Here is a 142,300-nt window from a genome sequence, read left to right as displayed (position 1 = left end):
CTTAACCTGTCCTCTGTGTCCTCATTGCCCAACTCTAAACCCAAGTTGATACATTACTGCCTTGTTTGCAGGATTGCATGAGCAAATTAATCAACCTCTGAGAGGAACTCATATAGTACCGTGACATAAATAGAGCTGCCCAGGAAACTCTTCTCAGAGCCTTCAACATTAGTGCACATCAAGATAAAACAATCTTTCAAAGGTTATTTGGTGGTTTGGTGATTGAATCAAAAACATAATAGAACGGACATAATTTTGGTAGTAAGCATGCTCCTGTGGAATGTGGATTCACATTCAAATTTCCATTATCTCATTTCATAGACAGACTTGAACGTGAGGCTTTCCTCTCCTGGAAAATTGTTCAGAATCAGGGTGTTTGGTTAAAAAAAAAAAGCTGTTTGTGTTTGAAAAAGAAGAATCTGACTGGCTCTGTGCATAGTAAGAGCAGGAGGGATGTAATGCAAAAGTGAAAAATTTAAGTAGGGAGGGGGAGAAGAGAAGCAAAAAGAAAGAGAATATTAAAAGGCTTGCATATCTATCACCAAATGTGCCTTTTCCAAGATGTTGAAAAAAGTGTCACGAAGAGTGCAGCACAACAGGCCAGGTGTAGACTGAATACATAAGCCTGTCCCCAAAGCACTGAATAGTGCAACAATATGGGGTACTGAGGTGTGAAACAGGGCAAATTTAGAGAAAGGAGAGCTACGTCAGCAGCAACATCAAAACCTAGAGACTAACATAGCCTTGTTTAAGAGAAATTAGAGGCTGGGAGAGAGGGGAGGGAGAAAGTGTTGATGCACTATAAGATTATCACACGTTTCTAAAGAGGTCTGAAAAAGCTGACTTCCTGCTGTGGGGTTCCTCTCATATTGGTGTGAACAAGCATTGCACTATCACCTGCAAAGTCTTTAAGTGCAAGTGGTGACACCTCAGTATTCACAGCCTGCCTTAGAAAATCCAAGGGGAGCGAAAGAAAGATGAAAACCATGCAAGTCAAAAGGGTGCTGCTCCCATTGTTCTTCTTGCTGCTTGGTTAACTGGGAATCCCTTTGAGCAACAGCGAGGAGGTCGCATCTCCCCAGATGTGCTCTGCCTGTACCCTAGGGCAGGGCAGCGCTGCCAGTGTCCAAGCAGCTCCCCACTAGCACTTCTCATGGTAACAATACAGTGAAATCACCCCACTAGGCAGGACACAAGCTCTCACCACGAAAGCATGGTTTTAGCAGAATGTATACCTGCGAGCACAAATACCAGTGATTGCCCTGTGACATGGCAGCACAGCCCCTTTTACAGAAGAGGCAGGACTGAAGCCACTTGGGACTGTCTTGAACTGAACTAGGACTTTGTGGGCATTTGAGACTGGGTCTGAGTTACCAGAGACAAGAATGGGTGCATCTAGGCCCTCTCCAGCTAGGACATTGGGGATGACCACTGCAACTCGCCCTGGCCACGAGATCCTGCTGGTCCTGGCCCACTGGCTTGAGGACTGAATGTGCTGTCAAGCACATGAAGACTTGAAGCTGAAGGAAGCCACTGTAGCTGTGACAGAAAGGAACAGAAGCTTCATAGACAAGTAAAATAGCAATGAACAGGTCATGCACCAGAAACTGAGGGGAAAGGAAAATTAGCCTGAGTTTTTGACACCAGGTAAAATAGTTGGTCAACAGGGTCACTGGAGGACCATGCCAAACTCAAGAAAGATGTCCATGTGCTTTGCTGCATGAGTTTCATACCTCTCCTCAGAAGAGGCTTGGGTTTCCAAGGGGCACTCTGCTATCCGAAGCTCAAAGCAATGGATTGCCAGTGCAGGCTTGTTATTGTACTGCGTTACAAAAGTGCAATGAGAACCTCGAAAAAGCAAGGCTAATCAAAGTCCTTTATTTAGATGATAAAATAGGAATAATGAAGCTGGGCTTACTTTGCAGAAAGGGATATGGAGGAGGATTTCTTTTAGGGTAGGGAGACTATGCTCTGAGTATACTTGTCTGGTTTTAATACTTTGTGGTTTGGATAACCTCACTCATCTGGTGTCTAACCCTATAAAAAGGACACAAATAAGGTTGATAACTAACTTTGTGATCTGCAACCCTACAACATCCCACAAAGCAAACTGCAAATGCTTTATTTGTCGCTGTTATTGACCCCTCCCCAGCAAGTCAATCTATTTCTCTCTTGAAACAGTGAGATGGTGTTACTGGCTGACACATACTTTATCTTGCCTTCCTGCATTTCAAGAAAAAGGGTTTTTTCTCCTTTTTAATGAAAATTCACCTTTTTTATTTGTCCTCTTTTTTTTTTTTTTTTTTTTTTTTTTTTTTTTTTGGCCTTCCACCTCTGTTAACTGTGGGAAAAGCCTTCACTTTGCCAGGGTACAGCATGCATTGTAAAAGTAATTCAATTTTACACCATAGCAATGACATGATCAAGGAAACTCCGAGCAGGCTTTGTGACTAAGAGCATTTAACAAGTATGTGAAGAGCTCCCAAAGAGCCTTCATGAAAGAAAGAAAGGTTATAACAATAGGAGAGGTAGTTTGATAGTCGTAAATTAAGAGTCATAGGAGTGACTCTAATCAGATTAGACTTTAAAGAAAGAGAAGCACCTTTACACCTCTCGAGTATAGGCCTGAGTGCATTAAGAACTGTTAGATTTGTGCTGGGAAGTACACAAATAAATCCCTGTGGCACTCAGCACGTGCTCCTCCTTGGGCTGGAGAGTTCAGCCCTGCAAGGACAAAGACTTCCTAGGCAAAATGAGTAAAACTACAGGTTTGGACCAAGTACCTTGGAAAAATATATTGAATCTTTGTTGGTTTTAGTCAATATCTAGACCTCTTTAGGGGCTGTTATCTTCCATTGTGTTCTCTGTGGAAACATCCTGGCAGTTCCTGTGCAAGCATGGAAACAGTCCTGTGTGTAAAAGCAATGATGAACCATTCACACACATTACTAGTTTATAAGATCTGTGCAGCCTGAGCCAGATTCTGTCCTGAGCTATATCCCAGTGAAGTACATCAAGAACCACAAGCTAGATAGGCCATGCAAATGACACAAAATTATATATACATTGTGTATTCATGTGCACATTAGGGAGACTGGTTCTGGGCATATCATTAAAACTTAGGATTGGTTAGGAACACGTACAGAGATGAATGTTTTAAAGCAGAATCCAGCTCTCTAAAGAAATAACACATGTACAAACAGCTTAGCAAGCCATTAGGGCTAGTTTTGTTATTTCTCACATGTGGCTTAATCAACACATTTTATATATGTGTTACTCTGAAAAATGGTCAGAGTTTATTTTGCGGGCTGAACTACGACAACAGGAGAAAGACACTTGTCTTCTTCTCTGTTGGCAAAAAATAACAAACAAAAAAGTTGGGTCTGACTCGTTTTTGCAATCGACAGGGACACCTACAGGAAGACAAAATTAACACATTGGCATATTGGGTGTTTTCTGCTTTATTTGTTCACAGCTTGAGCCTATTACCTAATAGAGACGCAAGAAAATGGCCCATCTGTTTGCAGTGGGCAAATGTGTGAGTACTACTCTCTGGGGCTGCGTGGGAGAAGGGTTGCTTTTCAAGAACATATTTACTTTACTCTCTGTTTTCTCAACGGTGTGTATAACTCAATGCTAAAAGGCTAATTTGTTTAAGAAAACCAAACCTGACTTCTTCAGTTAATTGCTTACAGAAAAGCTGTAGGTATTGCATGGATTCTGTGTGCTTTGCTGAGTGCACTGGAGTGGCCTCCGCTACGCGACCGGCGAAGAAGCAGAAAAGCCAGCTCGATGGCAGCAAACCCCTCATTGTTCCTGGCCTGCTTGCTCTGGCGGGGCTGCAGCTCTTGGAAAAGATCAAGGATGTGTAAGGAGTGGGAGAGAGATGAAAGTCCGTCTATCAAGGAATGGGGATGAGGCAGCTGGGAGGGAAAGGCTGCTCAGGGGCACACGGGATTTGAGATATGATTAATGCTTTGGCAACACGTTAATGAGAAAAGGATCTGGCAACGGAGAGGAAATGCCTATGTGTTCGCTTGCAACCAGCTTCCAGCCGGAATAGGAGCCTATGCTCATATCCAAGTTTTTGCATGTACGTGAATGGAAACAGGCTGTAACTGAACAACGTGGAATTTGGAGACCCACATCCTGCGGGCCCTGTTCCACCAGTGGGAGCTGGGTCTGCTTTGTAGCTCCTTTTACCAGCACACAGACAGGAGTTGTTTTGGTAAACAGCAGCACACTCTCAAAATAACTTCAGTAGTCACTGCATCTTCTCCCCAGCTCTTTTGCCACTCAAGCTTTTAAAACAATTTTTAAAACTCCTAGAATCAAAACCACTGATGACAGAGGTAGCCTTTACTTCTCTGCAGTCTGCAGGGACAGAACTGCTTGAAGGTATTAGCTATGCTAAGCCTCTTAAATAACTATTAAACACATAAAACTCTTAAACGCACGCAAATCCTGTATAACAAATTGGAAACAATAAGGAAAAGCTGATCAACTATTATACAGCAATTTAATCTATGCAATTTGCATAATTTTGTCTAACAGAAGGAGGCTATAGCAGAATTGCTTTCTGAAGAAAGGCAGAGATGCTGTACAAAACAGGTAAACAATTAGGAATGAGGATTTTGCAAGTCCTCTGCAAATTCTTGGCATGTGGACAAAGGGAGTGTGATATAATTGCAAGGGATGTGATGTAGATGGACTGGAAGAGACAAAAGGCAAGTTGGGAGCATGAAAAAAAAGTCAGTTTTACAATCAAATTGGGAAATTGAGAACAAAGGTTGAATATGTACCTTTAACTCTCTCCTTCTGTCTCATTTCAGTAGACTTACATGTTGGCAGCCTGTACCTGAGCTGTAGTACTCATAACTACGACAGGCGAACTGCAGCTACCTGCAACATTTGTGCATGTGTAGCATCTTCACATTTGGAGGAATCGAAGAGTGGTGACTTCTGAGCAGCTCATTTTACAGATGGGCACAAGACAAATGAGTCACTGGTACCAGGGCTTGCGGCCACTCTGCAAAACAGCCTATGCCTCCTCTGTGGCTCACACGGAAACCATTTTTTCTGGTTTATTGTCTGTAAGGTGGGTCGATATTTCTAGAAACATGCCCAGCACACTGTGGACTCTATAATGCTAATCTAAACTCATATACTAAGCAAGCAGATATTCAGGAACAGGAGCTGTACAACTTACTCATAAGTAGATAACTGGGGGCTGCTCGTCACTGCAGAACCACCTGCTTAGGTGCAACCCCTGCACCCTACAAATTTACAGCAAGAGCTCATTAACAACTTAGTGCTGGGCTGCAAAGCACCTTTTTTTTTTTTTTTTTTTTCCCCCAGGAATGTCCTCTATTATGTTCCCAGCAATCTGATGGCCGTCAACACCTTAATGATAAACTGGCAATCTTCACCTTCATCTATCCTCACCTCTCAAACGACCCATGAAAGAGTCTTGGAGATCAAAGAAATCCTCTTCTACTCTTATCCTTCTGACAGAGAGACTGATGGGATTTAGCACCCATGTGGGAATATGAGCATTGGTAACTGGGGAGTGGTAGGGGTGGAATATGATTGGGAGGAGTGGTGGTGGTGGAAGAGCCCAGAAGATGAATTACCTGAGGAGGAGGTGCGTACTGAATGGTGGTCTCCATAGCAAGTGTGCGAAGTCAGAAGAGAAATTACTTCCTCTGCCCCAAATAAAGATCAAGGAGTATTTGCATTCAAAAGGGTTGGGTTTTGCACATATGTCATCTCTTCGGTCACTTTCTTTTAACTGGAAATCTTCACTAATTAATTGTTCTGCAAATTCTGCTCCTGCACATTGTATATCTGAAGGTCTTGCTTGTTTCTCCAGTGCTGACTGTATGTGTTCCTTGCCCTTGCATTTTGCTGTCCAAAGCCAAATAAAAAAGCATAAAGGAGTTAGATGAGAGAACTAGGGAATTCCATGAGATTTTTTGAAGATCCTGCAATGCCAGTACTTTAAGGTATAGGCCTTGGTGGTAGATAACCAAACAAAATGTTCAGTAAGAATTATCCATTATTTATCCTATTTTTTTTTTTCAGCAATTTTAGGCTTTATCTTGAATACATGTTAGCAAACTTGGCAACCTGGGGGCTTTTCACAGCACCTTAGGCAGACTAAAGTGGAGCTGATGAATAATCAGTGATGGAACAGCTGTTATCCAGAGATAACAGAGGACTTCAGGCTGCAGATGTGCATGGGGTCAAGGGAGACAATGTTCTGCATGAAAAAGTCATACAATGGAGTTCTGTGTATTTTCTTCAGATTTGAAGATCAAAGAAGCAACGACCTTTTGTCTGCTGCTGTCATTCCCTGCTTCACCATTAAGGTAGCTTGGTTTTGCTTTTTTTTTTCCCTAATGGGAGGTATTTTGAAATAGACCCCTGTCAATCATGCCCTGAAAAAGATGAACCCATCCATGAGCAGAATCCTTTTTAAAAGTTTAAATATTCTGAATGTCAAAACATGTGGCGGTCAGGGTAACATAGTGCTTTGGATACCTGTGATTTGGATGTATTTGTTTCAAAGGTTAATTTTTAATCACTGAGTATGCCAAATTTCAAAGAATAAATGAAAAAAAAAAATAGAAGAAAACAAGACTATACTCTTGGGTTCAGTAAGGATTTTTGCAGCCTTCAACAGTGGTCAATAGCACTGTGTAAGACTAGGGCTAGCAAAGAGAGACAGTTCTTTTTGTGTATCCTCCTGATATCTGTCAGTCTGTGATTTAAGGACTTTTGAATTGAGGTACCATGTCTTTGTGTTGAATTGCATTTATGGACTATTCTTATCTATTTGTCTTTTTTTTTTTATTGCTGTTAGCCTATCCAAAGTTTCATAACTGAAAATTTATAGGAAGAGGTACTTCCCATGTTTGTTTTGACCTTGCCATCACTTTATTTCAGGTGAAGACTGTTTATATTTGTGTTGTGAGGAATGGTGAATAACTGCTCCCTTGTTGCCTCTCCATATCTGTCATGATGTTACACATCACTGTCGTTCCTCAATTAGAGTCTTTGCTTAATCTCTCCTTCTTCAACATAATCTCCTGCTTTTAAGCATTTTTGCACAGTATTTCACCTGACTTCCACCGTGGCCAGGGGAGCAAGTGTGGAGCAAGCGCTGTGCTACGACGTTGTCCTCCAGCACACAGAATAGAATCATAGAATAGTTTGGGTTGGAAGGGACCTTTACAGGTCATCACACGCTGAGCTCACCTCGGCTGCGAGCAGGTCCCTGGCATCCAGACGGGAGCAGGCAGCTCCTTCCAGCCCCTGCTGCAGAAGTACCCAAACCCCTGTGTCCTGGGTTTGTGTAGCAGGGGGGCTACAGTGGCAGCTTCTGGGAGAAGCTGCTGGAAGTTTCCCCTTTGTCTGGTGGACTCGGCTGAGTCTAGGGCCAACCCACCACTGGCCAGGACCAAGCCAATTGGTGACCGTGATAACGCCTGTGTGATAATGTATTTAAGAAGGGGAAAATAATAATAATTTTTTTAAAGAGTGAAGAAGCAGAAGAGGGGGCAAAGAGGGAGTGCACGAGCCTTGTAGGCCTTGCAGCTCTCACCCTCTGGCCTCCCACCGGGCAGCCATCTGGGCCCGACTCAGCTCAGGCCAGCCGAGAGAAGTGAAGAGAAGAAATGTGAAGAGAACCTGAGAAGCATCTGCCTGCCTGTTGTGAAGAATTTTTCTTGTGAGAGGAACGGCTGCAGATGCCAAGGCCAGTGAAGAAGGAGGGAGGGGAGTAATGCGGCTCCTGGCCAAGATTCCCCTGCAGCCTGTGGTGACGACCATGGTGGAGCAGGTTGTCCCTCTGCAGCCCATGGAGGTCCACGGAGGAGCAGAGATCCACCTGCAGCCCGTGGAGGACCCCATGCTGGAGCAGGTGGAGTCCTGAAGGAGGCTGTGGCCTGTGGAGGGCCCACATTGGGGCAGCTAACGCCTGAGGGACTGCACCTTGTGGAAAAACAACCCATGCCAGAGCAGTTCATGTAGGACTGTAGCCCGTGGGAGGGATCCCACGATGGAGCAGGGGAGGAATGTGAGGAGTTCCTCCCCCGAGGAGGAAGGAGAGCTGGAAAGTGATGTGTGATGAACTGACCACAACCCCCATTCCCTGTTCCTCCTCTGTGCTGCTTGATGAGAGGAAGATAGAGATAGCTTGAAATGAAGTTAAGCTTGGGAAGAGGCAGGGCTAGAGGAAGTTGGTTTTGTTCTCTCTCTCATTATCTTGCTCTGGTTTTATTAATAATACATTTCCCCAAGTTGAGTCTATTTTGCCTGTAATGGCAACTTGAATGATCTCTCCCAGACCTTATCTCAAACCTCGAGCTTTTTGTTATATTATCTCTCCTTCATTCCCTTGGAGGGTGGGGAGAATCACCAGGAGACTGCGTAGCTTGGTCTCGAGTGGGGCTAAACTATGACACTCTGAAATACTGCCGTGCCAGGGGAAGGCAGGCAGGGACAAACTTTGTATAATGGCGTGATATGGGACCAGCTTGCCAGCAAAGTCAGCATGCCTTGCCTGAGGCTGTGCATAAACCTCTCTCTTCCTCCTGGCAGGAGCGCAGCGGTGAGAGGACAGGAGCCCTGCAGCGGAGATCTGTGCCAGCTGTGTGCCTGGCAGCAGGGCATGCTGCTGCCTGCAACCACCCCCAGCCCAAACCTCTCCCTGAGAGCTGGCCACAGCCAGCTGTGTGTTCGGCTGCGGGTCTGTGTCCCACATGTTCACCACCCTGCTATGGTGCCACTATTTATTCCTCACCAGAGAGCCTCAATGAACTGATAATGTTCTAACTGCTGGGGTTTTTTTTAAGGAAGGTGAATGGTCACAGACCATCTCCCCAGTTAGGCAGAGCTGCACTCATCCTCTGCGGAGCATCCTTTGTATTCCAGAGAGAGAGAGAGTTGTGTTGGGTTTAGTTGAGAAATGCAAGTGAGGGCACACAGCAGTTATGTTCCCAGCCCAGCTTGTTATTTTTTTATGGTTCCCACCCCCAACAGAGGACAATAGCTTCTGTTGCTCTTACAGTCCATGGGAAGCTGGTGTTTGACAGTACACTCCCAACACTTTTGTTTTGTTTTTCTGTTTGGGTTTTTATTTTACTGTTGAAGTTAGGATTTTAGCTCTTTGTTGTTGTTGGGAGGTTTTTTTTTAATTGCTTTCTCCCCTCCTCCACACTTCATTCTTTTGGCATAGGGCTGCCACTCACCAGCTGTTCACAATTCCTTCACCCTTTCTGTTTTTCAGTTACCACTCTACCATGACACAGACTCAAAGGACATTTTCTTCCTTGCAGGAGGCTTCCCATGCCCACTGAATACATTTAATAAAAATACTTTTATCTCTCTTTCCACTTTGGAAGAAAGTTATTATATCTGTACTCCTCACATAATCTGATTGGCCAATCTGTCATTCTCAAATTGCCCGAGTTTGATTTCTTGACTGTTTCTAGATCCTAGAATGACTGATCTTCCTCTCTCCTTGATAGAGCAAGCTCATCCACAAAGGGAGTGCTCAATAATAACTTTTCAACAAAAAGTTCACTCATCAACTCCTAAATCTGGTCTCCTCTGCCCTGCCCTTTCCATTTGGTTTTGTGCAATTGGGGTTTTTTTCTGAGGCTGAAACTTGACTAAAAATCAGTAGATTCCCACATATCAGCAAGTTGTACCCAAAAGAGGCAAACTGGAATGACATTGTGAAGCAATCGGTTATAGCAGTTATCTGCTGAAGGGAAGGAGGATAGCTATTGCTCGGCGAGGTGCAGAGCACGGCAACTCCCACTGTTGCTAATGGGAGAAGAGGCTGTTGAGCTCCTCTCAGGAATGTATTGTTTTAATTTCTAATTGAGTTATTTGTTCACTTGTTAAACAACTCATCTCTTAGGGCAGTGACTCTTAAAGACAATAATAGTGGCCGCATGCAGCCACCAGGGAATTCATTGCAGCCACAAGACAAAAACTTGCCAAGACAAAAACTTGACAAGAACTTGTTCAGTTCTGTTTTGACTTAAACTGTCAAAACGGTGGCCACCATTAATTTACTGTGATGGCACGTATCACAGCTGCTTGTCTGAGAGTTGCTGGTTAGTCCTGTCTCTCTTTTAGGCGCTTGGAGCAGGAGTTCCCAAGCTGCAGTCTAATGGACCATGTCAAGTAGTCTGCAAAGCCGGAGTAACATCGCACATTGGCATTGTCTCTCTAATGTTTCAGTTGAGAGCTCTTTGAGAAGGAGTGCGACAGGCAGCAGGAAACACCAGGGTGCTCTGTGGCTCCAGAGGAAACAGGTACCATCAAACTGAGAGGTCAGGTTTGCCCTCAGAGCAGTCTCTGCCAGTCTCGGCTCTCAAGTGACCAGTGCCTTCTGCTGGCCAGATTTCCTGTCCCTGGTTTGCGTCTTCCAGATCCGTCCTTTGCCTGTGGGGCAACCTCACAGGCAGGAAAGCAACACCAAACCATTTATTCTAAGGAACTGGCCATGTCAGACTTTGTGCGCAAAAAAAAGACCCCTTCAAAGACTCCTAATCCAAGAGCCTCTCACAGCCAGATTGACTCAAAACCAGTCCCATCCAAAAAAGATGCTACTGATGAGATGGCTTCTCTTCCGTTGCTGGTAGACAGGGACAAAATTAAACACATCAAACATGTTTTGTTTCCAAAGGCAAAGTTACAAAATGTCACACAAAACATATACATATATCCATTACTTTTACTACTTTTACTACCTTCCTTTCTTGTCTTCTCCTTTGGTCCTTATCCAGCTTCTGGAGGAGCCATTGTGCAGGGAGAATCAAGAGAAGATTTCTGTGGTAGGAAGTAAAGGAAAAAATCGTCCCTGTTTTAGTGCGCAATGTACTATACTGTTCCCTTACCATAAAACTTTTTATGAGGATACTGTTCCTCATGTGAAACAAGTGTTCTCTCCTGTGTTATTTTTTTATTATTAATCAATATAATATCAAACTCCTTGTTTTAACACCCTTCTCCTAAAGCCCAGCTTTATTTTGCTTGTATGGCTTAGGATAGTACTTGCATGTGGTTCTAGGCTTGCAAAAATCACCAAAAAGAGCAAAAGAAACATGAGTACTTTGGCTTTAAGAAAAAGCATTGACTATGTACAAATATTAGTAACATCCTAACCGTGAGATAAGAAGGTATTGATCTGCTGTTGATGGTCTATATGAGAACTGCTTGCAAAAGGTAAATAGAGGACCCCTGAAATTCCTGAGACATGACCAAGCAGTCAATTTGAAATACTTGTTACAAAACACTGCAGCCCAGGCGGAGCGGAGGCACCCAGGAAAGGCTGCAGGTGAGCTGAGTAACTGCTGACCATGTAGGTCAAGAGCAGCAGTTGAAAGCAGACTCTGTTCCTGGGTTTGGGTCTCTTCCCAGGGGGAAGCTGGGCTAGACTCCCTGTACAGGACATGCGAAGGAGGGCTGGATATGCTCTCCAGACCTGTGGTGTAGCATGCAGGCTGTGTCTATTGCTGCTTGATTCTCTGTTTGTCTTCTCCACATTCTCTGGGGAATCTCCACGGGTATGTGTGCTGAAGGTACCTGGGTCTGCAGCATCTGCAGTGGCTGGTGGAGGTTACTGTCCTGCCTGTGAGCTATGAAATGCTTATGGTCCACTTGAGCAAAGCTCCTGGGAAGAGGAGCTGCTGTGTCTGTGGCAGATGCCCTCGTTTGCTGGTGATGGAGGAACGTGCTGCTGACACCAGGCTGCTGTGCCTGTCCTTTGTCTGCTGCCTCTGGTTCCTCTCAGGTGAGTGGTACATGCGAGCGAAATACACAAGTCCCTTGAAGCCTTACTTACCCCTTCCTGACTTGTGGAGGCTGAGTTCAAGAGGCCCAGGAAGCTGCCTGTGGCCAGCTGGGACTGAGAGCCCGGACCCTTCGCAGAGATGGGGAGGGCAGTCCTTTCCTCTCCTTCCCTCTTTCAAGCAAAGCAGAAAACAGGGCTTACTATTTTTAAGGGTCATTCTAGAGCTCTCACTGAGGAGGTAACCCAGTTGTGTCTGGTGCTGTAAATTATGCAAAGGAAATTTAGGAGCTTCTAAGCTAAGGGAGCAGCTAAGTATGGCTTTTGGGGTTTTTCTTCAGTCATTACCTTGGGATTTTTTTTTTAATGCAGCTACCTGTTTTCCCTAAGTCAAAACCTCTTCTAGTTCACATCCCTCCCCCAGCCTAAACACAGTGTAAAAAAATGAAGCTGGCTCAAAATACCTTTGTGATACTCCCTAAAATGCTGTTAAGACCCCATGTCTTCTATGGCAAGTCACTTCTAAGGCTGAGACATGCATCTATTTGTGAGGGATGTTGTGGGTTAGTATTTGACTGGTGGGTGCATCCATGAGCATGGAGCTGCAAGGTCAGAGCGCGAATCTTCAACTAAGCAAGTTCACCTTCATCCAGAATTTTACTTTCAGAAGTGAAGGCGGCTTACATACTGTGAAACTGCTGAAGAAAACCCAAAACTTAGAGGGTTTTTTTCCTTGATGAAACTTAAGTTTGAAAATGCACCAAGCCAACAGTGGCATAAGGGCATAGAGCATCAGCATGTGAATGCAATCCAGGGAGTTCTCAACTGTGAAATGATTCGGAGGACGAAAGTCTTCTCTTTCAGAAAGGATGAAGGTTTCTGACATGTTAAGCCAAAATCTGATCTTACTTAATCTGTTCCATCACAAATTCACTTTTTTGCACTTATTTCTAGCACATATGTGACATGCCAATTAGAAGAGACAGCTGTGCTGGAGAAACCAAGCTGCAAAGTAACCGTGTCCGCTGTCTAACATTGAGCACAAGGGAGAGGCATGGCAGCTTGTTTCTGAGCTTATCCTAAATCCTTTGCTCCCATAGAACTGCAGGGACTTGTAGGCGAAGCTGAGCTCCCTCCGGGTGAGGAGGGTGTCGGGGAGCAGGGCCAGCTCTGCCAACTGCCCGGTGTTTGCCAACACGAGCAGAAGGTCTGCAGTGACTCTGCCCTTCCACGAAAGGGGGAGAGCTGGGAGGCCACAGCCTCAGTGCTTGTGAATCCATAGCCGTGCACCGATGTTTTGTGCTTCTGTCGCACAAATGATGTGATCAGCTTTGTTTTCAAGTACTGCTGTGGAGATTTGTCATCAACTTCTTCGTGGCGTCGTCACGCTGTCCTCCTCCCCTCCCTGCCCTCCAGCCCCTTATGGGTGCCCCCTCCACCTTCCCCCTGCTCAATCGCACTCAACAAGACAGTCTGAATTTGCCATATCTACTTTTTTTTTTTCTTTTCCCCCCTCTTTTGTCTTCTGGTAACAGCGTTTGGCATTTCCCGGACAGCCCGTACTCCATAAGGCCTCAGAGTCTGAATACGAGGGCGGCTTGAACGTTGCCTGCTGAGACTGAAGAAGAACTTGAGTGAAAATAATCCTCTCTTTTGTTCCGCTTGGGTTGCTTTTTGTTTGCCTGACAGATGTTCGGCCCCTGTGCGTGTGCAGGGAGCGGCTCCTCCGCTGGGCCCTCTGATCCGCCAGCTTATTGATTTCTGCCTATCTGTGCGGCTTGTCTCCAGCCCTTACAGATGCGAGGGCTGTGGCCCAGGCCGCAGCCTCTCTCCTTTGCACACAAATAGGGCCATCGTCTATTGTGAGGGGGCCAGCAGAGGAGAGCTGGACTCGCTCCCTCTTGAGCCGTTGTGACAAATTTGGGTGGGTTTCAGGGGGCAGAGGGGAGAAGAGCGTCAAGGCCTGAGCCGCGATGCTGCATTTGGACGTGTCGTGACACACTATCGTGCAGGTGCCCGAGTAAACGGGAAGGAAGAGGCTGTGGGCAGAAAAGCCTGGGAGCCTTGCACTGTGCCTGTGTGTTAGCTCAAGTTCATATTTCAGTCACTTGACTGATGGACATAGGGATCAAAGCTGTCTCCAGGGAAAGCCTTGTAAACCGCAGTACTTGCTGTTGCCCTGCTCCTCCTCCGTGGCATTTCTGCCTGCCGCTCCGAGTTTCACTGGCTAGCCATGCAGTCACTACGCCCGAGACTTTAACCTTGCCGTTAACAGCCTTGTAAGCTACTTCTAATGCCTTTCTTCCATCTTGCTTTTTTTTTCTTTTGGCTTGACTTTTTGCCTCCTCAGTAGCAGCACAAGGACTCTATCAGCAGAAAGGTGTCAGGGTGCTTCGTGAGGGAGGCATACTGCAGACCTGCATCCACGTTTCGGCATACCATTGTAGGCTCGCTTTGTTGTTGACAGCAGTTTGGCTTTTATTTGTCCCCTGGCCTATGTCTGCTGACGTCTGACCCACCGCTGGCTCCAGTGCTCTGGATGGAGTGTGGAAAACAAGGCGGTTGTTTTGCTGCACTCAGCTGTCTCCCCTCCCTCAGCCCGTGCTCCTAGAAAGCCGTCGTTGCATGTGCTGCCCGCAGGTCCCTGTGACAGCAGCTCTTCACCGGTGTCTGCAACGTACATGTGGAGCAGACTCACTCTCCAGGTGCATCCCTTTCTCTGGGGCTGGGATAAGGGCTATAAGGGCAGCTCTGAGGTGTGTATCTCCCACTCTGCCAACCTGTTACATGCCTTATGCCTACAGCACTGTCTGCAGATCAGCTTTTCTGCTCTGTACCACGTTGCCCTGCCTTATCGCCTCTCTCCCTGAAGTGTATCATGTATCGCTGTGTGTCAGAGCCTCCAGAGCTATGACTGCACGGTGGCTAGGAGAGGGACGTCCTTTGATTTCACCGATGCTATTAGGCACGGGGTTGTCATTTAATACTACAGTAGTTGGGCACCAGTTTGTTGAAAACTAGCTAGCTATGTGTTAATGACCTGTTGCTTGACAGGATATTTTACCCCACAGAAACAAATACAGACACATTTGTAGTGCTACAGAGTTCATCTGTTCTCTTGAAGTGTTGCTCTTTGCTTGCAAGGGTTGGGGTAGCTCGGCTTGGACTTGTTAAGGCAAAACTCCCACTGACATGGTGTAGCTGTTGGATCTTCCCAAGAGTTGGCAGCGAAACTTCACATAGTGTCAACTCATTTATACTAACATGAAAAGCAGGCAGGGAGGGAAACTCAGTTTGCAGCCTGTGGTGGCCTGTGTTGCAGCTCCAGCTGCGTTACGGTTACTGGATCTGAGACTGAAACCGTAACACAGTGCCTCCCAGTCCTCAGTGGGTGCTTCCCACCAACAGCTTACTGGGATGGGGCTCGTCAGAACTGATGGCAAAGGAGATGTCTCTGTGTAATACTTCTTTGAATAGCATCTAGCAGTAGACTGGCAGGAGAGTCTTGGACAGCATCTGTAGGGCAGGGTCGATGTTCCATGCAGCTGCTGCCTGCATCGCTCTCAGTGTACTCCCACAGCACCGTAAGGGTCTCTTTCACTCTTGTGGGTAAGACAAACAACTGCTACTCACAGCACCTGCTCAGGTCTTGAGATTTTCTTCTCTGATGCGTGTTACACAGTTCAAGCAGCATGTGTGTCTAGGTCTTTAATTTACAGAAAATAACACTGACAAGCCACAGCGGGATCGGTAGCCAGGAACTTTCATTACCCTCTTTGTTAGTCTTGGATTCTCCTTGACAATATGTAAAAATGAGCAAAAGGGATTCATTTGGAAAAAGGAGAAGAGCTTTGTAAAATGGTCTCCCGTTTGATAGTGGGGCCTTGCTTAGCCTGCTGGACCTCGTACTTGGCCTCTCTTTTGGTCAACAGGAGAGGACTGTAACTGCTGAGAATCGCTCAATGCACACATTGTAAAGGGAATTTTGTCCTGGGAGTGTCACCTAAACGCTCTTAGCTGGCTTGTGGCTCAGTGACATTTAAGATGTCAGGCTCAACCTGCTAAAAACAAGTGGTTTGGAGCTAAACATTCACAGAGCTTGCCTGTGGCAGGTTGTAGGGACAGCCAGCCTTCCACTTCAAGCCAGGAAGGACAGTGGGTGAGGTATGAACAATTCCTGACTCTGGAGCATGAAGGGGAGAGAAAATTCCAAAATCCAGATCTATTGATCCTCTGAAGACATGGGGTGGGGGGTGATAAAACCTTCCTCTGGCTTTTGGGTAGGAAATGCCTTGTGGGTGTGGGTGGATCAGTGAATACAGCCCTGTGCACCAGTTGGTTCCTGTAGGACAACGTAATGCACCACCTGGCTCGAGTGATTTTGTACCATGTATTTTTGCAAAGGCCATATTATAATTCTCTGTAGGCACCGTTAGACCAATACGGTAGGAGTTTTGTAAAGCAGTTATGTTCCATAGATGGTACCTGAAACCCAGGCTGTGCCCATGCTGAGTGTTAGAAAGGCAAAAATCAGTATTTGGATTAATTCCTTTGACTTGTCTTGTTTCTGCCTTTACTCTCACAGCCCTTCCCCTTGTTCCGCACAGCCTGTGGGTGATGTTGTTGTTTGCGGGGCTGTGTGTGAGCTATTCTGTGACTTTTCTTTTAAAGCAGTTCTTTGAAATTCTGCTGCTTCTGTAATGGGGTTTGAGTGCGGTTGCGTCACTGTTGTGATGGTCTGTCAAGCCATCTAATTGGGTTGTCTCATTAAAACTTACAATCAGCGCTTACAAGGCAGCAAGCCTGTAGTCCAACACTAGCTAGAGCCACGCTGGCCGACCAAGCGCCTGCAAGTGGGTTGGGATGTGAATGCAGAGGTCAATGGGAATCTGCGTCTCTGTGAATTCATCTCGCTGCTTCTAAGATGAAGCTTGAATGTATCAGACCACTTCTGACTTTACCTTCTCTGTAATGAGACTAACTGGAGCAATTCAGTTAAAATCAACAAATAGGTGGCTTTTAGTCTCCAGTTCAGAGTCAAGACTACTTCTGGGATCTCAAACTGGACCCTCAAGGAGCATCCACTAGTCTCCATTGGATAGCTTGGCCTTGACGTTCTTTTTGTTAGCAAGAGTGTGAGGAGGAAACTGAATTCTTGGAGTAGCTCCAAAATGAATTTTGTCTTTGAATGGAAACAGTCTATGAAAAAAAAACCCTTTTACTTGTGCAGGTCAAAATATTAGTTAAACCACTGCAAGGCATTCTCTTATGGGAATCTGAGTGAACTAGGCAAAAGGACCTCACTTATTTTGGGAGCCTGCTTCACTGTCCATTTTATTTTAACTGCAATGATGACTTCTTCCAGCACCACAGCTCAATTTAGCTGGGAGCATGAATTGGAACTCAGAGCTCCAGGTCTGGGCACAGAGTGAAAATGAGGGCAGCTTTCCTGCCAACACTGGACTTAAACTAAACATGGGGTTTAAACTGAATGGACAGAGAACACTTGGAAATGTTTGTGCAAGAGTTTTATGAGTTAAATTAGGCATGTGAACACCTCCCTATAGATGCTGCTTTGGCCACTGTTGGTTTAGATGTAATAGCCTGCACTGAATCAAGAGCTGGCCTGTTTGAGGCCCTAAGCTCAACAGCTCTGCTCTGGGGGCCTGGAGAAACGAGGAGGAATCGTGTTTGTGCGGAAATGCTTTTGGCTGTGACCAAGTGCATGCTCTGGCTGAAACAGGGCAGCTGGCCAGGAGACACTGGCTGCCCAGATGATGTCTGAAGAGAGTTAAGGAGTGTTGCTAAACTTTGTTACGCATCAGTCTAACAAATGTGTAGCCCAGGCTGAGCCACGTATCCCACTGGTTTGGACATGAGCTTGTGTGACTGCTGTTCAGCATCACTTAACGTGCAATAGGGTGTGGACAGCAAAGTTTTCCTTCCCCTGCTTTGCACAGTGATGCCCCTGTTGGAGTCATATAAGAAAAATCTAAAAGTGTCACCATTGAAATCTTCTTGTTTGGCTATGTTTTTTAAAGAGCAGTTTAATGTAAAAGCCCCACTAAGTACCAGCTGAAAACACTTTGTATCACCCTTTAAAATGCTTTTACTTCAGATTTTGTGGGTTAGCTCAGGGTGAGCACTTCTCTTGGCTTTTGTGAAAAGCCATAAAACCCCACATTTTGTGGCTTATTTTAAATCAGAGAATCAAAACACACTGCGTGACTCTTCCAAAGACAAATTATCTTTAATTTTTAAAAATCCTATCTAATTGTCATTAATCAAGCCATCCCCTGCGCTAATAAGATGGAGGCGGGGAATGGAATGCCATTCCGGCTCAGGCAGCTGTTGCGCGTGTCAACCAGTTTCAAAACGCTTGGCAAAAGTTGTAAATGCAGTTCTAATGAGATCGACTTGTCTGCAACTAGCAAACAAATACCAGCCGCACCAAAATGTTTGTTTGCCGTGGGATTTAATGGAGATTGTGTTAACCATTCTGCATTCAAGGCTACACGTCAAGAAAAGTTGAGATCAAGCATAAGGCAGTGACACTGGAATGCAGCTTTCTCCTGAACAGTCGCGTACAAAAAAGACTGAGGAAAAGCCTGCCTCTTCTCGGTTTTTTCCTTCCCACCTCCCACCACTCAGGCCTCTTACCTTTCAGCTATCTCAGTGCATGAGGTTCTTTGCAAAGGCTGCATAAGCAAGCTACAAACAGAAATATGTTTTCTACTGGCATGTTTGATGGGTTCCTGGTAGGGGGACAGACTCCTGAGGCACTCAGCAGCCATCTCTCATCTCCCAGGTACCCCTAGCTGAATACGGCTCCATGAGCAGCCCAGGTTGGTTGTGGAGAAGAAAAGAAGAGACACTCAGCCAAGCCACTCAGGGTCTCCAGTACAAGAGCTTAGCATTGAGAGACCAACAAACAGCTTGATCATCCACCAGACCTGACTGCCAAGCTGATTACGGGCTGGTTTTCACAAAGCCAGGTTAAAAAGAGCATTGGTCCAGCGGGGTTGGAATCCTGCTCAGCTAAGCCACTTCAGTGGGCCAGCCACTGCAGATGTCACGTACCGGTATCTGGGTGGGGACCTAGGCAAATCAGCACATCAGTGACTTCTTGTAGAACCACCAAGGGGATCAGCAAACTTGTGTGGCTGGAGAAAGCCAAGCAACAGAAGTATCTACATTTCGAAGAAGTTAGGTCTCGGGTAAGCCAAAAGCACTTTACCCCAACTGTGAAGTATTGATAACACTGTAGTACAACTTGTAATCTTCCACATCTTGTTCTTCCTCAGCAAAAATGCGAATCCTGGGTTTTAACTTTCCTTTTATGGTTCTTTAATCTAAAGTGCAATGGACTGGCTGAATTTTTGGTACCGTGACTACTCTCTTGACAGTACCCCTTTAATGTGTCTTGTGCCAAAGAATATTAATTATTGTAGGCTACAGCGAAGTCCATCCCTACCCCCACTTGAGCCTCTGAAATGAACAGTGAAGTTGAACTTTGCCAGCAACTGTTAGGAAAAGGGCCAAGAACAGCCTAACAGGAAAGATACTGAGAATTTTTTGTTTGTTTTTCTTCTAAACCATGTTTTCGTAATTATGAATACTTTGTTGAAATTGCTTAGAAAAGGAAGTGCACATAAAAGGGTCCATACCATTAAACTAGCTACATATCAGAACTGACAGAACATAAGGCTGGTCTCACTCGGTTGCACTCGCATAGACAAAACCCCTTCTCAAAAGGAATTTGGCTTGAAAAGGCAGATCTGGAGACAAATCTTAGTTAACTTCAGGCCCATGTGCCATATTGTCTGGTTTATGACTGCCCCAAATGGCCTAAAAGCAAAGGACATACATACTAAACAAAAGCAATGGCTGAAAGAAAGAGAAGGAGGAACTGGAAAGCTGTCATTTCCAAATCCCTTCTACTCAAAATTTGGTTCCTGACTCTGGATCAGAAATCCTAAACAAGGCAGCAATTACTTTATGCTCCTAAAACTATCTTCTACTAGACTGAGGAGAAACAGGACTCCTTTATTTCGCTCAGATTCACATTAATCCTGCTTTAATCATTCCCCATTTGCTCCTCCCACTTCTCCCCAAGCTTAGGTTTGTAAAATCCTGAATCGCTAAATTGAGATCACTTACCAAGGCAACTTTCTCTTGCTTTCCAGGATAGATGACTCTAGGGTATCAAAAACACATTTTTCAAGTGTGCGAAATGACAACTTTGTCCTCTAAGTAAATAAGTAATATAAAGGAGTAAGTTACAGTGGTGTACTTCAAATAGTGTTTTATAATTTCCATTTAAATTATTTTCTCTAGGAAATGGCAATAAAACAGAAGCAGCCCGCTCCTGACTCCCATCACACTGACACATATGTAGTGTTACAGGCATAGCTGACTGTAAAACGAAAAATGTCATCCTAGAGTGAGAAAGCTGAGTATTTGGTTTATAAATCAACATTTTATGATTCAGCCTTAAGAAAGTCTTGGTTTTAGTCAAAGGCAAATTAAACTTAGCCTTGAGTGACACAGTGAATGATGCAGCGGACTAAACTTTTAGAAGCATATATACAATATATATATGTCCTGTCAAGCACTTTCACTTTCCATAGTAACAAACCCCCTCCCCGTCCACAAAAGGGATTTGATGCATAAACAATATTGCTGAAAACATGTCAAAAAATAAAGCAAGGTCTACTTTATTACAAGCCTAATTTTTAAGGCCAGGTCTGACCTTGTACAGTCCCTTATATAAGCAACAGTATGCTGCCATTTGGCTGAGATCAAAATAAAGCCTGCCCTCCCCTCAATAAACGGGACGGCAAAGCACGTTACAGTGGGAGACCGGTAAAAGGACGCGTGACTGTTTTTACCCGCACCGCGCGTAGTTGTGCTGGAGCCTGTGACGGCAACTAACTACTGCCATCTTCAGGTGGGCCTTGGTATTGCTGCGGGGGGGGCGAGCTCGCTGCTCCGGTTACACCCTCTGCCCACTCGCAAGTTCTTGAGCGAGGTGGTTAGAAGTGCTGGCTCCAAGATTAGTCAGACCCCGCAGTACGGCGCTCTTTTGAAAGACAAACATGATGTGTTTAATATTAAGAAAAGGCATTGCAAGATAAATATTTTCCCCTCTCCCTCCTTTCTCTTACATAAAATTGTATTAAAGACATCTAATCCCTGGCCAAGTAGGTCTGCCAAACCCAGACCTCTGCTTCTGGCAACCCTAAGTGGTATTGTTGCATGTGTTTTGCCTAGCTATACCTTCTGCCTAGACAGTTCTGAGAATTCAGCTAGTGCTCAAAGTGCTTCATAAACGATCAATTTTACATTGTAGACATGGTGCGAGACGACTACTGTCCTGATTTACACATAGGAAGTACAGGCACAGAACTAAGGAGAGTTGCAGACAGCAATGGTATCCCCACCTTCCAGCCCTAGGTGATGATGCTCTTCACAAACAAAGCTACATAACTTGGTATATTAAAAAAAAAACAACAAACCTTCTTGGTGCCTTTTATCTCTAAGACACATCTGACATCTGTAATTTTTGAATGCATTTTAATACTAATGAGCAAGCAAGTAACTTCTAGCTGAGCAGCCTGTGAACATTTTTCTGCTCGCACATCTTCCGTCATTCCTGCAGCTCCTGACTCTGAGCATGAGCGGTGATGACATCAGGGCAGGGCATAACCAGGAAATTAAAAGCAAATTGGGAAACAAACCTTCCAATGTCACTGGTTCCAAACCCATCCACAGCAGGAGTGAATGCAGTGCTACCTTCTCCTGTAAAATGAATTTGGTATTTTCAGTCCAATAGGCCTGTGAAAAAGCTTCCATCCCCTGCTGGTTCTTCAGCCATATGTACTCTGCAGGGAAATGGAAAACCGAAAAGGATACAAAAGGCCACCTCATTTGCACAAGTGCTCCAACAGAATAGCACTGACGCACAGGGGCAGGAGAACTTGCATCCCTGGTACCTGCTATTGTATCTCTTCTGAGATTGCAAGTGAGATCTGAACACTCTAATCACCTTGTATTTCTCCTGAAAGAACTTACAGAGACAGATCTAGACATCTCAAACTAAACCAAGTAATTCCTAAAATCTGTTGGACATGCATTTAATTTGGATGTAAATTTTACCCTTAAAATATAAACACATCCAAGATTAACATCAGAAAACAATAAAAAAAAATTGAATCAGTCCAACTCTTCTACACATTTGGCATGTTGTAAGAATATTAAATTATTTCAGGTACAAATTAAATAGTTCCCCTTCCCTTTACTGTTTAGATCTTGCATACTGCAAACAGGCCTGTCCCAAAGGCAGGTGTGTGAACTTCTTACCCTCAGCTGCAACTTCAGCAACTTTGCATGAAGCTGTAACAATCTGTGAAACACCTGAGCAATTTAACATAAATCTGATATCAAAGATAGCGAAGCCTAAAGTGCTCTAGTGGAATTTTATAGAAATAACAGAGCATGTATTTAATTTGGTATTGCTAGTTTGTATTTTAAATGCATAAGCTTTCTGTTCTTGGAATTATTGCACCGTATTCAGTTTGCCCAGTACAGAACAGCGTACAGCTACACGTTCATTCATATAACTAACCCTGTCCACTTAAGATGACTTCTGCAAATATTAGTAAACATCCCGTTAAGTTACCTAACGTGCCTCGAAGTTCCGACTTGTGCGATCCCAGTGTTACCCAGACTGGGATGTCGTGCTTCTCCCTTACCGCCTAACTACCCAGGGGTGAGGAGTTCCCTCCTTACACTGCCCGACAGTGGCACCCAGCGGTCAACTGTTCCCATGAACACTTTGCGCAACGGCTGCTGGTCCAGTTCCCACTCACTGGATCCCCTAAGCGCAGCTAGAGTCAGTTTACGTGCACCAGCTGTTTGATTATCGAGATTCAAAAAGATACCCACTATTTAAACTGTCTAGAAAGCCTGCAGTGACCATCACTGGTGAAGACCAGCCAGAGCTAGGAAAAAGGCACGGCACCTGAAATGCTGCACAGAAGGCAGTCACCCCCGTGCAGGAGATGGGGTCACTGTAGGGTCAAACACATCAGCAAAACTGTTCTTACAAAACCCAAGTACAGCACCTGTACTTCACAGCTGGTGAAGGGTCTGGAGCACAAGTCTTACGAGGAGTGGCTGAGGGAACTGGGATTGTTTAGCCAGGAGAAAAGGAGGCTGAGGAGAGACTTTATCACTCTCTACAGCTACCTGACAGGAGGTTGTAGTGAGGCGAGTGTTGGTCTCTTCTCCCAGGTAACAGCTGTAGTCAGGTGGAGGTGCGTCTCTTTTCCTAGGTAACAAGCGATAAGACAAGAGGAAATGGCCTCAAGTTGCGCCAGTGGAAGTTTAGACTGAATATTAGGAAGAATTTCTTCACCAAGAAGGGTTTGTCAGGCATTGGAACAGGCTGCTCAGGGAAGTGGTTGAGTCACCAGCCCTGGAGGTGTTTAAAAGACTTGCAGACATGGTGCTTAGGGACATGGTTTAGTGGTGGACTTGGCCATGTTAGGTTTACAGTTGGACTCAATGATGCTAAAGATCTCTTCCAACCTAAATGATTCTATGTCCTTTTCTAAGTAGCTACAGCCGCTTGCCTTGGCAAGCGATTATTTTGCCCTTGATGATGCAACTCTGCTTTCTGAAGGTCCTACAATTCAAGCCAGTTTCCAGGAGTGCAATACAGCACCTCAGACAAACAGTCTACAGTTCACACAATTTCCCAAGAATCAGAAGCAGGTGTAGGGCTAACAAACCCTCCAGACATTAACAAGCATCCGGGAATCTCCATACTAAGTTATTTTCCATCAGTAGCCAGACAATGATGCTTCAGATTTTGGATGTTAACCAAACAGAAAGATGCAGAGGTGAGCCCAGGACTAAACTCTGGAAGATGCCATTTAACATTCTTCCCTCTTACACAGAGAAATTGGTTTCAGGTGACTCATATTTACACAGCCTCTGCAAATAAGTACAGAGAGGTCAAGTGCCAAGACAGCATGTTGGAAGATAAAGGAGAAGAAAGGAAAAGCAAGCTATGAAGTGCAGAGAAGGCAGCATGAACACAGCAAATGCTTTTCTTACTAAACCAAGGCTGAACTGACAGCATCATCAGAAGAGTCTGTGAATCTAATTTAATAAATTTACACTTCTCCATGTTGCAGCACAACAGATTGCAAGAAGGGGATTAAATTGTCATTGGAATTAGATTGATCAATAGACTAAGATGAGACAAACCAAACTGACTCCTAACACTTAGCTTCACCCTGACCATGAAGTGCTCTGGTAAAGAGTTTTCTAAGAAACACTATCACTTCCAACAAAGAGAGAAAATACTCAGCATTACAACAGTCAAACTTTTTCAAAAAGTTTAATATGACAAATGCCTTCTTAATACAGGTAAATGGTACATCATAGATTACACGTTTGTAAGTGAACTGAATTAGTCTTTTCGTAATTGGACAGTTTCCTCTTTAATTCCATCTTTCGTGACAACGCAAATCTTAAGTGCATCCCCAGTGTACACATCTCTCTCAGCAGCAGAAATAAAGACGTCTTTAACCAGCTGCAAAGCCTTCTCCAGGGTCAGAGGTACATGTTCCACATTTTGCATGTTCTTGAAGCCAATCTAAGGGAAAGATGAAAATATATTTTAAAGTAAGTATGCTCCATGTAGGATGAAAGCTGCTTCAGTCTCTGCACTACAATGAGCAGATTTAGAAAGCTTAAAAAGAAGAAATGGTTGGTCTGGCTTAGAAACCCAAAGCTGGGAAAAGTAATTCTTCCACAAAGTTTACAGCTGCGTGATCAGAACTTTGCCGATGTTGATCCTACTAGAGAAGTAACTAGAAGCAGATCCAGCTCAAGCAAGCACAGCTCCTCCCACCCATTCAGAACACAGACTACAATGAAAATTCAGATCTGAACTGATCTAATTTTTCAGAAACTTCTCACTGGGTCAGCAGTACCAGAACTGCACACAGGCCTTTTCTCTAGTCATTCTGCAGTGAGGAACACTTCTTAAAAGAAAATATTCCCAAAAGTACCTAGAATTCAAAAATAATCTATAACGGAGCACAACTGGTCCTATTAAATAGTGTATTTTACCACATGAAAGTGTCCACTTAAGTATCAGAACTGGAAAAGGCGCGGAAAGAGTGCCTTACTGTGCCTCAAACTCATAAGTGATAAAAATCAACTTATGACAACCTTGTTTCTGTATAAGATGTTTTATTTTCTTTAGTTAAGGAAGTTCAAATCAAAGTTGAAGTTGAGAAACTGGAGAGGTTTTTTTTTTTTTAAAAGAAAAAAAAAAAAAGGAAATAATCTATTCCTTTCTCTGCTGACAAGAACTAAGGATGCTTATTGCTATTTTAAGCACAAAAGTTGTATTGACATCAGACTCAACTAACTAAACAATACCAACAGCAACATCTGAGAATAAAATGAGTAAAACATGCTTTTTTTTTTTGTCATTCAACAATTAACAGCTTCAATTAAATATGAAAATATTTTTCAAGGATTTTTAAACAGATTTAATTGAGTAAATTCCCAGCAGTTTTATGTAAAAACATTCTTAAGAAATGGTGAATGACTTACACAAAACTTAAGAATTTTATACAACTGTATGTTAAATGATAAAATGTATTATATACACCTACTAATTCTAACTTCTTAATTTAGTATTATTTCATGCTAAGTAACAGGCATATTTACATTATTGGCTAGGTGAAAACCAGCCTCTAGGGCAATATAATGTCACAACAGAAACATTTAACTGTATATTAAACAGGTAGTCCACTATTTTTAGCCTATGAAAATCTGAACAAATTCTAAAGCAACACTTATTCATTTCTCCTGAGAAGGTAGAGCCCCACAATTTACAAATTTATGCATCAGCAGTGCTATCTGCAATACACTTATAGTCCCCAAAAGTAAAGCTACATTAATTTGAATGTCACAAATGTTTACTGAGATCATTAAAAAACAAGCAAATAAACACGGAGAAAGAACTATTTTACCTGGTTATCAAGCAAGGGCTGCAGCATGGCACTTGCTGATCCACCTGCTTTGAAAGAATCTCTCTGGTATGAGCCCACTGGATCAAAGCTGTATACTGCTCCCTTCCCTAAAAAAAAGGATTTACATCAGAAATTAGCTCTCTCTATAAGCTCCATAGAGTACTACAAATCCCAACAAATCTTTACCTAATAATGCCACAGAATGTTCAGACAATGCCTGTACAGCAGGCTCACGATGGCTGTGGCCTGGTACTATATGCAAGGTTATCGTCAATATTTAAGCTGTAAGTAAGGTCTAACAGATGTTTTCTACAGTACTTACCCACAGAAAAAGTGCTGATGCAGAATAATCAAAGCAGGAGAATGTGCTAGAGCACAGTGCCGCACAAAGAGCTCTGCTGGTTCTAAAGCCAGCACATAAAGGCACTGTTCTTGAATTAGGTATTTTGACCGATACAATACTTGAACTACCTCCAGAGTGCGCGCTTGGATGCCTCTGCGTTGCCTTCCCAGAACCAAGGATGATGCTCTGGCCTCTTACTCACCTCCCTCTGGAGTGAGGCCAGGTTGTGCAAAGCGTATTAGTACAACATCAGAGATGCAGACACGCTGTAGCTCTGAAGCACCAAGGTTTGATGGAGACATGCTAGTCAAAAAGCAGCACCTGGCCAAGCTCAGCCCCTCCATGCAGACAGGCTGCACCTCAGTTAATAAACCGGCCACAGCACTTGACAGCACAGCACAGGCAGCTGAGCAGCCCTGAGAAAGCTAGCAGAGGTCCAGAAAGTAACACTAAATCAAAGCGAATCAATCTTGATGGATCTAAATGAAGCCCATACATGCAAACCTGCACTCTGATTCTTACCAACTCCTACAGCACCCTCATAATCTGAGATTTACCTTACACAAGGCAAACCAATCCCCTTCCATACTCCACATGTCACAGACACGTCTTAGCAAGACAGGGAAAGCAGTACAATGCTAACGAGAAACTGCAGAGAATGCTTGAAATTATCCAAACAAGTCCACCCCAAGCTCTTGCTCAAAGCCACGGGACACAGTACTTCAGCAACTCAACCAAATCATTGGACAAGAACTCTGTTTAATGTACAGTCCTGGAAGGGCTGTACATTAAATGACAGCTTCCATGTGTAAGTCCTGATTTTCATTAGAGGTTAGTTTGTGGAACTATTTGTAGAAACCTGTCTCTGGAGTCAATCTTCATAGTTAATAACCTCTACCACACTCACAGGCCTGAGTAAAATATATACAATTTTACTATTAACATCTCCTTTAAAGACACAATTAAGAAATCCAGCAAAGCTGTTATAAGGTGTTCCAGTCTAGAATAAAGTATGAGAGATAAGCAATGTTAGCAGATTTCACTCATAATCAAATAATCATAACATAGTTTTTCAACCTTCAGACACGGAAGATCGAGTTAGTAGGAGAAACTAGGAAACAAGTCGAATGCACAATATGCATTCAAGCTGTGTAAGTACAATAATGCCTAAAAGCAGGTGTTAGCAATAGGAACACAAACTTTGTTACTCCATCAGTACAGCTAAGATGTAAAAAGGACAGCTATTCACCCACAGAAATTTAGCCTCTCTTTTTTTTTTTTCTTTTTTTTTTTGTTTAAAGTCTTACCTTCTTCATCAAGTCCACCAATTATGTTGTAAACGTAGTAAGGAAAGAAACGTCGAGAATACAGAATTGTAGACAGCATTGCTGCAATAGCCCCAGTAGTCATGGTCTTGTTATTGGAATGCTTGTACATCTGCAAGTGGTACAACACGTCCAAGCAGAAAGTCAAACACTACATTTCACATTCAATCAGAATTACATTTTCTGTAACCTCACTACAGAAGAATCTGATGCTAACCAGGACGCACCAATTTCCCCTGCCTGATCTTTCACTAGCAATACAGTTATGACACGAACACTTGAAAAAAAATAGCAAAATTTATATTTAAAACATATAATATTATTGGTCTCAAATGTGATACTAAGAATATAAGTTTCTAAATAAAATAAGATAGTTAGCTACCTTTAATCTTGCTTCAATAATTTTAGTAAGGGTGAGGCAGTCACCATGGAAACCACTGCATCCAATGACCGTTTGTTCTGTTCTGTAAAACATAAAATTTTGTTGTGATTTTAGATTTAGTATGAACTATGCCACTTTCTTAGACAGTAGGCTATTACGAAAACGTAATATGTATTTTCACGTAACGTAAATGTATTTTCAGTTTCTCTAGCGCTATCAGAAGCGGTTGTCTAAAATGCAGTAACAGGTATTTAGAGTATAAAAGTAAACTGCAACCTACATCTTGGAGAGGGCTCATTAAGTGCAGGACCAGGCAGATGTCTGTCTTCAATCCACCAACTTCCACAGCAAGACTGACAAAAAGAAATTCTTAATTTCTTCATGCACTCCTAACTCTAGCTATTACCATTCAGCCTTGCTAGAGGATCTGGTTTGAGATGCGGAGCCTGCTACAGCCTATCACTCAGCCCAGTTTTACTCCACCTGGGCAGAGGGCTGCGTTAAGAGCGCACCACGGTTACATTACATTTATGCTGTAGGTGTTTTCTGTGTCAGCACAGTAGAAGTTATCTGGCTGCGGAGGCATTGTAGAAGGTTAGTTCTTGCTTCATGAACACTAACCACAGTAACACACACTTGAAATTGGAATTCTAGAAAATTGGTAAGTCTACAAATATTCACTCGTACTTATAGGCTAACAGAAGCAGTCATTCAGAAAGCAATTCTTCTCTCAGCCTGTCACTAGAATTGCACAGAGCCATCCTGTGCAGTGTGAAGACTGTACCACAGTAACGTCCATCTGGACAGGATCACAGAGTCAAAGATATAGTCAGGAATAACCAGAAGAAACATAAGTTCACATGATCTTGTGTCATCAAATTAAAAAAAAAAAAAATTGTTTATATAGCTGAATGGCAGCCTGCTAGGTAAGCTCCTGCTACAGCAAAAGAACGTAAACAATATCTATTTTTAAACCAAGGGGATGCCATCTAGGTGAGTCAAGATAAGCATACAATGGCATAAGATGTTCAATAATGGAACTACTGACAGGTTTGCCTCTCCCAAAACAAACACCTCTTTCAAGTGCCAGATGGTTGACTAGAGAGACACAGTACGACTGGCAGCAGCGGGCACACTTGCGTACCAACACCAGGTGTCCTCATGAAGCAGAGCGACTTACCACAGGATTAAGTTTTGCTACATTTAAGACAAAAGTAGTTCAGATTATTCAGCCAAAAACCCACCTAGCTTACATTAAGTCTTGTATCATGCTAAAAACATTTTGTTATTAGCTAATTTCAAAAGCATGGAACAAGAAATCTGGCTGTATTTACAACATCACATCACATTTTGCATTACAGCAAGAGTCACCATGACTCCAAAATCAATTTTGTTACCACCCTTTTTTCTGAGAATTCTGCTTAAAGAAAGCGACAGATCATTCCAGGCAGGTGACACGTTCGTCAGGACAAAAGATCTTTCATCTAGAAAAATCTGGACTTACAGTTTGTAGCATTTTGGACTGTCCCGGCAGTGAATTGCATAACCTTCACTCAGTCGTGTGTCAGAGGCAACAATAGAAAAGTCTTCTCCAGCAATCGCCAACACGGTCCTTAAAGAAGAGTATTCACATAATTGTGATTTTTAGTCCAAATATTTTCTTAGGCAACAGATGAACAGACTAGACAGTAGTTCTAAATCCAGAGTCATGTTTTGTCATGCATCTTACATTCCCTGCTATGTTTTGCACTATACACATCTCTACATGTGACTCAAGATTGGAGGAAAAAAAATACACACACTGAAGAGAATATACGTAAGTGATTCTCTGCTTTGACTAAAAACTGTATGGAAACCGGTAAAACGGAGTTTGTATGCAATGCAAGAACCAGGCTCAAAGGACTAGCAATTTTATATGCCCGCTAACGAAAGATTCATCCGTCGAAGACAGTCTGGCTATCCAAGCAAAAACACTTCAGCCAAGTACTAAGCATCAGTATCATTATACTTAAATTATCAGCACTTTTAAAATCTGATGTTATCCTGTGTTAATTACTTCTAAATAACTAGGTTTGTGACTGTCACGTGTGCCTCCATTAAGCTACAGAGAGACATCATTTAAAAAGCAGTTAGGCATTATTAAAAAAAAAAATAAATCCAAATAACACTTTTCTGGCCAGATCCTGTCACCAACTCAGTGCAAGTGTCTGTAAAACATCACCTACCTTTAAGACCTAAGACAAGGTAGCTTTCAACCTAGTTACAGGTTTAAAAGCTGGTAATACGACCATTACCTGGGTTTCCCCCGCCACGAGGAAGAAACAACCCTGCGAGGCACGGACGGTGCTTATTTTGAGGAGTTAAAAGTTCGGGGAGCCCGAGAGTGCCAAAAGCCACACGGACATGCCAGAACACCCCGAACAGCTGCAAGGACCCGCGGGACACTCAGCCCTGGGCAAGTAGCCCACACAAATCCTCACAGAGTGCTGGGGGGGGGGGGGGCAAGAGTAAGACGAGGAAGACCCATCCCTAACGCCACTCTCCCTCAGGGCCCGCTGCCCCGGGGAAGAGGGCGCCTCAGCCCGCCCCACCCCCAGCCTGTGGCTCCTCACCCTCCGTTAAAGGTGTAGGGAGAGAAGCGGTACTGCACGGGCGCGCCGAGCTCGTAGCCCATCTCGGGCCTGACGTCCGCGTAACCAGCAGTGGACAACATCCCGGCAACACAGCGCACTGCTGTCTCACGGCAAAATGGCGGCACCGGAGCCGGAAGCGGCGCTCTACCGCTCTAGGAAGGCGGCGGCCGCCTCCTCTCGCCTGCTCTGGAGGACGCCGAGCCCTGCGCCGGGGTGCAGGTGGCGTGCGGCGGCAGTTGGGAGTGGCCCTGTCCTGTTCGTCCCCGCAAGGCCCTTCCCAGCCTGGGCTTGGCGGCGTCCCCCTCAGTTCTTGACCTGGTCCAAGCGCTGTCTTCTGAGCGCACGGTCAGGAAAGGGAGCGGGTTGATAGCAGCTGTAGCAAGGTGATCAAAGAACCCCTCATGTTTGAGCAGAGAGGGAGCAGGGTGGCTCCTGCTCTGGAAAAGGAGCGGGGAGCACCTTGAGAAACGCTGTGAAGGTTCAGGAAGCACACAAGGTCCCCGAGGTGGGTCCTGGGGTTGCGGCGCCAGGCGCCATGGCACGAGTAGAAACCAGCGGGAAGTGCAGGGGTAGAGGCACGAAGAGGTGCCAAGGATGAAGTTCGGGGGAGGAGGGAGAGGCAGGGGATGCCTGTGATACTCTGGAGGAAAAGCCCGTCCCTCTGCCCGGGAAGAAGAGCTGCTCTTGCTGAGGTCTCCATGGGACCTGAGCACAGGCAGCGCAGCACGCTACCCACCTTCCCCCCGCCCTCACTGAACATGGCGGCGGGGGAGGCGGTGCGGGCGCCGGGCGGAAGTGACGCACTCAAGATGCGCCGGCGGCGCGGGCGCGGGGCGCAGCTCGGCTCGGCTCGGCTCCCGCGGGCGCTGCGCGGTGACGGCGGGGTAGCGCCGGGAGCGGCAGGTACCGGCCGCGCCGCGCTCGCCTCTCCCCCCCATTCCTCCTCCCGGCCGCCGCACGCCCTGCTGCCCGGGGAGGGGAGGGAGAACGACGGGTGCCAGTGGGGCCGCGATGGCGCGGGCCGGGCGGGGGCGGTGCGCGGGGCCGGACTTGCTCCGCGCCTCCCCGCCGCAGAGCTGGGCCCTCCGGGCCGGCCTGAGCCGCGGGGGAAGCGGGGAGGGCTTCCGCGGCGCGTCTGGGAGGCGAGAGGCGGCCGTTGGTGCCGGGGGGCGGGATGGCCGCGGGAGCGGCGTGACTACGGCCGTTACCGCCTTCCCCAGGGGAAGGGGGCCGGACGGCGCGGAGAAGCGGGAGGGGTCGCCTCATGGCGGAACGGGCTCTTTCCGAGCGCTGCTGTGTGTTAGGGGGGAGGTGCTGGAAGGGGGCGCGGGGAGTGGGTGGGGGCCTCCTCCGAGGTGTGTGTGTGGCCCCGGCAGAAACGTGCCCCGATGTCTGTCGTGGGGGTGCGAGCAAGCCGGGGTTACACGGTTCCGAGGTCGGACCCCTGCCTAGGTGGTGTCCTGAACTGCGGGTTCGGGCACGCCTGGTATCTAGACTTCTTGCTGAACAGCTGGGCTGTCGAGGAGTTGACTTTGTTTCTTCGAGGGGGATGTTTAGGCTTCTAATTTAACCCGTCTCCAAGTTGTAAAACCTGGATGGTCTGTTTGGTGCCTCTGGTGAGGGTAAAGGTGGTGATATCTTATGGTCTTGGGGCAAAAAAGCATGCTGTTTCGGCTGCAGTATAAATATTAATGTAATTCTGAGCTCTCAAACTACTAAAAAAAAAAAAAAAGACTGAATAGGCTTTCTTCAAATTTTGAGGTGGCCTACCTCAGGCCTAAAAATGACCTTGAGTATTTCTCGGCAATAGGTATCTAGTTAAGAAAGCTGTAAATTAATGGAAAAAAATTGATATCAAGGTGCAACATTTAAATTCCCCAGTTAGGTTGTTTATTTCCATAACATAGCAACAGAGGTACAGTTAGAAAAAATCATGCGTGCGTTTCACTTGTGTGCCGGAAAGTAGCTTTTACTTTTTTTTTCCCCCCCTCCTAAAATGCATGTCATTGTTGTTTGAAGTGTGTTAGTGCTTTATTTTATGGAAGTGAATGGAAGAGTAGTTCTGATTTCATGAGAAGAAAACATGTTTTTGGAAGCCCAAGCCTTAAAATGGCCAGGAAGAGACTTACAAGCAATGTGTTGGTAAGCTTGTCAGTTAGTAGTCAGTGGAATTCAGTTCTAAAAAAAAAAAAATCAGTGCTTTTTCAGCTAAAGCAAAGCTTGGAGTAGAATGAGCATTAACAGCTTGAGTTGTTTGTGCGGGAGGATTCTGTTAGACACAGGCCTGCTCATGTGAGTCAGGTTAACTGCCAGGGGCTTCAACAGAAGAACGCTGCAAAGGTTCTGTAGAGCGTGCCTGAAAAAGGTTATTTTTGTGGCTTTTGCATGTGTGTGTAAATGTTCCTATATGTGTTAGTATGTGGGCATCTCTTATCTAACTCAGCAGCTGATGGGTTTGCTTTTGGTTTTGTGTTTAGGTATTATTCTCATGATACTACTTTTTCTCTTTTCAGGCTTCGATTAGTATTTTAGACTCATAACACATATTTCTCTGGAGCTGATGTTTTCCTAACACTTTCAGCTTGGCTTAAAAAGCTACTTTGCTGGAATGTTCTAAAGGGTTAAAAACCCTCCAGGATTTGAAGTTGATTTAAATTAACTGAAGGAAATACTTCTGGCCTCACCAAAGAAATCGCTGGAATCATGGATCAGAACAACAGCTTGCCACCCTATGCTCAAGGCTTAGCCTCCCCTCAGGTAAAAACAAATTATTTAACATATAACTGTGATCTGAATTTTTTTGTGAAAGTGTTTTCTGTTTCTTGCACGTAACTTCAGATCTTTTGTTTGCAGATATGAAAAATTATGCTAGGTATAGAATAATACTAGTATAAAGTAGGATTTTAAACCCATCAATCTGTATATCCTGAGATATAAGAAAGATGCTGATATATATATGCTTACTTTAAGTTGAAACATGACTGACCAGCTAGAAATATTAATTTAATTTTGGTGGTTGCCCTTTAGACCAACTTATACATAAGGGACCGTCGCTGTGCTATGAATGCATGTGGTACGACGGGCACAGTCTTTGTTCAAACAATTGCAGGTTAAATTGTGGGTCAAAGTTGAGACATGCTTGCAAGGTAGTACGAGAAGCGTGTCAGCTTCACTGGCTGGAGATGAACAGTGCTAGAACTGACAGATCCCTAGAGGTAATATTTTATTCTGTAGAGCAACTGCATTTCCAAGGGCTTTCTGTTTTTAGCAAGTTACTGCTATATGCCTCAGGTTTTATGTGATTAACTTATGTTGATTTATTTTTAGACTCCTCCTGCAAGCTTTTTCTCTTAAAAAACAAAATGGAGTCAGCAGGATCTGTATTTTCTGTTTTGTGCTTTCTTCTGTAGGGTGCAATGACTCCAGGAATTCCAATTTTTAGCCCGATGATGCCATATGGCACAGGACTGACACCACAGCCTGTCCAGAGCACCAACAGTCTGTCCATCCTAGAGGAGCAGCAGCGACAGCAGCAGCAGCAGCAAGCAGCACAGCAATCTACATCACAGCAGGCAACACAGGGGACATCCGGTCAAACTCCCCAGCTCTTCCACTCACAGACTCTTACCACAGCCCCTTTACCAGGAACCACACCTCTGTACCCCTCTCCAATGACTCCAATGACTCCAATAACTCCTGCGACACCGGCGTCCGAGAGCTCTGGGATAGTGCCGCAGCTACAGTGAGTGTCCCGCGTGTTAGTGCAGTGTGTCCTTTCTCAGGTAGCCCTTTGAAGACTCAGGACCAAAGCCACATCAGGAACTGGGTATTGCATTTCGGTGGGAGGGGAGGCCCTGAGAATTTATGAGTCTTCTCTAGCGATATGAGTAATTTTTGCTTTTATTTTTAGCTCAGCTTTGTTACTAAATCACTTAGCAAAAGAAACAGTTTCTTAGTGATTTGTCAACCACAGATCTTTTAAGCACGCCAGTAGAGGATGTTAGATATGTCTTCATTTAGCGCCATTGTCATTTTAACTCTCCACACTTCAGGAGTTCATCATGCTTTAGGTATGAAGTAGTCTGGGTTGATAATCTGGAATTTCAAAATATGCATACCTGGAAATGTATTCTCATTTCTCATTTACTGGATACTTGTGACCTGTTCGCAGAAAAGCAAATAGCTCCACTTCACTGTGTGTAAAATTTTGTTAGTGAGATATTAAAGCATAATACAGGAACTATCACAACTGAGAGGGAACTAGAAGGGTAGAGGGGAAGGAACTAGTTGCTAGTCTTAAGTGCTAGACCTGAGTTGTACTTAACATTCCATGTTCACTTTTCTAGTTCATAGCTACAGCTGAGTTTGCGGTAAGGGGAAAAAAAGCCCTAGAATTAATTCTAGGTTTAGCTGTGAAAGTGTTTTTACCTAACGTTAGTTCTAAAGAGACTTTTACAGCAATTTATGGAAGGCTCAAAGAGAAATGGTTGCTAACGTGAATTTTGCACTGAAAGAGTAGTTCCTCCTATTTCTGGGTTGTTTTTTTTTTTCCCCCCCATTGAGGACCTTTAGATTTCAGGGTTTTCCCAGAAAACAAGTTTCCAAGGAAATTTTCCATCTAGGAACTTCTCTTAAGCTTTCTACAGACCTGTTTTCCTATTGCCTGGCAACGGGTTTACCTCCTGGGTCATTCCCACTTAGTCCTGCACCTCTTCTTCCAAGGAAAATTTCAGATGGCACTTGCTACCTCATTTTCTTCTGTTTCCAGCAGCTTCCCTGATTGTGGTGGGGGCTCTCAGCATCACGAATTTTTCCTGCTAAACTGAAATAGAGGTTCTTCTCATGAGATAATAGCTGGCAGATAAGGAGGAGTCAGCAATCGTGCCTTAGGAGCTACTGCCCTACAAAAGGAGGTTCCTGAGCCAGAGCAGTGCTCCTGTCAGTAGGAAAGATGTCATTCAAACTCGCTTGGATAAACAAATTTAAAAGAAAAACACAGAAAACAAACAAAATTAATCAAGCATGGTTAAAAAATGAGGAAGACGCATTAATTCTTTATTATCTTTTTAATGTATTTCTCTGAACTGTCTTCAGGAATATTGTGTCCACGGTGAATCTTGGTTGCAAACTTGACCTAAAAACTATTGCGCTTCGTGCCCGAAATGCTGAATATAATCCCAAGGTAAGAGAAACGTGCTAGAGTTCATCCTGTAACAGATGCGTCGAAGGCACAGGTTGCAGGTATAGTTTGCTAAAATAGATTGAAAAAACCTTTCTACTACAGATGCAGTTTTATACTGTAGTTAAAAAAAGAAATCTTTAATAAACTTAGAACATTCTGTCAAACTAGTAAAAAGCATTTTTATACTGATGTAGCTGTGTTTTGCACCAGATTGTAATTTGGTAGATATAGAAAGAACACAGGATGTTTAGGAAGAACCTAATCAACAATGTAATACCCTGGCCAAGTTTGTTGTTGTAGAACTAGCCTCTGCTGCTACTCACGTGGGCATGTTTGTTCATTGTGCTCAGAAAGGTCCTTTTTCATATTACTGTGAAATATGTGATGCTGAAGCCTTGTTCCCTGTCTCCCAAGAAGGAGAAAGGAAGGAAGAATTCAGCTTCTGGGCTCCTGCCAGAGGCACGGTTGTTCTGTATACGCCGTGCCATCCTCCACCTGACTGCTCCCCTGGAATTCTTGTGGTTGCAGTGCAGTCCCTGGGTTTTTACGGTCTTGCTTCCCCTCTGAGCTCCACTCCTGCGTGGTGTCCCCCAGTACTCCCACCATCTCCTTGCTCCCAATGTCTAGGTTTGGTGGAACAGCAAAATGAATTTTTTTTTTTTTCTGTGTTGACTTCCAAGTTGCCTGCTGCTTCTAAATAGCAGTTTGTTAAAATCGGGGGTTTTTTTTAGCTTGGGAAACTTCAAACAACAGCAGAGGACCTGGAGTGTTGAATCAAGAAAATTATGGCACTTCTTTTTTCATTCAGGTGGCTCCTCTTGGAAATGTTATCTTTGCAACCACAGTAGTTGGACACTATTTCTAATGGAAGTTTAGATGTTGCGTAACTGAATTGACTTGCCTTGGCAAGGCTTCAGTTTTCCTGGAGTGTGGGTTTTTTTGTTTTTTTTTTGTTTGTTTGTTTGTTTTTGTTTTAGTATTTGGGATTTTGCTAGTTTACCTGGACTTTGCTCTCTTTATTAAAGCACTCATACTGGCATATGTGATAACTTACTGTAAGTTTCTATCAGTGATGCTGTTACCTAATTGCATGTGAGTAAGACATTAGTGCAGCAAAAATTTGAGCATGCTATGGTGACTCGTAAGGCAGAGGTAGGTGGCTCTGTAAAACTTGAGGCTAGAGTAGTCAATACGAAATGCTGTTTTCCACAGCGGAGGGAAAGAAGGGTTATGTAAGACCCTCCTGACTTTTAGTCAGTACATTCATCTATCGATGAAAGACGTTGCTTGGCTGTATTATTTAAGCCATAGTTTGACAAATGTGCTCTTAGGTAACCCACGCTACCGCCTTGGTTATGTCAGCAGAACAGTTTAAGGGACTGCATGGTGAGCTGGTCCAAGTTAAATATAACAGCAAACAGGGGTTTGTGTGTGTGTGTGTGTGTGCGCGTGCGCCCACCCACGTCAGTTTCTAGTGTCTCTTGCTTCAGAGAGGTTTTGGAAATGCAGGCAGAGATGTTACAGTACTTAGAATGAAAAGCTAGAGCTGACCGGGCTGCTCTGCTCTACTGTGGTCGTTGAGGTGGCTTCTGTTTACACAGAACTTTGATCTCCAGCTGTTCTGTTTGCTGATACTGTAACAGTGTCCAATTTTTTTAAGACACAAAAAAAAAAAAACCAGATCATAGAATATTTGCAGATAGATAGTCTTTCATCCTGCTTATAACAGATCAAATTTTAAGATGTGGAGAAATTTTTTTTATTATTATTTTTAAGGTTGCCTTTATTGCTCTGTTGCAAATGTTAGCATTATTTATGTGTTGCAAATACACGAATGAGAGATGAGCTTCGTAAAATAAGATTGCAATGGTAAATATGCTTCCCGTCTGAGTCTACCTCTCAGTGTGTGTGTTTGAACCTACTTACGGTTTAAGTGTTTCAAGTAAACTTTGCGAGATCCAGAAGTATGTTTGAACTTAGGATTTCTTTGCAACACAGTGTAAATTGCTACTTAGATTATCAAAATTTGGATTTAATGTAATGATTACAGCAATGAATGACTAATAGTCTCAACGCTTACACACATTTTAGCGTTTTGCTGCTGTTATTATGAGAATAAGAGAACCACGTACTACTGCACTTATATTCAGCTCTGGAAAAATGGTGTGCACAGGAGCAAAAAGGTATGTCTAGGCATTACAAGCGAAATAACTGAGGCTGTGTTTTCTCTTGTACCATGATGCTTTAGAAGTACTATTGTTTGTATACAGTATTTGTATATGTAGAACAAAGTTGCACAAGTACAACCAAGCTTGCTTCCCAGTTATTTCAAATAGACTGATGTACGTTTCTTCACAAAATGTCCTTTCATGACTGAAAGGACTTCCCTACGAAAGGGGAAATGGTAGTTCTGTTTCTGAAGCTCTGGTTTGCAGAGGTTACAATATTCCCTTTTTTTGGCTTTGCAGTTATCTATTTTTTTTTTCCTAATAATTTAAAAATTTCAATGACTATGCACTGGAACTGCTTAAACTGTAGGGGCAGTGGCAGAGGAACAGTGATTTTTTTTTTTATTATTATTTTTATTTTTATTTGAATGGTTTCATTCATCACAGGCCAGAAGCTCCAAGTCTCTGGTCCTTGTAGTCTGATCTGTTCTTAACATGATCATTAAAGCATAAGAATTGCAAACTGAACATAGCTCAACTCCAGTGGGCAGGAGAGAATTCAGAAGGAATTAGCTAATGAGCAGAGATGAATGTAGAGGAAACGCTTTCTCTGCCTGGTGGCGCTTAAAGTTCAAGTTGCCTCACTCTACGTTAGGAGCAGTCAGTTTACAAAACTGAAGCAAACGGAGTTCTGCAGCAGTGTGCAAGGCTGTGCAGTTGTGTTAAACCCAAGTTTGAATGCCTGGGTGAGAATGAAGCAGAGGATTTTGGCAGTGTACAGATTTTTATAGAAATAAGCATTTTTCTAGCAGTAGTAGTTCGAAGTTGTTCTACACTGAAAACATAAGAAACATTTTTCATGTCTCATGAGAGGTACTCGGGTAAGTATTTTAAGAGCGTGAAGTATGTGGAGTTATGATTTACTGTTTTCCGCCTCATGAACAGTGAGTACAACATTAATGGTGTTCAGGATCCTAGTACCCAAATAAGCATGAAAACCAGTGCTAGTTGTTAATTTTGGATGTAAAAAATTTTGCATGTGACCTTCCCCTCCCCCTCAACAGACCTTTTTTTTCCCAGTTAAAAATTTGTACTTCAATGCTATTTGCTTCAAGTAATACTTAACTAAGGAAATAATACGGATATCATTTTCTCACTCCAGTGAGGAACAATCCAGACTGGCAGCAAGGAAGTACGCAAGAGTTGTTCAGAAACTGGGTTTTCCTGCAAAATTTTTGGATTTTAAAATTCAGAACATGGTGGGCAGCTGTGATGTGAAATTTCCCATCAGATTAGAAGGATTGGTGCTCACACACCAGCAGTTCAGCAGGTAAAACAAGGCTTGCTTGTGTTTCATTCTTGCTGCGTATTGACTAGCTTAGAGACTTCTGTTCAGGTTATTCCCTTGCACCAGAGGGAAACCTGCTTTGTTCCCATTGCTGCTCTGCCTTGGGTGTAACAACTGATGTTGCCCAATATGAACCATCACAATCATCTTTCCCGCTACTCTCTCCAAATTTCAGTCAAGTCTGCATCTGGTCTGCCCATTGCTGTAGTCCTGCAGATGAAAGACTGGAACATGTGTCTGCAAGCGCATTTAAACACTGTCACTTTCTTCTCTTACAGCTACGAGCCAGAGTTGTTTCCTGGCTTAATCTACAGAATGATCAAGCCAAGAATTGTTCTGCTTATTTTTGTTTCGGGAAAAGTGGTTTTAACTGGTAAGTTAAGACAGTATCCTATTCCAGTAGGTTAGATTTAGATTGTGTCATGGAGAACACACAATGATCCCAGAAGTATGTAAGCTGCTAGGTACTTTCCTTTAGAGAAGACTACTGAGAGCGAGCAGCTAGTACGGTCTTCTGTGAATGAGAACACACAAAGCAAACCACAGGTCTGGTTAAATCCATATAAGCGATGATCATGAATACTAATCCAGCATGCAGGTGCCCAAAAAGCTGTAAGAGCGCAGGTAATGTTTCTGGCAAAATCTGAAAGTCTGTTTCTGTGTGCTGGGGGTCTGTGAGTGAGCCAACTGTTCTTTGACAGCTTGGCTGGAAGCTTCTAACATCCTCCTTTGATACAGCAGCCAAAGAAGGGGAGACAACCAAGATCTAGGACCTCCTCAACCTCAGGCACTCCACCTCTACACCCTTCCTTTTCCCCTTGTGCTGAGTCTATGGACTTGCAGGCAAAAAGAAGGAGCATGTCCCTGCAGTACGGCAAGTGGCAGGCCTCTGCAGGGGTCTCCATCGCCAGGCCTTGCTCCCCAGAGGAGCTCCACTGGTTAGGCCTTTCTGCAGAAACATCCCACAGGGCTGCGCTTTGTAGTTGGGTCTCCTCTAGGTAGTTATGGATATGCATAGGTTTTATATAGTGTCACGTTCAAATATTCTAAAAGTTAAAATTAAGTGTGTGGCAAAAGGTACAAACTAACTTAATTACCTTTCTTTCTAGGTGCTAAAGTACGAGCAGAAATCTATGAAGCATTTGAAAACATCTATCCTATTTTAAAGGGTTTCAGAAAGACAACGTAACGGTTTCTACATCTTTTGGAGAAATTGGGGGTATATTTTAAAAGGTATCACGTATGGCACAGCAGTAACAGGAGATGGACTTCCAGTGAAACTGCAACACCAGGACTTGGACTGTTTCCCAGTTAGTGCCTACTCCCCTGATGCTCGAGGGGAACTGTATTATTGATTATGTCTACTGAGTTACTGTGAGTTGCTTTCCTGGGCTGTTCCTGGAGCAGTCCCTCCAAGTTTTATTTATATTCTAGCTTTTAAATAGTTTTAATGCCAGTTCTATTAATAGAAAATCTGTAATTTGGTTTAAAAGACAGATGCAACCGTGTCACACGAGTGTATAAACCATTTAAGTTGCCATGTATATAAGTTTTAACTTCCTTCCATAAGACCATGGTTTTTATAATTTTCAGAACTTAAGCTTTTAAATTTTTTCAATTTTAAATTTCTTTGGTGCCAGACACATTCCCTTTTTCCAGTGTTAAGCAAGGCAGAATAAATTTATTAATGAAAATGGCTCACTGTACATATATATATAATATATACCTTCCTTCTCTTTCTTCCTTCAGCTCCACATGTACAATAAACCCTGTTTATACAATTACGGGAACTGTCTTAATGAATTTTAAAATTGCCCAGCTGGTAGAGTGAAATACATTGGAAACTTTTTTAAAATTTAATCTGGATTTTTCAATAGCACATGCACTACTGTAAGTCACTTGTGTTTTTGAAAGAATCTTAACAATGCTCTGGCGTGCTTACCGGCAGTCACATCCTCGGCAACATCTAGCTTGACTGTTTCTAGTATGTTAAAGCAAAAGAGGACTGGTTAAAAAAGTTTATGTTAAAGTACGTGTTGCCTCACGTTCAGCAGATGGGGATTTATGCAAGTCTTAAATAGCTACACTTGGCTAAATTGGAACAAAAGATCCCTGCTTAGCTTTTAGAATTCTTTAAATTACTACTTTTGTATTTTACCAACTCTGACAGTCTCACTATATTAGTGTTCCTGTAAAGTGTCAAAGCCCTTCTGCCTAGAGTCAGTATGTACATAATCTTCCCTCTGAACTGTGCTTGAAGCTTAATGGGCTGAGAACTAAAAATAAACTTTTTTTTTTCTCCAGTACATTTCCAGTAATAGTAACCTCTTTTCTGTGACTTGCGCATTCTTTCAAACAGCTTTTATCTAAAACTAACCCAAATGTAACAACCATGGTCTCTTTATTTACTAAGTAAGTTGGTGTTTCATTCAGACAAAATGAAGTTTTGGTTGGCTTTGCTACTGCTCTGTCTGCAAATCCTGAGAGAGCTTAATCTTTAGTCCTCTCTACTGCCCCCCCATAGCAGTGCACACCAGTGGTTTTTTTCAGGTATTTTAATAACTGGTTTCATTGATCTTACCAGAAAGCTGCTGTTTAATACGCTTTGCCAGGGTAAATTCAAGATACCCAAACACTGCATCGCCTTCTGTGCCACACCACTCGCCACTGTGAGCTAGTGAACATTCCTGAGTGCTCTTGAACATAATTTTTGCAGGACCTAGAGCTATTACCAGCTGATCTGCAAAACTCTAAATTCTGCAGGAGAACTTGGAGTTTTCAATAAAATCAGTCAAGCTGTACTATAGTGACTTAAGGTAGTTTGCTGTTCCAGGGCATGGACCAAGGCTTAAAACTACCCTCTTAGAAATTAAGTTCTGTGATGACCAAGCAGCTTATACTTAAAAGCAGTCCCTGCCTGCTCATTTGAGTATTTCCAACATCTAAATTAATACAAAAAAAAAAAACCCCAGAAGTGGGCCTAGGGCTTTCATAATATCACCTTCTGAATCACTGGTAAGCAGACATGAAGCATTTGAGCAGGATAAGGGAACACGTAACTGAAATAAATTCTGTACTGAGACACACACAAAAAAAAAGCCTTATCTTTTCTGCAAATGTAGCTAGAGCCGCAGGAGGAATAAATCAACCACCACAGTAAATTCAGCATTACAGCTTCATTTTTCTCTTGCCTCTGCTGTATGACAGTCAACTATCAGAACAATCTCTACAGAGAGCACTTACGTTTAAACTTCACCAAGGAGGAGAGACTGAAGGTAAAATTCAGCTAGATAATCTGCTGCTACAGGCAGTAAGTAACAAGACAACCCTGTTCTGGTACAGCTGGCTTTCTTTAAACTGCTTCTGCACCAGTCCCATGCAGAAATAGTTTAATTCAGTTAATAATAGTTTTAAGTCAGATAAAACACCTACTTAATTTTTGAGCATTTTATCTTGGATAACCACTCAACTGGAACATGTAACAACTGCCAAGTTAGACTCAGTGTACTTTGTGAGGAAGGGAAGTGCATTTAAGTTCCACAGGGAAAGGCTATGCAGCCTTGTCTTAGCTACGACTTCTGTACACCTCTTGAGCATAAGCACACGAACGATCTTACCGTAGTCTGCTTTTCTCTGTGAATTAATGGTCATTTTAGAGTAGCACAAAGAAAATCCTGTCAGACAACAATCTAAGTTCTGAAAGTTCAGTCGCCAACAAATTATACTTTCACCAATCCAAAAATATTTAATCTTTATTTAAACATTCAGAATTGAGATTTGAAGTGAGTGAAATTCACTGAACAAATGCATCTGGCTTCATTACCAGGCTGAAGTAAAAGCTCCTGCAGAGCACAACAGAGAGGTGGCAAAGGTCTACTTTTAGTAGTTCTACCACTGTGACAAGGTACACAGGTATCAGTGACTTCAGTTCAATCACCTGTTTGCTGAGTGCAGAGATGAAACAAGGCAAGTTTTCTATTTAGATTTGACTTAGTAACTGGATGGAAGTTAAATAGAGCCTGCAGAGAAGTCTTGTTTCCATATGAACTCTTCCAGGTATTCGTTTCCCTCACCGCAGTTGTCAGCACAAGTGTACACTACCAGTGTCCCCCAGTCAATGCTCTCTCCGAGGCTGTCGACCTGAAGGTGGTTCAGCAGCTGTGGCATAATCTTCAAAGGAAAACAAGGGTTTAGAGGCAGGCCACAGCTCTCTACCCTCTCCCTGCATCTCTTCCCCAGGAAGGGTCCTGCCTTCATTTATGCTCTCTTAAAACAAAATCCCAGTGGAAACTACTAAGTAACACAGCAGCTCAAGTAAAGCCCCTTTGGAATTCCCCAAACAGTGCAGCAGATGTACAGGGAATGAAAGGCATGGCCCTGCTTATTTTATCTAAGAAGTTTTATTTGACTAAGCAGCGCCTGATTTGTAAGCCTTCTTCCATTTGAAATTATCTTCGTGGCTATGCTTTGTCTTTGCGTGACAGTAGGTGTATGCACCATACAGATGCTTCTAGCATTCAGAATTCTACAGCTGAATACTTCCAGCCAGACATATTTCCAATTCACATCGTGAAGGCTCTTTTTAAATATACAATACCAGACTCCTATTACTTAAGAGATTATTCCATATTCACAAGTGCACCATTTTATGGATGGTGCAAATAACCACATGGGAACCTACCTTCTACATGTGAAAGTCCTACAGGAAAAAGCAGTTACAATAGTAAGTAAGGGCTCTCCACAATTTAGCATAGTTAGTTTGTAGCAACTTCAACCACCCTGCTCTAATTACAAGCCAACACCTTGTTGGTGCTACAATTAGAACCTGTTAAGTCTGAACTACATCACCTACAGCATCTTTAAATGAATTTACATACCTGGAATTCAAAAGTCCTTCTGGCACCACATAAACAATTTGGGATATCTTTTTCTTCAGGAATATTTTCCCCTGATACCCAGATTGGGCCTCCTCCTCCTCTGCAGTATCTAATAATCTGATATAAAACAGAAGTTTAAGTAAACTCTCAAGAATGTCTGTTCATCTTGGTATAAAATTGGTATTTACTGACATACATGAAACAGTAAGATGGTGCAGAAAAAGGTCAGCTCCTTTACGTAGTACCCAAGGCAAAGTGTATGAGTTGCAAATGCAGTGTTTTAAGTAAGACAGATTTTTTTTAAAATATTTTCTTAACTATTTTGAGTCCTGTGAGTATTCATACAGCATTTTTTCAATGATGCAGGGATAAATTGCAGTGATTTCTATTTCTCTAATTAAAGGACCCAGAAACGCTAGGTCAGGTATTCTGTAGCCCTGAGATGGAGGAAAGCAGACTGACAGATCAACAGAGAGAAGTGCACAGAAAATCAGGAATGCAACCCAGCTCTGTTTGCAGTTCTGCACCTAAGTGCAATCCTAGTCTCCAAGAAGGAGGCATTTTCAAGCATTCATCCCTTTGTTGTTCTGTTACTATCTAAATATTTATATAGCAAATCAGGCGTTATCAACAAAAGGACAGTATGGGGATGGTCAGAGAGGGAGGTGATGCACCTACCCCAAACAGCGGAGGGGAGAGACTCAAAGTCTCCTACTTTCTGGATGTGCACCCTCACCCCTCAGCTACCAAGTAACACACAGATTTTCCTCTTCCTCCACCACATTCATGGATTTCGGCCTGTGTTTCCTTTGAACGGAACCATGAACCTTGTTTCTATTTGACAACGTAGCTTTTTTCAGCCTCCTGTGTTAGCAAGAAATAGTAGGGGGGAAGATTTCTGTTTTAAATAGTAGAAATTTTAAAGTCATCATTGATTTGTTCAATCTTAGAAAAAGCCAAACCAATCCCCCCATGCAGCTGGTGACAGTGACAGAGCTCCTCATTGCAGTTTCAGTTCTGCTGAGGAGGGAAGCCAACATGGCCAAAGGGGAAGAGAACGATGGTTCATCACCTCCTTTGGTGAGAACCACTTCACAGGATGGCAGGTCCTCCTTGGCTTCAGCACCCCTGTGCCTTCTCATCCTGACCCATTTCTGTTTGAGTTAGATAAGCAGGTGCTAAATTCCTACTTCAGCATGAATCAAGTTCTGCACATACGGAAGATTAGGGTACGCTGGTTAAGGTGTGTGGAGGATGAGGAGGCATCCCCATCAGGTATGAAAGGCCGCAATACAGTTTGCAGGTGCAGCAGAATGCTGTGCCAGAACCTGTAAGTTCTAAGGCTGCCCCATCTTCTGACCTGCTCTGGTTCAGCAGCTACTCGCTCTTTAAACATTTGGAAGATCTTGTCTTCTTCTGTCTCGTGTTTTGCCATTGCTTCTAATGTCTCTTCATCTAAGGATTGAAATGCTTCACCTAAGCAAGAAAAAAAGAACAAAACACAAAGGCTACAGGCTAACACAAGACAGACAAAAATTAAAAACAATATTGCATCTGTAAGTGCATTTTGCTCTCAAGAATCATTCCCAGTGTAAATCACTAAGACCTTTTTTTTCTTTTTTTTTTTGTGACATATTAAGATCCAGTCACAAAAAGATCCATTTACTAGCTTTAGTTGCATTTTAAATGTAGATGTCAGTAGCGGAATGCTGGAAAGGGACCGAGTTAATCTCCCAGAGTTTATGGCTCCCAGCAGGGAGTGCTGAGGCTGCTGACATCTGGGACAGGCACCTGTGCCATGCCCGTGCCAGACCTCAGTCCCTAGCACTGAAGAATGTATCTGCTACACTCAGGTTCACAACAATGTGGGGCACCAAGCAGTCTTGACACAGCTTCAGACCACAGTAAAGGTCAGCTGGGAACCCAGCAGCCTTCGCCTGTAACATCGCAAGCTCTCCACCCCGGGCATGTGCAAAGCTGGCGGGGTCAGCTGCAATTATAGCATGAATTTTTTAGGGGGCGGGGAGCAGAGTGCCTGCCCTTGAACTGCTTAATTCAAGGTCAACCGAAATAGCCTCAGAACAGTTTTTTTCTACCACAGACACAGAAGACAATCCTTGTAAATCAAGACAAACTGAAGCAAGTCAAGCCAAGACCATCTAACTCAATCTCCTGATTCCAACAGTGTCCACACCAGCAGATGTTCAGGGCCCTGTTTTTCACACTGAAGTTGTTCCTTACCTGTGGGAAGCACACAGGGACACAGTGTAACTCCCAGCAACCTGCAGCTTCAATGCAGCAACAGCTGCTTCAACAGCTCCTGGGATTGGGGCTTAGCAAGTCTCTCCCCTAAAAGCAACTTGTATTATGGGATGCATTAAAAAAACTTGTATCACAAGTGACACTAGATTTAGCCTTTTGTCACCAGTAGTTAACAATGAACACTTAAAAATCACAGTATTTTGTATTTTAAAGATGTAATACCAGCTTCATTAGGAAGAACTACAGACAGCATCTTGTTTCTTACCTGCACTGCCTGGAGCTCTGAGTTCCTCTTGTTCTTTCAGGTCCTTTGATGTGTCTACAGCTCCTTGTTCATCATTGGGATCTACGCTGCTGTCAGCAGGAAATTCTGGTTCCTCAGGTTCTATCAAAATTTCATATTCTGGAAAAAGGAATTCATTATGCTCTGGAATTCCATCTGCTGAGTCACCTACAAAACAGAAAACAGATACCACTTCACAACATGATCTCATATTACAAGTCCTTCTCCCCAAAAGCTACAGAGCAAACTGCACAGCAAAAGTACTGCACAAGCATTGCATGAGCAAGAGCGATTTACACTGCTAAACTTGATTTAAAGGTAAAAAAGGTTTTATGTTAAGGACAGTAGAAACTACAGCAGGTGACATTGTTTTGAATCTGTAAATCCAAGAGACACAAAATACTAAACAGTGTTAGCAGCTGCATTTTAAAAACCAAACCCTGCAGCTGGACAGCTCTGTGCAGACCTCGTTCTGAGTAGCATATGCACACACGTCAGGTGCCTTGAGGCCATACCATTTTTTCTTATTTTTCCTTTGCGTATTGTGAGTAGGCAAGGTTTCCACAAATACATCAAGTATACCTTCTGTAACAACGGTATCAACTACATGCTACTATGTTGCTGCTGTTTCAGTTAATGTTTCAAATGTCTGACCCATAACTCAATTTGCACACATCAACGTGTTCTGCTTTATTTCCACTTCAAAGTTTTTGGGACTACCATCCCAGGGTGTACAACGGGAGATACATCACATGTAGCAAGTTTAATCACACCTCAGACCTCTGAGGACTAAAAAAATACTTCAAATACTCTATACTTGTCCCATTAACAACCAGCAAACAAACGAGGTATCAATGAGATGACAGCAGGAGAGGGGATGGCTTAAGAAAAGGCTCTCTAAAATAGCCCACTCGTGGGAAGTACTCTTTCCATCTACTGACCATCACAGCATCCTGTGAAGGCACCACCTTTGTATGCTCCTTCACCATTTATGACTAAGCTATTTTAAAAGTAGCCTGCAAAAGGAAAAAAAAAATCGGTCTACATCCTTTCAACTTTTTATGACATAAGGCAGACAGAAAGAAGTCTTTGAAAGAGACCAAAGGTACGCCTTCCATTTCTTAGCCTTCCAGAAAAAAACAAAGATTCTACATTTTTATGTCACGGAAGTAAACATCTAACGTGGCGGGGGGGGGGGGGGGGGGGGGGCGGGAAAGCACCTGAAAGAATTACCAGTGGTTTCCTTACAAATCCCAGAACGATGCAAAAGACACAAGCTGCTTTTTCCTCCCCTCTGCAGGCCCGTACCCCACTAAGAAGCAAGCTCGGCACGCCGGAAGGCCTGCCGGCTTTCCAACACGGCCACGCCTCTGGGCGAACACCGAGCGATCGGAGCGGGTACACCGCAGCTCGGAAGCCACGGAGCCAACGAGAAGCGCGCCCGCCGCCCCCGGCCCAGACCCACCTCCGGCAGCGTGCTGCCCGCAGGACCGCCGGTGCCCCCGCCGCCAGTCCAGCGCCTGGTGCTCGGGGCCGCAGTAGGCAGCGGAGCGGCAGCGCCCGCAGACGCGGGGCCCCAGGCAGCCGCAGACGCGGCAGAGCGCGGCGCCGTTGCGCAGCCGGCGGGGAGGCGCGGCAGCGGCGGCGGCAGGGCCCGGCGGCAGCTCCTCGGGGGGCGGCTCCTCGGGGTAGGTGTCGTTCCGCCGCGGCAGCTGATTCCGGAACACTGCGGGCGAGAGGCGGCGGTCAGCGCGGCGGCGGCCCTCGCCCCTCCCTCCCCTCGCTCACCGTCCCCCCCACCTCACCGCAGAGGGGCCCCCGCGGGCCCGGCAGGCGGTAGCAGGCGGCGCCGCGGCAGGCGAAGACGAAGAGGGTGCGGTGGAAGGCGCCGGGGCGGTCGGGCAGCGGCGCGTACAGCTGGAGCAGGAGGGCGCAGGGCTGCTGGCAGCGGCCGCAGCGCAAGGCGGCGGGGCCCGGCAGCCCGGCCTCGCCCAACCACGCCGGTCGCCCCCCAACCTTGCTGGGGAAGTAGGCGCTGCGCAGCCGCCAGCCGCCGTCCGGCCCCACCGCCTCCGCGAAGCCCAGCTCCACGCCGGTCGCCATGCTGCCGCCGGACGGGGAGTGCCTCCCGCCGGATGCGCCCGCCCCCGAGGGCCGCGCCGCGTGCCCGTCTCCGTGCGTTGGCTTTCGAGGGGCGCAGGGGCGGGGAAGGCGGGAAGGGCGCAGGGGCGGGAAAGGCGGGAAGGGAGCAGGGGCGGGGAAGGGCGGGAAGCCCCCCCCCCTCAGGAGGGCAGGGCCGAGCTCTGCAGCCTGAAGGGACAGGGCCGTCACCGCTGGTTGGGGGGAGAGATAACAGACACGTTAACGACGCTGCTTTAATTCAGTTTTTAAATATAACATTCATTAAGTCATTGAAATAATGCCAAGTTGCCTAAAAATAACAACAACAACAAAAAAAAGAACAAGCCCCAACACAATTAGCATTTCTGGTTATTGCCCAAGATTTGATTTGTGCTCTTTGTTCACAGAGGCCTTATCTTAATTTAGCCAGCCAGCAACGTATTTTTCTAAATATTAATTTTAATAGCAAGTCTTTTAAGTCCCTGTTACATTTTCACATCCATGAAATATTTGAAACCGATCACATTCCTCATTACAAGTCTAGAAAAATGTATTTAGGTAGCCATTACTGTGCACATCTCCTTAAATATTTATTAAAAAAAAAAGTTTAATCTGTTTTAAAAAACAAAACACAGTGAGGATACAAATAGAACTCTAACCCTTGGCAGCAACAGTTTTTAAGTGGTCACAGAGAGCTGCCCCGCTGAAGAACAGCTCTCCCACTCCCAGGCTGGCCGGGCAAGGGGGGGAACCTCGCCTGCTCCATCCCTGCTCGGGCTGGGTGGCAGTCGGTGCTCTCAGCGGGCGCTTGCATCCACCCACAGCATCAGGAACCACCTAGAGTCGCGCAGTCACAGGTTTCTGTACAGGTATCCTGGCATCTAATGAAAAAAAAAAAAAAAAAGTAAACACTTATCATCAAAATGCTGTAAATATCACTCCCTTAAACTACTTTTTCCTTTATTTTCCTCAGTCACTGGGTTGCACAGTGTCTTAAATAAAGAAGGGAGATTCAAAGCTGCAGTCAACGACACTAGAAAAAATATTGCAAAAAAAAAATATCATTAGGATTTTTATACAGCTAAATATAAGGAACTACTAGGGAAAAAAACCACTATATCTAACATATGTGCATTGTCCAAAGGAATTTATAACTTGAGAAACTTTCTTCAAATTAATTTGAGAACACTTACCAAACATGTCCAAGATTTTATTAACAGCATCTTGATTTACAGTGTAAGTGAATCCATTGGACCTACAGTTAAAAGAAAAAAAAAAAAACCCACTGTTTCTTCAATGAATATTTCTTATTCCAGTCATTTCTATACAAATAATCTGAAATAAACATTTTCATAATTACATTGTATTTTTCATCCTACCAGCAGACATATTAATTTTAAGGACATGGCAAACTTCCAAGCAGATTGTACTCAAGGACAGTTACAGTTTTTCATCCTTCCTCTTGTTCATCAGCTTCCAACTATGTTCTGTGAAACACTCAAGACAACCCGGGGACTTCTCATATCAGGGACTTCCACAGTTATACTTTTAAATACAGTAAGAAATACTACAACAGAAATTAATTTGGTAACAGGAAATCCATGTCACTGTATTTTTGTATAACAATAGCTGGGTTTTAATCTTAGGCCTATAAACTATGAACGGTCTTAAAAGACTTTAACGACTGAGCTTTCAGTTAAATTGCTTTGAGATGCCAGTGCTGAAACCCCCCAAATATTAGTAATATTCCTGAGTATTGCTTACATTGCCTGATAAGGCTTATTGTAACACACAGAGTAACTCTTCTATTAAAAATAAGCAGGACTGTTCTCTTTGCTTATCAAAGCCTTGGGAGAAACTTCGAAAACCAAAAAGGTAACAGGAGCCAGAAGAACCCTACTAGTCAGTTAACGAATTTTGTTGCTGGGCCTCACAGGAGTGTTTTCACAATGAGAGGGTGACATTCTGCTTCTGCACGTGTACAGAAAGGAACCACCTGGGTCTTCACCACGACTCCGGTAATCCATTCAACCTTCAGCTGACTGGCGCTTAGGCAGTCGAGGTTCTGCAGTTCTGCTTCACACTAATAGCTCAGTCATTAAGAATCACCAGTAAGACCACACACTGATTTCTGTACACCAAAAAGCCAACATTACTTACATTTTCTTCTTTTTCACTGCCCCTAGTTGCACAAGAGCTGCTAAGGCATTTTTCTGCATGTCAGAAGACAGTGCTTCATAACACTGTGTATTCCCTACAGAGAAAGAAGCAGAACAATTAAAAGTTTTATCACTGTCCATTAACAGGCTACACTTGTAAAACCATTGTCCCATAATGGCAGTACACACCCTTCTCAAGAAGTTGAAAAACAAAGTTGCGGACTGCAGGCACAAACTGCTTCTCAGTAAAGGCTTCTTTTGTTTCCTTTGAGAGGTATCTGAAAATTAACTAACATGAGAAAAATAAATTAGCTTTTCTTTCCTTTTGATTGTCAGCTTGTAATGAATTACAGACAGATATGTCCTCGTAAGTAAATAATACTGTTACACTTCAAAAAGTGTAGAGGAACTCAAAAGGTGTCATTACATATGGCATCTGAAATTTTTATTACTGTTTAACAGGCATGAGAGTCCCAATAGTAAAATAAAATTCAGTACTACTATAATAGTTACCTTCGACATTAACTTAACATTCCTGTTCTCACAATCAAAACCAGTATAATTTTTTTAAAACAGTATCTGTTTTACAGATGGGAAAAACTGGGCAAATCAGTACAGCTCAGCCCAAGTCACATACCAGATCATTACCAGATTCCACGAGGTTCAAACCTCTACACTGTCTTATGCTGATGTACCTGAGATTTTAGCCTCCTGTTTTTGTATACATTGCTTATTACCGGAATGTAAGTGTTTAGTCTTATTAAAACCTTAGAAAACCAGAAGAATGTAAAAAGATATGGATGCAATTAATTAAGCTCCCAAAAAAGCTATCAGATATGAGACGCAAACTCATTTCTGCACCTGGCAGGACAGCCCACATAAAATCAGTAAGCAAGAGCTCCTCGTAAGAAAGGGCAACGAACCTGGTAGCAGCACACTCCCTGTGAAGCTTATAAACTCACAATGAGCCATCACATTACAAAGCAGTTACTGCTTTAGTCAATTGGAAAAGTCTGAGCCAAAAGCTAAATTCAGGACCCTCAGGAGAGGGTGGTGTGTAAGATATCTACTACTGCTATTTCTCAACTCTTGCACTCCCCAGCCATGAAAACAGTCACTATTTATACTGCAGCTGTATCGCAGCTCTCCTAGTTGCCCTACAAAGCACAGGAGAAAAAAAAGGTAATTTTTTGAAGAACAACATACCTGATAACCTTCCACAAAAGGCCTGAACATAGCTGATAAGAAAGATACTATAACACTTCCTTTGTCGGTAGGGTAGATTTCCTGTTGACTTGTTTGAATGGCGTCACATTTTGTAAGGAGAAAACATCCTTCCTCAAAATCCTGGGAGAGAGTAGCATAACTGAATTTTAACATCTACAGTAAGTGTAGCTACCTTTCCCAACAAAATCAACAACAAAAACCAGACAACAGGACACCACTTCCATTTTGAACTCAGTTCTCAAGAGTCTCAAACCAAAATTTTCCTATATTCCAGAAATACCCTTATAAAACAGCAGTGGGAACATGTTCTGAAACACAGCAGTATCTTGATGCACAACTGGCCTAGGAGCAATGAAAGCAGCTGTGGCTGCTATTCTAACAGTCAGCCTGAGCTCCCTCTCAGGATTTTGTCAGAATGGGGTCAGGTTGTCCGGTTTAGGGTTTTTTCTGTGGGTGTTATTTATCTATTTTACTTTTAAAGTCAGGGTTTGCCTTTATCTCATGTCCACTGTTTGCGATAAATGACAAGATAGTTCACTGACCTGCCCTCTACAAAAGAGGCCACACAATGGCCAGAAGTTACAAATTATGGAAATGTCAATGACAAAACCATTTTACTGCCAATATTGGCGTAAGGGTGAGCGGACAGAGGACACACACAGAGAGAACACAAGTGGATAGGACACAGACATGACAGACACATGGATGACTAGAGGGGTGGGTTGCTAAGAGATCCCTTAATATTATAGCAACTTTTTCCTTTGACTCCAGTAACGTCAGTTATAGCCACTCACCTTCCTGTTGCCTGCTTGGTTTTGGTACTTAAAAAAAAAAAAAAAAAAAAAAGCCAAGAGGCAACACTTCCTAACAACTAGAACTAAATATAATGGTGCCAATCAGCCTTTAAAAAAAGTTCAATCCTCTTCTGTATAAAAACCTATGAATTTTTAACATAGCTGCAAATCTTTAATATTCTTATGCTTTTATATACTTACCTGATCACAAATATCATCATCAGATATTTGGCCTTAGAATTAATAAAAATCACATTTAATCAGTTTTAAATCCAAATAAAAACTACACATGGATTTACCAGCATACGTTGGGTATAATGCTGAACCAGATTTTTTTACTAATAAACTTGTGCTCACCTGCACTTCAAGCTGGCTGGACTAGAGCCAGCAGGATGTGTGCAAACTGACACAGCAAGTCCCACAGAAAGCAAAGTGCCGCCTGCAGCTTTCACAGCCTGCCTGTGTCCAGCTGTGTTAGGAGAGCAGCAGACACACACTGAGCCCTGTAATAAGGCAGTATGCAGGAACAATACTGGCTTTGTCTGACTGATGGTTATATGGGGCGGGGGGGTGAAAGGAGAGGAAACTCTTTTCAAGCAAATAGGATGCAACTAAAGCTTCCACAAAACTCTACAGAGGGACACTGTAGCGCCATTACTGTAGGAAAGTTCTCACTTCAAAAACCTTCACAGGCTGCATCGCCTCAACTCTGTAGAAGATTCTGGCTGCAGAAGTTTAAATTAGGCTTTACTATAAGCATTTCCCTCATAGTGCTCACCATGCACTATCTGAATCTACACGAGATAAATGCCAGTAATAAAACCAAAAGGGCTCAACCATGAACCATCAAAATATTTTTTAAAAGTTTAGTTATGCACAGGAACATTGAAACTTCAGAGTTCAAGGTATAAAAGGAACTGTTGCCATTGTATAATCACTGCAGAGTAGATGCCGCCACGCTGTGCAGTCAAGGAGAGGCGGGTCAGGGGCGTACTCTGATGAGTACAGATGAGGCACTGGGTGTTGGCACAGTCCTCTGGCAGCCCTGCCATCACAGACCACACACATGGAGGCTACACAAAACAACTGATCACAGCTGCACTAGGAGTATAATCAACCAGAGGACAATAGGTACTTAAATTTAGAATTGCATACTCTGTTTGTCAAAGATAACAAGGGCATACAATGGTTGATCATTAATTGGTATAATACCTATAGTTTAACTTTCTGACAGAGTAGAAGTGCTCCTCTGCCACACAGTCTGCAAGAGCTTTTAGGAAAAATTATCCTGGTGTACCCTCAGTGAGAATTCCTGTTTTGTTTCTGTGCTGACAGAACATACCCACTCTGTGATATAATTCAATTAAATCTACATTAACACTTTTTTTCTTCACATTCTAAGGTCTCTTTCATAACTGCAGAGCAAGAGGACAGTATTTACACTTTATTTAAGAGACTGCTTTACATGTATTTTTATATCCATACTAGAAGACTGGTAGCTTTATGCAAAAAAACCAAACGTCTACTACTGTTCATTTTAGTAGTTCAGAATTGGGCTATTTCAGGATTTTTAGTTTTTTACTGGAAGTGGGGGCGGGTGGGAGGGGAAAATTGCATATGCAACTTCGTGGATTCAGACAATGTTTTGCAACTAACCAAATGACCCCCTTTTAAGTTCTCCCTCCCACTTACAGATCGAGCTGATATCACTGTAGGTGTTTATCACAAAGCATCTGTTTAGCAGAGCCCTGAAATCAGATGCTATTTTACTTGGCTGCGTTACTATCAGTATTTTTGTATAAAGGATGTTTTTACCTTCAGTGAAATGCCAGGAAAGAAGATAAACTCATCAGAAAAAACATCTCTCAAGAAGCTGAAGCAGCTATAGACTTCCTCTGAAAAAAATATTGTAAAGTACTGTTGTTTAAAAATTGTTAAAAACACACAAGTTAAAAGCTAGTTACTCCTTATTTTACAGACAGTACCTACTTCAAATAAAATTTGGACTTAACATTAAAAGCATACATAGACATACAGCAGGAACTACCACAACAGAACAGCAAGTATTCAAAGAATTTGATTAACTGATACCAAAAGGAAAGAGCAACAGGTTGTAGCTTCTCAGAACGTGCATTAAATATCACATAATCAGATGCTGCACCAAACTAAGGTATGTATTCTGAAAAGTTTAAGAGCAAAGTATTGGAAAACACTGAAATACCTCAGAAACAGCAGTGGGAAGAGAAGACTGAAAACTGGCTGTACTGTGTGCAATTTGTAACCTAAAAAGATGGTCTGCTAAACACCAACAAAATAAGACACTTAGGAACTGGGATTAGCTCAACGTAACCCTGCCCTGTCAGCAGAATATACCTACATTCAAAAGTATCAAAGGGTAAACAAACAAAAAAGGCAAGCAAAATACCCCCATCCCCTCCCAATGCATCCACCTTATGCCATGGGACCTTATCCAGAGTGTAACGGTCTCAGATAGCTCCCACTAGCAGTCACAGCAGCCTCCTGTGCCTCTCACAGCTGACAGCGCAAGGAGCAAAGCCAGCGGAGTCTCAGAGCTACACAAACGTACCTTTTCTGAAGCTGCGTGTCATCTGCAAGGCAACTGCCACCAGAGATGGACGCACAAACACGTTCAGCAGCTGGTTTCTGTAGGTGGCACACATGAGGATGGCCAGAGCGTGCTTAAAGACTATTTCCCCTACGGCTCCATCTTCCACTCCTTTGTCATTTAGGACCACATGGCCATTGACAAGGCGAGCAATGTTGGAATGCAGGGTGAGGCCAGACATGACTGCTTTTTTGGCACACAAGTTATCTAGCAGGAAAACACAACACTCAGGAAGATGCAAAAGGGAACATAACTCTATTGAAACTGCCTAAAATGCAACAGGATTTCATTAAGTTTTATCACTGAAGACCAATTATTACAACAAAAATTCAGTCAGAGAGATATTCTAAAATAATCCAAACCAAGAACTGGCAGCCTAGGCATAGCATGATATGGAGAGAACAAATTTCAAACATTTTTGTAATTAAAGCACTTTAAATTCTTCCACTTGCTAACAATGACAAATACTTCCTTTGTCTCTGGAACAAATATTCTGAGCCTCCAAATAAAAGAGGATAGATTTGTTTAATGGATAGATTCATCAGGAAGAAAATGGAGATCACACTTTTGCCTAGACATTTCTGACACTACAAATTTTGAATCAGATCCACAAGTCTATGTTTTTCCTCAACTCTCATAGACATGGAAGGCCTCGTCCCAGATTAAGTTTAAAGAAATCCTAACATAAATATTGTTACATAATATACCTCCTCAAAGAGAAACCAGACTTTACTTAAACCCACATCTCTTCTTGTTTCATAAGACAATCCCTTTAAAAGGCCTAAAGCAAGGAAATGTGTGGGTTTTTTTTTTTTAACAACAAAGTTCTTCGAGGGTAGGCATGAGGTTCATAAACCTGTGGGCTTTGGTCAAGCTTTTTTGTCAATGTGAAACAATGCAAACTTTATTCAGATAAAGAGCAGCATCTCAAGTCTTGGAAATACACTCACCTTTTTACGGTACCTTACACTTTAAACACTACCAAAACATTCCCTGCATCAAATGTGAATTCTTTGGCAAGTGAGGAAAGAAGCAACAAAAACTTCTTATTGAACACTAAAATACACTTTACATGTTCAGAGCACCACAAGCATACCAAATCAATATAGCCTCTGACAAGGAGAAAAAAAAAAAAAAAAACCAAAAAACAAACCACACCAACAATCCAACGTATTATTTCCCCTTAACATAGATTTCACGTATAATCTCCTTGCATCTCATTTGCTCCTTCAGCTTACTTTGTTCAGTTTTGCTAAAGCTCCCAAGTTTCTCAACACAACAAGAAGCAGAAAACTAAGCAAGTTATTTTGCAGTTTCTGTTCTTAATATAAAATTTCCAACAGCCAAGCAAATGTTCTGCCTGTAACAACCAACCAGCATGACAAAGGCAGAAACAACTGTTTGGAGACTTAAGAATGGACAGGATACATGCAGCTGCTGACCTGCTGATGTGGCCAAATTAGCCTTTAAAATGCATTTATTCTTTCAAATTATTGACAATCCAAAACAAAACACAAACCCTGTTTCTATGCAACTGATACCTAGAGCAGGGCCAGCACACTGCAACAAAATCCCCTCAGTTGTTGTCATTTCACTACCATGCCTATTTGCTATTCCTGGATTACAGCACAACTCTACTAAAGCAAAAGCTTATTTATAGTTGGGAAAAAATAAAACAAATAAGCAAACCGAATGTGGTATGGCTTTCAGTTTACTGTGCTGTAAGATTCTAGATGATGTTTAAATATTGCTATTAAATTCTTCCTTTTACCAGTCTGGCAGGAGCAGACCTCGTCTGCGTTCACTGCAGTGCAGATCCCTGAAAGGAGAAGTGGTTTTCTTCCAGAAATGAGTTGAGTTCTGTTATAACTGTAGCCTGCTCCTATTTCTTTATTGCAGTACTGAGAGGGATCCTTGATTATACACATGACTATAAAAGCAAAAATCCATGGTTTAAGTCTACCTACAGTGAACAGGTAAATGTACTTGCATTACACATAGTTTTTCTTTGCTAGCTTTAACACTTAGATCCTGAGAGCCTAAAATTAATTACCTGTGTCAGTCACCTTGGCTCACAGAGAGAAGTTCAAAACAATTTTTCAGAATGTTTGGAAGGAGAATCAACCTTTCAGCAGCCAATATATACATATATGTACAAAAAAGACTGTGTGTGTGTATAAATACATAAATAAAGCCACCAAAGAAGCCTTCTCCCCAAAAGTCATCATTGTTTCTGAGGATAAAGTGAAATTTAAAAGTAAGTAGACAACTTACAGTTCTGATTTTCTCTCACTCCTTTGTTTCTGCTAGTTCTTTGCCATAGTAACAACTTACACTATAGCCAGTACCAAGCAATAAACACAGCATTACACCAAGCTACCTGCTGCAGATCAGGTAACTGCTCGAGACCTGCATAACATTCAGAAAGATAGACACCAGGCAAATCTCAGTACTCTAACACAAGTACCTTACAATTTCCCCCTCATTCCACACTTCAGGATATAACAGTAAAACACCTGTTCTGCTTCCGCTTAATTGTTTTTCAAAGTATTATCTTCCGCAGGCTAAGTCAAAACCTGTCAGGTTTTAGCATCGTTTTTAACACATCCTAAAATCCATCTAAAACTCTGCGGAAAACATTCTCTAAAGTTGTCATCATACACTGCTTCCACAATACAATTTGTCCTTCATAAGCAACAAAAGGTACAGAAATAATACTTTCTCTGCATACCAGGCCATTCAATGAATCCTCCAAAAGTCTGTGTTAAGCCTTTAAGCCACAGGGTCTTTTCTATTAGAAGTTCAAAATCCATGGCTGGCAAATTCTGGAGCAGGACAGCAGCAACTAGCACCCACGGGCTCAAAACCGTGTTTTCTATTTGCAGGAGCTCCATTTTATAAGCTACGTCACTGACAAATTCTTGGATATCCTCAGATGGCTTTTGGGGAAGATGCCTGAGAAGAACAATGCAGTTCAAGGTTACAAGCTCCAAAAACTGGAAGACAAATCACACCTTTCCTTATTTCTTCTGTATTGCTCACAGATCCATAACGACTTTACAGCACCTAACATCTGGAGGGCGATTCATCTATATGCTACGTAGAACAGAAGTACAGAGCAAAACATTAGTATCTTCATGACAGTATTTGAAACACAGATCTCTATATTGATGCTGTACACTTGCTATCTTCAAAAACAAAACAAAACGAAAAAAAGCATTATGTTTTATATAAAAAATTGCAAAAGTCACCCAATCCAGCCATAGCTACAGCTCCCTGGCACATGATCACACAACCGTTTGCAGTAATAAAGCAAGAACGGGGAGAGAGGTGGAATTTTTAAGTGGCAAAACCACTGAATTGTCAAAAAATTGACATGAGCTTTGCCTGGCTCATGCATCATCACTAAATTTTAAAAAGGGCATCTTCATGACACAGTAGAAAGCTACATAAGTAACAGCCTGTTTCAGAAACACCCAGTCGCAAGCATGATAAGCCTCTGCTCAGACAAAACAGGTTCGCAATCTAAATAGTCGGATGGAGAGGAGGCGAGAGAAGCTGAAAACCAAGTGCAAGAACATCTTAATTATTTTACATAGGTGATGACTAAACAAGTGCTTTTCCTGTGCATACACCATGCAAAGACGTGGTACCTGGGAACCAAATTGTACGGGCACCGATTGATTCTCCCAGATGCCAAAGTTCTAAGTGATACCGGCTGGCCAACGTAGATATGTATGGTACCAAAATTGTCACTGAGGATTCTTCTGGCTTTTAACAACCCCTACGAAAACGGGAAGACCAAAACTGAAATCTTGGTGCTACAAAGTGTGTATACATCCACCTACGTTCTGCTCTTAAGGAATTTACATACAGATGTAGATTCTTTGGGCTTTGGGACTCCAAGGAGTTCATATGCATACAGAGATTCCTCTAATATCCTCTCATAGCTGATGCTGATGGGAACAAGGTACGTGTCAAAGACCTCACGTTTAAAAAATGGTTCCATCACAATGCTGAGAAGACCTGCACATTGAAAAAAAAAAAAAAAAAAGTTGTTAATCACTTGTCTTTTTTGAGGAGAGAAAAGCAACTGCAATTTAACTTTGAAAAAGATCTCTTCAAATTTTAGAAACTGCTAATAGATGTGGACTGTGCCTGTTCTCTCTTCAAGCAAGCAGAAGCACAAGACATTGCCCAAGCTTTACAACAGAAGGTAAATGTAAGCAATGCATTTGGACAGCTACTTCTGCTCTTTTCAGCAGCACTGCTCTGCAGCCGCACAGCATCTTCCTTCTAAAGATTCCCCATTACTTTTACAGTTAGCTTACAATATTTCTCTGCTGGTAAGGGTAAAGAGCCATGCAATTAAGTACACCATGGGGCAAAGTGAGAGAAAGCAGTAGTGTGCAAGAGATGTGTATTGCTGTTCTTTGAATGGCTTTGGAAATCCAACCACAGTGTTTTTCACTACTGTGATAGACCTCAACAATTTCCCACCACTTTAACACCCCTTCCTGTCTGAAGAACTTACGAAACACATAGCCACTAATGAAAATACTAATAATCATTAAGTTCCAAGTTTTCAACAAACCTACCAAACTTTGGAGTCAGAGTCTTGGCGGTGCGGCTTCTAGTCCCTTCAAGAAAAAATTCAATTGGGGCATAGCCACTCTTCAAAAGTAAAATAAAAAAAAAAAAGCTGGTCAGAAAAAGAAAAACATTTCTTCCCCACTGCCTGCAAATAGTTTTACGTACTTAAAGTGTAAGTTTTTTTCAATGGAAGTCATCCATGTCTAACTTCAATCATCTCTAAGCCTATATTCCTCCATTGTGTTTGCCACACCACATAGTTAAATTAATGAAAATATTGTGTCTGTCATGAGATACGGGCACATGATCCAAAGCAACTGAGGAGAGCAATTTGTTTACCACCTACTGCTGAACAACAGAGTGCATGCATGCTTTTCACCTACAGCAAATCTAAGGTAAAACACATTTAATCAGATCACAGTGAGGACTTTCAATCACATAGCTATAACATCATGCATATTGCACATGAATCGTTCCAAGAGAGTATTTCTTAAGCATACATTTTGAGAGTTCAGTAATTTACTTACCCTTAACATCGTTTTTACATATTCAGCAAACACTGCCCAGTACAGTCTGTTCCCACCAAAGGAACGTCGCATAAAAAAGGCACCTGCCCTTCGTAGTAGCTCACCAACTATTTTCATTCCTAGGAAATCTGAAAAACAATCAAATAAAAACCAAAACCACACACACAAAACTTACAGATTAATATCAGCCAGCAGGATCAAACACTTTCTATAATACACTGATTCAATTACCAGAATAAGGATGATCTCCTTCAAGGATTCTATTGTTGCAAATACCTTTATTTGCTTTCAGATTGTCTGGCAGGACTTATGTAAATATGAATGACATATTATAATATGCTTTCAATTTTTTTTAAAGCAGCATTCACCTAGAGCAATTTATTTTCAGAATTTAGATGGCCAGATTTCAACCATAATAAAGACTAAGTTTTTGAGGTACATTGTCTCACTCATCTTCAGAAAGATCAGTTACCACTGAATGTATCCTAGAAGATACAGAAATTAACTGACCAATTACACTACACTATATCATTTATGGTCCTGATTCATCCCTTTGGGAGGTGTACACCAAATGAGCTAAAGTTTTTTATCATTTTAAGCAATGATGGTCAACACTTAACTTGTCAAAACCAGGAAACACTTCATGTTAACAAATTTCTTAGGGAAGAATTTAAAACAAGTCTACACAGCAGCTGGCCACATGCTGCTTCAACCTCCTTGCCACCTCAATCCATGAAACACTTGAGAACAGATATTCACTCTGTAAAATAAATTCACATTTCCAGCTGGAATGCTGACAATGACTGCCTTGAGGATGTCACATGATATGTCACACACACACACACATATATGAGAGATAGATACAGACAGAGAGAGAGAAAGAGATAAGAAAAAATAGATAAAAATAAATTGGCTACAGGACCCTGGGCAGCAACAGCAGCTGTCAGAGCTTCCCATGTGCAGAGGTCCATCTTTTCCCCTTACTATCCTACCACCCTCCCTCTCTCACCAGAACACAGACTCTATCCCCTCCCCTACTTTCACCTTCCTGCCACGGAGTCAACCTCCTAACAGGGACGCTGGCTGCATGCCCAATGCCTCTCCCCACCACACACCACTACCACACAAACTAGGACTGAAACGCATCCTTTCATGTACCTCAAGCCCACATCACCTCACCAGCACTGTGACTCTAATCTGACTTGTTCCCAAGACCTGAGACAGAAACATGACCCCAGCACCAGCTAGATTCCTGCTAAAGTACTGCATGTACTCTGGTGTTACTGGCAACTCTTACCTTCCCTTAGCTAATCCCCACAGATCTATCCGTATGCTACTTGAAGCCAAGTGATAACTAACAAAGCAGAGGCACTTACCACTTGTATCAGGAAAGCATCTCTCTACTCAGCACAAGAACCACTGTGAGAGTGAATTTGTAAACCACATCTTGTGAACCTCTAATACAATATGCACTAAATACAACTACAACCATAGAGAACTGTGTTTCCTCCAGAGGAACCTAAAATAATACACATGTGCAGCTGTATAATCAAGCTGCAAGCCCCTAATTCTGAAGAACTTTGACCCCAAAACACTTAAAAAATGGTAATCACTAAAAAAATCCCTCTGAGCTAAACTAATAGTATCTTAAGATACTTTTTTGAGGCCCAAAACTCAGAGAGGCCCTAATCCAATACTCAGCAAAGGACCACACTGATACCTATGACAGCATGTGAGCAGATTCTTAAGAATACGCAACAGGTAAGCAGCTGCCTTGACCAAGGCAGCTACGAGACATCAACTTCTGAATTTACCTGCATCACTCAGAGACAAGATACCACTAACTCAAAGACCAGCAGAACCTCGTCTTCCCTAGCCAGCACACTCTCCCAGCTTCTGCTGGTTTTCCCACCAGTCTTCCTAACCTCTTGACTGGAAAAGTAGACTACAACAGAGTAGGAGGTTCCCAGATCTTTGCTAGCTTGCCTGTGCACATTACAGTGCTGCACCAGACCTGAGGGTGTTGTCTGTCTGCTTAGAAGATCTGGTTGATACTCAAGATTTCCAAGATCAGGTTTCTCAGTTAAGTGCTGCCAGAGTTCAGATTTTCAAAAAGCACATTAACTCAGAAGATATTTACTGTTAAAGCCTTCAAGAACGGTTTCCTGCAAATATACTGGCTTCATCTGCTTTAGAATTAAGTATGTCCAAAATTGTGAGCTCTGATGTGAAATTTCATTTCCCAGCCAGGTCTGCTCTCAGCACTTCACATAACAGAGTTCTGCCAATGCTTCAAGGGAATCAGTCGCATCAGCAACAAGCACAAGGTGGCTGGCACTTCATATCTGGCTGTTATGACTGCACTTAAAACTGCATGAAGCATCACAAAGGGTTCTGCATACACAGTATCTCGTGGGCAAGTTTTTGCCTGTTCCCAGGACAAAAAGGTAATACAGAAGTCTTTTTCACAACACCTATCTTTGCCCCAGCCTTGGGTCCACAGGCGGAGTACTTCTGGGCAAACTTGCCATCAAAAATTTACTGTTGATTGGACTCAGCATCAATTAGAAGCTTTCAGACATTATAAACATCTCACTCAAGTAAGTTTTAACATTACATATTTGGAACGGAGGTTAAATATAACTATTTACAGTAGCAGCTAGCAGACCCCTTGCTACTGATTCTCTGAATCCTGAGGACATTGTTAAAAGAACATACTTGCCTATTCCTGCAGCAATGACAGGCAAAGCCAAGTCATACGTATATAGCAAATAAGACAGCATCAAAAAGTCTACGTAGCTTCGGTGACTGGGCAGCAGTACAACTGGATGCTCCTGAATGGCATGTTGCAACTAAAAAAAAAACCACAGCACAAACAATATTGTTCCAATATTTACAGACCGACTGTCGAAATTTGCAAATACAGACCTTCACAGGACTTAAAGCAAACAGAAGCTGATTTGTTTGAGGGTGGTTTCTCTGTCCACATACTCTATTTTCTTCAGCATGGAACCATAGGAAATTTGGAGCAGTATTTTCCAGACTAGCAATGTATGGTTCACAAGCATCACAGGACTCAAAAGCCAGGGTCACCTCATTACTCGATAGCCTAATTCAAATCCCTTTTTGATGAGAAACCCAACAGGGGCTGGAAGGGCTGACATTGCTGTCTTCCAGAGAATGCACTGCATCCTCCAGAACAGCAGCATCCTGCAATGAAACAGGGGGACAACAGCTCCCCAGGGAACAGGGGCAAACTTAAAGCACCTCCGGCCTCAGAGCTGCACAAAGTTTCACCACTCTTAGCTATAGGAAGGTTTTGCAGAACAGCCAACCCACTGAACCACATAACATTAGGTTTTCACCCCCAATTCAGCTATATGCATTATTAAATTTATAATATCAGATAGAAAAACTCAGTGGCTGATCTAGCAGAATCACCGACACACGACTGCAAGTATTCCTTACCATAGGAAGCATTTGGAAAATACACAAAAAGCCCTGTGTCATCTGTCTTTTCTCCCCCTTATTGAGAAATGCAGTAATAAACACAAGTGCAGTCTGTCTTCTCAAAGGGTATTTTTTGTATTTGTTACTTGGAGCAAAGACCAGTCCTTGTCCAAGTGACTGGTACGAAAATATTATACCTTTTTTCTTTTTCCCCCTCCACCATTACTCACTCTCTGCATTCCTTCTTCATTCACACAAACTCTCTGGAAAAGCCGTTTAAATATTTTGCTCAGAGTAAAGGCAAAAAATCTGACAGTTCCTAACTGCATACTGTGGCCCATCTCATCCAGGATTTCCGTGGCTTCTTCTTGGATAATATCAGGTGACTCTCCCATCTCTTTTGCCAACTAAAGAGAAAACAAACAAACAAAATAGCAGTCAGAAGTTGTTCCCCTCTCCTTACCCATTCTATGTGCCACAACAATTACGGCAGGATTGCAACAGTCAGCAAGATTTTATTTTTTGTGATAGACATGCATCTAATCACACAGAATCTGTTCAGTGTCAGTCAACAAGAGAGAGCCAAGTTAAAGCTGTTCACAATTAAGAACGAGTTTAGATGTCAAGTGCGGTGCAGAGGGGAGGGTGTGCAACAATCTTCCCCCTCCAGCTACACCATCTGAATGTTTTAACCTGGAGCATCTTCAGCAATTTAAGTTCAAAGAACATTTCCCATATTATTGGCCTGAAGAAGGCAATTTTCTTTGACTAGTAAAATGAAATCTATGTTTAGAGATATTCACAATGTAAATTTTTGAAGTGTATTTGGGTTAGATTTTAAGACTTGGCTGAAGAACCTCAACCCTATCACACTTGAATTTCTTTCTAATGCATTACTTTGGCAATGGCTAGCTGAAATGCATACAAAGCACTCTCTCTACAAACTTTGCATATCAATGATCTTTTTTCTGTTGCTATGCACATTCCCTTCTGAAGTTTCTTAAAACAGACTTAAATAATGGTCATCCCTCCTATTTGAATCTAGAAATATTTAATTGAAAAGTTAGCCTTTTACTGTTGTGGAGTGAGGAACATGCTTTTACTGAACACAGAGGGGGAACGAGGAGGAATGGCACAAGAAAAAGCAATGTTTAGAGGCCAGCACTGCTTAGCTATTATTTATATTTTGCAACATATGAGAAAATCCATCTCTTCCAATCTACCTCCATATACTACCTTACTATCATATCTACTGGTTTAACTGTGTTTTAATAAATGCATTATCCTTCATCCTGCATATTCCACATGTAGCAATAACCAATAAAAGACTTAGCACACAGCTGATCCTCTGTGAATTAAGTACACATTCACTACAGAGCTAAACACTTAATTCCCCAAAATAACGAGTCAAAAAACTAGACCTGTCACACATAGCAAGCTAAAACAAGCAAATACACTTCATTTCACATACTGAACATTGGCAACCTCAGCAATTTAGCACAAGAACAAATTCCAGTATGCCTGTATAAAGTCGAGTAAACTCTGCCCAGAGAGGAGGCACGCTAATCGTAGGCGGTTAGGCATATTGCCCAAGGTAGTCTCAGTTAGATACTTTCAGTAATCTCCAGTTCAAAGCTGAGAACTAGGTTGCAATGGCAGGTCTGCTAACCTCCTTCAACCACTTGATGCTAGCCGGGAAAATATCCATCAAAATAATTTTCCATCCAAAAAGCAGCACTTCAGAAGAAAACATCACATGGATGTCTTTCTGTCAAATCCTCTGTAAAATAATTTATTTCAGTAAACGTTTCAGCATTTCTAAAGTTGAAGCATTCATTTTTTTTTTATTTCATACTACTTAGCAATTAATGATAGCAATGTTATCATAGGTAACATTGGCCATAAAAAGAGGAAAAAAAAAAAAGAAGAAGAAAAATTTTATGGCAGCCACTCACTCATGACTAAGCAAAACATCTTATATACTTATACTGGCCTTATTGGCCTGCAATTACTTTCCATGAATAATGAAAATAGTTACTCTGCTAGCTAATACACACTCTTATTTCAGCCATTTCAACACAATGTAAAATATGAGCCCATTGGACTATAAAATATTTTATTCATTACAAAGTAGTAGCTGCCCTTCATCTTAAAACACAAATATGGCTACATGTTTCTAATTCAAAGAACCCTCTGTCAAATTGAACTCTCATTTTAGGGACAGCAGGATTTATGACTGATTCATAAATATACCACTAGCCTAATAAAATTCCTACAAAACATCCTCAACATACAAAAACGTCTACTAAGAAGGAGAGTGCTTACGACTTTCACAATGCTGCTCTGTGGCAAGGACAGTGGAGGAGGCAAAAAAAAAAACAAACGTCAAGCACATTGGATAAATTGCGATGGTGAATTGTCGCACATACAAAATCGAAACACTATTTCATGAACAAGCTACCTAACAGCTTTAGTGGCAACTCACTGGTAAATCAGTATTTGTTTTTCCTGATAAAAGAATATGGCTCTCAAGTTACTGATTTATTGGGCCATCTTTCAAACGACAGCTATCATGTTTGACAAGGTCAGAAATAATAATCTTTTCCCTGCTGCTACACAAAGTTTGGCTGTGTTCAATCCACCTTGTCTTACACGTCAGTGGCCAGCCTCACCTGCTTGATAACATATTGAACTTGCTCTGACTGGAGAACAGTACTTTTAATAGCATTTGGCTTGCAAGGTGAAAGTCCCTTGTAGATCACAGGAGTATAACATTTCATCGCATATCTCAAGTCGCTGGACAATCGTCTTTCCTCCAAGATATCTTCAAACTCATCTCTTTTCTTTGACGTGAGCTCTTTCTGCTGGGAACATACAAATAAAGAATGAGACACTGTCTCAAGCCACTCAGTGGTCAGCTTGGCTACAGTATCAAAGTAACGGTGTGCAAAACTTTTGGAATGTTTGGAGGTTTTTTTTAAGCATTCTGTAACATCTGCATCCCACACTCCAGGTGCATGAACAAATGCTACCTGGTTGAAACAATGCCGCAAATAGAAAGACACTAAAAAGAGGGAAAAAAAAAAAAAAAACAAACCACAAAAACCAAACCTGAACAAAAAACCTCAACCCTTTCCAACTGCAAAGACCCCTAAATCACCCTATGCCACATTACTTAACTCTGCCCAATAGGAAGAAGCTGAGAGAACAGCTGGGCTTTGAAAGCTAAAGTGCCTTGCCTCCAGCCTTTCCATGATTAATAGGTATTAACTAAAACACCTTTGATTCCAACTCTCGCAGCTACATGAAGACAACACCGCGAATGACACTATAAACACACAATCATCAGCACAAAAAAAAAAAAAAAATCCCTGCTAATTTAAGCTGCATCTGGGACCTTGGTGATTTGTGATAGCTTTCACCAAGCTTGGATACAAGGTACATAAAACACAGCCAGGCAGGACCAAACCAAAAAAAACCCCATAACCAGCCATGTGAAGACCAAAATGCAATATGGCATACACGTCGGTAAAAAAAGAGTAACCTCTGAGTAACCAACACCGCTACGCAGGAAAACAAACAGTACATCAAGAACTAATTGTGGATCCATCCACGCTGCAGAAATCTCAGTGACAAAACGCTTCCCCTTAAATCAGCAGGCGTCCCCTGTGCTGGAGAGAGATGTCTCCTACTATGTCCTGTAACATCACAGTTTGTATGAATGACCCCTTAGTCTTTTCAAAACTGAAACTCTAAACTTCAAACCAGCAAAAAACCACCAGACAAGCAAGGCAACCGGAGCAAGCCTCTGTGAAACACAAATATAAAAGCACTGGTTATGATCAAGCATATTTATTAGAAGATGCTAAAAACAAAAATGCTTAAGTCTTCCTCTCCAGCACCACTTGAAGGGTAGCACAGGCATCCCTTTCATTCATTCTGCCTCCTCTCCCTGTACAAAACCCGTGCAGAACCAGTCTGACAAGGAAGGCTAAAACATTTTGTTTCATGGGCTCTTACAGTGACCTTTTCTGGTGTTGAGAGGAAAGCCTGGCCAGCAAACACACAGGAGAACACCAGGAACAGATAAGCAAAATGCCCAGCAGTGGCAGCTAGGTTTTCAATCTTGGGAGTCAGGTTTCACAGCCAGCTGACCACAGCCACAGCAGCAACACTATCAAAGCAGCTGACCTTTAAAGTAAGTCGAGAGCAAACATTTAGTTCCTGCCCATTCATCAACACAAGATAATTTGGCAAAACAAAACAAAAAACCCCAAATCAGGAATATCTCCACTTAAGAACCACAAAAAAAAATCCTTCAAAGCCTCAACTGTATTAAAAGCCAATTTCATTTTATCAGAGAACATAAATCCTTCTAAAATGTTTGACCTTCTCATTCTTTTCCCCACACGGTACAGTCAAATTTGGACACCATCCTTCTACTAGAGTAGCATTTGGTAGATCATCTAACTTTTCTCTCCACTACTGTAGTTTAAAGAATTGTCCCACAGTAATGGCAGAACCAGCTTTCCAGGGACTTTTAAAATAATACTATACAAGGTATTAAACCCAGGTCCATATTAATTTAAATTTTTTTTTTTTTTTTACTGTATGGTACATCATTACAGTTTTCAATCTTTCTTCTTCCTCAGCTTTCAACTAGTTGGTGTTTTGCAAGAGCCAAGTAAGCTAAGAACTCTTAAGACAACTGGAAATAGTTTGTATTAGCCAACTGTCGCCATAGACACCTTGTATCAGCCCCCTTGATTAAAAATAAAACAGAAAAAAAAATCCCTGGTGCTCTGTAATAACAAAAAAAAGATAGCTCAGAATAGCATCAGAAAATATTAGTCGGCTCTAAGTATACACCTACTTAGATCAGGATGTGACAAGTCATTGCAACATTTCTGTCAATTACCAAAGTTTAAACCCTGCAATGTGCAACCCCACGAAACCCAGACAAAGAAACCCAGCACTCAGCTCGGGTACCATCAGCCACATCAGCAGTCACTGCGCTGCTTCAGCCATTCCCCAACGCCGCTCTAGCGAGCGCAGTTTTGCAAAGGCCACGGCCATTTGAAAAGTCACCTCTCTGCCACTGCTCCTCATCTGACGTTGCCGGGTTTGATGTGCAATGGATTTCTCTCCATGGCAATAAGCGTTTTCACGCCCTGTCCTGAAGTAGTGCTTGAGTGAGCCAAAACACACACTTTACCAACCAGTAAAGAAGAATAATGCTGTTTTTACACGTTACAGCCAAGCTGGCGTTCCAGCTTCAATTGCCAACTGATAGAGAGCAGATTTAGAAAATATGTTATTGGAAATCTTGACTTCAGAAAATTCTGTTATGTGCACTGTTGCTGGGACACTGGTGAATTACAAAACCAAACAAGCAGGAGCCTGGAACTCCTCTGCTTCCATATAACCGCTGAAAGCAATGAAACCGGAGCACTCATGATGTGCTTAGGATACCAGCACACAGCCAAGGAGACACAGAAGTTTGGGAATCCCTGCCAAAACAAGACACTGCTTCCCTCTCTCCCCAGCCCTCTCCTCTAAATCCAAGTGGAGAGGGGGATTTAGCACCCTATACCCAAATCTCCGTGTCTGAGGCTGGCATAGGAGCTGCAGGGAAAAAAAAAAAACAAAACAAGGTCAATGAAGTAATTTCCACCACGTAGCACGGGAAAGCCCGCTGCAGCCACTCCATCCCTGTGACAATTTTGTAAGGCTGAACGTGTTGTCGCTGGCGGGGCGTGCCCTGTGAAGCACCCCGTGCTCGGACACCTGCCGCCTCAGCCAGCCCCTCTGCCAGGCCTGGCTGCGGAGCCCTTGGACAAAATCTCTCTAAAGAGGAGCCCGAGCCCCTTCCGACCTTTAACCCGGCTGGCGTTTCGCAGCACATCTGAGGGGGAAAGCGACGCTGGGGACCGGGAGCTTTGACTGTCGCGACTGACACGACAGGAACTGGAGAAGCAGGCGGGGAGGAGAAGCGGATTTGGGCCCGCGGCGGCTGGGGAAGGCGAGTTTGTGAGGGGAAACGCCCGGCTCCCGCTCAGCCCCGAGCCGGGAGGGGAGGAGGCCTCTGCCGGGTCCCGCACAGCACAGCCCCCGCGCCAGGCCCCGCTTCCCCCGGCCCCTACACCGGGGGAGAAAGGGGAGGGGGGCTGCTGCACCAACCGCCGTCACTCCGCTTCAGAGTGAACGCCACCGACGCGGGGCCGAGGCGGGCAGCCCCCTTCCCCCGCGCCACCGCTCCCCGCCCGCCGCCGCTGCCTACCGAGTACATGGGCGCCCCTCGCCGCGCCCGCCCGGGCGTCGCCGCTGCCGCCGCCCCCGCCGCTGCCGCCATGCTCCTGCGAGCGCCGCCGCGCCGCCCCGCGCCCCGCTCGCCCGCCCTACCCCGCCGCGGTGCCCTCCCGCCCGCCGCCGCCTCCCGCGGCGCCCATGGCCCCACGCCGCCCCGGCTCGGCTGCCCGGCGCGCTGCGGCGGGAGCGGGGGAGGGCGGGGGGACAGCGCGATGGGCGGCGCCATCTTGGGGGCGACGGGAGCCGCTGGGGATCAAACGTCCTTCCGCCCGCCGGGCCGCGGCAGCCATGGGGTCGCGGGAGCCGTGCCGCCGGCTGGAGGCGGTGCTGGGCGCACTCTACGATCTGGGTGGGTGCGTGGGGCTGTGCTGCGGGCTGCCGGCGGCGGGGAGTGCGGCTGGCGGCACCACAGCCTTCCCGAGGTGGGGGGGCGGCTGGGGAAGGAAGAAGGGAGGGAGGGAGGGAGGGAGGGGGCCGGGTGTTCACTCTGAAGCGGAACGACGGCGCGCAGCCGACCCAGGGCGTGTGTTCCGTCGCGCAGGTGAGGAGCCCGGCGTGCGCGGCGCCGCGGAGGACAGCCAGCCGAGTGCAGGGGCGGCGGCGGAGACCCGCGATCTGCAGCCGGCGGCGGGGGGGCGACGCGGACCCCGCGATTTCTTCGGAGAGCTGCGGGCCGAGCTGGGCGACGCCGCCGCCGCCATCATCCCGCCGCCCCCCGCCGCGCCGCCGGCCGTGGAGGTCGTGGTGTTCCGCGGGAGGAAGAGGAAGGGGCGGCCCAGCCCCTCGGCAGCGCCCGCCGGCGGTGCCCTGGTAGGGCCGGGGGGGGGGGGGGGGCGGGGTATGTGCGCTGGTGCTGGTCCGTGCCGTTGTGAGCTAAGCTGTCGGTACAGGCACTGTTACCGCTGTGCTCTCTGTCGCAAGCACAGTGACTTAAAATTCACGTCCTATGAGCCGCATTAGCAGTTTGGTACTGATTTGGAAATGGAAATATACATGATACGTAGCTCACTTATGGCATTTTTTTCTCTTATAAAATGTAACCTATACTTGAAGGTATAAAAATTAGTTGCAGATATTAATATCTCTCTAAATTATGAAACTTTTTGTAAGATGTAGCAGATGATCCAGTCAAGAAACTGCTGGGCAGAGCTATATGCTCTGTGCTGTAATGGTACCCTATAAATTGTGCAAGGTTGTTCCAGTAAGGCCCTATAATATCTACATATTAAAAATGCTATCGAGACCACCTCTTTTCATGAATCCAGGTAATAAAGCTAGGAAAAGATACTACTGGAAAGCTGTATATTCCTCCCTACCACCCATTTTACATTTTGTTGCTTTCAAAAAAAAACCATCACAATCAGCATTTAAACTGGTGTTACTTGTTATATTAATTCAAAAAGTTTTATTTTGTTTATAGACCAAAATAGCGGACGAAGAGAAAAAAGCAAACGAACAAGAGTTTAACTTTGAAAAAGTAAGTCAGCAGGGCCTATCAAATCTCAGTATTTTGGTGTGCAGGTGTGTGTGTATTTACATACTTGAGAAGGCTGGAGTGGGAGTGATGAGAAACACTTCTAGAAAAGGATCTCTCTTGTAGGTGAGGATTTCCTGATAGGTAAACCTGCGGCCTTTCCTTCTGATCTTTCAATGAGAATTTGAGGAGGATCGCTGTGTGTTAGCTGTGTCAAGCTATGTGAATACCTGTAATGTACAGCATAGCTCTTTCAGGCCCATGGTGTTAATCTTTCTGATCTCATGTGGGAGGGGAAAAAAAGCATGTTGGAATCTGTTTTTGAAACAGCAGATGACTTTTTTTTCCGTTTGTCTTTTTGTTGTCATCTGTTCTTATATGAACGCAACTGGCGTTGGCCACCTTAGGTACTGATTGATTTACAGATCTGTGCAAGCTGTTTTATATGCCTGACCTCTGCTCAAGACATGCTGTGATCCAGTGAAATCTCTCACTGGAGATGCTGCGTGGAGCTTTGTACTGCTGAGAACAGTGAGGATTTAACCACTGCCTTTAAAAAAACGATAAATCCACCACTAGTTTTGCCACTTTGGTATAGTGTCAACTCTATGTATGTAGGTAGTCAAACCACTTCACCATCTGCCCATCTGTGTTTCTCACTTACCTGCTTTGCAGCCAAGGAGTGAGGATGCTTTGTAAATGTTGAGCGCTGTGGGTAGCGTATTTTGTTGTTCTTCTTTATGCAGGATGACATGATTCATTTTGATATAGAGGAGATCCATTCCATGTGTTGTTTTATATGAAATTAGAAGAATCAAAAATTGTCCCCATGACAGTCCTCACCATCCAGAGATTAGATGGACAGTAGTTAACTGTTCTGCGGTACAGCTCCAAATTCAGTTAATTTTATTTTATAGCACGCTGATTTCGGGTATTAGCCTGGATTTCTTTGGGACTATGACTTTGTTGCAGTCTGTCAAGTGTTATTTTACAACAGGTTGGACAAATTATGAAATGCTTACAGTTTTATGTAATGTTTTAGGCTCGTTTGGAAGTACACAAGTTTGGAATCACTGGCTACAAGAAGCAGGAGCAACGCATATGGGAACAGGAGCGTGCTATCATGCTGGGCGCCAAGGTAATTGTCACTTGGTTTGTCCTGGACACTCACCCAGCTGTTACAGTGCAGGAAAGCAGTGAAAAACACTGAGGGGAGGTTGGTACTACTTCTTTAAAACACAAGATCTCCCACCTCAATCCTTCTCCTGCTTCATCCTTACTTTTACATTTTCTGTTCTGTCTTGTATGTTTTCTGTAGACATTTGGAAAATTAGTATGGTTGTGTTACCAAAGATGTTCTTTAGATGAAATGCGACTGATTGGGTCAGAAAACAACATTTACTATTTTTTTAATCATGCCATTCAAACTAAATTGTTGGAGTGAGGGGCTTGTTTTTTAAAGCTTCACTCTCCCAGTGAGTTAAAGATGGAGAAAACTTTTCAGTTTTATTTATCATCAGTAGTGTAAAAGAAAAAAAAAATTCTAGGTCTCTTTTGGGGGGTCAGGAGGGATATGAGTTTTCTTTCTAGCTCAGCATGTATGTGGAAACCTTGTAGGACTGATTCAGAGCATGAACATCCCCTGTACTGTCTCCACCAAGAAAGATATGGTTTCTGTCTACCTTGATAGAAACATGTGTTTCTATTTGTCTTACATCCCTTAAGTTCCTTCCTCTCACCAAAAAGGAAATAAATAATTTCTAATATTTCCCTACCACCACCTTAAAACTATTTTCCATGCAAGTGTGTGAATATTTTTTTAACCTGTTTGAAAATTTCATCGGTGGTATCCCTCCCAATCTTTATTGCAGCCCCCCAAGAAGGAACACATGAACTACAAGACTTACCAAGAGAAAATGAAAGAGAAAAAAGCAGCAAAGGATGATGATAAGGGAAAGGTTTGTGTGAAGTTTTCTCTATAAAAAGGCAGTGTGTGAGAGCTAGCCCAAGAGCCTGACAGATAATGCCTCAGGCACAGGAGAGGTGCCCGAGCTTGACACTCGCTGCTCCCCATGGAGTGGGTTCCTGGCTCCAGCAGAACTAATCTCATCAGTAAAAGCCAGTTGTGTGTGGTATGAAGGGCACAGAGTTAGGCTGGTGTTTTGGTGGGTTTCGCTGCCTCATCATTTGAGGCTGATAGACTGATGACACAAAATCAGCAGGTTTTGGGGGTTTTTCTTCCTTACTTCTTAAGGGGAAAAAATGGCCTTCAATGAAAGTTTGTTGCATGTTGTCTCACCACAGAGAGCCAGATCTTCAGCTGGTTTTATATCAGCACAGTTCCATCTAGGATCTCGCTCATCCTTTAAAGCAAGGGTGAGGTTTCTGTTGCATCCATCCACTAGCCCATCTGGCTCTGAGCCTGTTCCCTGCCTCCCTGCAGAATCTTCTTATGTAGGTGGGAGCAGGCTGCGGGGCAGGTAGTTGCTCTGTCAGCCTGTTTCCTGCCACCCTGTTTCCCAGGGGACATACCTCTCTGTCACGTGGCTAGGAATGCATCCAGTGCATGACCAGACACGATTGAACCCTGTCATTTGACAGGTACACTCAGTCAAGTGACTAGGCACACCTGCCTGGTAGCAAGTCCATCTTTTGACCCAAGGATCTGTCACGTGCCCAAGAGGCAAGCCTCTCCTTGTGCACCTGGATTTGTGCCACCTTACGTATCGGGACGGCGTGTTGGTCGTGAGAGGGCTGTATGTTCCATAAGGTGACAGGAAGGGCTCTGGGCGCTCCTGGCAGTGCCTCCATAACGCGTGGCATCGCTTGGGCTGTCGGAAGGTCTCCCACTCTGCTTAAAGTGCCTGCTGCTCTGTGAAGCAAAGGCTACCATATGTTTTGTGTGCAGGTGGTTGTTTAGCCAAGATACTCTGTTTCTTTTCCATTAAAATATGTATCTGTAAAAACAGGAGCATAAAGGTGATTCTCTTAAGAAGAAGAAGAAAGAACAGAAGGAGAGGTGAGCCATTTTTAACATGGTTAAAATTAACCTCCCCACTGTATACACCCCTATGTAAATTTGCACAGTCTTATACCAGAAGTCATGCAGATCACAGCAGAAGGAATTTCTTCAGCTGCAGAAGAACTATTAGTTACAAAAAGATTACCTTGTTCTGTATCTAGCAATTTCAGAGGCCTTAGTTACACAGCTTAACTGAAAATGTGTCTCTTCTGCCTGGACACGTCCAAGACTGCAGCTGGAGGTGAGATGGATGGAAATCCCTGTGTGCCGACCCAGGGTGTGCCGCTTACGCAGAGCCCTGATAAATGACTTTTGCAAAACACGAGCTATGTTATCCAGAGGCTTGAAAGATGAAGTGGCAATCTTAATTATAGTGTAGCAGGTTCACTGAAATGTACTCTTTATCTTCTTTCTCTGAAAGTCTTTGTTTTTAAACTTATTTTAAAAGGTAATTCATTCTGTAATGTGCTGCAAATTTTGAATGGCTATGCAGGCAATAAATGTTCTGGAGTCGTTACATGCTATGATTTGATATTGCAGAATACCAAACACTGATTGCATAAGTAGGTGACATTTTTCACCATATTGAGCATTTTCATGAGTTTCTGGTGTTTTTCTTAATTCATTTTCTCCCTCTTCCTATTTCAGGAAGGCCAAAAGGAAGAAATCAGTGCCTAGCATTTGGCACGCAGGACAAGTTGGAAAATTCAGAGATGGGACCTTGATTCTGCAAAGCAGTGACATAAAGAAAATTAAATCATCCAAAGTTATCAAATGAACTTATGATACAGAGTGAAAAGGACAATATGCCTAAGATATAATTCACGTTGCCAACAACATGGACTTACAGAGCCTCTCGCCATCCCACCATGTCCTAATTTTTACCTTATTTTTCTTGCAAGATTTCCTATCTTCTGTTCTGCCTTGGGGAGAATATGAGAATTTACCATTTTATGAATAAAAATAAGACTTTTTATTAAGAAGGTTACACAGGCTGTATTTATTGGTCAATACATGCTAAAGAAATAATTTCACTTTCTAGTATTAACTTATTGGCTATAAGGAAAATACTAATGTAATCTATTGATGGATTAAAATATATAGCTCTTTGCTTTCATCTGGAAGGAACAGGGGAAAAAACAATACTTTACTTGCTCTGAACCTGAAGTAGGTATTCTGAAACACTTACCATCTGTTTCTGTATCTGTATGAATTGTTAGTGGATAGTGGAACTGCACAACAGTTTTCCTGTCCAGCAAAACCTCTTAGGGTTTAAAAATTACCTGCTTTGGAATGAAAATGGGATTTTCTGAAATTTTGTCCCAGGTAAGAGTTATAAACTGAATTTGTATATCTCTGCAGAGATGCCCAAATAAGCACTGTTTCAGATGGTGGTTTGGTGACTTGGTTGGTTGGTTTTCAAAACCAAAAACATGTAAGACTGAACCAGATGAGGCATGGACACTCAATAGTTACTGGTTGTTCATGGTTAACCCATGTTTGTTTTGATTAATGTTCCCATGCATCATAAGGCTTTTCTATGAAATCTTTGTCAAAACTTCAGCTTCAGTGCTATTTGAATTTCAGCAGTTTGGTGTTTCTGTAAGAACAGTTTTGCCCTCTGTAGCTAAATATTTTTTTTTTTAAGCTTGTGTTTCCCTGGGAAATGGCAATGGTTAGTAACCTTCCAAAATGTCCTCTCCCTTCTGGCTCAAGCTAAAGAAATGTGAATATTTTCAGGGGAGCCAAAAATAAGGTTGACTGTTAAACAACAGAGGAAAAAGTTAATACTGTGTAGTTTGTATGTAGGGTTATCTGGAGTTTGTTTGAACAGCTCTGGCAGCGAAGCAGGCATATACGAGAAGGAAAACAGCCCTTACTGGGCAAACTTCTAGGTGTATTGGTGAAATTCAGTGTAGCCCTGTGGGTAGCACGCTTCCTGTCTGCCACCTGGGAGCCTGAACAAGGTGATCTCTAACCCTGAGCAGTCAGGTCCGAGTCAGCCGGCAGCTACCGTAAAAACAGCAGCATAGTCCTCTCCCTCAAGGCTGCCCACTCAGTATTCTGAGGCAGGGAGAGCCACATCATAGAAAGAGATGATTTCTGGAACGCTGCTTCTCCCATACCTTCCACCTTACTTTCAGGTGCTGGAGAAGTGCTGTGCCAGCTCAGAGAGGCCTAAGAGGAGGGAGAGAGCCCAGGAGGGGAACAAGAGCTGGGTAAGAAGCAGAAGGGAGTGTTTCTGGAGCCATGTGGGAAGGGGAGGGGTGCGTGCAGAGTTGGGTTGCTAAACACTCTTATCACATTTCATAATTGTGTAATGTGATTTCTTCTTATTCAGTATTGGTTGCAGATTCAAACCAGAATTAACAATCCTATCCGGTTTCTGAATATGTAGGCTTAGAGAAATATCAAATCGTGATTGCGTGTGAAAGTGTAATCACTAAGCAGGATTAAGTACAGAGCATCAGCTTGTTGAGGCAACAGATGGGCTGTGGATGTTGTAGGTTAACCTGGGTTTTTAAATTTCTGGTTAATCCTAGAGCTTGATTTTTCAGTGCTCACTTCCAGATAAAGCTTTGTTCGTCTGGCTTTCTGTATAACACGTTGTGGGAATTGGTCCTGAATCAGCTTAGGTAATTTAAAGGGTTCACTTTCCACTTCCATAGCTCCCAAAAGCTGTTTAGGAGTGAAAGTTGGTCAGAATGGAGCGTTTAATTTTTGCAGTCCTGATCTCAAGCTTTGTTAAAGAAAAGCTGAAAGAAATTCAGTTCTTAAAATAAAAAAAAAATTGAAAATTGAAATGCCAAGCTGACAGTGGAATATGAAAGCTTGGGGGAGGGGTGCGGGGAAGTGAAAGTTTATTCGGAATTTTGCATTTTCTCACATGTTTAACATTGGTGTGTAAACATTGCATTTCTGTTGCATGGTGATAGGTTGCCTTTTAACATCAGATCCCCAAGGTGATTTAAGTTGGCCATACTACATGCTTGTAGGATGCTGTTCTCAGTTAAACATGGTACCTTTAGTCCAATTTTCTTACTAGATGCTTTAACAAAAAATGATAACAACTGACATTTGGCAAATAGCTGTTGAGAACCTTTTCAACACCTGCTGTTTTTCTGCACTGGAATGCGTTAAGAGAGCATGTAAGTCTATGTTCAGGCAGCAAGCTGTGTTGCTTTTGGAGTGTGTACTGATACATGAAAGCCAGTGTTGACTGAATAACTGATTGATTATGGGCCACCATAATCAGGGAGACCAAGGATTTCTCCTTATCTGCTTTCTTTCTGATGCCTTTTGCCGTAACAGTAAGCTTTATTCCTCTCGCCCCATATGCTAACTCCATTGCGATTATCCTTCCTCTCAGTCAAACCCTTTGCCATGAAGGAGCTGATGCCAAGTTGTTGTCTCTTCCAGGGGAAAAAAAAAAAAAGCCATGATGGATGGTGTCTTTACACTCTTGTTTGTACTTACTCCTGGTTGTTTCTTTTGGCTGAGTTTCTGTTGCTTACCCTGGCACTGCTGTTAGTGTGTCACCATGCTTTGTTCTTTATCACCAGGCATTTATGAAGGTTACTTAGCTTTGATGGGTGAGCTCCTTTTTGCAAGAGCTGAGTGTGCTACCTCTGTAGCACTGCTTGGTCCCTTTCAAGGCATCTGCTTGAGAGAGGTGGGCATCTCCAAGACTCTATGTCATTTTAAACCATCTCGCTAAGTTTTTCCTGCCCAGACAAGCTTTCTACCCAGTCAGACTTTCACACTTAAACCCAAAGGCCTTTCCAATTGGATCCTCCTGGTGCCACAGTTATTTCCAGGTTCTGCTTACTCCACTGTCTGGAGACTGGGAAATCACCCAAATTGTCTAAGATGGGATCCCCAGGTACTCTATAACTGACGTGAGCCAGAGCTAATGGAGCAGTACTGGGAAAGAGAGGTGTTTCATGCCACTGAATCCGGAGTATGTCTGAAGTTGAGGTATGGACGGTTGCTCTGAGGGAGGACTCTTGGCTTTCTCCAGAGAACTGGATTATTCTTGACTGTGGTAACAAAGCAGGTATCAACAGTTGGAGCTGGGCGTGCATCCTGTGTGACTGCCTCCTCTACATTATGACTATTTTTATATAATAATTTGTAATAATAAATAGGATACTGATGCTGAATTTGTTGGCAATGTTTTAAGAATTTATTTAGAAACTGTAAAACAGCATAAACTCATATGTCAGGTTTTCCAAAAGGGTAGTAATAATAATAATAATAATACACAAAGTTTTAGTCGGACCAAAAGACAAAAAGCAGTTTGTTCCCAATTCAAAAAATACAAACATTTGCTACAAGTACAAAATTATAAAAAGTTTGTATTTTCCTCTTGATCTGGTGACAGACACATAAAGCAGAGATGTATATTTCACCAGCTCCAAATTCATATATGCTATGGGAAATGCCAATAAAGAAAAAAAATATCATGGTTAAAAAGAAAACATAGAAACAACTTCTCGTCTTTCATTTAACCAGAAATGAATGCAGTTATCTTATTCCTTTGCACTTTTTTGGTTGCCAACATTTAAATTAGTGTTATTCATGCTTCATATAACAATCAGAAATAACAGCAGGTTTACCTCATGCATTTATTTTTAATATTCATCACATATTCTTCTCACCATGCTACCTAGAAAGGTTAGCGTTTTTACTGACAACATTTAAGGGAGGTGAAGGATGAAGGAATGCAATCGAGATCCAGGAAAACTTCCATCTACTGCTTCACAAGAAAATGTTAGAAATCCTCCAATTAGCATGAAGAATAATTTAGTAATTAATTCTGCTTGGATCTGTTTGCAATAACAAATGTAACAAAAAGGTCATTTAACAGAAGGGGAAAATGCTGCTGAGTGCCTCTGTCGGTGAAACGCACATCTATCTCCTGTATTGTGCAAAGATGCAGGAGCCCTGCGCACAGAGACTCTGTAGCTTGCATATGGGCTTCTGCACTCAAGAAGACCAAGTGCGTCTTGTTTATGATGGATTTGTGCTTCAGGCTGCCGCTCCAGCTGGTTGTGTGTCTGCAGCGTTCAGTAGTGCTGGGCAGAGGAATCACCAGAAATGTTGTCAGTAAAAACTAGAAGCAGCTCACTTTTTAAAAAATAAAAAAATGAAATTAAAAAAAGACTCTCCATCTTTGTTTGGTAATTTTCACTGACAAGTTCCCTTTACATTTGCCATGTGGTTGATTTGTTGCTATAACCTGTTGAAGGACTTGAAACTGTAATCTCCCTTCCAAAGCTGATCTAGCCAAGGTGCTTGGGATTTTCATATCACCTTGCCTGGTTCAAAGCTCAATTCTTGACTTTGCTATTTAAGCAGAATGCTGCAAAGCTGATAAGGCCTGAGATTCGGTCTAACAACTCTTTCTTCATCTTTCTGTTTGTGAGCAAAGGATGTACTAGATGGCACCAGAAAGCTGCTGTTACCAGGTTGTTGGTACCTTGCATCCCTTCTCACAGGAATGAGTAATCTGAATTGTGGTCCAAAAATGCACCACCTCTTGTTGGCAGCCGCAAACACGGTGTTTTTCATACGGTAGTAGTGGCAGCTTAGCCTTGATCTCATCTCTCTCTTACCTTGTTTAAGAAATACTATTATGTAAGAAAGAACGTAAAAAAAGCTGCATCTCACATGTCATCTTGCTTTAGAACAACTTGGAAACCAGGGTATTGGGTGCTCTCTGCCACCTTTACTAACTACACTTTGGAAAAAAATAAAGCAAAATAAAAACAAAAGCTTACACAGCTCTACGACAGAACTCTATCACCAGCCAAGAACGATCTACAGCAATACACTATCATGGCGTTATTTACAACATGATGGAACATTATGCGTATAATAGATTACATATAATACTTTTCCTCTTAAACTCTGATATACTTAAGCTCATGCTTTTAAAATTTTATTTATTTTGTTCAGTCCAATATATTTTCCTCTATATATCTTAACTGAATAGGCAAGTATAGGAGATGACAATGCTGTTTGCCTAACTTTTCTACATTTTTAGAAGCCAAATTGCTTTCCAAATTCATGATACAGCACAGTATGCTACTGTCCTCACTGACATTTATTTTATAGTGCATACTTTTCCACAGCAGAAGTAGTAAGGGATTGTCAACTAGGTCTGTGCTCATACTGACAGTAAGTCTTAGTAAGAGATCTTCTTGTGAGCTCTGTTGGAGTTGATGAGGGAAAAGAAGGGAGTGGAAATTGCATAGCATTGCATGCCTTGGGATGTCTGACAGTGCTCCTGATGGCACACTTCTGTTTGTTCCCACTAAACTTAACAGGGAGATTTGCAGAGGAAAGAGCCAGGAAGAAGGCTGGGGTTCACAGGGGTACGTGAAAACTAAGAGTCCCTGGTTGCTCTGCAGGACAGAAAGTTTCCCTGCTGTATTTGTTTAGCAGATGTGCAGAAGTTCCAAACTGGTGTATGCAGAAATCAAGCTTTTTTATGTTTATTTCAGGAGGGCTTGTTGGTTTTGGGGTTTTTTTTTTGTTTGTTTGGTTGGTTGTTTTTTTTTTTAACATTAAGTCAATTTACACTACCTTGTGCGGCTTCTGTACCATAGTGGATGGGATTCATCCCAGTGAAAAGAGGTTGCTCTCCTGCTTATAAGGAGCTTTCCGGCCTCTAGGAGCAGAAGAGCCCCAGGAAAGGCAGATCTGTGCAGTCCAGGTACTGGAGGAGCTTGGAGTTCCAGAGAGCTGCACAAATACCCCAAAGAATCAAAAGGAAGCAAGAGAATCCAAAGGGGTCCCCTTGGGTATCTACGCTACTCTTCAGCCCCCTGGGTTCTCCCTGGACAGTCAGCAATACAGTTTTTGCAAGAACCATAGTACTAAAGGCTGACTCCCTGCTAAAGAAGGGATTTGGAGGAAACAAAAACTGGCATAAGAGATGCTGTAGATGAAGAACGTGCAAACTGCTGGGTTTATAACAAGACGGACCTCAGGGGAGTTACCTGCAGAGAAGCAAACAACCTCCAGCCTGAGCAAAGAGGTGGAAGCGCCCCACTTCTCCCGACCTGATGCTGTTCTGCAAGGAGAAAATTCTGCTCTGCTTATGTTCAGATGGCCACTGCCATCTGGATGCTCTGCATAAATATTTATGTGCAGAGTAGTTAGTTTCCTAGTGTAATTCTAACTACTTAAGCATTGTTTCTATTAATCAAACTACCAAAATGTATCCAGATGAAATCATGAGACTACACTGCATTGGGGCAATTGGTTTATTGCTATGGCCCATGCCAAACCCAAGTCCGTGAATGTTTACGCAATGGACCATTGAACCTAAACTTTGTTTAGTTTTCAACCTAGGCTAAATTAGTTTAACTAATGCAGGTTACCTACTTCTAAGTGTATTCCTTTTATTTTATTTGCACTTCTGCTAGGTTAAAAGGAGAACGTAATGGTAGCTAGTCTGTTCCCTACTTTTATGAATGTTAGAACGCGTAGAGGATAACAAATGAGCTTCTCTACAGCTCTGAAGCATGTCCCCACCTACTGTCCGTATTTCCATTAGAAACTAGTAACCTGTATCACTCACTGTGTTCTCTCCAAGGTATAACACACCAGGAAGCAATACCAAAGCAACTATGAAAACCAAAACCGAGTACTGCAAACACTTCTGAAACCCATTCAGAATTAACTTTAAACGTCTGGCAATGGCTGAAGATTGGAAAGATATAAATTCATTTGAATTTCCTTCACAGAAGTTGGGAGTAAAGACAAAGGTTCAGTACCAAAACAAACAACGCCGTTTTGTTTTTAAAGCAACAAGTGAAAGTGGAGTGCCTTCTTTATTAAAATTATCACAGGATGTTTCCCAATATAAAAAACTATGTGCAACTTATGTACAGTATTCCCATACGCTGCTCTGACTGGCAGTACTCAAAGCCAAGGCTATGACGACCACTGTTCGGTTCGTTGAAGAGCACACTCAAGAGGAAATCCGGGGTCCAGTAGCATTCTAGCTGAGGTAGGTTAAAACAGACCCGCTAATTAGAAAATTCTGCACAAGTTCATATGGTAGGAAATGAAACCGAAAATTGTAACAATGTTGGTCTCTGCTATTCGTTAAGAAACCAAAATGAGTGTAGCACAGTTATTCCAATGTCTACAAGTTTACCAATACAATCCATTCCAGACTTTGAATAAAGTACTGTTGTTTTCCCACTTAAAAGCTTCTGTTATGTTTTCCTGTCATTGGTTTTATTTCCCATTTCAGTCTTGACATCACTGAAGGTGCACTGCTGTTCTGCAGGAGAGGTGGGCTACAGGCAGCTTGGCTCATTACAGGCAGCATGATGGCAAACTGCTTTTTGTCTGTGCAATAGCCCAGGACTGTTTCGTTCTGGGCTGCCTCCCCCTCCCCACAACGGCTGTGAGGTGGGACGACCCCAGGGAGGATCCCGGCCACTCTGCCGCAGGGAAGCCTTGCCATCACTCAGCACTACCCGACAGATGCACTCCGGCCAGAGACCAGGAGCGGACCTGTGGCAGGGTGCTTGGGGGCTGGCAGGCTGCTCGAAGGCAGGCCTGGGCTGTTTGTCCTGTGGCTGTGGTTTAATGCAAGGCAGTAAGCTGGATTTTGGTTAGAATATTTGTTTTCAGGTTTAATAATTACATGTCTGCTAACAATATGCGTGTGCGTATATGTATGCTTGGGGAAGAAAATTTGTGTAAGCAGCAGGATTTTAAAAAGGAAATAGTACATCGATGGGATTGAAAGGTTTGTGCTCTTCCTGTTTGATAGCAGCACACTGACGTAAGGATTAGAGTGACAGAGTCTGAGATGTCATGGCTTCACAGAGTCTGCTGCATCTTGTCCTTAATCATGGCTGCTGTACACAAGCACGCCTGCCTATGTTACCTGGGTTCAGAAGAAACAGAGCACACACACAAATCAATGTGTTTTCTGACAACAGCAAACAGGTGACAGTGCCACGGCTGTGGGAAAAGTTCCCTGTGGGTCAGACTCCAATTGTTGTGGGCAGCACCCAAAACAGCTGCTTGTTTTCATGGGAGATGCCAGACACAGGTAAGTCTTGCAAAAGATTTCCGTCCCAATCCAGAAAAATTCTTAGGGATGGATTTCACATTAATGCTATGAATCTCTCTCGCTCAAGTGCTTCATTAGGATCAAAACATTAATTAGCTCACACTAATCTAATAGAAAATTAAGGCTTTTGATCTCAAAGTTACATTGGAACTACAGCTGCCCGGGGCTTACCAGGGTCAAGGCTGGAGAGCAGCATTTCTCTACAGGGGATATTTTGCAGGTGCTGTATTTAAATAAATCTCTTAACAATTCAATTCAAAGGGATCTCCCCTGCACTGTTTTTCAAGAGTTGTGCTGACAACCACAATCAGGTCTTCTGTATCTGATAGTCTCCACGATCCCACCTAAATAACAATCACTAAAATGTATCCAGGATATTTTTCTCTCTACTTTTTGTATCTGAATTCTGCATGTATCATGGTCTTAGCTAAAATGAGCGCAATTATTACATGGCAGTGCTTGGAAAACAATTTTACTCTCATTGAAGATAATGAAGTAAGCTCTGCCACTGAATTCTAGGGGAATGTTATCCCATAGCTTACTGCACTCTAGAGCCAGAAGGAATAATTAATGGTCATTTGAGCCCCTAAATGCAATGGACAACCAGAAATTCTCGAGCACACAGCCTCCACTTCACCTGTCAAAACATAGGCTTTCTTGATTTAAGGACTTCAGGTGGCAAGGGAATCCAGTTCACCTACTGGTAAATTGCTCCAACAGCCATTATCCCTCAGTGTTAGTCTTACCCATTTTTTTCCAGCATCCCTATCTTTTAAGCACAAATCCAGCCATCAGAGAGAAAATACGCTGATTTAACCTTTTGCTTTACAAATGTACATGTGTGTGTGTGTGTGCATGTGTGTACGTGTGTACACAATGCAGTGCAGACAATGCTCAGGTACCCATCTGCAACCGAGTGCCAGTCCAGTGGGTACACCTGCTATGGCTGTTCCATTAAACATGGAGTGGGCTAGCTGTAACCAGCGGATTATTCGGTGAGCAACACGCTGTACAATGTTTTAAGTCAGGGAAGAGAATACTTTCTTTACTGACTTACTGCAGTGCCAAATCACACTGAGAAAGCTTACAGAATCCAGCACAGGGTCGGGCAGCAAGTTCCTTAGTTGTTGGGCAACTTGGGCTGTTTTACACATTGTGGCACCTCCAGTCCCGTATGCAGGGTCACCTGCAGAAAGAAGAAATAACATGTAGATTCAAAACCGGCACATCCTCAGCAGAAAACATTCCTGAAGGCCAAGAGCAGGTAAACGACAGGTGAAGGGCTGTGGGACTTCAGGTCCAGGTTTAAGTCATCAAGAATATTAATGGAGATGATATTGAGCCCCTGAAATAAACAAGTCTCCTTCCCCTTTCCCTCCTGAACACCTTGGGGACTAGAAGGCAGGTGTTCATATCTCTTCCCAAATCCACCTGTTGTAGGTCTCCAGCAGTGCTACTTGCTGACACAAGGTGGATGGCATCTTTGCGCAAGGGACCCCAGGTACTTCAGGATAGGATCACACAGTGGAGCCCATGGATTAAATACAAGAAAATCCTTTTATCTTTGCTGCCCTGGCAGGACAGAGCACAGGCAATTGTTAGTGCTCCTTCTATAACCTGACCTCTCTAAAGGGTCCCACACAGATGTACCAGAGCACCATCCAACAGCAAACACAGGCTTAGTCTCAGAGCTTCCCCCTGCACCCTTGTTGGCCACAACTCAGTTGTGGTAAGAAATGTAAGCCGGGTACTTAAAGATGTAGGTAGGTAAAACTGAAGGTAGGTCATGAGTTAAAAATCTGTGTTGAGTATAGCAGTGAGGTGCTCAGAGAAGGGCCTGTGTCTTCCAAGCTGGTGCATAAAATACAATAAAGCTATGAAACCTTCTTGAAAGATCTGGATGCCACCACTAATGAATGCTAAATGTTCATATACTAATAAGGCCATGTGAGGTTTCTGGTTTCAGTTTGAGTGTTTTAAATGCTGAGTGTTCCGCCCTGGCTGCACTGGTCCTGCCTGACTTAAGCTGAGCTCCTTCAGTCCTCAGGTTCCTGGGTGCTTCCAGAGGTTCTCCCTTACACTACGTCCTGTTTCTAGCCGTATGCAGTGGTCTTGAAGTAAAAATGCGTTATAGTTAAAGAAGGTTCCTCCAAGAGGAGATCCCCTTGAGAACAGAGAGCAATCCCCAAAATTCAGAAAGAGCATAAATGATGTGCTGAGTGCATCTTCTCTGTTGCACTAACTCTCTGAACTATGTTGTCTTTGCTCTCCTTACCACGGTGCTCCCTCTTGCCAATGTTAATAATCTCCAAACATGAGATTTACAAGGATTTAGGACACTCATGTTTTTTAGCCAAACTGGTGGAGGAAGCCGTAGCACTGCTGCTTTCCATGTGGAGTGTTGCAGCAAAGTAAGTGCAGGAATTAGCATGTGCAGGTACTTTTACTTGTTTTTACAGAATTGCTCCTCACGTCTGTGAGGTAAGGCAGAAGATCAAATGCAGTTTTCCAAAAAGTGTGAGTAGCTTAGGTGTCAGTTGGAGAAAGAAAGAGCCCCTATCCACACTGACTACCTACAGGTGACGTTATCAGCCCCAGCAGCAATGGCCAGTTCCATACATTCTCCTTCAGATGAGAAGGATAAGTGGGACTGAACTGCAGAAGACTTACCTGGACATTTCGATTGAGGCTCAACGCAGGCATGAAGACACCCTCGACATTTTCAAATGCTGGTGGCCCTTGCTGCTGCCCGTTTATGTAAAAGGTCAGATTGTGCTTGTTCAGATCCAGGAGAACACCAACGGTGGCACCTTTAGAAACTCCTCCTTCGGTCCTAAGGTACAAAGGGACCACACTGTTGGTGAAGGGTCAGTGGTAGACCTCCGCTGCTCTCTCTAGGACAAGTCAGTCTTATTAAGCAAAGGAAGAGTGGAGCAGCATGGTGAAATTATTATCCCCACAGCACCTGGCCATGACTGATCCACACCTCTACCTGAAGCGTACATACCACACTTGTGGGAGCTTAATGGGGGGATCCTAAAGAGAAATTAGGTCCATTTCTCCTCCAGCTGCAATCTAACAAATGAAAACGGAGTCCAGAGCTAACAGATGCCCTCGGATGATGGGAGACAGGGAGGTGAGCAGGTCAGGTCAGTACTGAGCATGCTGGACAGGAGTCCTGGAGACATGGCTCCTCAGAGCACCCCTGCTATAGTGAAGCGATGCACAGCAGGGAATGAAAAAGCAGAAAGCTGGTTTTCTAGATGTTAATTTCTAATCGTTATCCTCGCTAACAGCTCAAGATTTAGATTTCCAGTTCGAGTACTCACCTTGGCATCCCCTGAGGAGACCCAGCTTTCCAGAGACCTGGGAGCCCGCACAGGTACAACAGATAGTGGTTTTGGGCAGGAAGGGAAGGTGGGGCTGGGCAGGGATAAGCGTAGCTCCCTGACTGACAAGGTGCTCACCTATAGGGCTGGGAGATGTTTCAAGAGTGCAGGCAGGGTTATTGATACCAGTGATAATTGGTTGTGTCAGGAGCAGCTGCTGAGAGCTACCCTGGTATCAGAGCCTGCCAGGACAGACCCAGCCAGCCATTACACGCTTGAGCGATTTGACATTAATGCACTTTGATTTGGGGGTTAGTCAAACCCAGTATTACCTTAAAGAGCACTGAGCAAAAAAATCTACTAGCTAAGTAGATTGGCCACAGGCACTGCGACTCTGCTAATATCACGGGGACTCTGCGATGGATTCACAGCCTGACACAATGTGTTCAGAGTAAATCAGATTTCAAGTAATTTGCAGTAGGAAAGGAAGCAGCTGTCTTTTGTCCCACGCACTCCCCTCAGGCACACAACAGTCACAAGATTAATGCAATTTTAACATAAATTTTATCACCATAGGTAGGCAAAACATCCAAAAAAAAAAAAAAAGGAGGGGGAGGAGGGATCAAAATATGATTAGGAAGAACATAGTACAGGATAAGAAATTTTCATCTTGTCCACCAGGTGTCATAAACTGGTTTCCTTTAGACCAAATGTGGCACAAGGCATTTCCTCTGAAGGTAAAGGGAGTTTTATCTGTGGTATAATAGTATAGAACACTATGCCCACTTCTCCATTTAAAGCTCTTCAAACAGTAATAGTACAGCTGAGAATCACAAATTCGCTCTGAGATGTGTTAGATTTCGAACTTTACTGTTCTCGGGTTCCTTTTATTTGCTCTGTCATCCTATAAGCATTACTAGGTTTCTTTTTGAACTCTTCTCCAAAACCATAAAGTAAATTATTTTCCAACAAAAGTTAAGATGCTTACCTATCCTCCATACCTAGACTGTTTTTATTAAAAGTACTCAATCATAAAACTCATGATGAGATAGTGGGAAGCAACAGAACTGTGATCTAGAGCTATTTACAAATAGATTACATTATTTTTTTCTCTGTTTAGGAACACCTTTGATTGTAGGGCACCACGTTTTATATCCTGCAGTGTTTTAAAATAGATTTTATGACATCCTTTTAAATGACATTGATTCTCTTAGGGAAACAGAAACAGCAACTTTGCCTTTTTGAGTTTATTATGCTCCTTCCTATATGATAAGCTAATTTGCTTCTTGCGGGCTAATTAGCTGTGTGCTGCACAGTGACATTCAGTGACTCCTCTGCAGCCCCTGGGGACAGTGCCACTGAAGAGGAGATAGATGCTGCCTGCAGAGCCCAGCCAAGGCGAGTGCAGGGCCCGGCTGAGGCCCCTCCAGGAGCCGAGCGGAGGGATGGGGACCCTCTCCCTTCCTTGCTGCCCCAAGTTTTGCAGGACTCGAGCAGGTAGATTGCCCCATTCCTCAGCTGCCGCCTCCCCACAGTGAGCAACCAGCTCTGGCAGGATGAAGACAGCGCAACGGCAAGCAGAGGCACTTTGCCGTGCTGCTACCAGGGAGGCTGGACTTCTTCTAAACAGCTGCTCTTTCCAGGCATCCCATGGTTTCCTTGGTAACAGTACTTTGAGGACTCCAGTGCTTTCTGAACTACTGTCATGGTCACTTCCTTTAGGAGGAGAGGTGGGTGAGTCAAAGTTTCACGAGCAAACTTACGTGAGGCATTTCCTCACTCTTCTGTACATCATTTAGACAGTATTACAGGACAATTTTTCTAATAAATGCCTCAGTTGCAATAAAAGAAGCCAGCTAGCTCAAGAGATTCAAACTGATGTTGCTTTCCCCGGGTACGTTTCTGTGGCAGCATGTAAAAAAGCTGCTGCTTTACTGTAATGCGTTTTTTAAGCTACTTAATGACAGTTATACCATAGGCCCTAGTAATCTGCAGGCCATAAAAGGAAAATACAACTCCTCAATAAATAATTAGCATTCATTAAATGATAATCCAGTTTTGAATATATGCACTACTCTCATTATTTCAAGTAAATCCCACTTCTCACATGCCTTTTCTCACAGTCCTGCACATTTTTATTTATGTGTGCAACAGTAAGTCCTGAGTGTGAAAGTGCTGTGCCGAAGCCTGGAAGGTTGGAGTACAGATAGCAGAATTTGGCTACCATGAAAAATGCCATTGCCTGTGGCAGTGGAGGCTGTTATTCTAAGATGCTTTCAGCAGCAGCTTGGACAATGTGCAGAACAGGACTGCACAGATTAGCTTGCAGAATTAAGAATAGCATTAAGTTTCACTATTGTAAAAAAAATAAACCCTAACAATTTATGATCACTTTAATAAACTGAAGAATTAGTTTAACTCTGTGTTTACACTATTTTAATCATGAGCTTTACAGTAACTTAACAACTTTACCATGTCTGTTGTCAAGGACACTATTTTTCAGTCGATTATAACACTCCTCTGTGGTGAAAACCTGGTGTTGAGATCTCTGAAGTCAGTGAAGAGACTCTCCTGATTGCAGGGGGCTTTAAGACTACATTCCAAATTCTCTAGATGTTGACTTCCCACTGTCTTTCAGTATAAAATATTTCAGTGCGACTTCCAGCTCTTTCATTACATAACCATGCAGTGGCCAGAGTATCGCCTATAGCACCAGGTGCTCCTGCTCTGGGGAACTTTGCCAAGGAAAGGATCTATTGCAATGAATGCCAGTGCCTCTTAGCAATGGGCATACAACATCTCTGGTGTGAACGGATTATTTCCAGGAACAACGAGGCTGAAAGGTACCTCACAAAGCTTTATCCTTGCCCTGAAGTGTTTCCTTAACTGGTTTGCTCAATCCATTCTCAAAGGTTCCCTGTGGTTTTGATAGCATTAGTCTTCTGTTCATGCCTCTTCTTCTAGCACTACAGAAGTCAGGTAATTTTTTAAGGATGTAGATATGTCCAGTTTTGCACACTGTGAGTTAAAGGAACAGGAAATTACTCTAAACGTGACAGGTCCCATGAAGAGGTCTTTAAAGCTCCACCTCAGCTTATCCTTGAAGCTAGTCATTTATTTATTGCCCTAATTTATTCTCATGAAGATTAGGAAGCATGAAATGTTACTAAGATGTAACCTCCATCACAATAATATGTGAAGGGCTAAAAGATGACAATAAATTTCCTTTGGACTGTGATACTGTGCTGTCGTGCACTTGCCTCCAGTGGGGAAAAACAACTGGGCAGCAATAACTGTTTCCACAAGCCTATTACAGCTAATGAGTTAAAAAACTGACCTACTTGACTGTCATAGTTAAAAATATAATGCCTAGACCTAATTTCATTGAAGCGTGCGTGATTTCATAAGACTACATGCTCTTTACGTAAGATTGTACTTCACTTCAGCAGATATTCCATGGGTCTATCCACGCCTTCGATGTGCCTGCAAAGCCTTTGCGTTTCATCTAGTAAAAACTGGGAAACTATCATCAACAACAAGCACTTTGCTCTCCTGTTTAAGCAGGATGATTGGAAATCCAAAGTGTTTCCACTGTTTGTGCTTTCCAGAAAAAAAGCTTTTGCTTAGCTTGTGTGTTGCTTGCCAGGAGGAGCATGCCGAGGACCAAATCCATAAAATAGGTTTCTGGGACAGTACTACACAGAATGGTTGCCAGCTTTCTTTCCAGAAAACATAAGCTGTTCCACAGAGCATTAAAATTAATACAGCTTAACATTACTTCCGCCCTAAATTGAATCAAGATGTTAAAGGGACAGAGAACCTTTCGATACATTTATTCTACTGATGTTATTTTACTCTGTATTTTCTTAGGACAGGATCTAACATCTTCGGAGCCATGGATAGCTTTTGATCCAGCTACAAGGTTCTTCCACCTGTCTGTAATGAACTGCAAAATCAAACTATGCTTCAAACAAAAAATTCCCAGCAACTGCAGTACACTTAACTTAAAATACAAGTATGCTTTAGAGGATAAATGACTATTCAGCAGGAGATATTACAAACAGCTTTACAGAGCATGTTGGCATGAACTTATCTCTTTAAGGAGATAATACCTGCACTTAAGCATTTTAAAAATCACTGCAAGCCTTTCTTTTAATCATTTGGTATAACAGAAACAACAGCAAAGTGTGGAAGACTTGCTGGGACAGTCAGTAGAAAAACAAATTGAAATTGATTCCTTCTTTGCCACAGACCTGCTACGTATCCTTGGTCAGTCACTTCATTCATACATCAATCTCCCATCATGACAAAGTAGGTACACAAATACACCACTTTCCAAAATAAGCAAGAGACTTAGGATCCTGACTCATACTCTTCAGTGGAGATCTTCTCAAGGGTCTCAGTTTCTGTAGTAGCCAGCTGACCTTCAGCCAGTGCTGACCCTCTCATGGGACATGGAGAGAGAGCAGTGCAGTTCTGCTCTGGTGATACACTAGGGAGCTTCAAGCAAAGGTGACCACGTCCCCCCTGTGCAGTCTGGCATCACATCAAGGAAACATAGCCAGCACCAGGCAGAGGTAACTACCATGAGTGCTGAGAGCCATGCAACCATGTCAGCACAACCCTGGATCTATGCTGATAGACATTGTCTCTGCGTGATCCATACCTGGAGGTAGCTTCAGTTAGAACGTTTCCCCACCACTCTGTTGCACAGAGCACACAGAGCCTCTGAGTGGTGGCAGAAAGTGGTGGCTTAGAAAGAGCCACAGCTCGGGGGCATTCTGAAATCCTCCTTTGTGTAGTAAGTTGGTTGTACTCATTGAGACACTTCTCAAAGCTCTTCAGTACAATGGCTAAGTTGGATGGAAGGGGTCACTTAGCCCTCACTGCCAAATAGTCCCTTGTGTCCAGATCACCCTCGCTGTGACCTACAGCATTACATTTAATCAGCTTTCAGGACTGGCAATAAGCACCTCCATTTTGGACAGGCTTTGCCTAATTATTGTGCACCCTGCAGCCAAGATTCCTCCTAAGGAAGAGAATCAACCACCTTTCTCCCAGCGCTCCTCCAGCAATGAGAGAGAAATCCTGCATCCCAGTGCACTGCGCTCCTGTCTGCTGACACCACGGGTGGGATGTGCAGTAATGGGCTTAAATCACAGCAGGGGAGGATTTAGGCTAGATCTCAGGAAAAAAACGCTAACAGTGAGGATAACAAACACTAACACAGATTGCAAAGGTGCAATCACTGTCACTAGAGCTTTTAAGAAGGAATAAAATAACTACAGTTAGCAGGGAGATGGACTAGATTGCTTGCTGAGACTCCTTCCTCTGATGCAAAGCAGAAAAATAATCAGTAATGAGAAAAGCACTCAAATGGCGCTTACCGATTGGTATGAGAATTGCAATGCATGAACCAGCTGCGGTTGTTGTCAACATACATGGCCCATGCCTTGTCGTCCTTGCCCAGCATCATGTCCTTGACAACATTAATCCTGGCAATACCAAAGGCCGGATCTGGATGGTTGTCGTACCGGTCCACATGCAGCTCCCAGTAATGCACGCCCTTGGAGAAGGCTGCTGTGCCAAGAACAACCCGGTCATCGTAGCTGTTGCAGGTGGCAGTCTGGTTGTCATTCGACAGCACTATGTCTCTGTGAGCCGAGGAGGGGTCAAAGGTGAACCATGCCACTGTGGAAGGGGAAAAGTAAAGGCAGGATTACGGCAGAACAGGCTGCATTCAAGCGTCGTCTGCTTTACTTCAATTAGGAGAATGAGATTCTGCCTTCCTGAAGACCCCACTGCACTTTCAGGTAATAAAGACAATCTTTCCTCGTTACTGTAGGCAGCTGCACAAGATTGCTTTGAGCCAGGATCCTGCTGTTTTTCAGCTCAGAAGTCCCTTATACTATCTGCGCTTGTTCCTCTGAACGTAAGCTGCTAAGGACAGTGACTTTCTGTTCTCACACAGTAACAAGAAAGTCCTTGAGGAGACAAAAGCTTCTTCATTATATGGAAACTGCTCAGATAGGTGAACTGGTTCAGGATCATCTTTAATGCAAATGGAGTTCCACCGTGTCCATGCTGGTTAGAACTGACTTCACTAGTTTATCAAAGGGAAAAAAAAAAAGGAAAAAACCACAGAAAAAAGCTCTTAAAGTATAAATATTTTATACTGGCCTATTTTGGCAGCACAGCATAAAAATGGAAGTGATAATAGCATGCACTTCTCGATTCATTACAATATCATTAATGAAGATGAACTTCTTGTAATGCCCATATGGACGTCAAGTATAATTACAGAGGAACAAGCATGAATTCCCATCTCCGTAGTATCAAACCTTGCTGTGAAATTGAAGCAGTAGTGAAGAAAAAGGCAAATTCCAAAGATATATGGAGAAGTGGAGACAGAGTGGCACAAAAATATCCCATGCATTGTGTAACTACTTCTGTATCCTAAAGCATATAAAAATCTTAGACCCAGTCTTCTACAGCCAAATAAAATTGCATCATTTGAAATCCCAAGTGTTAGTGCTAAAGGAAAATCCCCAAAAGTGCTAAGAGGAGAGCTCAGTCCCTGTGCGTACTCAGTTCCTGGCCTCTCCACTCAGATTATCCAAAATCTCCAAGCTAGTAAGTGCCAAAGATATTAGGGGGTACAAAGACACGCACGTGTCCCGTCACTGAGACTGGCAGCTTTTCACTCCGAAAGTGGCAAAAGCCCAACTCACCATCTGACGTCTGTAAAATAACTGTCTTGCTGTAAGGACCAACTCCTGATGAGTTGAAAGCTTTGACTCTTGCATTATAGGTACTGTTGAAATGCAGGCCATCAATGGTGCAGAGAGTCTCCTTGCCAACATACACTTCCTAAACATTCCAAATAAAACGGGGAGAGAGAAGGAGGGACATAGTTTAACTGTTTCCCCATGCCTTGTCATCACATGTTAAGACTTCTAAATATAAGCCACAGTGAACAGCTTCTCATTGCTTCCCAGAAGGTAGAAGTTAGGCTGTTGTATTAAAGACAACCACAGCAGTGGAGATAACAAGGATGGTGAATGGTGGAGACACTAAGGTGAAGGTGAAGCTCGAAGAGTACAGCAATAAAGGGCAACACAGAAAGTTCTTAATTTTTATCCTCTTTTCTGAAACACCTACTCCAAAACACTATTTTGGATAGTAGTCCCAGTGTCTGACCATGGCCCGCCATGTATTTATGCAGGACCAAAAAACAGGGGCATGGAAGAATAAGAAAACTCAAGTAATCACAGTTTTATTCTGTTGGAAAGGTTGTCTCATGCTTGTGTTAAAATATAATTCTGAAGCCAGCAAACACAGAGCCAGAAGAAACTGATCTCCTAGATTAGCATCACATGCATCACATGATGGAACAGCAACTAGACAACAGAGACATCACAAATGTCTGCAAAGATTTTTTAAACAGCAAGGACTTGTGTAATGTGGAATATTTCAAGGGGAGGAACATCTAGGCAGACTAATGAAGAGGATCAGTCAGATTACATAGTCTATTTTGAACTAAAAGAAGCCTAGAAATCTCATGTTTGTTGGAAAACTGAACAGAAAATAACAGAAAAGGAAAAAAAATGCTGTCTTGGCAGCTAGTTGAAAGCCACAATTCCCTTCCACCTCAGATTTCTCCAATTCTGTGAAATCCATGGGTTTATGGTAGCAAAGTCCCTAAAGAGCTTAAGGCTACGCCTAAGCAGACCCCTCAGGCCCTACTTCAGTTAAGACACTTAAGTGTATGCCTAAGAGTAGTCCTGTTGACTAAGGGTCTTTGGTATGAACCTAAAGTGAATTAAACATCTGATGAATAAGAAAGAGATTACTTAAGGTTACAGTGGGCCACATGTTTGTCCACTTTGACACAACAGCGACTGCTACAAAAACCAAAATCTCTTGGATCCTGAATTAGCTGATGATCTTACATGGAGAGAAAGAGGAGTTTTAATAGAATACCTTAATTTATCTCCATATTACAACACATGCTGTCTGTGCAAAAACTTGTACTTCTAGGACAACTCTCACATTTTCTAATCCACTTCATATTTTTACCACTGTTCACTGCTTCTGTTTATTCAGATTGATGCTCTCTGCTACGATGGGAGATAAAAAACGTTCTTTAAATCCACCCACTGAATACTGATAAAGTGCAGTCAGTGTCATTGCTTTCAGATGTATAATCCTTCATAAAAAGGGTCAGCAAACTCTTATCGAAATGGCGTTGCTGAGAAGCCTGCAGTTTATCTTTCAATGGGTAAAACTGACGGTGTCTCTACCACAGCAAGCAAAGCATTCCCTTGAGAAGTTGTCACCCTACATTTTTCAGGATTGAGATGGTTTTGTATCTTCTTCAGTCCAAAATCTTGACAAGGTAATGTTGGCAGTCCTAAAACTTTTGCAAGTTACATCTCCCCCCACAAATGGGCTTGGTTATGCATCAGCCTGAAATCTTGTTTATTCACAAATATTTACTTAGACATGAATAGCGCCGGTAAAGTTTTGTCTGAGACACTAGAATTCCTAACACCTTGTTCCTAACTCTTCGTTCATCACGCACTGATAACACTCTTGCCTACGAATACTGACCATATCGGCAGTTCCCAGCACCCGTTTGCAAAGGTACCTTTCCACACTTTCAGTAGTGGAGATCAGCCTCTTCAAACCCGTGTGAAGTTATACTTGGACCGAGGAACTGAGGAAACCTTCCAGAAACACAGTGCCCTCTTCAAAATGCCCTGCCAATACTGCTGTCTCTTCTGAGGGGCATCCAAATCAGGTGCCTTTGCTGGCTATGGGTGTAGCGGTTTGGCATAGGGAGGCAGTTCCTTAGGTGGACCCATGCCAGGTCATTTTCAGCTTGAGAAACCTTTCAGTTTCCTATTTGTAGCTTCCAAAGAAATGCCATCACATGGGGGTTTTTTTCAAAATTTCCCATTTGTGAAGAGAACAGCTGTGCTCCACAATGATCTCCAGATGCTTTCAAGGCACTAGCCCCTAGGGAATGCGCTGGGCCAGCCTGGTCCTGAAGCATCAGGAGCATGAAACCTGCATGAAGGGCCACAGCTTCCAGCAGGACATGCCTGGCAGAAAGCTGATCAAATTATTTCTGTAGTTTGTTTATCAGGATGTGGTGAGAAGGAACAGGAACTTATAAGTACCCTGCACCTGCAGCCAGGAGCAAGCAGTTGTGGCATCACCCTGAGGGTCTGGAAGGACAGCACTCGGATGCCTTCCCATACTTACCAACCCAGAAAAGCAGAAAGCTTCTACCAGCTTGATCTCATCCACTTCCAGAGAAAAGACTTAGAAATCCTGTATTTTTATGCAGGATCCCATTTTTACTCAGAAAATCAGGAAAAAATGAGTTGCATTTCTGGACTATGAATCTCAGCTGTTGAAACAGGGTGCTATGGAGACACGAGAGTAGGGGCTTCAAAGAAGTCTCTGTTTCATGGAATGACCACTTCCAGCTTCTATAGGCTAGTATGAAATTTTCTGCTCTGGTACGCTTCAGGGGGACCTCAAGGCCCTCCTCTGTCAGAGCCCTGAGAATAACCTCAACCAAACTTCCTACCCAAGATGGGGTTATTAAAAAACAAGCAGCATCTGCACTGCTTTCTACACCCACACAACAGAAGTACAGATGTTTTGTCAATCCGTCCCTTCCCTACCCCCTCTCCCCACCCTCGGACAGACACAAATCCGTATCCTGAGGAAACTCACATACAAAGAAACACAAATAAATGCTGAATGAAATTCTCACTCGGAATTGGCCACCATCTCCATCATCAAGTTCCAAGATATAGCCCTCCACCGGGTTGTGGCTTAAAGGTGGCATCCTCCAGGCCAATGTCACACTGTTGTTTCTGGTGCAACACTTTTCCAGCTGCAGTAATGGGACTGGTGGCACTGTAACAGGAACTGGGTACAGATTAGTGTAACTCTTCCCTACCCTGTTAGTCCGTGCTGCAGGCAGCGTGACAACCGTCCACCTCCCTCCCCTCGCAGGGGAGTCAATATTCATTAGGAAGAGGGTCCATTCCCTTCCTTGAAACAAAAAGCAGTAAAAATGATATAACAAAATGTCGTTGCTTGGTTAGACAAATCATTTGGCTGAAATAGGTACACAGAAACATATCTGGACATGATTCTGGGGCCTCATAACAACTACAGTCTGAGGACCTCACATCTGGTTTCCTTCCCAGGGGTCACTGGCTAGAAGAGTTTTTTCTCACACTAAAGCACTTTGCCCCCACCTTGCTGTCCCCAAAAACAGAGAGGGAGCAGCGGTGGCAGGACGTGTCTTAGACCACGGGGCGGCATGGAAGATGCAGTGCTGCCAGGAAGCCCAGCTCACTAATGAAGAATTCGGTTATTAACCAGCAGAGCAGCCATTCCTCCCAGCAAGATAGAGCCTGAACCCCACCAACAGCAGGAAAACAATTCTTCACAATAGTTGTTTTTTTTTTTTTTTTTAATTTAATCTAACACCCTTCTTCCCCCTGCAAAACCACCTTGGATATGTTATCTTTGTGGTGGCCGTACTTAAAAGAAACTGCTCCATTTGCAAGTTTTATCTAAATCCCTTGGTTCAGGTAGAAAAAGGAACTTCTGCACCACAGAACACTCCTTGCGGCTCTCTCCTCTCAGAAATCACAGAGGAAAAGTTTTCTACCAACACGCCTTTTTAATGACTTGCTCAGGAGAAAGATCAAGAGACTATTGACCAGACCAGCATCTTAAAAATAAAAATAAACAGAGTAAAACATTCAGACATGCCTCTGTGGGAAAGAGGCCTCCACCACACCTTCTTTGCTAAACACAACTAAACTCTCACCTTTCACTCTTTGCTAGAAATTATAAAGTGAAAATTCAGTCTTCTGGAGAGATCTGGCCTGCATCTTAGGCACTGTTGAAACAGCACAGTTTAAGTGGGATTTAAGTGATGCACAGACCCTGCCTGGTCTTCTGCCCAAGGCTGAATTTCACCACTCAGGATCATTTCTGCAGAGCTCGACTGTGTCTTACAAGGAGCTGAGTGCTCTGAGCATTCATTGCCTTAGCTCTTAACAATGTCAGTTTGCTCTTCTTTTATCTGCTCTACTTCGAGCCTCTAGTTTATTTTCCTCCTTATGTCTGCACGAGAGCTAAGCCCTTGAGCTGTTCCTTTGTCCTATTTTACCTCTCTGGATAAAAGAGGACTGTTCGCGTTTTGTGTACCAAGCAGTCTGTGGGAAAGGGACACAGGGCTAAGGCTTCAGCCCTACTTTGGAAGTGACATGAAAGCTAACATCACACTTGTGACAAACAGCGCAGAAGCTACCATGGCTTTCTGCTGGCATTATCCATCACTGCAGTGAACACGGATGGTTGGTAGCCCAGAAGAATGACTGTGGTCTGAAACAAAAGAGCTTTATAAATTAGATCTTGAAAGTTTTTCTGTAAAAAAAAGAAAAAAAAAGCCTTGTTCTGATTCCTTGATATTTAAGGATGATTCAGAGGATGTCATAAATAAAAATCTGCCTGGTTTTTCAGATGAGAAGTTCAGACTTTACTCTAGGAGACACTACGTTTGGAGAAGTAACAGAAATGTGACATTACAGGAGTCAAAAACCCAAAACCAAGGAATTCAGAGGTAATGGAATTTTTTAAGTGAACCATTTTAAGTTTGGGGGTTTGTCTGTGTTTGTTAGCCTGTGTATTTCCAGTGATTGATGGGCCTGGGAGAAGACAGGGCTGTGTCAGCCACCCACACTCCTGCCACTTCAGCTAACGGGTTAACCCTCTCAGGAGGCATTCGCTGGGTCCTCCCCACTTCTGAGACTCCCTCTGGCAAAACTAGATGAAAACCTAATTCCTGAAGTTTATAAAGAGCAAAACAGACAACACCCCCTCACCTCTGAATAAACCACTAACCTCTCCAACCCCCTGCAAAAATCTCCTAGAAACACTGATGGGAGGATTTCAGGGACTGTTCACGTAATGAACCATGCTGAAAAAAAAGAGCAGAATTTTGAGGGGAGGGTAAATGTTTTATGAGTCCCTTTTAATTATGGAAACAGGAATGCCATCTAGGATTAGAATATGCTTTCATGCAGTAAAGTGCTGTTGTTCCCACTTTCCAGGGGCAGTGTGAATTTCGGCCCTACGTGTAAGAGTCACACATACTATGGGGCCTGGGCTTCTTTACTGTGTCACTGGACATTTAAGTTTTTGTGAGGAACCCTTGTCAGCCTTTTACTCCTTTTGGGCCAGCCTGTGGCCTGCACTGCACAGCCTACAGTAGCTGAAGGAGGGGTAAGACATTCCCACCAAGCAGTTGGGCAGCTTTACGGGATGACGCTCGCTGCGCCTGCCCTCCTGCCTCCTCCCCTGGACGTGAATGGGCAGAGATTTACCTTGATCTCAGATTCTCTCTGAGGGGAGAAAAGGTGAACACTTGTAAAAGTCACAGGACAGTGGGAAGCGAGTTGAATAATCAGGACACTGGGATACACTTCAGAGTGAAGAGCAACGGGACAGGACTAAGAAAAGAAAAATACAGGCTAACTGTCAGAAGAAAAGAAGACTCAGATGTTAAATTACAGTGCTGTCCCAATTCTTGTTCAACTTAAAGCCCTCTAGAGAGTTTTTGAAGGAAAAGATTGAAAATATAAAGGCAGAAATGATACTGCATTGGCACAGCAAGACCTATTAATGAGTCTGAATGATGTCCTGCTATTTTAGAAGTGCTTCATGTGGGTCACATTCAGCTAAAAAATGTGATACTGATGTCTCATGTCAACTCAGCAGTTTCAAAACCACATTGCTCAATGCATCTCACAGCTGATCTCCTCTCAGGGTAGAGCAGGGCTGCTCTGAGATGTTGTCTGTTATTTGTCCTCTTGACAAGCAAGTTGTGCAATGATGCCCTCCACCTTCCCAGATTAATTTTCAAACTACTAAACGCAGTGAAAGTTTCAGAAACATGAAATGTTTGACCTCCTCCAAAACTGCAGTATGGCCCTGTAATAGCCTGAGTCACTGCTGTAGCAAGTGCCCTACAGTGTTATCGAGAGAGAGGGAAAGACCACAGCCAAAAACCTGGGTCCGTGATGTGGCGCAGACAGTACCAGGGATAAAGCCTACGATGAAACAGTTACTCTTTCTTTATCAGGGCTGTGCAGCTCACGGCTGGAGAAGCAGAGAAGATTTGCAGTAAGAGATGTGTCTGGGAAATCTTCATGGACTGCTTTGCAGAAGATGGAAGGAGCCACTCCTGACAGCATAGAAGTGAGTATTCAGAGATGATACAGAAAAGTAGAGAGCAGCTCTTTTTTTCCCCTATTTTGTATCTAGTCTCTGTTTTACAACAAACCAAGATTGCCTGACAGTTCCAGCTGTTTGAAAAAACAAACCTGGAACACATATTTGCCTGTGCCCATAGCCTGAACTGAGGAAATGCGATGTACACATTGAGCTAGTCATCAAAGAGGACAGGAATCTTGTGTTGAGGCAGTCAGAAAAAGCAATAGAGAGAATAAAACACGGACAGAGGAAAGGGATCTGGGAAAGCTCAAAATGCCAGGCATTACTAGAGCTGTGTGTGTCTCAGCAGGTCAGCTAGCCTGGGGAGGGTGGGACTCTTGCCAAAGTGCTATCAGTGAGACCCTGTGGTCAATACGACTGCTTCAGCATTACTTCTGCATCTATCACATTTCCGCACATTTAATTTGCTACCAAATTGCTTTGTCTTTCTGTAAAAAGAAAAAACACTCCCTGATCTTTATTTATTGAGATTAGCTTTAGATACGGGCTTATACAGAGTCCACCAGTAAGGTACATGAACAAGTCATCAAAGCAAATGTAATGTGATTTGTTCTCATTTTCATTTTCCTTTGTCCAACACAGTGAATCAATGTTTACTTACAAGCATGCTTTCACTCTAAATGACCCTTGCAAGCTCACTGAGGTTGAATGAGGCCAGAGTTTGAAAAAAAAGATAGAAATTCAGTCATGCAGTAAGCATCGATAACAATAGAACAGACCTTACATTGCAAAGCTTTTGGGACAAAACAACTTGCAGTTGGAAAAGCGATGCTGACCCTATTCTCCTAGGCTTCCCCTAAAATCCCTTTACAGATCATCTCTGATGTCTTTAATGCATTTACTCTTGTCAGATCAACCAGTATAGTGACTTAATAACACTCCCCTCAGCACTAACATTTGGCAAAGACTTGCTGGTGTGCTGCGGTAGGTAAGATTGGAGAAAGAGGAGCAAATGTGAAGAGACACACAGATTTTTCTCTGTGAAATTGGAGGCTCAGAAATACACAAGTCCTGACGGTGATAAACAGCAAAACATTGCCCTGCAACACCAGCTTCTCCTCACAGTCAGCAAGGGGATGTTCCCAGTGAGTCTGGGTGCTCACTGCTGAAATGCTGAGTTGCTTACTCTGTGGTGCCTCTGTTTCCAGATGCAAGACCACTGTGTGCGAGAAGATAACGCAGAGCTGGTTGAGGTCATGAAGGTAAATTAAAAAAAAAAACAACAAAAAAAAACAAAGTGTCATACTGAGCAGTTCAAATGCAAATAGATTTGCAATCATAAACTGAAAACTATAAACACACCTCTTTATACTAAACAATCCTCAACATCTACAAATGTTAGCTTGGGACCAGTCAGTGGCTTGTACTGCTTGGGCACCCAAGTGTGAGGAGGAATAATGCAGTGCCTTATGAAGGAATGGTGGCCAGGATAAACAGCATCTCCACCATTGTTTACTTGGCATGTACACGGTCACACCAGTTGTGCTGACCAACCTGATGAGACGTGCAGCTGGTCAAGGCCAGGACAGCTCAAGGAAGAGCCCTTCCTGAGGTTTAACTGTTAAGATGCACCTGGGGAGCAAAGCTCAAAGGTGTTCGTAAGCTCTGCGCAGGTCTGGGCAGAAGCAGCCCCATCCTCTTTGCTCCTCAGACTGTGTTTAGCTCAGTACCAGAGCTTCACTGCGATCGTATGATATCATACGATATCATCAGCAGACAGCACTGCCTTTCATAAAGCTCCAGTGAACCTGGCTCAATTAAAGTCTCTTAAGTCTTCAAGCTTAAAGCCAGACAAATGTCCAAAAGCCAAATAACTAAGCTGCTCTCAACTCAAGTGACCTGTGGTTAATTAGGAATCTAAGTGGATAGTTCAACTAAATTACTTATATGTTTGGGAAGGAGAGAGGCAGAAGATTAGTATTAAATATATTTGACAGTAAGTATGGCCAGCATTAAGATAAACTGAGTGCAGAAAATATTCAGAGACGTTTTATCAGTGATACACTTTCTATGTCTCTTGACTTCGCTTTCCTGGCTGTTAACATGTCAAAGGAGCAGTTCATTGGTGTTTTCTGAGTAACTTTAATGCAGCCTGTTTATGCCAAGATGCAAACCATTCTTGCGGAGCGGACTTCGGCCTTTAACTGTTTATCCTTGTTTCTCCACACATTTATCTGCCAAATTATCCACCCTAATTACTTCATCTTGTGTCTCTTAGGTTCAGAATTAGAGCCAGAGAGGACAGATAAATTGAAGAGAAATCTTTATGCTTGCTTGGAGTAAAAAAAAAAAACAAAACACATCCGGCATCATGACACAATTATCCTTAACTCATTCGCTGACTTCTGGCAGCCTCTACCCTGTCACCCACATGTATAATTAAGGCTTGAATCACCACTGAGGGAAGCTAATGGCATCATTCCCAGGGACCACAATGGCCTTCAAATCTAGCCGGTCTATGGATCTACCTAATTCTGATGCAGTTCTCATTCTGCTCCATATAAACCAAGCTCATTACAAGCGCATGATGTTAATATTGTTTTTGCCAATGGCATCCACCGTTCATCAGCTTCTACTTTTAAACCCTTTTTTTAATCTACTTCCTTTTCCTTTAGTGTGTCCCTTGGGATCATTCAGATACCTAGAATCAAGGAAGGGTGTAACAATGGAGCTACTTTCCCCTTGTGAATCTCTGCTTCATGATTTTTTTTTAAGCTGGGTGCTGTTTGCAGCACAGTCCAGATATAAATCAAAGGTTTGTTCTTTTTTTTTTCCCCTATTCAAGCATATGTGTGTGTGTGTGAATATTCATTTACTGCTTCTACTACTACTGCCCTGAAAAGATGGGGATAATTGGTATTTTGAATAAACCATGTTAAATCCAGGAATGCTGTAAAATGGCATAAAGTTTCATGCAGCTAATGTCTTTTTAATCTTCAAGGCTGACAGATAGCCCTACTTTGAACAATTTGTCTTCTCAAATCTTTAACTGCACCTGGTACCTCTGCCTGAGCTTGTTCAGGCCACTGCATGCGAGGTGAGGGGACTTTTCTAGGAAACACCCAGTAATCTGAATTTGCTTGAAAACCTTTTAAAACTATGGAGCAATTTCAAGTCATTCCTCTTTCCTCCCTCCATGTCCCGCTTCTTCCCAGCACTGTTTCAACACATGCATGAAAAACAGAAAAAAGAAAATCATAAAAGCTCACCCCTACATTTCATCTGAATAAAATCCAGCTGATGTATCGACTGCAGTAAAGGTTCGCTATCCAAAGTCAAGTCAAACTCAGCAGACACTTTTGGCTCCAAGGCTCCTTTAACCCACTGTTCCTGAGATACCTGAACACGTTTGATCAAAGCATCCGAAATCTGAAAGAGAGCATCAGGCTTATAATGAAACGGCAGATGCACACATTAGAAGTGACAGAATGCCTGTGAGATAGACATAGCACAACGAAACTAGGAATATGACAGCACGACAGCTGAGACGGAATCTCGTCATTTTGGGGTGAGTTCCACTTATGTTGCATCCTTTTGTCTCATTTTCTCAAAACAAATCTCATCTTAGGGTAGGAAAATAAAAATCACATTTATAAAGCCTGTTAAGATTATGTTACATATCATGCCTCTGATTGCCATATATACTTCTGCACTCTGTTGTCTGATATGCAGTCTAGTTCTGCTCTCCTGTTTAAAAATCAGTTGCCCAAAGACAGGCTTAAATGTTAGAGGGTCTCTCCATTCAGCAGAGATGATTCAGTGAATGAAAGCTGAAAGGAACAAAAAAATCAAATGAGAAGGAAGGAGTACATTTCCCACAGTGAGGGCGGTAAGCTGCCAGATAGATTTCTGAAGAATATGATGGATTTTCTATCATTACATCAAAACTGAATTTCATTTGTAAGGCTTTGCTCTAGCTCAGCCACAGACAATTAGACCAAAAGGCAGACTTAAGACTGCAACAGACTCATCTGGAAGTGAAATCCTGGCTCTGTGGAAATCAATGAACTCAACTGTCCTTGAGTTCAGTGAAGCTGCCGTTTGGGTATCTGGAGTCCTCCCAGTGAGCTTTCTGTAACTCACAGGGAGCAGAATTTTCTTCCGGATAGGTCAGAGAGAGTTTTTCTTTTTGCAGGAGTTCAGACATCTTTCCTCATTACTGTTACTGGAAGACATTCCTGACTGAGGCCCTGCATCAACAGCTCCTAATCAGCCTGTGCAGTAAATGGAGAAGCATCTCATAGCCTTCCTACGACCTTGGAGTCACTTACTGGGATGCTGGATCCCTTGGCTGTGTTTCAATGTCCTAGCAGCAGAAGTAGTTGCTCTAAGTAATGCAGTATCTCAGTGTTTGCTGGTTGCCTTGAAAGCATCATTAGATAAAACAGGAAAAGGTAAAAACAATAGTATTTTTTAACAAAAGATGACTGCAAAGGATGAAGCCACAAAGGTTACAGGAAAGGTAAGCTGAAATGAAGCATGTATCTAGCTAGCACATAGAAAAGACCTAAAAGTTTCATTTGTCCTGCAGTATCCAGCCAGCAGCCTGCTGCAATCTGTCTAGTCTGTAATATATACCACACATTCCCCACTCTTGCTTGACGCCAGACATGACAGTAACGATCAATCCGGAGTGCTAATGGGTTTAAGTTGGCTAATTCTCATCCTGTTTTTTAGGGATGCTGCGACAGCCCTCCGACACTCAGGCATTCATGTGTGCAGCGTGCCCTGTTCAGCTGACAGCCATGTGCAGATCATTTTGTTTGATGTGCCTTTCTCCTTACGCAATTAATAAGACAACAAAACTACTAGGGCAAAATAAAATAATTAATAAAAATAACAAAAATAATTAGGCAAAATAATTAATTTGATAATAAAGCAGTTATGTTTTATCTCATCAAAAGACAGTTCTCCTGCTTGCACCTAAGAAACAACATCCTGCAAACTAAGACAATCATTGGCTCAGCAGTATTTAGCAAAGAGGGGGTACCTGGATTCTCCAGCGACAAGCCAGGTCTTGTGAGGTGCAACAACCCCAGTGAGGCAAAGCTACACGCAAGCCCTTAAGGCTGGATTTTCTCACAGGGGAGATGTTGAAAGGAATCTTTCACATGGGAAAGGCTAATGCAAAGTGGAGAAGCAAAAAGGGGAGAAGTACTACTCCATTGAGTCACAGGCCTTTCCAAATTATCTGAGCACTCTGTGAGGCCCTGTGTTGGGTTTCTCAGATGAGAATAAAACAATATTCTGCAGAAAGTTATCATTAACTGCATAGTATCACTCTTTCAGCCTAGAACGAAGGGCTGGCAAGAGGAAAGACATCAGCAGTCAGGGAAGTGTGACACTAACTCCACACCTGGCCATTCAAAGCCAGCCCTTCACTGGGACATTCATGCCATCACCAGGCTACCTGAGTTTTTAGGCAGTGCTAACAGGAGTTAAGGTGAACCTTCAGAGGCAGAAGAGGCTAATTAGCAAAGCCATTCATTTTTAGATGCAGCTTCAACGTCTTTTCTTTTATTTTCCCCCAGAACATCAGAAATAAAAATACCTGTAAAAACCCAGAGGGATCATTTTCTTTGATAACTTCTAGGCAATACTCCATAAGCCCTGTTGACTGGCGCAGCTTCAATGTACAGTGATTTATCTGGTCCCAAACAACCTGGAAAACAAGCATCAGTACAGTTCTGATGACTGCCTCGGCTTACAGTGAATTGTGTCAGATTATTTCAGAAGAGACAACGAATGGAAGAGTGTGTTAAAGCTATGCTTAATTTAGCTGCCATATGGCCACCACCGTATCTCCATCAGCCACACTCACTTTTTCTGTATTGTAAATACCGTTAATTAGCTTGGCAAAATGTTGTGCACAGGGAATCTCAATTTTCAGAGCAGATTAATTGCTCAAAGATTCAGGCTTGCTCGGGGCAGAAAGAGCACTGAACACGTTTCTGCATTTGCAGTATTCACATTTACAATCACACTTTCACTAAAATTCTGAGCTTTTAAAAATCCTTCACTTAAAAGGCAAATATTACAGAGGCTAACTGCAGGAGTGGTTTCTTGCAGATTATACCCTACCCATTCTCTTCAGAATTCACCATCAATCCTGCTCTGCTTAAGAAAGCATTGCTGGGATTAAGAAATAAAAACACTGTGTCTCATTTTTCCAGATTTTGGACTTCATTCTGCTGCCACGTGGCTGTAGAGTAGGCCTAACAGCACTGTGTTCGACAGCACAACTCCCGAGGTACAACAGCCTAACAGGAATAAACTGGAGAATTGGCTGTGCTGTTAGCAGCATGTCCTAAGTGTTGGTTCTTGTTAAGCATGGTTTTTTTTTTTTTAAATGCTGATCTCAAGTAGATTTTATTAATTGTTGGTCATGTTAGTTTTTTCACTACAATTTTTCCTTCTGTCTTAGATACTATGAATGTTACTGGCACTATGATACCTCAATATCACATATGCAGTTCGACGTATCAAGAAATCCGACTAAACATTTCTTGACTGCCACTTTGTTCAACCATTTATAGCTTTCTTCTCCCATTCTCTTTACTGCATTTCTTCAATATCTTTTGAGTAAGCACATGGATTTCTCAGGGTGGCTTGCCTGAATTTCACAAGTTTGAAGAGACACCGAAATCCCAACATTTCACTTGGGCAGAAGGGCTTTCTTGCATTTGGAAGGTCTCAGAATCCAAACCACACAGGTTTCACTGACAAGCACCTCTCAAAAAATACAGCCCAAAACCATCAGATAAATGAAGACTGATGGCCTGATTCAATAAACTGCTGAAGTATATGCCTCATTTTAAGTGTATAAGCACAGTTCCACCAAACTGCTGAATGGGAACCTGCTGAAGGACTTTAAGATTTGGTCGTTAGGAATTTTCATGGTCTAAAGGGCTGGGGACTTAAAATGCACAGTAACACCAGATATCAACAGCTGTGCTCAGTTGATAAGAGCTGTGCTCACCTTCAACTTGTGCTCACGTTCTTTGGTCACCTTTGTGAGCAGTTTTGCCTTTTGTCGTGTTAACGCATCAACCAAGGCATCACATTGAGCGACAAGACAGGCTTCATAATCCAATCCGTTCTCCTAGAAGAAGGCAAGAGTCATACTCATCAAAGAAAGCTTATTTTACACCTTAAGTAATTGTTCATTCTTACCTGGTTTTCCATTCAGAAAAGATTTCCTCTCAAGACTGTGGCATTTCTGTTGCCTTTCTGATGCCATTACAGCTGTACCAGTAATAGATGCATGCTATAAAATGAAACTGTAAGATGCTATGCTGCAAAATGGGCTTATTTAAAACCCTGGTTTACTGGCACTTTCCGGACAACAACTGTAGTACATTGTAATGTAAAATCTAAACCTTATGTACACAGTGCATATATATATGTAAGAGGGTTCTGTCCCATTCTCTTTTAATTATCCCACTGGCTCTACACTGTGGCAATTAGAAGAGAATTACGGACCAGAATCTGGTCTACAGGCTTATCACAAGGAAATCAATCAGGTACAAATCCCTGAGATTTTGTGCATCACGTAGCCTTACATAAACCCCTCTCCTATCAGTGGGGAACAAACCCTGCTACCACAGCATCCCACTGCAGCTGTAGAAATTTCAGCAGATGGTACCACAAGGTCCTGAGCTTCCCCTTCTTGGGGGAATGGCTTTCTCTGGCTGTGGAACTGATGCTGTAGCACCCATTCACAAGGAGGCTCTCCCTCCCTTCTCCTGCTCATCAGACTAGAAGATGGAGAAAGCTTTCAAGCTCCTTTTTCCAGGAGATGTTCAGTTGTCCTATCAGCTTTCCTCCTAGTCTCCCAAGTTACAAAAAAAAAAAAAAAAGCAGCATATGAGAAGATTTTAAACATGTGCTGAAGGATCTCCACAGAAAGTGATCGCACAGCCCTACTTCATTACTATCTCTTAGCTCTTTTGTTTATGCTTTTCTCTTCTGTTCATTGCTTTGTCTTCACTCTTTTGAGAGCAAAATTATCAGCACTGTATTCCCTCCCCTCACTGCGATCCATGCATTCTGTTCTGCAGCTGAGGGATGCAGGATCACTCTTCCCTGAAAGGCGCCCGCCACAATCCCAGACCTGCCAGCACGATGGGTGGGGGGAGAGACACTAGATGGCTCAGTTAGTGTTCACAGGTTTGTCTCAGACTCTTCCTGTTTGCATCTCTCCCTCCTCGGCTTATATCACACCCGACTCCCTCTTCAGCCTGCTTCCACCCAGCTATTCTTGAAGTGCTGCATCAGTGGATGGCTGTGGTGCATCATCTCTCTCCTCATTTTCTCTTCATCAGACATCAGACAGGGTGTTTGGCGCTATGCCTCTTTCAAGTGAGAAAGGATGAAATTGTTACAGCAGATAGGAAAACGTGAAAATCAGATAATGACAGTAACAAGGAGGAGCAAGGAAGCAACAGAGGCAATAAGGAAGAGGCAGTTTCTGAAAAGAAGAGACCAAGAGATTTAAAAGTGACCTCAGAAAGGAGAAAGGAAGGAAAAAAGAGGGGGAAACGAGATCTGCAAAGCAGGGGAAAGAAAAGTAGATTTTGAATTTGCAAACTGCCCCAGGCAAGATAAAAGCACAGCTCCCGGTAGCTCTGGCAAACTCAGAGAGCAGATAAAGGGTGCAGATAGCTGGCTGGTCTGCTGTGCATGGAGACAAGATAATAAAATGTACATATTGCTCACTCCTTTGTGTAAACATACATTTTAAAGACATTTTTGCTGAGGGGTAAATGTCTGTATATATGTGCGGCAACTATCTTAAGACTTCTATTAGAAATAACCTGCTCTGAGGTACATGGTGTTGGGTAGAAGTCTACACAGAGAGGCTGCATCTATTCCCCCAAATAATAGTCCAAGAACTGGGGTTTTTTGGTCCAGATCAGCTCATGACACATTTAAATCCCTTCCCCTAAAACAGTACGGCTGTAACAAACCTGCCGACCAGGAGTATTCCCTGCTGTGTGCTATCATTACTGGCTGCTCAGGCATCACCTGGGAAGAGCACAATTTGTCACGGAACAAAACCATGCCAGGGAGCTCATTAGGGGTTAAACTCTGTGGGTGATCATCCTTCAGCACTCAGAGTTATGCCCTAGCCTTGTTTTACTTATGAATACAAATGCTGATTAGTCCTGCCGTTTTGGTTTGATGAAATTTGATGTCCCCACTCAGGCTCACCCTGGAGACTGGCTCAACACATGAGGTTCAGCTCCAGCTTTGTGCCCAGACATGCCTAAATGTTGGAGGGAGACTGCTGGATACAATTTCCTCTTCTGACTTCTCCTCTAGCATTTTAAGCAATGCACAGCATCAAAGAAATGGCTTGGTTTCTTGATCTAATTGTAGCAGCTCCCTTATGCAGAGCAATTTGGCAGTGATTTTATTGAACACATTAAAGGATTTTACAGCATAGTCATAAATAGTCATAATAGGCCACCTTTAAGTTTCAGGAGGGAAAAATGCATTTTTAATGGAGCTAGGTGACTCAGGAAAAGATTGTTGATAGACTACTGTTTTGGATGAGTTATCACATCCTAAAATAGGATGTGATATTCATACCTATAGGAAGAACTGCTCTCTAGAGGTGCTTGTCCTTCTCCTTGGACAATGAAAGAAGCCCTAATGACTAGGTTAGATGAGCTACTTAACTTTTAGATAGGTAAAGTCAGCTGAGAGAAATCTCACACTGTGACCAAAACATGGCATGTGACAGGTGCCAGGTGGTGGCTTCGCACTGGTTTATTTCAGTTAGATATCTCTTTTTTTACCAGTTTCCCAGTTTTGGTTTCTTCCCTTCCACACATGGCCACAGAAGACCGTGAACGTGGATAGCTACACTGCTCTGTGGCAACCTGAGAGCTTGGGTAGCATTTGTGGTACGAATTCATCATCTGGAGTGTTAAGTCGAATATTTTAATGATTAAATTCTAAACTAAATACAGACTGTCGAACTCCTGCTTTGGCTTTCTGTTCATAACAGCCACAGGACTTGTTGGCTGACGAAAGACGAGCAAGCAGCAGAGCGAGCATATCGCAGAGCAGATGATGCATATCCCACATAAAACCCACGGCCACAGAGCACTGCTGCTGCAGATAGCAAGTGTCCCCTCCTGGGCTCAAACTACGGCAGCACACTTCCAGCCACACTCCGCAGGGTGAGAAGGACCTTGAGGATCATCTGACCTTCAGCACTGATGAGCCTAAATTTGGTTGAAAATGGGACTTGTTTCGTTTGGGGTCTGTGCCCTCAATTACTGCTCTCACCACGAGCCCTCTTCTGATTATTAAAGCTGGGCAATTATAGGCATGAAAATATCTTCTGCTTCAACAAATGACCACATTGATTTAGCAGTACTTATTTCTTCTTCTTTTTTTTACTTCCTACAAATACTCTAATAAACAGTTTGACTGGATTTTATCCAGAAACTAGTACAAATTTAGAAGATGAAGATGAAAAACAAGTAGTAAAATTTGAATGTGTTAAAATGAGAACTTATCCTAAATGCCCAACTGAAGCGATTGCTGTCAGGAAGGAGCCCAGAAGCATGACCAATGGATTCAATCAAATACTAATCAACACAGCTCAGATATCCAGTACTGAGTATCAGCTTCTTGCAACAAACAGAAAACAATCTAGAAGCTGAGTCGGGCATTATTTGATTGCAGGCATTATTTGGTGAATAATTTTGCCTAGCAAGCCCTTTCAAGAAAGGTTAGACGATTCCAGGAAAGATGAGAACAGCACAGAAGACAAAGTCATCAAATAAATTATTTACTCAGTTCTATTGATTACTGTATTATCAAAACAGCTAATATTCTACAGTTACCTGGATTTGCTGCAATAAATTTTTCAGCTGAACCAGAAATTCTTTAGCTTCCTTCGCTTTATCTGAAACACCATTTAAAGCCTGAGATAGCTGTGCCTGCAAGAAAAAAAAAGGGGGGAAAAAGGGAAAATTAGAGATAAAATGCAAATGCATTTCTTACTAATCCTTGGTTTGGATGATTAATAATGTGCTAAAAGGCTTACTCGCTGTCACATGTATTCTTACATGCACAGAGTGTTTGTGCTAGAAAAGAAGAGTTAAGATTTTAATTGTAACAAGATTTAATAAAGGTGAAATATGCATGTGGGGGCAGTCAAGTATTGTGTCTGCAGATTCCACTTTATTGCAGTGACTCGGTAAGTCAAAATACCTTCTAATAAGACAGCTACCCACATATATAAGGAAATAATAGTCTTACACTTAAACAGTAGCATCTGCTGTGCTGAAAAATCCTCAAGCGCTTTCCAAAATGATACTTTTTTTTTCATCAAAGCCTGAATCTTTTAGAAACGTGATTGATTCTACCAAACCTGAGATACACTAGGACTTCAAAGACAAATCTGCATTTTCAGACTTCATAGTAATGTCCTTTTGGGGCTCCAGTTTCCCATGCTCCAACCCAACAAAAGGGTGACTGTTTCTGGAAAAGCTGGGGAAAAAAAACCCCTTCCTGTAACTTTTGACTGGTGACAAGTAAGGACTATATCTATTTTAAGTCCACACTGAAGACTGTGATGGTTTAGCCCGAATCACCACACAGTTTCTCGCTCACCCTCCCCCTCCCCAGGGGGATGGGGGAGAGAATTGGGAAGGAAGGAGAACTCGTGGGTTGAGATGAAGACAATTTACTAAAATAAAAGGGAAAACTACAATAATAACAGAATATAAGGATATTAAAAATATACAAAGTGAACAATATGTGTTTTCTCACCACCCGATGTCCCAATGACCAATACAGCCCGTCCCGAGCAGCAATCACGGAAACAAAACCGAGCAGCAAGCAAAGGAGCAAAAGGGAGCCAGCAAGGTAGGGGGAATGATGCCAGCAAAAACAAGCAGGAAGGATGGATGCCAGGAAGGCAGATACCCACCCTCGCCTGCCCCCACTTATATACTGAGCATGACGTTTATGGCATGGAATACTCTCTTTGGCCAGTTTGGATCAATTATGCTGTCTGTCTTTCTCCCAGCTTCCTGCATCTGCAAATTAGCGAGACTTGGAAAGCTGGACTGTGTCCTTGGTCTCATTCACAACAACTGGTATCATCAGGGTGTTTATCAACATTCTTCACACACGAAATCCAAAACATACCAGCTACTGAGAGGAAAAATTAACTCCACCCCTGCCAAAACCAGGACAAAGACTCAACATCCTCTTTGCTCAGCTGGTACCTGAGGTCTCTATAATGAGGAGGCAGCTTCTTGATGGACTTCCAAGATGGGAAGGAAACAGCGGTTCTGTCCCTAGGCAGACCCAAAATCGCCATGGTCTGAGCAGAGCAGCCCCAGCACAGCTTCCCTGAAAACCCAGCTGGGATGACAGAAACCATATTGCTCTGCCTGTCAGCCCGCGGCAAGCCCGGATCCAGCATTACTTCTCCATGCGCACATAACGCAGAGCGACTGGACAGGTCCTGCTGTGAGTCTCCTGCAGGTTTGACACTCTTTCTGGGTCTACCTCTCATGTGGACCTGGCAACCACCAGATTGCTAACGCCCAGTTAATTATCCTCGCCAAACGGATACAACAACTGACATCAGGGAACGGAAAATGAAGTATCTCTGCTAATGTCAGGCTTCCAGAAAGTTAATTCCTCTTCTTGATTTCTTAGGACTAGAGTGTGCCTTCTAGGCACAAAGGTGATGAGCCTCTGAGAGCTAATTGAAATTCAGTAAGTCATCACTCATTCTCTGCTTCCCTCTTGCTCCTGGAGGGAAGAAAATTATTCCATCCCCGAAAATGGCACAGCTCACTTCTTCAGGCTGCCAAAGCTTTGAGCTTACCTCCTGCCTGAATGTCTCCTACTCCCCTTCCCCTTGTGCTCGCTCGTTGGCACAGGACAGCAAAGAGCAGACCCTGGCAGCTCCTTCTGGGCACTTCACAGCCCAGGTCCGAGGCAGGCAGCCTTACGCAGGCAGAGGCACCTGCCTAACTCCACACAGCTCTGTGGGAAGCAGGCACAAACCCTGACTGGGACCTGGGACTGAATTAGAGAGAAAGAAGCCATCCTAGGTTTTTTTCCTTGTATTCACACAAGCTTTTTCCTTTTAGCCGAATTTTAAGTATTATATTAGTGCTAAATTTGAAAATAAAACAGGCTTTACCACAACTCATTTGTAGCAAATGCAATGGGAAGACACATTACTGTGTATATTTCTCAATATTTGAATATTTAATATTCTCCTGTCACCCCACAAAAATTTTAAGCGATGATGTTTGATATGAGTGGTACTTATGGTCACAGAACCAAACTCTAAGTCCTTGAAAGGGTCCCTATTTTCTGCGTGATCAGTCAATCAGGACTTCAGAGCAGCTTTCTGTGGGCTGACCATGGTTGTCGAGAGTTTAAAGCCCACCCTTTTTGGCTGCACTTTCCGCTCCATCCACACGGCACGTTTGAGCCTTTGGTTTGTCAAACTGATGTGGGACAAGGTGGAAGTGGTATATGTCCAAGCAGCTGGGGAGGAAGCGAGAAAGAAATAGGTGGCAAAAGCATGGCATGCTCTGCTATTGACTGGTCCAACCAAATTGTCCCAGGGAGGCAAGGGCTCCTTTCTGTCAAATCAAAAGCAATAGGATGAGGGGTAATGGTTTTAAAATAGAGGGAGGTAGATTTAGATTAGATATCAGGAAAAAGATTTTTACACTAAGGGTGGTAGAACACTGGAACAGGTCGCCCAGAGAGGTGGTAGATACCCCATCCCTGGAAACATTCAAGGCGAGGTTGGACGGGGCTTTGAGCAACTTGATCTGGTTGGAGATGTCCCTGCTCCTTGCAGGGGGGTTGGACCAGATGACCTTTAAAGGTCCCTTCCACCCCAAACTATTCTATGATTCTATGACAAAACCAATGGTTGGTTTCGATAAAGCCAAAACTTTCACTTTTCCAACATCTGCCCGAGCTCTCAAATCATCTCAAAGTGCATTTCACCAGATAAAAGCCAAAAGCTGTATGTGGGCATCACAGCAGCCATAGAAAAGTGAATCACTGCAGAGGAACAGTAACCAGCATGTGTACGATGGCAACGAGCACAGTCACTCCTGGCTCCCCGCACGCTCCCATTGCAAAGAGCTGCAATAGAAAGTCAATAACGTCATTGCTCAAAGGGCTCGTAAGCAAACTGCCGTGTTCATTCAAACCTGTGGTTGCATTAACGCAACTGCAGCGTGAAACCAAGGAGAAGACCAGATCTCCATTTCTGAAATGCACTTAGAGATAATAGCCTTGTTTTTCCAAGCATTTGTAAAAGATACCTTACAAAGAGTGGAATGTAGTCATGCGCTCCCCATTAAAATCAAATGGAGCTACACGACTAAGCCCTCGGTAAGCCAACCAAGCCGTAAATAAATGCCCTGTATGCTCAGAGCCATCTTGCGTGCTGCAGAAATATTTTCTGGAAGCCAAACTGCAATGCCACAAGCGCTGTTGACTGCAACGATTAATAACCCCTGACAAAGGGTATTCCACCTGGCGTTACCTTTGCTTGAATAACTGCTCTTGCAACCAAAAATGCGGATGCTGGAGATGGATACCAAGTTCCTACTTCTATCAAACACAGGAACAGGGAGATAATGAGGGTGAGTAATTAAACCCAGATGGGCATGGAAGAGCAATGCTTCCTCTGATTTTAGAAAATGAATGAGATAATGCAGATGTCCTTTTTCAACCGAACAGTTCATGCTCATTTAACTTGTTTTCCCCCTTTCTCTCTTTAGCAGCAGATTAACTATCGATTAGATAAGCTTACCCTGGCACTGAATTCTGAAACAGCCCACACATTTTTGTGAACTTAACTCTTTAGACCAGCAAATAAAAGCCACCATTTGGACTCCAACACTTGCCTTCAACCACCTGCCTGCCCTTCATAGACGAATCCAGTTGTGGCTTTTTTCGGCGTTTTGGTATAGGTGTGTAACCATTCAGAATGGCCAGAGCTGAAAAGTGCCCACCCTCGTTCCTTGTGTTGGTAGGTTAAAAGGCCTGCCAACTTAAATCTGACAACAGTGTCACTGCTTTTGCCATGAAGACCTAAAAGGACTTAACTTTGGCAGTAGACTTAACACAGTTTTACTTAATAGCCTTAAACTGCTGGTCCAGATGCAGAGTTCACGCCAGCGAATATTGCAAAGCTCAGCTAAGTCAGTAGATTGACACTGATTTACGCGACTGGGGCCCTGTTGTTATATTACACCATTTTTAACTCCTCTGTAGGAGAAGTTAAGTTAGATACAGCAGTTACTGCTGGAAAAGCAGTTTCTACGGTCAGGAGAAGAAACGTTTGAAGTTCACTGATATGGGATGAAAATGTGTCCTGAGAGGTGGGGAAATGGCTCTGGCAGCCCTTCTTTGGTGAAGAATATGAGCCCCTTGCCTTAGGAGGAGAGAAGCAGGTGCCTATCAGCTGATGGGGAACAACTGTCAGGCTGTTAAATTTCCTGGGCTGAGAACGCTTATGGACAAGCCCTTCCAGCTGCCTCTACCAGCTATGCCTGGAGAGAACACATAAACTCAAATTACGTTCGGCATACCACTCAATGTAAGTAATTTCTGTTTTGGCCGAAGTAACTACAGGTAATAAACTTGTAGAACTTGCTAGACCTGAGAACTATTTCTAAGCAGAAGTATCTAATTCCAAAACAATTTATCTGAATGATTATGAGATGATGATTTAGGCTGCCTGGCTATATGGTTTCATTATATTTATTTCCTACCAAGTGCACTGTTCTGGGAAAAATAATATTCACAAGAGCACAGTTTTACAGTCCCCAAATTAGTTAATTTGGAGTATTTTTTTCTTTCACTAGAATTTTTGCACTGATTAGATCTGTAAATCAAGAGAAAAATCACATTCTGTGATACCTTACTCCCAGAAAAAAAATGCAGTAAGAATACAAACCCTCAGGGTATTGTTCTTTCTTTTGACAATGTTTGACATGTAGGAAAGAAAGAAAATGATTGACTGCGCACTTTGATTACACCAGAGTTTATCACATCGTTCAAAAAGGCATCAAACAGTTCTAACTCAAGGTGGACCGTAATACAGCACAAGCCGGTCTCTCACACTCCAGACCATCAGCCACACGTGCACAGTCAACTCAGTCCCTGCTCACTAAAATAATTCTGCTCGGAAGTGGATTCTGCCATTGGCACAAGCAGCAATAGCTGTGAATTTGTCGTCTGCTCCTTCCGGGCCAAGATAACTTCTCCTCTGCAGAAAGACTTGTCACATTAGGGGGGAAATGGCTGAGCCTTTGGTGGAGAACATCCAAACTGAGGGAATTTCTCTTTCTCAGATGGACAAACTACGCAGATCACCCCAAGAGGCATCTTTTTTTGATCTTAAAATGAAAAAGTGGGGGTTTTGCCTTGCCAAACGTCTTAGCCTAGCTTGTGCTCAACCACCCCATCGATGAAGAGACCAGTCTTGAATTTGTCCTCTCCTGCAGCGTCTGAAGGGATCTCTCTGTGCTTCCTGTACTGCTAACTGCAGCAGAGCGAGAAGAAGGGGATCCTCCACCCAGCAGCGTGGGCCAAGCGCTCTTTGGACAGCTGTGGGGGAAGTCCATTCCCCTCGGTACAGCGGGAAGCTCTGAAGGACTGCTCTCAACACTCAGGTATTAAAAGTCCCCTCTGTATATTCATATGTTTTAATTATTTTTTTTTCCAGGGTTCACCATTCTTATGAGCTAACTTCACACACTTTTTCAACTTCTAAGGTCATGTCTTGCTCTTTAGTCAGATGTCTTATTTTTAACAAGGCAAGCATGGCCAAGTGACGCAGCAGCTCTACTAGAACCCAGCAAACCACGTGCACTGTAAAGAGACTGGCTTGGAAATCTCCCCACAGGGGCTCCAGGGAGGGCTAAGGAGCATCGCTAGCTGGGAAGCATGATTCAGACCGCGGCATCATGTGAATCAGAAAAAGCTTTACTTTTCCCCAGACCCCATCCATCCTACGATTCCTCACTCATCTTTGTGTTATGAAGGTCCCTCCAGCCATTCCTCCTGGCCTCTCTGGGAACTGAGTGGGAGGGCGGGAGACCTCTTTGAGGCCTGGGAGACAACACGATGTCCTGTGAGCCTCCTGATCTCACTTTCCTGTTTAAAACATTTCACTTTCCTGTCTAAAATATTCGGGTGGCTTTGGGCCACTCTCCATCATTGACACGTGGTGGGAAATGGTTGTGATTGAGTCCCGTGTGAAATGGTTGTGGTGGATGGAAGGAATGACCAGGCTGCTGCCACCTGTGATAGGACAGGGTGGCCAAGGACCCTGTGGAAGGCAAGCAAGTTAGTGAGAGGGGCTCGCTAAGCCCTGGTGTCTGCCTGAGGCCTGGCTGAGCCTGAGATTTGCTGGCTAGGATAAGGCGAGGACAACGTGGGTCTGTGGGTTTTCCAACCCCAAGCTAAGGCTGCGGCGTCGCTGGGCCGTCAGGAAGGACCAGAGACCTAAGAGCGCCGTGCCAAGGGGAAAAAGTCCGGGAGGCTGATGGATGCAAAGCAGCCTCGCATCCCACAAACTCCAACCCCAGTGAGGGCACCGGGACGAAGGCATCCCAGCGCCGAGCATCGCCCCGGCTCCTTCCTCCCGGCCGTGGGGACTCACCTTGTGCTGCTTCCACATGGCGCCCAGGGCCTTCACGTCGTGCTTGCCGTGCTTGCCCTCCTCCAGGCACTGGTAGCAGACGGGGCTGCGGCAGCTCACGCAGTACATGCTGTAGTTCTCCAGGTCGTGCTCGGCGCAGGTCGGCACCTTGCGCCCGCCGCCCGCCCCCTTCCCGCCACCGCCGCCACCGCCGCCTCCGCCCCCGCCGTCGCCGCCGCCGGGGGCGCCCGGGTGTCCGGGCGGCGGGGCCAGGCGGTGCTTGGCGAAGGGCCCGCGGGCCGGGTGGCAGCGGAGCTGGCAGGCGGCGCAGTACAGCACCTGGCACTGCTCGCACAGCACCGCCGCCGGTTCGGGAGGGTTGCGATCGCAGAGCTGGCACTTGGCGGCGGCAGCGGCGGCGGCGCGGCCCTGTTGGTAGCGCTGGACGATGGCTTCCAGCAGCCGGTTGCGCTGGAAGCCGCGGAGGCCGCGCTGGTCCAGGGAGGCGCTCCGGTGGCACTGCGGGCAGGTGAGGGAGGAGCTGGCCGGGCCGGCTCCCCGCGGAGCCGCCGCCGCCGTTCCCGGGGGCGCCGGCACCAGCGGCAGCACCCGCACGCCGTTGGGGGACTTCAGGCTGGGGGTGTAGGAGCCGTATCCGCTGTCGGTCTCGCTGTGCAGGCTCAGCTTGTCCGCGTGGTCCCCGCCGCCGCCGCCCGCCGCGCTCTCAGAGTCCAGGCAGGCGGCGGAGCCCGCGGTCGCTCCCGGTCCCGGCGCGGCGGCGGCGGGCGGCGCGGAGCCCCGCGGGTGGAGCAAGGGCGGCAGGTGCTGCTCGCTCTCCGGGGTCTGCACGGCGATGGTGCGGGCGCAGGGCAGGCAGACATTGTGCGAGCAGGGCAGGATGATGGGCTCCCGGAAGAGCGAGCCGCACACCGGGCACTTCAGCTCCTCTTCCATGGCCGCGGACGCGGCTTTGTGTGCGGGGCGCCGGCGGGCTCAGGCGGGCGGCACGGGGTCGCCTCTGCCCCCCCCCATCCCCCGCGCCGCCCGCCGCCGCTGCCTCCTTCGGCTGCGGGGACCGGTTCAGCACCCGCCGGGGGTAGACAGCTCCGTGCGGCGGGGCCGGGGCGGGGGCCGGGGCCGGGGCTGGGGCCGGAGCCGGGGGAGCCGCCCGGCGGCTGGAGGCTGCGTGGGGCGAGGGCACGGCTCCTCCGCGGCCGCGGCTCGGGCAGCGAGCGCGGCGGGGCTGTTGTCACGGTGGTGGCCTAGAGTAAATGCTATATGGGGAAGGGAGGCGGGGGGAAGAGGGAGGGCACGGGGAGGGAGGGGCGGGAGGAGCCCTTGGCAGCAAATAAGTGGTCGCTCTCTCTACGGCTGCGAACGGCGAAAACATTCTTTTAAAGGACCTCTGTCTTCAGATGTTTAAATAAAGCCATTGTTTGGGGAGCGGATCGAACGCAGGTTGGGTCCTCTTTCCGCTGGTAGCCCTTTCCTGCCCCTCCCCAAGGGAAGGACGGAGGACGCTTTCCGACAAACCAAGAGCGCGCTTCTCCTTCAGGCAGCTTTGAACCGTGCTGGAGCGTGAGCGAGGTGCGCAAAATGTCAGGCGCTGTGAGAGGGGAGAATGAGGAAGGGGGTTGGCAGAGAAGGGCAAACCTCGGTTAGAAGCGCTGCGGCTGGAAGAGCTGTAGGGAGACGGGCCCCATCGCCCCAACGCCGGGCCGAGCAACCCTGACAGAAATCTGCCGCGCTGATAAGTCAGGGATGACAGCTGAGAGTTTATGAACTGAAAATAACCAGCCTTAGAAGAAAGAAACCAGCCCTGGGAAATCCCCCGTCTGTTTTGTTTACTCCACATATGCTTAGCGTGGATGTAGTGGTGGTTTATTTTCATAGTGAAGAGATTATACATAACAGTGATTTCACTGCTTTTTAAAATTTATTGTTATTCATCTATCTTGTTTAAAAACCACTTATGTGTTAACTTTGGTTCCATGAGCAGATCTTTTTTTTTTTTTGGTTTGTTCTAAAATGCGAGCTGCTTGTTTCAGAGCAGCTGTTTTAAAAATGCAGAACTATGTGGTGTCAGATTAAAAAAAAAAAGACATATTAAATGCATCTCCTCTCATCATAGTGTTTCTTAGGACATGAGGAGCATTTTGTAATATTGGGTAGGGAAAGATTTCCTAGTTTCAGGTTTTGATTTTGCCAGCTTATTGAAACTGTTGATGGATAGGAAAGGAGGAATGAGGACAGAGAGCAGGTTCCAGTTTTTTCAGTCGTTTCTCTGCTTCTTTCTTGTAATGTCTTGCCTAGCTGTTCTCTTGTCAACGTGAGGGGGGGGAAAAAGTCCCGAGGGGTTTAAAGCTTTGGAGTTCCCCAGCTCAAGGTGGAAAGGGGCAGGTTTGTTCTCTGGCACATAAAAGAAACAACCCTGACCCACATAAACCTGCCTATCTTCTGGCTAGGTATCTTTTTCTTTCATCTGACCTCTGCGCTGAGATTGAGAGTTTCCAGATTGTGTGTTTGGGCTGCCGCCAGCCAGAAACTTCAGCAGGGCAAGGAAAGCTCTGAAACGCCATGGATTTCACAGCTACCTTATGCCACTATATGGCAAGAAAAAAAAGCTGTGGGTGAGACGCTGTTACCTTCATAGTCTCTGTTCTCTGCTCTACCATCTGTCAGCAGCAGGAGTGGATGTGTGCTAAAGATTTCTCGCAGATCTGTAGGTGAATCCCAGACACAAATTTCCAGTCGATGTTGGAAGCCACAATCCTAAAGGTGATTAGGAAGGCACAGTAGCTTTCTTCCTGGACTTCTTCTTGCTTTCTTTACTCGTGTTGTGTGTGGGGAGACAGCGACCACAATGTGTAGTACTGGGTCTGAGACATCCAAACAAAACTGGACATATCAGACAAGAAGTGGTGGAAATGGAAAGGTTTGAACACCAAACCAGACCAGTTCCCCTTTATGGCTGCTGTTTAGCTGGAGCTTACAACTTCCACAGTTCTAATACAGTGAATTTCACATTTCCTTTTTGACCATTACTCTAATGTAAAATCCTAGGATTTTTTTTGCGCTTCACTACCGAGGGAAATGGCAAGAAAGAAACCGTCTCTGAAGTGCAACCACACTCTTTCAAACCGAACTTTATTTCTCCTCTCCACAAACCTGATCTGTCCTCAGAGCATATTTCCATAACAGATGACATTTGAAATGGAGATGCAAAAGTGATCTGGAATTCTCTGGACTGCAGTGTGACTTGTACTTCATTCAACAGCTTTTTCCATCTACTTTAAAATTTGTCTGAAGCGTTTATGCCCAGGAGAGCTATGGCTTTGAGAGAAGGGAGGGCTGCATGGCCCGGTGCAAGTCTTTATCTATCCTGCTGATCCCAGAACAGCTCTTGTTTCCAAGGAATTGTAGAGTTCGGATGCAGAAACCATCATCCCCATGGCACCAGAGACTGGTAGTGGAACTCGCACCTACTAGTACAATACTCTGATGGGTTTAGGTTGCAGAGCACAGATTTTCAACCTTGTGACAAATATTTATCTATATAGGTGTGTGTTACTGATGATGGAGGTGAAGAGTCAAAAGGCCACTGCTCCAGAGGTCAGAACAGAAACTGATCTAAGCATTGAGAAATGCCACTGAGCTTGAGCAGAGTGACCTCGGACACCCTTACTCTTGCTGAGCAACAGATCGCGCTGAGCCAATCCCACTAATTTTAACGGAGCTATTCATAAAGCACTGTTCGGGGCTGAGCCAGATAGAATCGGGCCTTTACTATGTTTTGTAATCAAGCCATCGTTGTAATGGAGATGATCCCTATAATTTTTCCTCTTTTTATGTTCAAATGAGTCTCTAATCTGTTAGAGCTGTAACGGTATATGGATAACCTAGAAACCCTATTCTGGCAGTCACGGCTTTGATCTTTATTTTAATATTTCAGTATCACTAGTATCATCCCCTTAAACTATTTACCCTCTGTAAGAACTTATTAGCATGTTTTATATCCCCCGACAGGAAAAAAGCTAATGAAGTTCATTTATAAATTCACATAATAAAAGATAAGGCAGGTTGTGGTACAACCCCTCAGTAAAGAGAGAGATTTGATTCATCTTTTTGCCTCTCTTGTTTTATTTTTATGCCTTCTCCTTCTGTTTGCTGTTCCTTTTTTTAATTGTTTTCCAATTTCTTTTCTTATACTTTTTATATTTTATATTGCCCTCACAAATTAACCCCTTTCCAATTAGTCTTCCCTCTTTTTTTTTTTTTTGTAATTTTTTTTTTCCTTCAATAGCTGTCCATCAAGGTCACTTCACTTTCTTCAGCTTTCTTCTTTTACCACTGCTGTTTCCCTACGGGGAACTTTTTGATTCCAGTATTCCAGCATTACTCCTGCTAAGGGGCATCTCTCCAAGCACACGTTCTGTGGTTTGAAGTGTAACACAGAAAAAAAAAAAAAAGGATCTTATCTCCACAAATTATTCCATTACAAAAAGAAAGACAGAGAGAGAGTTCACAGGAGCAGAGAGGACAAAATGCACCTGGGCTAATGCCAGCAGCTCCTGTGGCAGTGTATGGTGAAGGGTCTCACTGCCTCAGGAGAAGTCCGTGGTGCTCAGTTATCAGCGGCAGATGCTCTCAGCAGCCACTGTAGACCACGCAGCTGCAGCGGCTGGTCATCTCTGACTTTTAGGCTGTAGTACTAACCAGCGGCTGTGTGTTTTGATACACACACATCCCACCTGGGCATTGCTCTTACGCCTAAGAAACAAGACGTCGCACTGTAATCTCCCCTCTCTGCTTGTTCCTCATCACGTTCTTTACCCAGACTCCTCTTCCGAGCGTTACTAGCTGCAGGTGATGCTGGCGTTGCACGTTCTGTTTGAGGAGGGATGTGGCAAAGAGGCATGGGTGGGTAGGCTTCCACTGTGGCTTACAGAAAAAGCTGATGTATACGGTCTGTGGGGCAGCACAGCTTTGGAAATGGTAGCTGTATGCTACTCCTTTCCCTTCTTTCCTTGGTTTGGTAGATTTGCATTAAGTACATTATGTAGGTGTAACAATTTTGAAATCCGTTTGGTTCTGGGGTTTTATTTTGAGCTTGCATTCAGGTAGCTATTATGTTATTTAGGGTTTTCAAATGTTTGCACGTTGATCTGTTCATGAGAGGAAGTAAGGCAGAGCTTGGCAGGAACCCAGAAGAGTGCCACAGAAGCCTGGCTGCTGATAAAAAGCTTATCTGTTGGCTAGCAGAAGACTGTATCTGTAACAGAAATGCAGCTACATATTTAATTTTCTCTGTCAGAGAAGTAAATCTGCCATAAAAAAATACAATTCACAACAGAGGACAATTTTATACAAAGGAATTTTATTCAGACTGTCTGCTGAGTATATGCTTGCTATGATGGCTAAATGGCAAAAAATGATGCTTGATCCTAAACACTGCTTGACAAATACTCACACTTCTAAATCTATTTCAGAAATCTATGAATGAAATGGAATACAGAGGAAAATACTGCTTTAAACACATACACCAACAAAAAAAGTGGTAGGTTGGCACTACAAATTTCAGTAAGAGGTCGTTTTCAACACCTCTTAACAAATTTGTTTTGAAAAGAAAGCACAAAAGGCGCTAACCTATAATCAACACTCTTGAAAATAAGATCTCATGGTTCTGTGATGTTGTAAAAATACCTCAGCCTGCAAGCCTCTGGAATTACTCCAGGGACATCTTGGCTTTCCTGCCGTGCGAGGAGCCCTCTCTTTGTTGCTGTTCCTGCGGTGGAGTGAGATCCTTTCCTTCTCTGCTACAGTTCAACCTGCAGGCAGCACCCGCAGAAGGGTGCTCGGTCTTCTGAGAGGTGAGAGGATGAGAGTGCTGGACCCTGAGCAGCTGCATCCAAAGGAGAGCAGGGAATTGTGCCCTGCTTTGGACCTGTTTCAGAACACCATTGACGCTGGGATCATGATCAGCATCTTCACGGTACAGTTACTATAGAGAGCTTCTTGTCGCGTTTGCTGCCCTTTTTGTTAAAGTAAGTGTATAAACTTCTTGCACAGCTGATTTGGTTTCAGTGGTATTAACAGCAAAGATTAGGTTATGGATCCTCATTTTGTTCCCCATGCCCACCTGAGGAGAGGGTCGTAGGAAGCTGTCCTGAGCTTGGCCATGCAGTCTGTCCCAACCCTCTGGTCCTGTCCTGCCGTGGTTCCCAGCTCTCCCCAGCTGTCCCCATGGTCATCCCATTCATGCCCGTAAGGAAAAGAAGTTTATCTGGCTTTTTAAGAAAGTGGCAAAGGATTACATAAAATCCAAACCTGTCCCAATATTCTCTTCTGGTAGGAAGACTGGAAGAAGGTAGGAAAAAGTAATGGCATGCTAAGCATTGTGGGGGTGGGAGGGAAGGGAGAAGAGGGGCGAACACCCCCAACAAAACCAAAGGAAGAGCAAGTAATCCTAACATGGAAGTGCCAGCGTTTCCTAAGAGCACAGGATGGGCTGGAAGAAAACCGACGTTTGGAAAAGAAGATAGACATAAAGTGGAGGTAAATTGCCACCATGTGGCAATCTCTCCACATGTAAAGAAAATCATTACATAAAGGGCATACTGAATTTTTGTCCTTGAAAGGGCAGGCAGTATTCTGTGAACAGAGCCAGGGAGCTGATCCGTTTGTGACTCACTGGGAAAGATCTTTTATCAGGAAGGGAGGCCCAAGGAGCTTCCCTACAGCTTTACTATACATAAGAAATGATAAAAAGTACTATTGTTGTTTAGCAAAAGACAACTAGTGAGGAAATTTCCCTGAGCCATGAAGGATGTAGAAATTCCCTAAGAGATGAACTTTGCTTTTCTATTTTGCTAGTAGCTCGAGATCAGAACCTCTCACAAGGTCTCCAGAAACATGTATTTGAAAGACAAGATCTCGTGTTTCTGTGATGGTCTGTGAAACCTGCCTTGGCTGTAGCTACTGGGACAAAATTTCCATGGACTTCTAGTAGGTTTGACCAAAGCCTCCTCTGTTTATTGCAGTGTCGCCCAGGAGCATTGAAAATCAAGAGACTTGGGGTCTGCACGGAGAAACAAGGGGTAGGAGCCAAGAAAACAGCATCACCAAGGGAAATGGAGGAGATGGTAGTTGTGAGTGAGGCCAGACTGACAGGTAGAGAAACGAGGACTGCCTTGGGCTTCTCTTTCTCTTCTTAGCTTGGTTTCTGTTAAGCAGACAAGAACTCCTTCATTGTTACGCACCAGAGAATCAAGACAGGAGATGCCTCTTCTGAGCATTAGGATTCATGTCCTGCCGGTTGGCGATGAAATGAGTGCAGCAATCCGGCATAAATCTGTGTCACCGCTGTAAAGGCAGGTCCTTTCTGCCACCACCCCTCACTGCCCATTCTCATTGCCTCTCCTGCACCCACAGTAGCTTTCATACAGCCCAATAATGAATCCAGGCTCAGAGAGTTAGTTTTCAGCATCAGCATCTTGATTCAGAGGTGCACATGCCTACACAAGGACAGGAGTGGAGAGGAGCGGCCCCTTGCAGCCCCACGGAGAATTTGTACCTGATCCAAAGAGCAATGTCCTTGGCCTGAGACATCAGCATCAATCAGGTGCGGAGGCAAGCCCACAAGATGCCAGGCTTTATATACCTTTTTGCAGCAACGCAACACCTCACCTACCTGAGATTTATGCGCCCCTCTCCTCAGCAGCTCGTTGAGCTGCCCAGTAGGAGAGAGAAAATAGACGTCAGCCAAATCAATCGCCCTCGCACCAGCGATGTAGTTTATTGCGTCATTTAGCATTACGTTTTCTGATTTGAAAAACAACTTATTTCTGCCTTTGTCCTCCCTTTCCCTTTGGTACGTTTTCCTTTAATCTATGATAGTATCTTTTAATATTCTTAAATAAGTGCAGAGATTCTGCTTCCCTCTTCCTCATGTTGCTTTCCCTTGCTACTCTTCACTTTCTCCTTATTGCAGATAAATTCCCTTGCTCCTTCACCCTTCCCTCCTGACACCCATCACAGCCTTTCTGCCCTTCTCCCACCGCTCATCTCACCGACAGACACCTCCTCCTTCCAGTACTTCATTTATTTTTGCCTACCTGTCCCTCAGGCACTGAAGGATTAACCTTCTCTGCCTTCACTGCTGGGGAAGGAGCAGCCAGCAATGGGGTACAATGCTGACCATGAGGTTTTCTTTTTTTGCATCGCTGTGATACAAAATTATCCCTGGGGAGAACCCCCCACGTAAGAGATCTCTGTCAGTGCGCATCGCCTAATGCCAGCCCCCGAGCAGAAGCACAGAGGAGAGGTTTGCACGAAGAAAGCAGCATCACCAGGCTCCTCTGCACCTCTGCAATCTGGGTGATCGAGGGACGTGGGAAGCTGCCACCATTTAGCCTACTGGGAAGTACTATCCTAGAAGAAATGCCAGGCCCTCTCTGGTCCAGAGTCAGAAGGTACACAGGCAACTGTGAATCCTGCAGACACACCCGACAGCCTGGTCCATCAGATTCCAGTTCTCATTTACATCTCTTTTGCACCATTGTAACCACTGATTTCAATAGCATGAGCTGCTTTTTCAATATAGTGTGCACATAACACAAAGTGTGCATGGAAACCAAGTATATACGCTGGCTAGTTTCTCTTTATGCTCCTACTATCATCCTGTAGGCATGGCTAATCCACTTTCAGGCCTTCTGCTCATTCCTCGAGCTTCATCATTTCCCAGAACACACCACACGGGAAACCACAATTCCATACATCCCACTTCTCAAAAAAAAAAAACCCAACCATTACCAGTCTGATTGCAGTTTTCTTTTTATATTTGCTTTGATACCCACAAAGATAAATGAAATAGCAATATTTGTGAAATACCCAATCTACTGCACACGTATTTAAAACCAAATCTGTCAGCACGTTCCCCCAGCTGCAGAGAGATTAGTCAGAATCTCCCCCCTCAACTTTTTCCTCCTGAGTCTCTTGCTGGGCTCTTGCCTCTGAGTTGATTCCACTTTTAATTTTATGTTTCCGTCAATAGTAGAGAAGTAAAACAGCTGAAGGGAACAGATAAGGGACTTAGCCCACGACAACCACCATCCAACTCCAAATTGGATTGACTGGCTGAGTGCCCCCAAATCCTCCACGGATATGCAATTTAATAGAAAGAAAAAACTCCACACACAAAGAAAAATATGCAGAAAATAATAGGGCCACTTTATGAGACATAACAGTCTCAGCAATGTGTATATGATTATAGGCTTAATTAAAACCAAATGTAACATACGTGCTCTTATGTTACCCGTGGAAAAAAGAACCCCAGCTGATTATTTAATTTGTCCTTTTAAGAAATGATTTAATTTTTAGCAAGCTATTACCCAAGGAAGAACATAAAAAAGGCCATACCACATCAGCCTAACAATGAACCTGGTCCACCTTGTCTCTAACAGCAGCCAGTAATGGATAGTGAGGAAAGACTACAAAATAGGAGTGCAACAAATCAGAGGGGAAAAAAAAATGCTAAGGAGAATTTGAGGAAAAATAGGTTAAGGCAGGTGGAGGAACAAAAACAATTCCCACAGTTTTGCAGACAGCTGTACATGCACCATAGAGGTGCACGCGAGGCTTCACTCCCACGGATGAGCGCACATGGATTTCGAGAGAGGCAGCTCCAAGCAGGAGCGGGGCTCGCAGGGAGCAGCCCTCTTGGCTGTGCATGAGGCTGTACCCGACAGCCGCGATGGAGATCAGCTCTCCTGCCCGCAGAGGCAGAGTAGGAGGGATTTGGCCAACCATGCATTTTAATTTTTTTTTCTTTTACCTTGAAATATTTCCCCTGAGATCCAACCAGTTTTAACTGCAAGCAGAAATCACCTGTCTTCAAAGTATATGTTGGCATCACCTATAATTGTTCAGCTAACAGGAAAATTAGGATCCTAACAGTCCTATCAAACTCCTTTGTCCCAAAGCAGGCAGATCTCTGCCTTAGTCGTACTCTGTGCTGTCCTCATCTCTTCCTCTCACTAGACTTCTTCTACATTATTCCACTTGGCCTCAAAACTTGCCTTCCCTTGGTCTCCTAAGAGGACGGTGACCCCCTGGTCCCTTTCCAGAAGCTCTGCCTGCAACCTGACCTTTTCAGACTGCCAAACTTCCATTTGCTCCTCACTTCCCTCCCGCTGTGCCACCAGTGTCATCAGTCCCTTTCTACATCTCGAGCTTTCCATTTTCTTTCACTATTTTGTTTTTGCTAGGAAAACGCAGTTTACCCTATTTGCTGCCGAACCACCATGGCAGTTAGTGAGTAACAAAAGATCAGTGGAGCGTTACAACATTTGCAGCGGCTCATTTAGCAGCACTGCAAATGTTTTGCACGAGGAGAGCACGGTGATTTCTATTTGCTCCTAATAATTGGAATGTCTCCAATTTGAATGCTGCTGGATTGTGGGTTTTTTTGTTTTTTTTTTTTTCCTTCTGATTTGGCAAAACTGAGTCTTCGTTCGTGATCTGTGCACAGTGTAGGTCCACAAGCAGGAGGTGGAGGGTGGGATTCATTTCTCCTGAGAGCGCGGCTCATCCCACCGCAGGACAGGCGTCTCTGGCTGCAGGGACTGGCCGCCCTGCACCCCGTCCACGGTGCTCCAGGCAGCTGGGGAGGTTAGACCTGACACCCACCCTTCAGGTGGGTCCAGCTGAAGGAAGGAAATGCTGCCTCCGGGGATTTTGCCTGCTCAAGTGACAGCGGCACCCCTGGCTAGGGGCTGGAGAGGTGCTGCAGACAGGAACACCGGAGGAGATGGGGGAATCATTCTTTTGGCCAAATACCAGTTTGTACAACAGATCCCCGCTCTGCTCACTGTCCTGCCTTCTTCTGGGTGTCAGGTTATTTGTGGCCGTCCTGACAGCTGTTTCTGTTCATATGATGACTGTGGGTTGCGATGCTAGCTCTGACATTCAGATTTGATTGACCCTCATCCCTCAAGGACACGGAGCGAAACAAAGAAAGGCTATGCTATAAATACACTGAAATAGGCCATGCGTCCTTGTCTGGAGAGCCCTTCATCTCTCCTGTCATCATCTTGCCCGGGGGTTCAATGAGACAGTAGGTTCTCCATAGTGCCTTTCCCAGGCACGTGGCCAGGAGCAGCCACGTGGCTGTGCAGCTGTCTTCTCTCCCACAGAGATGGTCCAGCCCCGGCCCCTCTATATTTTGTCTTGCGTGCTGAAGGACATTCCCCTGGTCTTCCTTGTCTTCTCAGAAATTGTTACTAATCCCAGATGACTCACTTTCTGGCTCATTGGTTAGGCCAATGTGTTCAACCATTTCTTCAGCAGAAGCCCTAATTATCAATATTTCAATCTAAAGTGCAACTGCCACCGACAAACATCCTCCACTCAGGCAAAAGACAGGACATTCTAAGCTAAAACTTGTGGGATACAATAAGTATCCCTGTGTTATTATCTGCATGTAGTGACATCATCACTGAAGCCATTATTTGAGACAACAGAGGTCTCAAAATAGTAGTACATTTTTTTTCATGCATGTAAACCTGTTCTATCTGAGTATATATACATAAGACATACCTGTTGATCAGCTCTGAGTAATTTCATTTAAAAAAAAAATTTAAAAAATTTCATTTTTTACAAAATTCAGCTTTTCTGTAGCTCCATCACAACCCCGAGAAGGTGGATGGGAATCAGGGATGAATGAGGTCTGCAGGAATTCTGGAAGAGGCTGCTGAGGTGACCCCAGTGAGAGCAGAAAGGCACTCGCCTTCTACTTGCTTCTTCCTCTTTAATATATAAGATTTCAAATATTTACTGAGCCATTTGTCAGCCCACTACTAATAATTACAACAATAATCACAAGATCACTGTAAGTATTAAAGTGTGGGTTTGGGATGTTTTAAGATGTTCTCTTGAATGGTATTACACAACAAGAAATTAAAACTATTTTTCCTGTGCATTATTTTTTTTCATTTTACATCTCTATTTAAAATGTAAGGATAGTATGCCTTGAATCTGTAATATAAAAAAGCAGCTGCCTTCACATTCCAGCAATACAAATACAGCATGACAAACTATCTACATACATATATACACACACACACGCACAGAGCCCCCTCAGCCTGCACAGCTGCTAATAAATATGTATTTTACATTTAGCCAGTAACTGCTGTTCAAGGTTTCTTTCCAGGTGCTCAGGGACGAGTTAAACATCACTTTGATTACAGAGTGAGGCATTCCCCATATCAAAAGCCAGCAAAAGAAGCCCCTTTGATAGCAAAAGAGACAGCCAGTGGTGATTAAACCACGTGAATGTCCTGGGGAAGTGTTTGAAGCAAAGTGCAGACTGTGATCAAAGCACAGGTAATGTAAGCAACACAAGGCCAATAGCAAAAAAATCCTGTCTTTTAGTAGAGCAGCACATGCTATTCGAGAAAATGGGCAACTTTTGATACAAAGGCCTTTCTTCAGGTCTGTCATTTGGTCTAATAAAAAATGTTGTGTCTCCTTACCTATGTTGCTTCTCTTTTCACTGCTGCTCTTTTTATTCCTGCTGCTACAGCCGAGGTAAGTCTTGCTGACAGACACGGTTGATGCCACGCTGTCTGACCGTTTGGGGGAATAATCTCAGGTCTTAATTATTCCAGTAGAGAAATGCAGCTCCCAAGGAGAATTTGTTTGAATTGTTGAAAGAGAGCTCTGTCAGACGAAGAAACAAGCAGTTGAAAGATGTGTTTGTCAAAGCCTGACACTTCTGTTACAACAATGGCAAAAAACTATTTTGAAGCATGGTGAAGGTTACTGCAGAGTGAAGCTGTCTGAAGTCCCTGCCTCTCACAATCCCTTTCTGGCTTTGTGCAACTTTATTCCAGTGACTTCAGATATTTATTTGTTTCTCAATGTGTAGCTATGCACGCCTCTGTCCTACCTGACTGGTTGCCTGCCAAATTGAGACAAAAGAAGGCTTTCTGCCACTTTCTCCCAGAAGCTGCAAGACTGGCATGAAGCACATGTGAGAGCAAGCAGAGGGCTGAGGAGAGCCCTCTCCAGCTCACATTTGCAAAGGGGCCACTGCTTCTCTGCTCTTCCTCATCTCAGCAGCAGCTTCCTCCACCCTGAGGACTTGTGGCCTCCTCAGCCCAGAGGAGGCTGAGCTGACGATAAAAGCCGCGTGTGGTACGGCACAGAGAAAATGGTGGGACAGGCCGGGAGAAGGGAAAGGTGATTAACTGGGGTGAGAATTTCTGCAAAGGCAGCACTTGACATAGAGATGGGCCACAACTTGGAGAAGAAAGAGCCTCAAGTTCATGTTTGGGCTATATAAGGACATAAAACAGATTTTGGGATTGGAATTGATTAATCCTGAACATCGGTTGGGTGCCTTGGAGAACCGTGAGATGGGACTGAACTGGGGGGAGGCAGGTACAAGTCCTGGTAGGGGAGTGTGGCTCTTTTGTGAGAAGCTTGTTTGAAACTGCTTCCCCTTCACTGGGGTGTGCATGAGGTCCCTCCAGGGGAAGGAGCAAGACAAGGACGAGAGGGACAAAACGTTAAGCTAAGCCTTTATTTTTTGTGCTGCTAAAGTGAATCCTTTGGTGAAGCATTTTGATTGAAGGTGAAGCTGACACATGCTCCAGTTGTAGATCTGCCAGTTTCTTTCCAAACTGTCTGTGATCAGAAGAACATTTTCACCAGCCTGCTCCGCTGACAAACAGGCAGCCAAGCAGGAGTGAGACGGGGTGGCTGACTAATTTCCACATGTCAAGGTTTGCCTTTAATTCTCTTTCCCCACAGTTTTACAGAGGCAGGTTGCCTGTTTCTGGTGGCAGTGCCTTGGGCTAGAGGACTGTTACTGTTCTGGGGATGCTGGCTACTGATGCCGCACGCTGCTCCTGAAGTCTCATCACACAGTAATCCCTGAGGAACGCATCTTCATCTGTTTCTTCTGGGGCTGTTTTTTCTCAGTCCGTGTAATACTGTGTGAGAAGCTGCTGCAAAGCCTTGCGCAAATGTCACTTGCGCTTTCCTTGTCAATGACGAGCTGAGCTCTTGTTACAGATCCCGGCTTTGTACCAGCATGTACCTGTTTATTCCTCTTACAGACAGATACGGTACATTGCGTACAAGACTCTCTAGAGAGCAAGTTTATAGTTTAACAACAATATGTCGTCAAATGTATTCCCTCTCAGAGAGAGAAGAGACAGTATTTCCCGAAATAAACTCATTCCCCATCTATCCGATGCTTCCAGAGTCCTGCAGACAAAGACCTGGTGAAAGAGATGAAATTGTAACCTTTCCCTGAAAACCAGTCACAGTCCTTGCCTGACTGGGACACGGCACAGTGGAGGTCGTCCCTGGGAATGTTGCATAGCCGTGGCACATGGTTTGTAAACCTCCAACAGCTCTGAATGAACGAATTGACTGTAGCAGTCCAAAATGAAATGCTGAGGTATATTCAGAAGTAAACAAGAAACCCCTTCAATGGTTGAGAATCAGGGTGTCGGAATTGGCCAGCCGTTACTGCCCGTCAGCTTGCTCACACCGCACACCATCAGATGGTTTTGGCAGCTGTGTTCTGCTGAGGCTGTCAGTTCTCTGAAAACTCTCAGGCGTGATGCAAAAGAGGGTAACCCCATCCGTAAGTCACATATATATGGGTAAACATAGAAAAGCTACATGTAAAGATGCAGAGAGATGTGAATGGAAAAATCAAGGCTCTTCACTATGTACATCAAGAGATATTTGAGGAGAAATGGGGGAATCAGAGCTCCCTTTCCCCTGCATGCATTTCAGCATAGCTGTTCTTGTTTTTCTCTTTCCCCCCTTCTTTTGGCTTCTCCTTTCTGCCTTGCTGACCAGTTTAATAACTGCTTTAAGGGTGCTATTTTTCTCAGCACTGTTTCCAGCAAAATTCTCTTTCCTTTTGCCACATCTTTCTTTTTATTTCTTTCATTATTGTCTCACTGGTTACACACCTCACTACTACTGCTGGGGCAATATCTCCCAAACACACACTTCAAATTTGTTTATTCCTCCCCATTATCTTTGCTCCAGCCAAAGCCCCAATGATCTTTGAACTCAGCTCCTTCTTCCCTGCAGCGGTCTTAACCTCAGAAGAGGCTTTTTTTTCCCCTCTTTACCTTTTTCTTATGTCACTGCTTCTTTTTCAATGTCATTATCTCTCTTTTCCACCACCAACACAAACACATCAAAGCTGTCGCTATGTTTCTTGTCTTCCAGGCTCTCCTGAGACTCTCCTCGTTGAATTTCCCATAAGGATCCCTGCAAAGATCACAAGACCCATAGAAGGCCCTGCCAAAGCGATGAAATACGCAGCGGCTCTTCCTGCGCTGATAGCGATAGCCCTTTCAAGCCTCCCGTGTCAATCATGAACTCTGCTGTCCACATGGTATCCTGCAAAGACGATAAACTAAGCATGGATTCCTGCAGAGAAAATAAAAGCCAGAAGGGCCCCGCTGGTGCTTCACATTACACTGAAGCTTCAAAAAGGTAGGGACAAATATATTCAACCTTTGCCAGACAAGGAAGTGCAGCAAAATGTTGCAGAATGACTCATTTAAAGGAGTTTCAGAAATGGGAAGGAAATACACAGCACTGGGTTAAGATGCAAGGGTGATACGGAGCAGAGTGGTATAAAACTTAGGAAACTTCATCAGGAGATCGGAAGAAATTAGAGCCTGGAAATTCAAAGTTAAGTTAACCCAACTGTTGCCTATATAGGCAATCAGGACCAAGTTGGCTTAGAAAGGCTTAAATCTGTCTCAGCACGTGGCTGCCCCAGGCTCTCTAATAATCAACGCTTGTCCCTAGATCAAAAAGTATTTGACACCCTAAACCCTCTGTAGCTTTATCAGTTCTTTGGCCCATATTGCCGTCATCCTAAACTAGGTCTAGCACGATTCAAGTTGCAGAGGACACACGTAAGGGGAAAATCCTTGCACACAGGGTTTTACTCTTTTTGAAAATCATAAAAGCTTAAGTATTTAGCAATTTCCCAACCACTGACATCAATAAATTATATGAGGAAAGCAGGCTGGAAATGAACTGAATCTTTGGATAAAGTGTGAGAAGAAAAAGAGGGCAGGCACTGCTGCTGTCTTATCAGAACAAGGACAGAAGAGAAGTCTGTGATCTTCTCATGGCCATTTGGGCCAGTTCTTAGGCACAGCCATGGCTCGCTCTGGGGCAAGGGTGCTGAACAGGCTTCAGCTCTTCCTCCTTTTCGCATGAGACAGCATGAACAAGCAGCACTTCCAGCTAGATCATGGATGCGTCCCTCCTTCCCTAACTAGCTGACCCGGGACTTTAAAACCCATGACACCACTACTGACATTCAATTAATTAATTTCACATTAACAAATGTTGCAGGTGATGCTTCTGCTCAAAACCAATGGATTCTGCTTCAACTGTCTTAAAATACAGCTTGTTTTCTCTAAAGGTCTGTTATAACAGTCAGCTTTAACGTGATTTTTCCACTGTTTTTATATAACCATTGGCTTCTACACCAGAGAACAGATGATGGCAGCTAAACACAAATTTATGCCAGTACGAATTTAATGATTTCACTGGAGTTGAATTTGAGTTGATTTCAGTGCAGTTGAAGTGATGTGTTTAGCCTCGCTTGGTAGTGTTCCCTTCCTTCTGTTTTTGATAAATTAACCAGTTGTGATCATGAGTTTTTAATAAGCTGACAAGGTCTAATTTCTTCTTACAGCTCTGGGCTCCATACCTGATGAGCATAAACCAAGACTTACTAATACCACTATTTTTAGTCATCTTTTAACCTACGTTGTCATTGCTTATATTTCACTTGAGCGTTTAGTTTTTTCTTTATCCATTATTTTATTTTTTTTTTGCCTAAATAGCTGGAGAAATGAAGCAATTCTTGATGATTGAGAAAAATTACCATACGAGCGACATTTAAAAGTATGTAGTTGTACTGTGCTCTAAACTGGGAGGAGAGAAAGAGCCAGCGGGGAATAATCCTTTGTTCAGGCTAGGCTGCCTCTGTCATCTGAGAGGACAAAATTAAGACAGTAGGGCATTGCCAGGCTGCACTTCCACTGCCATCTGAAAAGTGCCCAAGGGGAGTTATGCTTTGCTAGCTCAAGCTATTTTCCTTCCCATCTGCTCAAGTTGATCCAGAGAAGTGCATTATGCAACCTAACTGGTCTGCTATAGTCCTGCTGTACTGAGGTTCAAATGGAGGTGGCAGTGCACTTAGCACTTCTAGGAGAAGTTTTGAGGAAAAGGAGTGATTATATCAAACCAGGCTTTTCAGTCTGCAGTGGTAAAGGTATTGCTATATGGTTATAAAAAAAAAAAAGAAGAAGTAAAATAAAGACCTGAGGAAAGCTGAAGATTAAAACTGAGAAAGCCTGAAGTACACTCAACTGTATCAGCAAGGAGTAATAGCATGAAAACTAATCAGGACAAGACTAAAGACACATGACCTGCACAGCTCGGGGGTTTGGCAGCGAAACGGTGACGTTATCGCACACCAGCAATCCAGGGCACGGTCCCGTGCAGTCCTTCAGATCGTCTCATATCACTGTCAGTATGGGAAGCACCATTTGTAAATCACATATGTTAAGTGCTTGCCCTTAGCTTAAAATAAATAAATAAATAAGTAGATATTTGTGAAATGTGATAAAATATTCCTATTGAGTTTAATGAAATTCTTCATCAAATTCCCTAAATTTTCTGTGATAAAACTATCTGATGGTGTCCTTTACACAGGCTAGTACTACAAATGACACTGTCTCTCTTGATCCTTGTTTATGTGACTGCTGTGCCCCTCCCAGCTCCATTTGTTAAATCAGCATTGCTCTAAGGACCTAGCTCCCCTAGGTAAAAGGGTGACAGCAAGTTTGTTCATCACCTCTCCTTAGAAATATTCAACGTTCAGACACCACACACATCCAGTTGCTTTTTAAGAGCAGGGAATAGCATAGTTGGTCACAATGATCTGTGTGACCAACTGTTTCCAGCTCAATCCACCTTTTTTTTTTTTTTCCCCGAGGTGAACAAGAAACCCCAAACAGCCTCACTGCACTGATTCAGCAGGGCTATATGAATCTTTTTGTCCCAGGTTTGCACTACTCCCAAAAACCCCATTTTCCCCAAGAACAGGCTGAGCTGTAGTTCAGGAAGGTGTGGACTTACAGGATGAAAAGCTAAAGAGGCCACACGACCCTTGACAACACTGTTGCCTCTGGTGCTGGTGTCAAAAATCCTCCATATGCATTGATTTGTCTCTATGCTGTGCTGTGTTCATGCATTACCAACAGCTGGAAGAGTCATCGCTGCTGCTGGGACACATTTGACAACCAGGCTGCTGCCTCCGCTAAAAACTGGCATAAGCTCTTCTTTGAGGTCGAGTATCACTTACTCAATGAGCAGGACATGCACAGGCCTTCGATGCGCAGCTAATTTCAGTCCGAGGACCTAACCCAGTTCCCTCTATGGCTGAAGTCAGCAGACAAACTGTCACTGACTTCCAGGAGATTCAGATCAGGCTTTGTGGGGCTTTTCTTAGGAATGCCAGAGGTCTCCAGAACATAAAAGGAAGCATCTTCCTAAGAAAATCTTGGAAACTGTCTTAAATTGCATGCTTCTTGCAGTTTTAACAATCTAGAGCTTTGCTGATATTTCATTAAATGAATGAGAATTAAAAGTAATTCATTTTCAGAATCAAGTCTAGAGCAGAGACAAAGTATTTCAGTTCTGAAATCATTAAAAAATCATGGTATTTATAAGTTATTATTTGTTTATCTTCTGATCTATGACAGTTCACCAAAGTCATATAAAATTATGATCTCACCTCTCTCTCTCTCTGCCTCAAAGCAATATCAGGGCAAAGAATGACTCAACAATAATAAAGCTGGTAAATATAAATGGCTTCATCAAAAGAGCGAGTGCCACAGGACGCAAGTAACCTGTTTTCAGAGCACTGACAGAATTATGTTGATTCTATGCTAAAAATTTTCATAATCATTGAAACATAAAAGAGCTGGTTCTTGTTATTTTTTGCTTACAGTTGAAAATTGAGAAGAATTGTGAGATATGTTAAAGTTATTTCAGGTCACTGGTATTCCAAAAAGTTCTGAAAACTCATAATTAATTAAAAAGCAATTGCACTCTGAAGAGTGACCATGTAAAAATGGTAAGTTGAACTCAAAGCACCCATACCTTGCACCCCAAATCTTATTTCTCACACTGTAGGGGTTCGTGGCCTTATATAAATTACATTTGGTTTACCCTGTCACAGTTTCTAAAAGAGAAGCTGAAAGAGTAAGGAGAGTGAGGAGGAACAAGTTCCTTTTGCCTGTCAGACCTGTAAAGTCAAGAGCTGCAAATGATCTCCACTACTTTTCTCTCATTATCACTCTTCAGGGATGCAAGTGGAAATCAAGTTATCGATGGGCCTTAAAACTGACTTTTAGGACATATTTTTTTACTAATACCTACATTTATACATCAGTATAAAGTTGCTGGTTACTGATGCACTAAGCATACAGAAATAAGAAACAGGAGTCTATGAAACAATAGGCTCGTACATCACGTTATCAGAAGTTCATTTTCACAGCAAGCGTTGGACTTGTTAGCAGTAGCATTTCTGATGGCTCCCATTCTAGCAGTCTCTGTAGGCTTCCCTCTTCCTTGGCCATTTTAGCAAAGACAGACAAGCCTTTAGCTTGCGTCCGCTCAGGCAGAATGACTCTTAATTTTCCAGACTTGCCAAAAATACTTCGGAGATCCCTGCTCTTTCCTTCTAACTCATTTGTATACCTGTTTCCTCCTGCCAGCGGCTGATTACAGCTGCAGTGATTGGCTTGATCTGATCTCATTTCCAGCACAGATGTTTGGTTTTCGCAGCTTCCCCTCTTTGCGGATATTTGTTGTCGCATTTCCCCCCCTGCAGGGGTTTTAGTCTTTTGTTTTCTTTTACTTTAGGTTTTTGTTTCCTTTTGCAACCTTAACAGATACTGAAGATTGCTTTTTGGTTTAGGCTCTGTCCGTACCACACTTCAGACAGCACCAAGTTGTAAAGTGGCAAAGAAATGACTGGATTATTGTATGGTTTGATCCTGCCACGTGTGAGAGTTGTCTCCAGTGATACAACAGGTGCCTAAGGTGTGCGCAGCAATCGTTGCACTCCAGCACAATTTCCTCCGGGCAGTGACAGCTGTTGGCATTACAGCTGTTCCCCAACGGCTCTGCCGAGGAAGAACAGCTCTGAAAAGCTGGAGGGACCTCAGCGAGGGAAGATGAATGGAGGAGCCTTTGGATCCCCCAGTGCTCTGGATGTGTTTCCCTCAGTCTTCATGTCTGGCTGGGACAACAATATCTGGCTGCAATGAGTTGAGAAGAGCGATGGTGGTGTGAAGCACAGAGGAGCTCAGCATGCAATGAGAGGAAGCATCCTTCCTCTTGGCAGGCACAGCTACAGTTCTGGAGTAGGAGTTAGGGAAGCAACCGCACAGTTTGCAGGGCCTGAGAGGGGCACTTCTGATAGAAAAGGAGGGAAAAGAATCATAGAACCATAGAACGATAGAATCTTTAAGGTTGGAAAAGACCTCCAAGATCATCAACCATCAACCTAACACCACTATGTCCAATACATCATGTCCCGAAGTGCCACATCTACATGTTCATCCCCTCCAGGGATGGTGACTCCACCACTTCCTTTGGCAGTCTGGGGTGGATTGTTTTTGCACTCTTCAAAATGTGAACTGCTTCAATAGTATTTCTCTGACAGGCTCACATCAGGTAAAAATCTGGTATCCTAAGTACTCACGCCAAAAAGTTTTTTCAAGCATTGTGCTTGCTGCAAATAATATATTTTATTTTTAAATTCTGACAGCATTTTAAAGTGATTCCTTTGCCTGTACCATTAGAAAAGGTGATTGTCCATACTAAATAAGGCTCAGTCTTGTTGCTGTTTGGGTGCCACATACTGAAATGCTGCAAGAAGCAGTGATCACAGTTTAGCTGGTAGAACATCTGCCTCTGAGTCAGTAATTGCCGAGTGCCCCTGCACTGAATGCAGGGGTCACTGGGCTGCTGAATGTGCTGTTCTTGTATGAAATATGAAACAAAAATTCTAATCACTTGTTGGCCATTAAAAAACTGATGACAGCTTTCATCAGAGACTCACAATAGCTTTGCTCCTCTAACTGTGCCAGGTAATTACATTCTCTCTTCCTAAATGAACTTTCAATTACAGAGAGTACTTTTCTCCTCTAAACTGTTTAGAAATAATGTTATGCACTATTAAATTATTGCCCTTGTCCCACCTCAGAGGCGGCTCAATTTCAGCACAAGACAAAGAGATCCAGGTCCATACAAGGATGCTCCACAGAAGCATCCTCCACGCTTTGGCCCAGACTCGATCCAGCTGCCGGATGCTGTGCTCTCAGGCATCGCTGCAGCCTCATCCATCCTGTGCAACCCCAGCTGCTGGAAGGAAGAGGCCCTACTGAAATCTGCTCATCACTCTCCCCTTCTGAGAGCTTGCATGGGAGCACAGGCTGTTTGCACCATCAGGTAGTACTCTAGCGCAGGAGGACAGTATGGGATAATGGCATTTGGCCAAGCTGAACTGAAGGGTATGAATTGTTTTTTTTTTTATGGCCTCAGTTTTGCATTTGATTATTCAGCAATTCAGCTCAGGCACAAACCTGTCTACTTTCATTGTGGAAGAGGAAGGTCATTTTTCAAGAACACAGGTACATCTCAATATAAAATTATGTTCCCCTCCTCCCCAGCAAGCATTTTAGCCATTCACAGCTGAAGGGAAGTGTTTATCTCCTGAGCAGTGTAATCTACATCTATCTTGTGGAAATACATTATCTAACAGATTTCTGTATTCAGCCTGGGAAAAAACCCTCATGTATACATTTACTAAAGGAGAACACAGAAGAAATAAGCAAGAAATGGGATCTCTTTATTAACATTAGTTGAACATAACAGTATATAGAAACTTCCATGTTTGCTTGCAATTGACCATTTTGCGGAGAAATAAATAATTCTTTTTAAAAAATGACTGACTACTACTCCTCACTCAAAAATGCTTGAAGGCAGATATCAGATTGCTAAGGAATCTGCAATATCCTGCACTCTGCAAGCACAAATCCTTCTTACTTCTCCTGCACACCCGCAGCCATCCCTGTTCAGCAGCGCTTTCTTTCTGCCGGGCAGTTTTGCCTGCGGATTTAGAACTCCCGTCATTTTTACCTCAAACGACCTCGGCCCGGCTTAGACAGCATCCTCCAGATTTGACCCCGATCCAGATCTCACTAAAGGAAAGGGTCTGCTCAGTGTCACTAGGATAATAAGACAAATACCCTTAAAGCCTGTAGCTCTGATCCTCTGGCTATCTGCTTTCAGTAATCAGATTCTGGAAAGCTGTTACTGTAAGTCGAGTGGGTACTGTTCAGAGTAAAAAGCAGGGTGTTGTGAGGCTAACAAACTGAGCTAACGGCAGAGCAACAGCAATAAATACCCCCTCAAGCTGTCTTTTTGAAGAGGCAAACGCTTATCAGAACTATACTGAACTCAGAGGAAAGGGGAAAAAAATATCAAAAGGCGCTTTGAAGTCCTCCTTTTCTTCTGTGTTTTTGACGCAGTAAAAGGAGATGAAGGGAAGATGTTCAGAGCCATTAAGAGCTGTGGGCATGAGGCTAGGTCATTACACAATTAGTTCAGAAAACTCTGCGGAGTTCTTTCATGGCCATGAATTTTCACAGAATACCGAAATTATTAATTCCTACAGCCTACCGTTGTTTCTTGCTTCATTTTGGAGGAATTGCTTTTACCAGCTGATACAAAATACTAAAATGGTTTGCTTTCTTAATTACGACAGAAATCCTAAGGACAAAGACTGCAGGAATACAAATTTGGTGTGGTCTAAATGACAACTGTTTTTTCTGCTAGAGTTCACATAATGGGAAAGAATTTATGAGAATGGAGAGGTAGGGACAAAAGACTGATACTGCTACATCTAATTTAACAAAGTGAGAGGACAGGTGAGGAGATTTTAAAACCAATGTTGCAGAGCACTGAGTGATGTACTGTGGAGAAGATTTATAGTCTGATCTAAGGTTAAACACAGATGGGAACAAGCCAGATTTTGGCATCATCAAGAAAATAAATGGTTGGTTACCTTAACTGTAGGTCCCATCAACTTTACTATCAGATCAAGCCCTTATTTCTTCTGAGCATGATCCTTCCTATAATCATAGAATGGTTTGGGTTGGAAGGGACCTTTAAAGGTCATCCAGTCCAACACCCCTGAACCAGAATTTCTGATATGAAAGTAAAGACTTCACTTTCTTCTTCACAACATAAACCAGCAGCACTCGGTAACTGATTGCAATGTAAAAAAAAAACAGCATGAGAAAGAAATTAGACCCCTCATCCCTGCAGAAATGTAACTGCCTATTTGCCACACGCATACACTCTTCAGATTTCCACACGGCTTCTCAGTGCTTTATGTTGGGCATAAATCAGTTCAAAAATCCATACCGTCCTCATTGTGAAGAGAGGGGAAACAGAGCTCTGCTTTGAGTAGCTGCCACTTGCAAACAAAAAGGGGGGAAAAAATAACCCTCCATGCACATTATTGCTGGCTGGAAGATGCCTTCAGTGATGAAACTGTTACTCACATACACCTCGAGATCTCTACAGACCAGTCCCTCTGTGTAACCTCTGATTCCCGCTTCCTTCTGAATCTATTGCCCTTGCTTTGCCCAGTCCTCATCACCTTTCTGTCATACCTACCCCCCATGCCCTAGACACATTCCTTCTCTCTCGTCAAAATTTCGCTTTTTTTGGTTCTCCATGAA

At 43.7% G+C, this 142,300-nt stretch overlaps 6 protein-coding genes and 1 long non-coding RNA gene across 10 annotated transcripts; 3 read left to right on the top strand and 4 right to left on the bottom strand.

Annotated features, from left to right (window-relative positions):
• Positions 1-24,199: 24,199 nt before the first annotated feature.
• PSMB1 (proteasome 20S subunit beta 1) lies at positions 24,200-30,703 on the bottom strand. The gene is made up of 6 exons (XM_086745252.1): positions 30,532-30,703; positions 29,424-29,531; positions 27,920-28,001; positions 27,520-27,649; positions 25,870-25,976; positions 24,200-24,476 (listed from the first exon to the last, which is right to left on the bottom strand). The coding sequence occupies exons 1-6, from the start codon at positions 30,630-30,632 to the stop codon at positions 24,291-24,293; spliced, it is 714 nt and encodes a 237-aa protein (XP_086601378.1). The 5' UTR covers positions 30,633-30,703; the 3' UTR covers positions 24,200-24,290.
• Positions 30,704-31,362: 659 nt separating this feature from the next.
• On the top strand, positions 31,363-41,034 carry TBP (TATA-box binding protein). 2 transcript variants are annotated; one of them, XM_086745142.1, is made up of 8 exons: positions 31,363-31,455; positions 33,066-33,309; positions 33,963-34,294; positions 35,647-35,734; positions 37,826-37,917; positions 39,065-39,232; positions 39,529-39,623; positions 40,360-41,034. In XM_086745142.1, the coding sequence occupies exons 2-8, from the start codon at positions 33,256-33,258 to the stop codon at positions 40,437-40,439; spliced, it is 909 nt and encodes a 302-aa protein (XP_086601268.1). In that variant the 5' UTR covers positions 31,363-31,455; positions 33,066-33,255; the 3' UTR covers positions 40,440-41,034. The 2 variants fall into 2 exon arrangements, with proteins under 2 accessions (XP_086601268.1, XP_086601269.1); XM_086745143.1 differs by lacking the exon at positions 31,363-31,455 and adding an exon at positions 32,557-32,694.
• Positions 41,035-42,984: 1,950 nt separating this feature from the next.
• PDCD2 (programmed cell death 2) lies at positions 42,985-48,775 on the bottom strand. Its single transcript, XM_086745486.1, has 6 exons — positions 48,478-48,775; positions 48,138-48,398; positions 46,655-46,840; positions 45,488-45,603; positions 44,128-44,244; positions 42,985-43,420 (listed from the first exon to the last, which is right to left on the bottom strand). Exons 1-6 carry the CDS (start codon positions 48,773-48,775, stop codon positions 43,259-43,261), a joined length of 1,140 nt encoding a protein of 379 aa, XP_086601612.1. The 3' UTR covers positions 42,985-43,258.
• A 258-nt stretch (positions 48,776-49,033) lies between these two features.
• Positions 49,034-70,719, bottom strand: GNPAT (glyceronephosphate O-acyltransferase). The gene is made up of 16 exons (XM_086744171.1): positions 70,450-70,719; positions 66,842-67,033; positions 64,400-64,576; positions 63,442-63,571; positions 60,720-60,847; positions 60,198-60,273; positions 59,474-59,625; positions 59,253-59,383; positions 58,331-58,554; positions 55,561-55,806; positions 54,789-54,868; positions 52,159-52,299; positions 51,142-51,241; positions 50,954-51,047; positions 49,987-50,048; positions 49,034-49,674 (listed from the first exon to the last, which is right to left on the bottom strand). The coding sequence occupies exons 1-16, from the start codon at positions 70,702-70,704 to the stop codon at positions 49,631-49,633; spliced, it is 2,232 nt and encodes a 743-aa protein (XP_086600297.1). The 5' UTR covers positions 70,705-70,719; the 3' UTR covers positions 49,034-49,630.
• A 123-nt stretch (positions 70,720-70,842) lies between these two features.
• Positions 70,843-75,962, top strand: FSAF1 (40S small subunit processome assembly factor 1; the record flags this gene model as incomplete). Its single annotated transcript, XM_086744621.1, has 7 exons — positions 70,843-70,900; positions 71,020-71,288; positions 71,899-71,955; positions 72,995-73,090; positions 73,824-73,910; positions 74,922-74,971; positions 75,623-75,962. Coding segments are annotated over 7 exons (747 nt in total), but the record flags the coding sequence as incomplete, so codon positions are not given.
• Positions 75,963-85,102: 9,140 nt separating this feature from the next.
• Positions 85,103-119,366, bottom strand: TRIM67 (tripartite motif containing 67). 3 transcript variants are annotated; one of them, XM_086743943.1, is made up of 11 exons: positions 119,239-119,366; positions 118,434-119,133; positions 111,607-111,702; positions 107,724-107,846; positions 106,296-106,406; positions 103,954-104,113; positions 97,200-97,345; positions 94,141-94,279; positions 92,797-93,100; positions 86,751-86,913; positions 85,103-85,266 (listed from the first exon to the last, which is right to left on the bottom strand). In XM_086743943.1, exons 1-11 carry the CDS (start codon positions 119,364-119,366, stop codon positions 85,201-85,203), a joined length of 2,136 nt encoding a protein of 711 aa, XP_086600069.1. In that variant the 3' UTR covers positions 85,103-85,200. The 3 variants fall into 3 exon arrangements, with proteins under 3 accessions (XP_086600069.1, XP_086600067.1, XP_086600068.1); XM_086743941.1 differs by having other exon boundaries at positions 118,434-119,366; XM_086743942.1 differs by having other exon boundaries at positions 103,960-104,113; positions 118,434-119,366.
• Positions 118,824-140,447, top strand: LOC147601373 (uncharacterized). The gene is made up of 3 exons (XR_015258066.1): positions 118,824-118,941; positions 133,671-133,940; positions 139,758-140,447. It is a non-coding gene; the product is annotated as an uncharacterized LOC147601373 (long non-coding RNA).
• The last annotated feature ends 1,853 nt before the right edge of the window (positions 140,448-142,300 follow it).

The sequence above is a fragment of the Chlamydotis macqueenii genome, chromosome 3, assembly GCF_036417535.1.
Source record: "Chlamydotis macqueenii isolate bChlMac1 chromosome 3, bChlMac1.mat, whole genome shotgun sequence".
Taxonomy (NCBI): Eukaryota; Metazoa; Chordata; class Aves; order Otidiformes; family Otididae; genus Chlamydotis; species Chlamydotis macqueenii.
The sequence above is the reverse complement of the archived record's forward strand: the minus strand, read 5'-3'. Positions and strand labels throughout refer to the sequence as shown.

Bases quoted from the DNA above. Each gene is read 5' to 3' on its own strand.
- PSMB1 (XM_086745252.1), bottom strand. From the start codon at position 30,632: ATGTTGTCCACTGCTGGTTACGCGGACGTCAGGCCCGAGATGGGCTAC. The intron at 27,650-27,919 runs GTAGCTAACTAT...TACCACTTGCAG, and splicing joins TTATTGAAGCAAGATTAAAG to ATGTACAAGCATTCCAATAA. The intron at 24,477-25,869 runs GTAAAATAGTTC...TCTTTCCCTTAG, and splicing joins AGCCCTTGCTTGATAACCAG to ATTGGCTTCAAGAACATGCA.
- TBP (XM_086745142.1), top strand. From the start codon at position 33,256: ATGGATCAGAACAACAGCTTGCCACCCTATGCTCAAGGCTTAGCCTCC. The intron at 34,295-35,646 runs GTGAGTGTCCCG...AACTGTCTTCAG, and splicing joins GGGATAGTGCCGCAGCTACA to GAATATTGTGTCCACGGTGA. The intron at 37,918-39,064 runs GTATGTCTAGGC...TTCTCACTCCAG, and splicing joins GTGTGCACAGGAGCAAAAAG to TGAGGAACAATCCAGACTGG.
- PDCD2 (XM_086745486.1), bottom strand. From the start codon at position 48,775: ATGGCGACCGGCGTGGAGCTGGGCTTCGCGGAGGCGGTGGGGCCGGAC. The intron at 45,604-46,654 runs GTAAGAAACAAG...TTTCTTGCTTAG, and splicing joins CAGAGCTCCAGGCAGTGCAG to GTGAAGCATTTCAATCCTTA. The intron at 43,421-44,127 runs GTATGTAAATTC...TTTCCTTTGAAG, and splicing joins GAAGGACTTTTGAATTCCAG to ATTATGCCACAGCTGCTGAA.
- GNPAT (XM_086744171.1), bottom strand. From the start codon at position 70,704: ATGGCGCCGCCCATCGCGCTGTCCCCCCGCCCTCCCCCGCTCCCGCCG. The intron at 55,807-58,330 runs GTATGCAGAGAA...TTTTCCTGCTAG, and splicing joins AGGATTCATTGAATGGCCTG to ATAACTTGTGTGCCAAAAAA. The intron at 51,048-51,141 runs GTGTGTACTGCC...CTTTCTCTGTAG, and splicing joins TTTTCAACTTCTTGAGAAGG to GGAATACACAGTGTTATGAA.
- TRIM67 (XM_086743941.1), bottom strand. From the start codon at position 119,366: ATGGAAGAGGAGCTGAAGTGCCCGGTGTGCGGCTCGCTCTTCCGGGAG. The intron at 106,407-107,723 runs GTGAGCACAGCT...CTTGTTTTCCAG, and splicing joins AACGTGAGCACAAGTTGAAG to GTTGTTTGGGACCAGATAAA. The intron at 104,114-106,295 runs GTATTTTTATTT...GCTCTCTTTCAG, and splicing joins ATCCCTCTGGGTTTTTACAG to ATTTCGGATGCTTTGATCAA.